This window comes from Argopecten irradians, chromosome 10 (assembly GCF_041381155.1).
Source record: "Argopecten irradians isolate NY chromosome 10, Ai_NY, whole genome shotgun sequence".
In the NCBI taxonomy this organism is placed as follows: domain Eukaryota; kingdom Metazoa; phylum Mollusca; class Bivalvia; order Pectinida; family Pectinidae; genus Argopecten; species Argopecten irradians.
Genome location: NC_091143.1, coordinates 14700001 through 14844179, shown reverse-complemented (window position 1 = coordinate 14844179; position 144179 = coordinate 14700001). Strand labels below are relative to the sequence as shown.

Here is a 144179-nt window from a genome sequence, read left to right as displayed (position 1 = left end):
TAGGTCCATAAATTCCAATTTCTAAAAAAAAAGAAACAAAATAAATTGATTGACGTTATATAGTTGTTGACAGCCTAAATCTTTTACAGGGGTTACTAGTAATATCTCCCTTACAATCAAACAGACTATTATTTGAATATTTCACAATATACTTTGATTTCCGCAAACAACAGCGGGAGAACACTGTCAAGTATGGGACAAATTTCAATCACCTCTGTAGAGCTAATTTAACAAAATATTGTGACGTCATTAATACATGCTGCTTCGATTTTCGACAACGTCATCCTTTTAACGAAATGTTATCAGTATTGTTAACACCCACACTCCATCAGTAAGCAAACATAATCCACCTACCTTTTGATCTATTCGATTTGAGATAGGTATACCATGTGACGTTTGGAGGTGGATCTCCAGTGACGTTACACCACAAGCTGACGTTAGAGGTTTCGTCAGCCTCCAGTATGGGGCCACTAAAATTTCCACTACCAACCCTGATCGCCGGAGGTTCTGGATCAAATTTAGGAAACATACTTATATCATGATGGGGATGTGGTAACTGGGGGTTCTCACGATATCAATTATTTCACCTTTACAATTTTACAGTTTATAAACACTGTGACCAAAGATCAACCCTCCTGTGTGTCGCGGTCTACTACTTACTTACAAATATCAGGACGTATCTATTCTTAAGATATTTACCAGCGAGTAATATTATTTAAGATAATTCTTCGTATCAATGCTTCATAGCGGTTATGAAATCATTTCGTTTGTAACAAGGAAAACATTATGACAATTCATGTTGATGATCATTTAACTCTTGCGGAACGAAATTGTTGAATCAATATATTGCGATTTCATATGACAGCACAGCACACCGGACACTGAAATTTTATGGCGTACTATCTTCTACATTGGTATGTTTAAAAACCAAACAAACAAACAAACAAAAGGACGCGTGATAACATTAGGAAAACATAGTTAGCAGATTTCTACGATAGCAATCATGTTTAAGTGATACTAACAGTTGATAATGGAATAGGTTAACTTGACACCAACCCATAACACTCAGTTTGTATTCTGTCAATATCCGTCCATCGCCGGTGTTTAAGCGACAAGTGTAGATGTTGCTGTCAGATGCCACTGTACCCGATAATGCCACCAACTGTTCACCATCATCTTGAAACGTGAATCGCTTGTCTTTAACAATTATATTTTTTCCTGATTTAAGTATCTCTGTTCCTCTGAACCAGCTTGTCTGAAAAAAAAATGCTAAAATGACACTTTTTTCTTTCTTCTCAAAGTACTCTCGACACACGCTAGAAATTCAAGACAAGCGTCTCTCTTAAATCATGTTTATAAGCACTCACGAATCAGGAAGAGGTTTCAATATTGTATTCACCACCAAAAACCACCAACAGTTTGAGAATTACAATACCTGTTATGCATACGTTTTTATTTTACAAGTACAAATAATAGCTGAAATGAGTACATACGATCAAACTATAAAGTCAGGTTGGGGTCTACAATTTCATTTCTCATGCATTTTTGCAGGTATATTTCCATCTAAACACAGACAAGGCATAAAAACAAGAATGTCATTGTGCATAAATTCTGTTCTGTAACTAATGTTTATAAGGCATCATAGTTACATGTTTGTCGGTCCATTCGAATGATTTTTTCAGCTTAATTTATCAAACCTGATGGGTTTCAATAAATCACTAAAGGAAAAATAATATGTTAAAATTTCCGTCCAGACACATTTAACTTTAAGTTGTGGTGCCTATCAATTTGGTAGTCTGACTATGTTAATTCAGTGTATGTTATGTTCTGCTAATGACATCAATATGCATGAATATTTCTTAAAACATAAATCTATAAAGTATTACATGTATACTATTTTAAGGTTTACACTTTCCTCGAAAATGTAGAGCATTACGTAATGATACACCGTATTTCAAATGAAAAGGGTTCTTTATTAAAATCAGAAACTATTAGATAGTAAACATATAATCAAAGTACTCAAAGTACTGCAAATTCAACGCAGCAGATACAAAAAAATTAGAATGAAATGAAATGAATTCGATTAATTCAGTACTGCCATATTTTAGTTTCAAGTCCTGTTGATTACATGACATTGGATACACCACTCTGGTTTTGTGAAAAAAAAAATTCTTAATGATGAATATTTGACCAATCCATATAAAATATGCGTGCACATACGAGAGCAAAAATCATTTTAAAGCATTACTATAATGTACACAGAAAAAAAACTCTGATTAGTTTACTTTTAACTCTGAGGTCTATAAGCCTTAAATAGTAATTCCAATTTGTATTGTCATAAACAGTGTTTATGTAAGTTAGACAGAGGAGTGTATACACATGTAGAGTATGTGTGTGAATATTCTACACAGAGGCTGTGTTAATTGCACCAATCAGAAAGCAGGCTTCCCATGACTGCATACACACAAATGCAGTAATGAGGATGGCACATTTTGATTGGTCCGAAGTAATATTTCTGACATTCTTCTAAATTAAAAACCCCTACATAAAATAAACAATTTCAAAAGAAGGAAAACATGTAAGTCTTATATATTCATTAAAAAAGGAATTTCGTCCTACACTCTTGACCTGTGTTGCCCACTTATGTAGGTAAAATCATGCACACATGAGGGCAGCCTTATCAATAATCATTTTAAAGCATTATCTTTAACAGTTTATGTAGGTTAGACAGAGGAGTCACACCAAATGTTGATTGTATGTTCATGTATACACATGTAGACACAGTCAGAAAGTATGTGTGTGCATATTCTACAGGGGCTGTGTGATTTCCAACAATCATAAGGCAAGATTCCCATGATTGCATACTGCAGTAAAGGGAAATGCAACATTTGATTGGTCAAAAGGAATATTATTCTATAAATAGGGATTTATGAATGGAAGTTTATGAATGAAATGGTTTAAGATGTCACCACTAGATGTCATTGTAGGACAAGTCCTACACAGTCCTACACACCATAGTAAACCGGATAGCAATAATACAAACGCTAGTCGCGTTCCATTAAAAATGTAAATTATTGATCAATGCAATAATTGATTGACAAGTAATATTCTGTATTTGCATAATACAGAGTTATCTGTCCTTGTGTGGAGATATCGATTGTGATGTCATACTTTTCGGAGAAAACGACGAGATTTGTGCTCACAAAATAATGACTTCACAATCAAACCTACCCGCAAGGGATCTTACTCTGTAATATGCAAACACTTAACTCAATAGCAGCATTACTTTTTAAATCGGTGTCACCACAAAAGAAGAACATGTAATGTAATAAACCTAGTATCTATTTTTAGATTATATTGCAAATTTCTAATTGGTATTTTATGTAGGGATTTGCAGTGAATTACTAATTAATAAAACACATGTATTACGGCAACACATACTGTATAAGAGCGTGGACCAAAACAATATATATCTAATTAAAAGTGGACCTATAACCATGTACATCGTACAGTAAAACCTGTCTTTGTATATTGTAATGGCGCGTCCCCACTCCCGGGACCAGCGTCGAGGGGACGTCAGTTCCCAAATGTTGTGATCGTATAGTTTTGATTTACAATCCCCACGACACCGGTCAGCAGACGAATCCCGAGAGTAGAGACACGCACACACGCTGATCTGATTACAGACAGCTCAATCCCAAGTTCATAAAGGATGTGGCGGAGCAATTTAATTACATGTCAACAAACACTTACATAAAGATAAATGGAGATTTATTCATATTAATTAACTAGATCAATTAAACAGTGATACATATAAACGGTAACAAAGTAAGTAAAAGTAATACACAAAGATAAACGGTTTCAGTATACGGACACCCCTATAGGATTATATAGGACCTATTGATAACGGTACATCTACCCCCCTCCTATACCTATAAACTTATACCCTACACCCTCACCTCCCGGTAAACACTAGCAACAGCCCCACTCCCTAACTAACGTGTACACACCCCCACGTGCCCTAACGTTTACGTACTAATGTACGTGTGCTGTTGTCAGCACTGTGTGGTAGCTGTTATCAGCTCCTGAGGTAGGAAAGATATCTCTCCTTGAGTGTTGGCCGGTTATCCGGCCATGCAAGTCAGCCATTTTCGCTGTGCAGCCCTTTTTATACCCCAGCCCCCTGGTCCTATTTGCGACGTCGCACACCCATTCCGATTGGTCTAATCTATGGCATATGCGCAGTGAACGCGGAACCTCATCCGGCAACTCACCGATATCCTGTAGTCTTGAGGGTAAACACCAAGTTAACCTAGATTGTTCAAGGATACAAATCATAGCCGCTATTATAATACTCAACCGGAAACGCACGCGGAATGTTTATATGCATAGCCCTACCCTACCGGTGTCATATCAAACAGATGAAAGGGACCACATCAACTATGGCACACACACACTAAAATAATCAACTTCATATGTAAGGCGAGTGACCTATATTCCCACATTCCTCCCCCCTTAAGATCAAAGTATCATTTTCACAAAAATATAACCTTTGTCACCAAGACTATCAACCTTAATTACCCTTGGAATGGGTATCAATTCCGCCTCTATGATTAACAAAACAAAAATCTGAAAGCTACACAAACTACACACATCATAACCCGGTATAATGTGACAGTATTTTCAGAACCACTATTTCTATGGAGCAGGCAGTACTGACCTCCATGTATCATAAACAAAACATTGTCATAGCTACTCAAATATGGTGTACAGTAAATATGTAGAACAATATACCAAAACATTTTCTTGTCCATAATCTATATTTAACATTATAACCATCAGCTTAATACCGATTAATACCTCAAAATATGGAACAGTAACCTTTTTAGTGACATACCCCATTAATATAGATTAACAGGTACTGCACTAAGTTCGAATCTAGAATCCCACCAGGAAATCTGAGTAACCGTAAAGAACATTAACCCATAGGAACTTTAATCCGTAACGAAAACATACAGTATAGCTGAAAAGCAAATAAATAGCAATGAAATGTCAATGTTTTCCCTGAAATGAAAAATGACATAATCCACAATATTTCACATTTCACATTTCACAAATGAAAATAATCCAAATGTTAAAGTCACAATTTCTTCTCTTTTTAAAATCCACACGAATGAAATTGAAATCGCATAACGCTTAACACAGTCAACGTTAACACAAAATCGTTGTACCACACTCTTCAAAAAATATGTCCGTTTCCTGTGTTCTTCCAGTTCCGGTGGTCCTCTTCTTATCCCCCCGGAGGTACGTAACGTCCCCGGTATTGTCTTCCTTCATCTTCACGGAGGTACGTTACGTCTCCGTATCCCTCATACAGCTCCATTGATCCCCATTTGATTGACAATTAACCCCCTAGAACTGGTACAGTTCCTCGAGGCCAATGCCAATGGAGATGTCTTGTATTTTCTGTGGCTGTTACTTGACCTGACCCTGTCATTATACTGAGTTCAGGGTCGAGGTCACATCAGGTCACACTCATACCATTCCTCACAGTAGGGGTGGTCCAGTAAATGTTTGAGTAATCCAATACCAGTGGTAACAGTGTACTATCCTGACCCTGGCTAGTCAGATACACACGTGCTTGTCCCGTTAGATGGTCTCACTCCCTAGCCTGTCATCACTGTCCCATTAGTGTATAAAATATATCCCCTCCCAACTGTTGACATAGGAGGTATCACTAGGAATTTCATTCTGTATACCTCGGCCGATCTCTCCACTCCCGAAACTATGTATCGCTACCATTTTATCCCATTTTGAAAACATAATGAATCCACCTTTGAGTTGGTGAACTTAACCCCATTTAACAATTGGAGAAACAGACACATTGAGCCTAATGTCTATCAGCATTCTAAATGTTACCCTATGTAAATGCACCTTGCATTAAGACAACCTATGTCTATAATACACCAGTAACCATTGTCGAACCCGACCTGACACTCTCCCTTGTTTATCTATATCTCCTAGAGTTTCCTTCCAATTTACCAACTCTGTCTTTGACGTTTAAATACTGGCTGGACCTCTCATTACTCATTAGTTTTCTAATTAATGTAACGCTCCTTTCTAGTTTCCTTAGAGTTACAATCTCCCCATACCAACACAATATGGTCTCATTGATATACTTTCAACGACAAAACCTAACAAAGTTTTATCAATATCCTTATTCCTAGTTTCTGATACCGTAGAGCAAAAACTTACTTCATTATAACAGTTTTGTGTTTTAAATGAGCGTCTATTGTTACAGGACTTGATATTTCTAACAATAAAGGTTACAAAATACACATTGCCTTGAAACTGAATTTCACATATAGTTCAAGTGACATATAATCAAATACTCACATTCCACATCCTCGGTCACAGGCACCATTCTGTAATAGCGCGTCCCGACTCCCGGGACCAGCGTCGAGGGGACGTCAGTTCCCAAAAGGTGTGATCATATAGTTTTGATTTACAATCCCCACGACACCGGTCAGTAGACGAATCCCGAGAGTAGAGACACGCACACACGCTGAGCTGATTACAGACAGCTCAATCCCAAGTTCATAAAGGATGTGGCGGAGCAATTTAATTACATGTCAACAAACACTTACATAAAGATATAGGGAGATTTATTCATGTTAATTAACTAGATCAATTAAACAGTGATACATATAAACGGTAACAAAGTAAGTAAAAGTAATACACAAAGATAAACGGTTTCAGTATACGGACACCCCTATAGGATTATATAGGACCTATTGATAACGGTACATCTACCCCCCTCCTATACCTATAAACTTATACCCTACACCCTCACCTCCCGGTAAACACTAGCAACAGCCCCAAACTTATACACTACACCCTCACCTCCCGGTAAACACTAGCAACAGCCCCACTCCCTAACTAACGTGTACACACCCCCACGTGCCCTAACGTTTACGTACTAATGTACGTGTGCTGTTGTCAGCACTGTGTGGTAGCTGTTATCAGCTCCTGAGGTAGGAAAGATATCTCTCCTTGAGTGTTGGCCGGTTATCCGGCCATGCAAGTCAGCCATTTTCGCTGTACAGCCCTTTTTATACCCCAGCCCCCTGGTCCTATTTGCGACGTCGCACACCCATTCCGATTGGTCTAATCTATGGCATATGCGCAGTGAACGCGGAACCTCATCCGGCAACTCACCGATATCCTGTAGTCTTGAGGGTAAACACCAAGTTAACCTAGATTGTTCAAGGATACAAATCATAGCCGCTATAATAATACTCAACCGGAAACGCACGCGGAATGTTTATATACATAGCCCTACCCTACCGGTGTCATATCAAACAGATGAAAGGGACCACATCAACTATGGCACACACACACTAAAAAAATCAACTTCATATGTAAGGCGAGTGACCTATATTCCCACAATATAGACCACCTGCTTAAAGGGACATTTTTCTAAGAACCAAAATGGCCAATTTTAACACGATATGACCTGTGTGTATTGACCACCAGGGTATTAAGACCATTTCCCTCTGTCCCTTGGATGATCTTTTAGACAGATGTGAGTGTAATTGCATATAACATGGTACATGAGGCCCTTCTGTATCAGAACAATGCTATTGTTTAACACCATCACAATGAGGATGTGTACTTAAGTTGAACTTACCGACTCCTCTTGTCCGTTACACCGGAAGATGACTGTTTCGTTAGACCTAATATCTAAAATAAGGACAAATATCAACATCAGATTAGGAAGGTTGCTGATTACGCAGCACAGCGTGAACTTCTGATAATAGTACAAATAAACTTTCCAAATATGTTACTCGGGCGATCATGTTATGTCATTTGTCACGTGACACATTAATATGTAATTACCATATATAGATGTCCTTGTAATAAAGAGAAACCTAACTCATTAAGTCAGTAGAATTTTTATTCATTTTATCAATTGATGTATAAATGTAAACTTTTTGCTTATACCAAAACACATGGTTTACAAACACCCATAGTCCTAATAAAATCGTCAAAATAATACATCAGCAGATTGTTGGTGATTTATACACGTGCTGATATTAAGATGTGATATGTATATGATTTAAGACAGTTTCCATGAAATATTACATACACCGTTCCTTATAAGACCAGCCACGGGACAGCATTGACATCACTGTGATCAAGACGGTTATCGCAAGTGTCATATTGTTGGTCAACTGAAACAGAAGCCATTTCTGGAAACGCTGGAATTCTAAAATCAATCATGATAATTGCTCTAAACTGCTAATCACAGTTAAAGAGATATTAAACTTGAGTACGATTAAATCCTAGCTAACATACTATATTGTTTGTATTGTAAATATGCATAGTTATTGATATAAATTTTGGCACAATTGAGTGTCATACGTTTGATAGCCAACAATTAATGATCGTAATTGCATCTCTCTGACGGGTCCCTTAAGAAGAAGATAGCTCTGTGATGAAGTTAGTAAATAGGGAATCTTATACATTTATATACACTTCTATGGGTGAAGTCACTATAGAATTACTCATACTTACTTTCGGTTTGCAAAATCCTTTAAAACTTGAGGAACCGTTATCCGAAATGACATGGATGGCTAGACAGACCACACATAACTACGTAATTTACCTCCTGGTTGACTACTATAGGTTTGTGTACTTATACACATCATGACCCTTGACACACGACACTAGGTTATAAACGTTGTTATAATACTGAGGATTCGGTTAGTCATTGTCAACTTATAAGACAAGTGGAGAAAGTACTTGATATTTATTTATAAATTAGCACAGTGTTTCAATGCACATGTAGATGTATATATAGCGTGTACCTCGTTCTCTCTTTCGTTCAATAAGTCTTCAACTTTAGGTTAAACCATTTATCATTGTGTATGTATAATACCCGGATTAATATATAAATTTAGTCAAAAGTAAGTATAAGATACATATAATCCAATAATATAATTTGGTGTAAAAGCAAAACAAAACCAGTCCGAAATTGGGAAAGTGTTGTTCAACCCTGAAAACGGGAAAATATAGTTCTGGCTTATGGGATTCACTAAAAGCAGACAATCAACTAGGTGCGTAATAAAAAGTAGTGGCTAATTGTGTAGTTTGCCATTTACTCATAAAAGGTACAGTACTCATTGTTAAAGCAGAAATACTTGTTTTGCCATAATAAACATATTTGATCAAAATGTGTAAATAGTCAAAACATGAAAAATCAGCTGAGATGTACCAAGATGGTCAGAATTGTGAGTTGGTAATATAATATGTTAATGATTACTCAATAAAAAACAGGTAGAGGTTTAGTTGAAATAAGCGGAATTCAATGAAGTGATAGATTTTATTTAAACACGTTATAATTTGATTGTAACTTTTATGTTAATGTGCGATGGGGTTGGGCACAGGTTTTCCATTTTACATGTTTTGGAAAACATATCCCTTTAGCGATAGATGTTTCACGTCAAGGAAAACTATAATCATGCGAAACTTTTGAATCTGGATAAGCAAAATCATTGTTCAAACCAAAATTCAACAAGACATTGTCAAATGCATAAAAAAACTAGATCAGGATTAGTGCGGAGACTTCCGAAAAGTACTAGGTTGATAGAATATGGAAAATCGACGACACACGAAGTACAAAGCTCAGTCAAAATTAACCGAGTCATCATCTCAATTAAACAGGATTGGAACTTATAATTAAATGCATACAAATATCGCGTGATGTTGTATTCGTGGTTCAGTAGTTCCAAAATTAAACTGCCAGTGACACATTTACACGCTTTTCGTCAACATTTTCAGTAGTTCCAAAATTAAACTGCCAGTGACACATTTACAAGCTTTTCGTCAACATTTTTACATCCGTCAGAAAAAAAACCCGTGTAATTTAGAACGAACTCTGGGACATGGAATCAAAATGATGATGAAAATACATAAAGCTTGAGATAGAAGGATAAACCTGTTACTATAAAGAAAAGAGAAAATAAACAGTATGAGATAAAGAATTAACAAGATAAGATCGTTGTAAGCAGCTGATACGAAAGAGATGTAGATTTCTTGATTCCAATTTCAAATGGATTTGCCATAGGTGATAATTATATTATTTTTCACCCTGACCAGGACTAAAATTCGCCAGAAAAATGTAAAAGAGCTTGTTTATTGTAAAATACAAGATAGCGGTGGACAGACATGTATCATGCTTAATTTTAGATATCCTTACATTAAACGGAACTCGGGACTGGTTCCTGGTTCCGTTTATTAAACGGAACTAGGAACTAGGAACTCGCAACCAACTTCAGCCCTCCACATTATATTATTTATCCTGCAACTGTCCCACATACTGACCGATAACTACTGCCGGATAAACTTGTGCTTTATCCGTCAATACGAAATGCTTTATCCGTCAATACGATCACGTGAATTTGTTCCATATCTGACGGAACTTTTTCTAACCTGACCCAGAACTTGAACCTTCCGGTGAATGAAACGTCATTCAGTCCCGCTAAAACGTGACGTAACATTCACCGGAATGACGTCATTTTTACGCTATCGAAAATCTCGTATGGCGGCGTCGTCTTTTTCTTAGCTCATGGCAAAGGTATGTATTGTAAAGTAATTCTTTAATGGGTATTTATTGTTTTTTTAGTATTTTCATTTTGTTTCAATGATATATCACACTGAATAATATTACGGATACTGTTTGTGAATGCGCTTATTTAATTTCCCACGGCAGTAAAAAGGAGTACACTCTCATTCGGTTTACTGAATGAATCTTTACCTCCGCATCAAGGAAGCGTCTCGCTTCGAGCGAAACCAAGTAAATAAATGTCAATTTGCTTTCGTTTTGAATGCCAAAATGGTTGCAGGATAAACAGAATACACGGTTAGTATCTTACAATACAAGTTTTATTTTGGTGCTGGACACGGAAAGCCGGGATGACTCGGCAAAGCCTCGTCATCTCGGCTTTTTTAAGTCTCGCACCAAAATAAACCTTGTATTGTAAGATACTAACCATGTATTCTCTATATATTTTGATAGTGTGTGCCACTCTACTTTAAGTGGTGGGAGTACTTTGTATCCGGTTACATATCATCCAAGTCGAACGATTGGCTGGATGAAGAGATTAATTTAAGCATACCATTAGTGGATTTGGGTGTTATTATACAAAACATTGTGAGGATGCTTAATGTTTGACCATTAGTAATATATTTTTGTACCAGGTACAACCAATCCCACTACTTTTTGTCAATTAATAGTTTATACGTAAAACTAATTCGTGTGGAAATCTCGCATTAATTCACTACTCTGTAATCTGCTTTGGGACCTATGATATTTACATTTTACTCTTATATCAATAATCGCCAGCATCATAACTCTTTCATGTTCTGTTGATGTTATTCGTGCACTAGTTCTGGAAAACCAAAATGTATTCCCATGGGGATAAAACATCAAATATTGGTTAATCGATTTATTGTAGACACAATTAAGCAAACGTTCGAATCGTGCTTCTTTGACAATAACTGTGTTTCCGTCTATTAAACACGAATCACGTGAAAGAGTAATGAACGCTACGATATATTTGAAAACCAGAACAACTTAATAAAACATTTGTAGATGGGGTTTACATCGCGATGAGGATGTCTCCTTTCTGCTTCAAAATCATATTTCTGATCTTTTTCATTTGGGAAGGTGAGTTTTATTGAGTATATATTTGCTATTGAGTATATATTTGAATGTTGTTGAATGAAACGGATAATGTACTAGGTTTCAATTGTGAGTTTTGGCTATCCACTTTCATTTTATAAAGTCAAGTTTCATAACGATGATCAGGACTAGTGGTAATTGTGTTACATTTCATGTTTCTCTTATTGATGTTTTATATATATATATTTGCCATATATGGCTAACTTTTGATGGTTTTAAGCGGAATATATATCAATTCAGCCCTTGTTATTATCTAAGTGTATTAATTAATTATGCTCCATGGGGTTTACACTTGATTATTCCACCCTTACCTAAATGATGAATATATTAAAGAGTTGACATTTTGTGGTCAGGCTATTGTAGCATACATGGTTTAGGATGCGGGCTTGTTTCAATTTTGGGAATCTTATCACAGGAACTCGTCTTTATAAATAAAAGGGTAATTTGTATGCTTAATACATTAAAACAAATACTAATTTTGCTATGTATCTGTAAACAAATTCCCATTAACACTTTGGAGATTGAAATCGTCTTTGTTTTCCGCAAAGCTGTTGTCCCAGTGCTATTGTAGAGCGATGTTTTAAAACACTTTCAATTATCAATAGTCACCAGAAAAAAATGGACACTAGATTTTTAAGTTCCATGAATTTTTGACTCATCTTATTCATTAACTATTTTATTTTAATAGTTGACTGGAATCATGCGGCAAAAGATAACACCGAAGATCCCATAGGCATATTGGATCCTGTAAATATCCATGGATCCAATAACAGCAACAAGGAAAACCCGCCAGAAGTTACAAGTAAGCCTGATATCCCTTCACATAGCACCAAGGACCCAGGAATCTCATCTCCTTATGACCGTGACCCGGTATTTCCACCTGATAGCACCAGTAACTCAGACATCACAACTAAGAGTGGATGTGACAAAGACCCCGGAAAAAATGAAAGAGCGTCAGAATGTCCACTTAACCAAGATCCTAAGCCCACCGATGGCGACCCGGGAATCGATGGTACAAAGGATCAGAGAAAAGCTAACATGTCTGCCTTCTTCTTTCTTGATTTAAACGTCGAATGTCACTTGGACAAAATAATCTGTTCTCATCGCCTCAAGGACAATAGAATGTGTTATTGCGATAATGAGTGTGTTGTATTGGGGGATTGTTGCGCCGATTGGTACACGACACATGTGTCCGATAGTTACCACGGGATTCTTAAAGTAATGGAAGATCCATTCTCTTGGTATATGGGAAATGCTGATGACTCCAGATACGCCTCGATACTGACTATGTTTCTACGGAACAGCAAATGCATGCATGTTAACAACGGATCTGATATTATACCATTAGGAATTATTACATCATGTCCCAAAGACTACACGGATAACAAAATCAAAGATGATTGTGAATCAGGGTCGATGCTTCCTTTCGAGAACATACCGGTATCTCTGCGTATCAAAGGACCCGTCCAGATTGTTTTTAAAAATGAAATATGCGCGCTGTGTAATGGCTTCCTTGAAACAGAATTAGAAGTCTGGGCAGCTTCAGCACTGTGTCCAAGATATATGCCACCACAAAATTCAGAGGAGTTCAAGGAAGCTTTGAGAAAAGATTGCAGCTTCTTTATCAGTCCACCTCCTGATGTAGGTGAACTTCGCCATTGTAACCGACAAGACAGCGACTCCTCTCAAGAATGTGACGGGTATGGTCAACTAACAGGGCCAAACATGTCGACTGCTTGCAAAGCCTATGTGGCCCCTGTGTATGACTCATCATCGAGGAGAAGAAACCCCCATTGTGCAATCTGTCGCAACGGCAACGAGTCCAATTTGTATTGTGGTCTGTATGGTACCGGTTCCTTGCTACCTCCTCCCTTCGATATCTCGGGTGAAAGGGCTGGAATTAATATATTATTTAACTTCAATCCTACGTCTGGCTCGTGGTACTCGTCGGATCATCGGGACTGCCAGGAAACAGAAGCTTGGTATCCGGACAAAAATGGATGTCATTTACTTCACTGTCCTAAGAATTTTATTCCAAGTTACGGAAATTGCATTGATGATCCTTTTGCGATTTACAATGCTACAAGTAACATTCCCTTTGATCAAAATGAAAGGAGAAATTACAATATTTACATAGACATCGTAGTTGATGACAAGGTAAGATCATTATCTCCCATTCACAAAGGTTTACAGTTACTTACTGAGAGTTTACTAAGGTCAGGAATTATAATAATCAAAGATTTTCAACTAAACAGTACATTCGACAAAAAAGGTGGATTGTTCGATGACGATAGTACGATATATCATATGACCGTCAACGCTAGTTCAATTAAGGAACTCGAGGTCATTGTCGTCGAAACACTGGACACAGTACATCAATTTGATCACGTGACAGCAGAATTAACAAATATCGAGGACAAGAAATCCTTACACTGCAACAACACGTCTCTCACACAGTTAACCCCGTCAGAGTTAACGTCCATGGAAAACAGTAATTTGTACGTCAAACTACGAGATTCGAACATTACCATTAACCTTTATAGCACGAAGTATCACCTTACCATGGATAAAGTAAACAAACAGCCAACGATACGGTACATTGGATTGTGTAAGGAAGAATTATCTATCAACTGTTCACTACTTTCCTACTCAAAAGGCGATTATGAAATCAAAGATAACGAGGCCTATATCAATAATATTCAAGAAATTATCACTTATTTTGACTTAAGAAATGAAGTTTTGTATGTGTGTGAAAATCTGACATACTCCGGAAGTCCTCAAACTGATGAAGCGATGCAAATTCTCACTGTAGTGATGTTGTCGCTCTCAATAGTATCTTTATTTATTCTGGTTTGCATGCACTGCGCGTTTCCTTCTCTTAGAACACAGCATGGGAAAAACTTGATGGCATTTTCGGCGTCCCTTCTCACGGCACAGAGCCTTTTCCTAATTGGCTCCTATGTATATAGCACTGGAATATTATGCGTCATTGTAGCCATATCCCAACACTACTTTTGGTTGTGTTCATTTATCTGGACCAGTGTCATGGCGTTTGACTTGGCACATAAATTAGGCGCAAAAACAATGATGAGTTATAAAACGTCTAATGCGAAAAAGACAGTTTGTGTGGCGCATGGCTTACCGTTATTAATTGTAGCCAGCTGCGCCTTAGTGGACATCATTAGCAGCTCAGACCAGACCGTTGGTTATGGAGCTGGAAACAGCGGCTACTGCTGGATAGGAAATCCACAAATGTCGTTATTTTTTTGGCATACCGGTGGCAATATGTCTGATGTTTAACATCATTTGTTTTGGGATATCTGTACATGGCCTTCGGGGAACAAAACAGAGTGCAAAAACCGTGAGGAACAATAAGCAAGAAAGAAATTACTGCTTAATATACACCAAGATAACTATACTATTAGGTGGTACGTGGATATTTGGCTTCATTGGTGCCGCTATCAACTTCACACCCATTCTGTACATTAACGTTTGTCTCAATGGACTGCAGGGCTTCTTTCTCTTTCTCGGTTTTATCTTGAATGCAAGAGTTATGCGCCTGCTTCGAAGAAAGAAACTGACCACTTCGTCAACGACGTCGCTGCATTCGAGTGAACTGACTGATATCAGTCGTCAGAGCCCGCAGATGACTAAGGGTAATCGGTATTAGGGAGTTAACGTTCTTTATGCAGTCACATTTTTTTGCATTACCTGTGTTACGATAGAGCCACAATTTGCAAGTATAGTATATCTTGGTTACACCGATCGATGCCGCGCCAACTAGAGTACCTGTCTAGTTTCGTGCGTTTATTTAGTTTATGTGGAATTGATTTTTATCTGTTTTTCGTCATCTTTTTTTCAAATTCTTAATATTCTTTAAATGTGCTGTATAAAAGTAGATCCCTTGTACTCATTGACTAAACTCGTATATATGAATTGTGTGTTTATTAACTATATTTGCTTTGAATATCTCAAAATAGATGTATTTAATAAAAGATGGAGTTCAAATGTGTCGTCTACATTTTCTTTTGAGAGCTTTTAAAAATTGTCCCATAATCGCCCATCATTATCCCACCTACCACTAGTTACCATTTCAGTGAATCCATTCGACCTGATGTCCAATCCCAAAACTTCGGTTTTAGAGTAAGCATTTCAAAGGAGAAAAAGAAATTCTCCACCTAGACTTAAACGTATATATGTTATATATGTCCAAATTCATTTTCAACGGTTCCTCATAGCTTCAGTAGCTCTATCCATCTCTATTTTGAAAAGCGCTAGGTCTAAAATTAACATGAGAACCGCGAAAAATCAAAATATGTAATTTAGATTAATAGATTCGGCCTCGGGGAATATCACCTTTCTTAGGTTTAACAATTCCTCGTATTAACCTACAAAAAGTCAATATTTGTATAATATCCATAATCCAGTACCGCCAATACATTGTAAGTCGATATTAACCTCGCCGGGTTTGGCTTTCTACTCACTTTCAATAGAACACTGATATAACCATGACCATATGTTAATTAATTGTAAATTCCAAGAGATTTCAGCCTACCTTGTTAATACAGATACTGACAGAGATTTGAACAAAATGGTTGAGACCAAATACACTTAGACATAGTGTTTTAATTATTCTTGTTGGAGTAAAAGAGGCCCAACTGTATATTTACAAATGTAAAGAACTGTCTTAATGGTCAACTTAAATAAATGGTCATCTGCCTAATGCGGCCAGTATTTTGTCCTCCTATTGAAATGTATATTTAATCAAGTGGTCATCTATCTTACTTGACCAGCGGTCACTTTAATCGTGTCCCAAAAACTATCGTTTTATCTGAAAATAGTAGTGTCCAGTCGTCAAGAATTGTTTTTATGTTTTTGTATAGTCAATCCAGTGAAACAATGGCTACTTGTACTTGGTACAGACACACTACTTAACAACGGCAAGGTTGCTTGGTGACAGAAACGTTAAAGGGACAATTCGCTCAGGCTAATTCTTTTACATAACCAAGAAGCAAAATGTGGCATAAATGTATTGTTCTACATTTCATATGAAACATTTAACTCAATATATTGACAAATTCCACGTCATTGTTAAGTATTTTAATTGATACCGTTGTAATTACAAATCGTTGATCAATACGATTAAGCAGTTACAGTATGTACTCTGTACCCATATCCGAGCCAAAGTCACGCTATTAAAAAAATGAACTACATAACCACTGAGGAGGTAATAAAATGATTTTTAGGCAAGACAATTCACCTAATAATGTAAACCACTACTGTCAGAGCGATTTGAGCAGTTCTAGACAAAAGTTGCATTACTCTACGAGCAAAGGACAGGGTTCGGCATACAAGAAGTTCGACCACAATGTGTAATGGCGGACAGCGAGCGAGTTTGAACATCTACACACATGTCACCACCATGGGCTTTTCAGGCATATCACAGTAAAACCGGCTGATCTAATTTCCATTAGAATTGGTTTTTCTCTGATACATGTACAAATCTTAATGTTTTCTAAGATTGAATTGTCCCTTTAACATCGATGCATACACACTTTTTATCAATTTAGTTATATTCAAGTATACCTAAGAAGTGATATACAGGCATATAAAATATCACTAGTTTAAAAGGTCTTATACCACAAGTGCATTGTACATAAAAAGAACAATACTTGCTGTCTTTTTGCTGACATAACAATTTATTTCAATGTAGTGATTTTATCTTCAATACCATATATTTATATCTATGATATATAACAGTAATGCATGGAAGCCAGACTATATCTCATAGGGACAGGTTTTGTATTTTTAACCAGTCTTTACTTCCTTGATTATACACTTGATTATACACTGATAGTCACAATTACTTTATTTACTATATTTAGCAAGTCTTATGGTAATGTTTGCTTGAAAGCAGAGATAACTTTTAAATTTAGCTAATAAAAAATTGTCATTAAGTTTGGATTTTTTGGTATTCATTATAACAGCGAACGATAAAATCATATGAACAACCATATTTATCTAAAATAAAGTGCATTGTTTCATTAAATACTACTACCACCAAGTAGAGGGATGCCTTGGATTGTTTAACACTCGCATAGGCCTAGCTGTTGTAGTAAAATTGACATCTTGTTAAATTCTCTTCATATTTACTACAAAACATCAGATAAAATTCATTTACACAGTATTAATCTTAGTATTAGTAAGAGTGACACAATACCAATTTTGACCTTGACCTTTGCCTTAAGAAGAATTCTGGTTCAGAGGTGAACCTTTGGGTCAAAGTCACATCAAATTCAGAGAAAATAGTAACATAGAATCAATTACAGCATTGCACATATTTTCTGTCGCCGATGCAGTTTACAGCACTAATTTTGTTCAGTTATTGAGGAGTCACAGTCCAGACAAGAAATTTACATCATCAGTAGCAGAAATACTATTAAGTCTGATGTTCTTCATGAACAATCATCATATATGATGTTTTATATAATGAAAAAGACAATATTTCTCTGAAAGATCATTTTACAATAATAAAATAACCAGAATAGCTATTGAAAGTATATGATATGAAAGCAAACAAAAATCATATGCTTGATATAATCAAATATTAATACCAAAGCTCTTTCACAAACATTGCAAGCATAACAAGTCGTAGCACTTAATATATTAAGTCAAAGTAAAATGGCAAAATTGGGAACAATCAGTTGCACATACTGGTACACAAAATGGCAAACATCATTAGCTCAAAATCTGTGGGACCATGTTAACACGTAAATCAAATTTATTGAAATAAGTATTTAAGATACAAAAAAATGTCCTTGCAATGTTTTGTTTGGGACCAACAATTCACATCAAATTAAACAGGGTCCTCCTGTTATTCCAGTTTGAGTTAACGAGATTCAACTGTAGTATTATATTCTTTATATCAGTTACAATCCACATAATAACCATGAATGTATTCTATATATATAACAATAATAACAGAACATTAGCCTGATAACTTGTTGAAACTGACTTAGTAACCAAATTAATAAGAAAATATCTAACATCATGAATATTCTTCTCAAAATACTAATAATAAATAATTTATACAAGTATAAAGTCTCTCATACATTGTCACATAATTCATCACATTCATTGTCTTCATCAACTAAATATAAAAAGTCTAAATTATCTACTATATCCATCTCTTTGTGTACTTAATTAACTATTAAAACATAGTTGTGATGTCATCTATTGTTGTTTCTGTTCCCGGATTATTGGACTATTACCTGTAACTGTCCTATATGTTACCTTTTACTGTCTTATAAGTGACTCTAATATAAGACAGTAAAAGGTAGCATTTGGGAGAGTTACACAATATGGGTGAATATGTCTCCGGGCATAACGGCAATTTAATCCTTTATTGATGCGGAAATAACCACATCTACAGAATTTCTGAATATATCCCAGATCGTGTTTTCTTTCCTATTATGAATTCATCATTTAACACTTATCAACAGCATTAACTCCAATTTCCGCTTGATGAAACCTTGTTGTTTTTGAACACCACTTTTTATTTTAAATTTCCAAATCATCTACACTGTAGTTTTACACTTATCTGATATTGTTTCAACAATATTTCAGAATTTTACCTAAATCCCATTGGCTTGTTGAATGAAATTGCACATGGTATAAATAAATCCAAGAATTTCACTAGAGAGGTCGAAATTTTAAATCCACTGAATTCAATGAAAGTTCTTGGGGCATCAACTGTTTTGAACTGGCCTGGAAATCACTGTTATAAACGCTCATTTTAGCAAGACGCTTTCAAACCAATGCCTAAATTGCAAGTCTAGTTTCATAGGTCATTTTTTTACCACATCAGACATTGGAAAGAAATGTCCTTTTAGTAATACACATCACTAAAACCACCTTATTTTATCGCTTAAATTGAGAAAGTAATATCCCTCCATCACTGTGGGTGGACATGGTGAAAATAAATTTACAGATAGCTGTCCACCCCAAAGCATACTTCATGCATTCCGTTCATGAATGCTATTCATCACATATAACACAGGCAAAGGTAATTCTATGTTGCCATTGTCTATATTGGATTTGTCATGGTTGAATGCACATTGGTAGAGTTACCTGAACTCATAGACAAAGACAAAAAACTGTCTTATATTAGAAATAAAAGTGTAATTTATTAACACAAAGACTTGCTATGTTTTAAGTTAGAGATAAGCCGAAAACTGTACAATATGTGGGAGATAGAACAGATCTCGGCCCTGACGGGTCTCGATACAGTTCTTTCTCCCACATATTGTACAGTTTTCGGCTTATCTCCATAACATAACATGCCTTAAACTATGGTTTAATTTCAGTCTTTGTGGATCCATGTATATCAATTTCATTCACACAAGTATCCATTTTTGGCACCAACTGATCATAAACTAGTGTGTAAAACATGTTTATAATGAACACACTTACAAATGTACAACAAATGTATGGTCATAACATAGTACTTTTCATTCCTTTTCAAGTTTACTATTAAGATGTTTGTAATACTGATGTGTATTATATAACGAACTATGCTTGTAAATAGGAGTCCAGTGGTCCATTAAAATCCTGATTATGTGACAGTAAAATATAGGTAGGACTTGTTTAAGGACTAGTTTAACAGCTGGATAAATTAATAACATTATCTATTTTATTAAATTTAGTTCCTTTAAACTGTTATTGGTTTCCATATAACTATAAAGATCACAACCCCTGCCTAAGATGGCAAAGTAATTACAGGTTATTAATGGGTATTGATACCCATTCCCAACCCTAGGCCCATGCACATTTCACATTTCTAATCATGGGCCTCTACAGCTGTATATATAGTAATTAAGTTATACCGAGTTATCTACTCTTGTTTAAAGGTATTGCTTTGCTGGAAACTTCCATAATGTCTCAAAATTTCAAGATGTTGCTCTCCAAGACCAAATGTTGTTTCAAAGAATATCACTCACAAGAGAAATTCTGCATGAAGAAAATACATCACATGTGTTCATATACAGGCCATGGGAAGGAGCACTGTAAAAGCCATCGTTATTGGAGTTCGGTTTGTATGAGCTTCATACTCCGATGACAATATCACCTTCGTGTGACCTTGACACAGCTTGTAGGGGGCCAGTAACATTTTCAAAATTAATAAAAACTATGATTTCATCATAAGTCTTTGATTCAACGGATTTTCTGGAGATTTCATCCAGTCTTTTCGTAACATTTGTTTCAGCTGTGAAAGTCTCAAGTTTGGGTTCTCCTTTTTCAGTTGTGGTAACCTTTCATCCTCGTACTTTTGATAGGCAGCTTTCACTCTCTTCTCTGGATGCATATCAACTTCTGGATCTTTTACACTGTAAAACATCAACAATAGTTCAAAGTTAATTAATCAGTAGACATTACTGATATACCATCGAATTTTAGGTTGTTGTTTTTTTTGGTTCAGGAGTTAATGCTGGGTTTTTTTCCCAAATATAACAGTGGTTGAAGATTCATGATTGAAAATCTTACAGAATGCTAAAAGAAAACTCAATGGGACTCATTCACGTACAATGAATCATGATATCTGATAACGTTTGTGCAGGACTATCATTTCTATTGGTGATGGAATTATATCATAAAATGATATCCTGCACTAATGTCATTTCAGTGGGAAATTTACAAAGAGTACTGTTCCATCACCACTACAGATACTAGTCCTGCACAAACGTTATTGGGTATCACAAGGTACATTTGTACGCGAATGAGTCCCATTGGCCTTGAAAGGAATACTGAAGCGCCCCAGAAAGGTCAGTGTAAGACCGCAGTAATAAATGTAATTTGCGTCCAGATCAGTCTTTGCTTACATACTTATTTTAAAACAAAAAAGTTATAACAAAAGAAATATTCAATAGTGAAATGTTATACCTCTCAATTGTTAATATACCCTGAAGGCATCTTGTGGTTCTAGTAATCCATTAATTTTAACTTAAGTTTTTTTAACAACAAGGGATGAACCAATTAGATAATGGAATCTCCCTTACAAATACACGTATCTGTGTATCAGATTGTTGACTCACCTAAGTACTGCCAGAGCATCTTCTACACTGCGAGCTTCTCCCTCTGTGGGAATCAGTCGGTTCACATTTTCCTCGATTGGAACCTCATCTGGCATAGCATTATCTTTTGTTGCTGCTTCTGATTAAAATAAAGTTCATTATATATAAAAACTAGTATCAAATGATGAAAAACAATGCTTCAGTTATAATTTTATGGTTTTAATATCTTAATAAATTCTCAAAGAAATTCTCGTGGATAATTCAGTGAAAGTTAAGCAAGGCGTTCACATTGAATCAATTTGAAAATCTTCATCTGATTAGAATTCCATAAAGCTAAAACATTAATGCTATGTCTTATATTATTAATTTCATTTTATCTTTAAAGGCCCACTACCTTTCCGAAACGGCTTTTAATTTTTAAAATGGGAATGTAAAACAAGATCAATAATTTTGTAGAGTCTTCTAAATTATTAACTTACCATTAATACTACATTTATCATCATTTTGTGAATGATTTGATTAAAATAAATAAAATGTTTATTTTCATAACGCGGGTCGTCTTATGTTTCCCACCGTCGTCCTAAATACCGTGCGGTAGTTGACTATCACTGCGCCAGACGGCAAAACAGCGAATTGACTCTCCACTGTTTTCATATATTACGCAGGAAATCTTGCATATGTTTGGTGTCGTAACCTTATTTTAGGTCATCGGTATGCATTTTCTGATACTATTAATGTTTTTTAAGAAACCTTTATATTTTGCTCTGGAAAGGTAATGGGCCTTTAACGTAAACCTGTTTTCTCTTTTACACATCAAAAATACTGACTAATACTAAAACATGATTGAACACTGACAATCTGATATCAGGTCTTAATTACATACCAATACTCGACATTCCAGTATAATCAAAGATCTGGTTTTAATCAAATTACTTTACTGATAACTAGACAATGAAGCTACAAAGAAAATTTTACTAGCTGAATAATTAACAACCTCTTCTCTATATATCAGCACAGTAATATTATCAAACCAACCTTCTGCCATTCTTTTTTCCGTGGCCAGCTGGGTCTCTATCTGTGATCGTGTGACCTTTGAACTCCCTCCTGAACTCGCCTTCGTTTTTATGCCACTCATCTCCTCATCGTGTAGTCTTTGTAACTCTTTCTTCCTCTCCAGCTGTTCTAGTCTTTTCTTTTCTTTGTCATCCTAGACATTTTATCAATGCGTTATTTACAACTTTAAATTTCTTGTGCCATGTTGGCTTTATTTGCTATGATTTTCTATTCTGTTCCTTTCTCATACAGAAATTAGTAATCCTTTTCACTGATGACAATAAAGGATGTTTATATAATAAATTAAACTTTTTGGGGAAAAGAAAAATAAAAAATATTGATATTGTATCTCAACCAATGATACTATTTTAACTTACCGTATTCAACCCAATAATACATGTATAAGTGTGCAGGGAGGTTAAAAAAATGAAGGGGGAATTAATAAAAACAAATTTGGACTAATATGTCACAAAATAATTGCAAGATTCAGTAAAGCATTTGTTCATTTAGAAAAACAAATCAAATAGAGAAATCAACATGGTTTTTAAAGATTCAGTCTGTATTTAAGTCAGTGTGGTAAGTGAATTTGATATCTCGAAAAGGAGAAGGGACCCTAATACAGACAACAATGCTTATGGAGTCAAAAATTGTAGCTTATTTTCACCAATTGATTTTCCATCCACATTGATCATAATAATTATTTTACAAGCAGACTTAATACATGGATCAGGATGTGAAAATTAACTGAGGTCAAATAGGTGGAATTATTCCTCACCTTTCGTTGCATTTTCTTTGCATTGTGTTTATCATCATCCCTCCAATATTCATCCTCCATGGCCTTTTCTTTTTTTTCTTTGGCCTTTTCTTTTTTTTCTTTCTCTGCATGCTGGGCTGCTGCTTTCCTTGCTTTGGCCTCAACAGCCTTGGAATTTTCTCCCTTGAATTTCTTCGGCATTTTAACAATCTTCAAAATCAAGTCTACAATGGATATATATATATATATCATATTTTTTTTCAAAGATCTGAAATTGAAGAATATTGTGAAAGACAATGAATGTCAATAATTTTCTGAATACTGGCTAAGCTGTTTAATATAAGTTTAATATTTCTTATGATATATTTCAGACATGTGGCAACAGCATCCAATACTCCAGTTTGAATCAAATCTTTCAGTACTAAATACTCATGCTAAAACTAAAGGCAATTCTGGAGAAAAAAATTACAAATCAAATGTCTGCAGTTATTTAGTGTATTTCCTTTAAAGATTACAGAGAGAGCAACATCCAACTTCAAAACAATACAGTTAACCACAGTGTATTCAATTATTTTGATGTACATCAAAGGAAATCTGTCCTGGCGGCTGACCTGTATTTTGACTTGAACTTCATGTCATTTTCTTCAGACCAAGTTTAATTGAATTTACTGCCAATGTCATTTCCTGGTAAATGTTTCATTTGCATCCTGGTATTTCTTGTTTCTGAGTATATAAAGAGATTGCAATCGCACTGCTGAAGAACGTTTCAAGTTTGGTAATTTATATTGATATTTGAAGTCTTTTTTAAGGTTTTTAGTCTTGAAAACAGTTGAAGAATCTTCATCAAAATGTGACCATTGAATTAACGTTTTTCTTAACATTTCAACTTTACTGACCATAAGGAATGAGTGTGACCACCCAAAAGTAGCAGAGGCGGCTTAACTACTTCTAAACCATGAACTTTGTGGATATAAAAGGACCGCATCCAGTTCATAGCAAGGAGCTTATGGCCCTAAACATTCCAAATGATCAGGTCACGAGGCTACTAGGTTGCAGCATCCGCACATGTTTATAACCTCCTTCAACACGTACAGTCGGGTAATGCTACCATCAGGAGACAACCTAGCGAAGTATTATTATCTGAAAATGGTCACATTTCAACAAGTATTCTTCACCATAACAAATCAATGTTTTATTTAATATGATGTTATTGTAATTACTAATACTGAGCGCAGCTCGAATGGGACAAAGATCCATTCGCTTCGGCCCATGTGCAAATCGAACTCATGTGATAGTGATGTCTCAGTGACGTTAATCTAAATGTAAATCATATGTAGAGTTGGAAAACATTTTCAAGAACAGGAAAACCACAAACAAGATCCATCATTGCACAAGACAATATGCAAAGTCCCTTGATTACAAACAATATACTTTGAAAAATTTCAAAATGAAAACATAAGTGAAAGATAAATCTTCCTATTTAATTTCAATCTGATTGAAATACAGATCCTTATAACCACTTAGTTCAATACAGGATCTGACATTATCCCATATGGGGTCATGTTCGGATGACTTTTTACCACGTGTTAACCAGATCAAATACATTTTCTACACATTTCTACGCCAATTGTTAACGCCATTTCGTCCCAGTTAGCATATAAATTAAGCATTATTGTGCACTTTGGGCGAGATGACTACGTACACGAAAATAATTCGGACAGCTTTTTCAAACTAGTTCGTCCCCAGTCAAGATTCTGGCAGTGCCAATTTGATTGGCCATTTCCAAAGGTCATCCTGACGTAACCCCTAAAGGGATGTTGTCAGATCCTCATATCAAACATAGTGATAATAAGGATCTGTATTTTAATCAGATTGTATTTAATTTTTAACTGAATCTATTATTTACATTTTGTCCTGAATTTTAACTTAAACGCTGTTTTACGAGACCATTTGCTTCGGAAATTACCGCATGGCAATAGAGAATGACATTCAGATATATTTTGTAGCGGCAGTCACGTATTTTTGCATAAAGTGAAAGTATATTCTATGCTAAATATTATCTATCTTGTTCTAAACTCAATGACAGTTATTCAGTAAGGCTATAATTCTAATAAAAAATGGTTTCTAGCAGTACAGTAAGTCAATGAACATAATATGAGGTAATAAGTCAATGCACATAATATGAGGTAAGTCAATGAACATAATATGAGGTAAGTCAATGAACAATGCAGGTAAGTCAATGAACATAATATGAGGTAAGTCAATGACATAATATGAGGTAATCAATACATATATGAGGTAAGTCAATGAACATAATATGAGGTAAGTCAATGAACATAATATGAGGTAAGTCAATGAACATAATATGAGTAATCAATGAACATAATAAAGTCAATGCACATAATATGAGGTAAGTCAATGAACATAATATGAGGTAAGTCAATGCACATAATATGAGGTAAGAACAAAGCACATAACATCAATATCAATCACCGGGTCAGGTGAGATAACTCTTTCGCTGTTCGAAATTCATTATTAATTTACCTGACATCTCAATTGCATTCATAACAATTATACATTTCTATTTGGTAACAGTTGAAAAAAGCCAACAAACAAAAGAATGGATTTAGTGCTACGTTCTCAGATTGGCTTTCAGGACTCTCGCTGTCAGTCGCCATTGGCGAATTTGAAATGCATTTGGCGATTTAAAAACTGCATTGGCGAAAGAAGAAATTTTTATGAACCCAAAATTATCCTTCCACAACAGACGTTTCCATATGGTGAAATTCACCAATCCTAGCCATACACAACACAGTGGGGGCACTGGCTTGATAATTAAGTAAACAAAAGAGGTGTAAACACTCCATGACTACCACCCAGGTCCTAATTAGCAGCCTGGGGCTGTTTCTACCTTGGCTAGGTAGTGTCTACACACGTGTGTATTACAGCTGAAGTTGATCTGTCGATTTGCCACAACTAGGAAACAATGCTAGCCATTCAATATTTTTTGTGATTACAGCTAGTGAGCATGATATCAAAAACAAACACAGCTTACAACTGTAAATGATTTACTCACGTTTTTAATGTTTAATAGGCCTAAATGTCCCCCAAGTCACAAAGTTTGCAATCGTAATGGCCGCCATTTTGGGTAATTGTAAAAGTCGATCCGGATTGGTTTAGAATTTCAGGAATTAATTAATAATCATGTTTTTAAAAAATGGAAGTGAACATAATATGAGGTAATAAGTCAATGCACATAATATGAGGTAAGTCAATGAACATAATATGAGGTAAGTCAATGAACATAATATGAGGTAAGTCAATGAACATAATATGAGGTAAATCAATGCACATAATATGAGGTAAGAACAAAGCACATAACATCAATATCAATCACCGGGTCAGGTGAGATAACTCTTTCGCTGTTCAAAATTCATTATTAATTTACCTGACATCTCAATTGCATTCATAACAATTATACATTTCTATTTGGTAACAGTTGGAAAAAGCCAACAAACAAAAGAATGGATTTAGTGCTACCTTCTCAGATAGGCTTTCAGGACTCGCGCTGTCAGTCGCCATTGGCGAATTTGAAATGCATTTGGAGATTTAAAAACTGCATTGGCGAAAGAAGAATTTTTTTATGAACCCAAAATTATCCTTCCACAACAGACGTTTCCATATGGTGAAATTCACCAATCCTAGCCATACACAACACAGTGGGGGCACTGGCTTGATAATTAAGTAAACAAAAGAGGTGTGAACACTCCCTGACCACCACCCAGGTCCTAATTAGCAGCCTGGGGCTGTTTCTACCTTGGCTAGGTAGTGTCACACGTGTGTATTACAGCTGAAGTAAATCGACCGATTGGCCACAACTAGGAAACAATGCTGGCCATTCAATATTTTTTGTGATTACAGCTAGTGAGCATTACATCAAAAACAAACACAGCTTACAACTGTAAATGATTTACTCACGTTTTTAATGTTTAATAGGCCTAAATGTCCCCCAAGTCACAAAGTTTGCAATCGTAATGGCCGCCATTTTGGGTGATTGTAATAGTCGATCCGGATTGGTTTAGAATTTCAGGAATTAATTAATAATCATGTTTTTAAAAAAATGGGAAGGGATTTTTTCCAGAATTTTTGTGCACAAATTTTTGGAAAAAAACACCGATATATATTAATAGTAAATAAATTAAATTTCCAAGAAGTTTTTACCTTTTTCTTTCTCTCAATTTTGTTCTATATTTAAGTATTTTGATTGACTCTGTAAACACTGTTTGGACACTGTTTTTTTTTTTTTAATTACCTAGTACATCTGTTGTGATGAAAATTAAGGTAAGATGAATTATTCATGAAAGGTAATAGTATTAAGTAAATAAATTATTCCATTCAACTAAAATATATTTTCCCTGTCATTTTTTTTAGTTTTAAAATTTCAATAGCTATATTTGGCATTGTTTCCCTTCTTCTAATCAATAAAGAGGAAATTTAAAAAATTTCCCTGCGAATCATAGATGGCCTTGCAACAAGCAAATTTCAATTGGCGAATCCAAATTTTGATCCAGAGCTAGCCCTGGGCTGTGCCTAAAATGAATATTATATAAACTTTTTATCTTTTTAAAAGCCATTTTTACGTAATATCTTATAAAAACCTTACCTATGATTTTGTCCTGAAAGTCACCTGTGGAAATCCCAACCTGAATTTCTGGTCAAGGTTTTTTCTAACCATTGTACCTCTACATTTGTACATGTCTACATTGTCTATTGTAGCAGTAATTAATTTCTGGCCACTGTACATACAGCAGTCCAGTTATATTGCTGACTGACCACTGTCCAGTTATATTGCTGACCACTGGACATTAAGCATGATACAACGTAGTTACTCACAGTATACTGTATTTGTAACATAAGACTTAGGTATCATTTTGGTTGAAACAATATGCTGTTATGGGTCATTTTCAAGAATGTGATCGTTCTTAAGGGAACATTAACAAAGAAATATAGAGAAATTTCCCCAAACACATGTGCCATTTCCAAAATCTAGGGGTCAATAGCCAAAAGGCAGAATGTAACATACTATTGACAGAACTCTCAGAATTCGACTCTTGTGGTGTAACGTTAAACTCACTGTGGTATGAGGACAATTATTTTTACCTTAGCTTGTTTCTACAGTTGTCTGATCAGTTGTGTAGCTTCGATTCCACAAATATTCGTCTCAAGTGCCGCAAGTGCTATATGTTAACATCACATTGATTTGGAAAAGACACACTTAAAACATCTGTTATTAAACGGACTGTAATTTCGCTTCTAATGTGTAACTTCCGGTTCATGATTTCCGGTTAGGAGATGACATTTACAGCGTCATATTAGAAAGTTGCATGACTGGACCGGATCACAACTGTTTAACGTTTCACATTAGTATTTCAACAAAATGGACGACTTGATGGCATAATCTGACGTGATAAAAAAATATAGGCTAAAGATTACAGAATACTGAAAAAAACGCGACGAGAGGAGTGTTTAACCCGGCAGCAGACAAGACACCTCGCCCCAAAACGTTCACAGCTTTAGACGTCTCGGTCAATATTTATGTACGTGTGCTTGTACATTGTACGCATTGTACACACCATTCGTCAATACCACGTGGAAAAAAATCAAAGATGTCAGTGACTAGATAAAAACTCACTATTTGCAGAAACATATATACATATGTATATATATTTCTGCTATTTGCAATTAAATCCTGCTACAAATACATTTATCTCGCGTTCATTTTCAGACAGATTTTGGCGAAAAAAACATAGATTCCTATTCTTACTTTATATTGCCGAAGAATTTTAGCAAAATTTATTATTGAAATAGTGATTAAAGGCCCATGACTTTTCCGGAGCAAAATATAAAGATTTCTTAAAAAACATGCATAACATCAGAAAATGCATACCGATGACCTAAAATAAGGTTACGACACCAAACTTATGCAAGATTTCCTGCGTAATATATGAAAACAGTGGAGAGTCATTTCGCTGTTTTGCCGTCTGGCGCAGTGATAGTCAACTACCGCGCGGTATTTAGGACGACGGCGGGAAACATAAGACGACCCGCGTTATGAAAATAAACATTTTATTTATTTTAATAAAATCGTTCACAAGATAATGATAAATGTGGTGTTAACGGTAAGTTAATAATTTATAAGAATCTACTAAATTATCGATCTTGTTTTACATTCCCATTTTAAAAATTAAAAGCCGTTTCGGAAAGGTAGTGGGCCTTTAAAGTTGTATGGTCTTATAACTTTCGCTCTTTTGGTCATAGTGAAAACTGTTGAAGTGTTAAACATATTTTTCTCCGTCTGTCTGAGGTTTAAATTTTCTAATTTTACCACTTTTTATAAAGTTGCCAGCACTGGGAGTTAAGTATCTTTAATTATAAAAGATAAAAAAAGTCTTTTTAAACGTGTACACGTGAAAAAAAATAGGCTCGAAAGATGCCGAATCATTCCGAACTCTTCCGAACATCGTCGCGACAATCTCGAAGTAAAAAGAGAGTTGTGAAAACCAAGAGAAAATATCAACAATTTTTCATAAACAAAACATGTGGTCGACCTCATCAGACTCTATCTACACAGAAAATAATGCTCGCACAATACAATATTTGATACACACAACATTTTACGGTAATGTGTAAATTGGGATGTTTCAAATACTCAATCTGTGGACACATATAGGCCAGAAGGAAAACGTAAACAAAACACATGTGTGCTTACGCTAGTTACCTGGCTCACCACGTGCAGGTCGTGTCGAACGTCAGTCACGTGATACGATTAGGAATCCGACAAAACCCAAAAACCGGAAGTCACTGAACATTGGCGGTGATTTTTCTCTAAATATGAAGGGAATATGTCACTGATTCCTGAGATTTCGGCTCTTCTTAATGGATAGGTCGACATGCCGTGTCTTTTCAGGAGCTAAATCATCAAGTTACATAGTCAATGTTAAATATCAAAATGTTTCACACAATAGGTCCACCACAAACGTTTGGGTAAATGTTAATGCATATCTCATTTGTTAATCTGTAAGTTGTTGTGTTATTTTTGAATAAGCAGCAATATTTCATCTTTTGCATTTCTACCGATTTTATGTTTTCTAATGATTGATAGCAGTTTAATACAATGCATTACATGCATCGATTTCTGCTGCGTCATCAATGTTTGAAATAAATGCAATACCGAGCTTATGTATATATTTTTATTTCTTTCGTACAATTTCACCTTAAAATTTGGTACCCTGTTATGTAGGTCGTTCTATTGTGGTCGGTCTACACTCAAATACAGTGTTATGCAAAAATTTCCTGATGACGTAACCCGGAACCATATATGTTAAAACAGTGGAATTTGAGTAATTTCGTTCGCTATAATAGTTTTGGCCGTCTGGCGCAGTGATTTTTTCATTTCCTGCAGTCAACTACCCTGATAGTATTTGTTTTTCTTTGTGTCGCGTCTACTTCGGTATTTTAATGGACTATTTTCAATTTTTTAGACGGCGGCATCTTGAAACATAAGACGTCCCTACTTTATGCGTTACTTTTGTAAAATAAATACATTTTATTTATTTTAATAAAGTAAAAAATCTTTTTAATTACACGTCGGGAGATTCATTCGACAAGACAATCTCGAATGATATCACAATTTTTTATAAACAAACATGTGGTGTTAAATCGGTAAGTTAAATAATGTTTATAAGTCTACATATCATTCCATTTTAACCGTTTCGGACATCTGATTTATTCAATTAACGGATCTAGAAGGACCAGCTCAGCATTTTCCGTCCCAATTCACAGGCTAGCAAAGATTCCTTTGACAACGTACAGAGGAGAGCGACTTTAACGTCTTTTGATTACATAAATGACGGTTCCTGTTGCCTTCTGTTTTACTATGAGATTAGTCCAGGGGTAGCTTACTTCCGAACCTAACTTTTTTTCCTGGAAACCCTTATGACCCATGTCACACAAATCCAAATGTTAACTTGCATAAGTTGGGATGAACTTCCGGTTATGACGTCATCAAGATGGCCGCCATCTCGTATTTCACACAAAAATTGAAAAATAGTCATAACATTAACTTTTTTTCAACCCGAAGTAGACAAATGAGGTATCAAAATGACCACCAATAGATCAACAAATACATTATCAGGACCAAAAAATCCATATTATGTAGTGATTTCTACGCAGGAAATGAAAAAAATCAGGATTTAAAGCTCAAAAATGGTGATTTTTCAGCAAATATTTTTCCATATTTTGTTTTGACGCAGCAAATATGTTTCCCAACAACAATCTATTATTTCTGTAAGTTTTTTGACCACGTGTCATAGTTTAAGCTACCAAAAAACAACCAAAACAATGTTTAACATCGTATAAGTTCGGTTATGACATCATCAAGTGGGCCATCCATCTCGAATTTCCTGAAAAATCATTTTTACAAATGAGAAGGACATATGAGGTCTCTTAATTGACACACAATAGAACAACAAATTACATGTCAGGACCAAATAATCCAATATATTGTAGTGATTTGATACGCAGGAAATGAAAAAAAATATATATTTTAAAGCTCAAAAATGGTATTTTTTCATGCTTTTTTTACAAACTTGCCCTACGCAGCAAAATTGTTTCCCAACTACACAATTTATTATTCACACATCAGTTAATACTTATCAATCTGTTAAAACAACAACAACCAACAAAATATAAATAGAAAAATGCAAAAGAGAATTGTTTATACCATCATTTGGTTTACAAAAAATCACCGGATGCGGTATATGATTGTTATTTTTTCAAAAATCCGCAAATCTCTACAGTTCCTGGTGTCTTGGTGAATTTCCTGAATTATAAACTTTGGCTATTGACGATTTATATCTTAACAAATTTGTATAAGTGGGCTGAATATCTAAGTGGGACTCCTAAATAAATCCATTTTCATGTTCGAAATTTTCGTTGACTTGTGGCCTCTCAAACTGAATTATTACCAGCAAAAACGCTAACAAATAGCTATAGGGTAACAATTAAAGTTCCGTCAAAATACCATGACACTTTTCGAAATATATTGTGTCTATTAGAATGAGCACTTCACATTGTTATTTCCTGGGTATAAAATCGCAAGGTATTTCTAAGATAGTTACTACAGTGACACATATTTCTTTCACTAGTTCTTAATGATAATCTCATTTTCGTGTGCGTGCTGTCATCCGCAGTGTGTAGTCTTCGACCTCGGTGACCTGGATGTGACATACCATTACCGTTTACCATCGTGGTTCTAACTTGTCAATGTTCCAGGTCAGAGTTAAGCCAGAACCATCGGCTTCCGGGTATGTGGGAGCTCTTCCTGCTTCCAACCTAGTTTCACCTAGATTCACATTATGTTTTATTGATGTTCCAACTTCTCCGGAATGATGGAAAAGGACTCCAGAGCAACATACTCCAGGGGTTCCGATCACTTACGCTAAAATACTTTGAAAATTGAATGCTTTCATTAAGTTTCTTGTCCCAATAACTTCACTGTTTTTAAATTGCTTCATTTCTTGAATAATACATACACATAACACATAAATCCACGTTTCCTGAATTGAATACTTTCGGTGATTAATTGTGCGATTCCTTATAAAAAAATCACACAAAGCCTAATGAACAAATTTGAACAATTAAGCTTAAGTTTCTTTTCATCACTTTGCCGTTTTCACTTATATATTCAAATGTTGTTTCCTTTAGAATTCCCTAAATCTTCATATTGTGGTTTTTAAAAGGACCAATCATATTCTTTAACTTGTTATTGCTTCATTTCATAACGTAGAGCGTTATATTCAAAATTAATACATTTCCATGGTAATCCTCCATATCCGAGAAGTTATATCCAAGTGAATTGTCAGCTTCTGACATAAACAGCATTTGAATTAACATATCAGAAAATAAACTCCACTAATGGAAATTTGATAATCATTTTAGATAGTTTGACTTCATAAAGATCTGACCTGCACCGTCTGCCATGTTGCCTCTTGTATACTGCTCCACTCAGAATGAAGAGAATTCAAACTCACAAAAAATTATATAATATCATTCAATGCATGCACATGACCGGAGTAGTCATTATACAATTCTTTTGAAATGTCTAGTGTCAAAGGTGGTTGAATGCCTAACATGTAGCTGTAGATTAGTTACACAATTTAGCGCCATAGTTAAATTAGTACTGTACATCAGAGTGCCATGTTTTGAATTGGAGTGAGAATATGAATCTGTTTATAATTTTTTCATCAGATTTTATTTTGGCAGCATTCCATCTTCGACCACAAGGAATATAATGTAAAGATATTGGAAGATAAAAAAAGCATTGGACATTGTGGCACCATACATTAGACATTTGGGACGAAACGTCTATGCGTCATAACTAAGATCGGGCTTGGTTTTGCCCAATCCTGTCAATAGTATTAGTCTTTTCGGTTGTGTTATATTTATGGCTAGTTAAATAACCCGGAACTAATTTTTTTTTTTTTTAATAAATATTTCTCTCATTAATTTCTTTAAGTGAACAATCGGTAATAGTAATACGAATACAAATTTTGTTTTCAGGTATATTAGCTGAGTGTTGATAATAAAATTATGATAAAATTGCGTTCCGTTTATTTTGTTAGTTTCTTATTAACCAGCATGGCCGACAATGAAAGGCCAAAGGAGGAAGAGGCGATAACCGATTTGAAAAACGATCTACAAAACGTTTCTGTTGAGGAGAACGGCACAGACGAAACAGAAGAGACACCAGAGCGAAAAATAACCCAGACGGATCACCTCAATAAGCGTCTCCTCTCCGCATTTTTGGACCGCATCAACGTCAACCCTCAGCTACAGCAGTCAGAAGTTTTTGACAACACAGAAAATAGTTCGGATACAGATCCCGAGGAAGACGATGCGAAAGACTTACCAGAAAATAAATGAAATCGCGTGATACAGGCCTATAGACATATGCAATATAACAAAAGTAAACTGGTCGAACTGAACTCTAAAAAATAAAAAATTACATATTTCATGACAAAAAGCAAAGCGTCTGTTGCCTACAATAAATAATAAGTCGGCACGATGTCGGGCGACCATGCAAGGAAATTGATTATAGGAATTTCGGGGTAAGAAATTGTTTTTAAATTGGTCATGATTAATAACTGCTATATCAGTCTCAACCTAAATGAGCAGTGAACACTAAATACAACTGTACATGTAGGTCACTGTGACCTAGCTATAGCTACATTTTAAACTTTGAACTTTATTTTAATTTACATACTGTAGAGTACCATATTATTATTTACTATAATTAGCGCCTTGGGTGCTTAAAATTGTAACAGGGGTGGGAGTGCAGGGCGCTTATATTAATAGCGAAGTACCGAAATGTAGGTTATGGACAAAGTAAACTGCCTTAATTTCACTCTGCATACATGTAATCTGTCACAGTAAACATGCACATGCATTCATATTTTTTTCGGACATATTATTCCATCATCATTCCCATGTGAAAGAATCACAAGTTTATACCATAACTTAAAGATGCTCCACCTCCGACAGAGCATAAATGATATTCATCATTTGAACAATAATTTGTGTTAAATCGTGTATATATATGTAATTAACACAAAAATAATATAAAGTAATTTATTTCGCCTTTGGTGCTTGCGCAATCATTACTTCCTTCCATATAGGATAAAGTGCCACGGAATTTTTATGGGATGCAATTAATTATTTTTTAAATTTTTATTTTGAAGTAGAATTAGAAGCTCAAACTTTTCAATAGTGGTAATGGTGTAAATTAAGTAACTTTTGTAACTGAAGAAAAATACTAAATCATCTGTTCCTGTTTTTGATAGTAAAAAAAAACCATTTGTCAGCGATGGAGCATCTTTAATCCATGGGATGGCATTTACCATATTCGACCCAATAAGCGCCCATGTCCCCTCCCCCTTTTTGAGGCCTCAATTTCAATTGCCCAGGCATAAATAAGGACCAAAACTACATAAAACGGTATAAATTTGCAATAATTTTGACTTATTAGCACCTTTTCATTTTTATCAATTTTTTAAGCGCCTTGGGCGCTTATTGGGTCGAATATGGTATATGCAATGTAACTTCAGCAGAAGAGGGGAAGGGTTTTAATTTGAGTAATTACAATGAATACACTACGCAGGTATGGTGTTAAAAGGTGACTCAATGCGTGAGCACCAACCAAATTTGAGATGACTTTCATTTTCTTCTTCCTAGTTCACCCTTGAACCCTTACTTTTGGTGTTTGTCCATGTGTCCATATATGAGGCTTCAGATCTGAAGGTTCATGGTTCAGTACCTGACTGAGACATGTTACACTGTATAGTCTATGGTGTATGATCATGACCTGCCTATCATTTAGCAGAAACATTCCGGGGAAGTTGGTAGTTAGATGGTTTGCAATCAGAGCTTTTTGATATTCCCAGATATTGGTGTGTTTGTGTCAATTTAATTTTTGATGTTTTATGAAAATCTAACAGTTAATCAATTTTTATGTAATTTTGAATTTTTAATATTTGTGTTGTTTTGCGTTTACTTACAGAGCTACTAATAGTGGTAAATCTACGTTGGTTGATCTACTTCTATCTGCTTTGCCTAACTGTTCAGCCATCCACCAAGATGATTATTACTTGGTTAGTACTATCACATTAATACCCGATTTTAATATTCTTCTTTTCCATGGCATCAATATATATTTAGCAGTCCATTTTAGATTCCATATCTTGAAAATATTCCCTCTGCTTTATGGTCACCAATTTTCATTTTTCTGTATGTAAATATTGTTCAAATTAATATTTGTTGTTATACTAAATCCCACTTTCTGGTTGGCTGATACTTTTTCCTCATATACTATGAAGAAAAAATCTGAGAACGGTGCAATCACCCAACAATAGAAACGTCGACATTGCGTATTGATTTGGAAAAAATAATCCATTGGAAAATCAATGGAATCGTACGTTTAAACATATTTCATATCATCAAGTAGTCTGCAAAATTAATTATAATCATCAATGTGACATCAATGCTAAAGGAAATCAAAAGGGAAAAAAAAAGAAAAAGAAAACATTAAACCATAGGAAAAAGCAATAGAAGCATTAAAGTGAGTGAGGGATATGCCATCCTCGATACTCCAGGATGTTCCGATCACTTATGATCTCTACACCCCTAGACTATCTCATAGTAAAACTGGAGGCAACAGAATAGAAAAGGTAATTTAGTCATTTAATAGTACACCGGTACACTGTGAACTGTGTGGCTTTGATGATAGACGTCACTCTCTCTAATCTTTGCTAGCATGTGATTGGTCAAATGTTTTCGGCTGAGCTGCCTTCAATTTCACTATGAAATAGTCCATGGGTGTAGAGATCGTGAGTGATCGGAACCCCTGGAGTATCAAGGATGGGGATATGCATGCCTCCCACTCTTTTGTACTATGTGGGTAAATAACTTTTAAGATATTATTTATTCATTTGACTATCACTTTTTGATTTATAATTTCTAATGTTCATTGAAAGTGAAAAAAAATTTTAAAGTAAAATATTTTTAAAGGGACAATTCAGTCTAAGAACACATTAAAATTTGCTCTTATTTCCAAAAACAATCTAGTTCTAATAGCAAATAGATTAGTTGGTTTTACTATGATATGCCAGAAAAGCCCATTGTAGTGAAATTTACGTGAAATATGTTCAAACTCAAATACTGTCCGCCATTAAACATAGTGGTCGGATGTCTTGTATGCCGAACCCTGGCCTTTGCCAGTGTTGTAAAGAAATTTTTTGTCTAGAACTACTCAAATCGCTCGACTTTCAGTAGTGTGTTTGCTTTATTAGATGCATGTTCTTGTCTAAAAATAATTTCTTCAACTCCTCAGTGGTTATGTATTGCTTTTGTTTTACGTGCGTAACTTTGGCTTGGGTAAGGGTACAGCTTACATGTTGTACTGCTTAATCGTATTGATCAACGATTTGAAATTTCAACGGTATCAATCAAATTACATAACAATGTCGTGCAATATGTCAATATTTCTTGTTATATGTTTCATAAGCAATGTAGAACAATACATTTATGTCAAATATTGCTTCGTGGTTATGTAACAAAATTAGCATTATTGAATTGCCCCTTTAAACTCATAATTATCTTTGCATGTAACAATTTAAAAAAAACAACAACTTTAATCTCCATTAATTATTTACATGAGTTTCATTGAATAAAATGCTCTATTAACCTCTAGAATACTGAATTAGACCCAATATATGTAGATCTCTATAAGCATCCTCCCCCTTTTTGTAGCCTCAATTTCACTGACTTTGATCTATTGATTATATATATATATATATGCCCCTTTATTTTTAGCTCACCTGGTCCGAAGGGCCAAGGTGAGCTTATGCTATACTGTGGCGTCCGGCATCCGTCATCCGTCGTCTGTCTGTCCGTCCGTCAACAATCAACTTCTTCTCCATAACCGCTGGTCGGAATTCAACAAAATTTGACTGATAGCATCCTTATGGGTTACATACTGAAAATTGTACAAATGATGGGGCTGACCCCCAAGGGGCCTGAGGGGTGGGGTCAAAAGGGGGCACTTTGGCTATTTCCAGAAAAACGACTTCTCCTCTGCAACTAAGCATGTGATAGCACCCATAATTCAATGGTAGCATCCTTAAAGGGTGGGGATTCAAAATAGTACAAATGATTGGGCTGACCCCCCGAGGGCCTGAGGGGTGGGGCCAAAAGGGGTCAATTGGGCTATTTCCATATAAACAACTTCTCTGAAACTAAGCATGGGATATCACCCATAATGCAATGGTAGCATCCATTTAGGGTGGGGATTCAAAATTGTACAAATGATGGGACTAACCCCTTGGGGGCCTGAGGGGCGGGGCAAAAAGAGGTCAATTTGGCTGTTTCCATATAAACAGTACTTCTGCTCTGCAACTAAGCATGGGATAGCTCCTATAATGCAATGGTAACATCCTTATGGGATACTAACTGAAAAATGTACAAATGATTGGGCTGACCCCCAAGGGGCCTGAGGGGTGGGGTCAAAAGGGGTCACTTTGGCTATTTTCAGAAAAACGACTTCTTCTCTGCAACTAAGCTTTGGATAACACCCATAATTCATTGGTAGCATCCTTATAAGGTGGGGATTCAAAATTGTACAAATGATTGGGCTGGCCCCCCGGGCCTATTAAGGTTTGGGGCCAAAAGGGGTCATTTTGGCTATTTCCATATAAACAACTTCTTCTCTGAAAGTAAGCATGGGATAGCACCCATGTTGAAATGATAACATCCTTTTAGAGTGTGGATTCAAAATTGTACAAATGATGGGACTAACCCCTTGGGGGCCTGAGGGGCTGGGCCAAAAGGGGTCAATTTGGCTGTTTCCATATAAACGACTTCTTCTCTGCAATTAAGCATGGGATATCACTCATAATGCAATGGTAACATCCTTTTAGGGTGGGGATTCAAAATTGTACAAATGACAGGGCTGACCCCCTGGGGCCTTTGGCGTGGGGCCAAAAAGGTTAATTAGGCTACTATTTTCATATAAATTACTTACTCTCTGATACTATGTATTGGATAGCATATTCATATGGTATCTATAGCATCATTAGATGGTTGGGATTCAAAATTAAACAAATCGTGGGGTCAATTTGTCTTTGTGATTTTTGAATCACTAATTATTAAATTACAGAATTACTCAAAAAAAAAACCCAGGTGAGCGATACAGGCCCTCTTGTTTCGATTGTTAAGTGCATTGGCCACTCATTGGGTCAAATACAGTATTTAGAGTGGTACTTTGGTGCATGTTAACAAAATATAGTCTGTATATGCATGAAATATTTAATTTCAGGAATCAGGTGATAAAAGACTTACCTGGATTCCAGAACTGAATCACGAGAATTGGGATGGTAGGTACTTTAAGCTAGTCAGCACCATTTCTTTCATACTGCGGTACATACAATCTGATACAAATACTGATCTGCACTATGCATTACCACTGTTAACCACTCTGTTTTCCGCAAGATAAAACCTTTGAGAGAACCCAATTCCAATTCAAATGTTCTACGAATATTTGTCTACAATTTATATGTATATGTAAATATTTTGAAAATAATAAAGACATGAAATATTGTATTTGTAAAAATAAAGTGCTTTACAATACATTTAGATAACGTATAGTGAAGACCTGTATTTTAATCACATTGTGATATGCACACATGCAACATGTATGTCAGACTCTACTAAGAAATGAATATTGTTAATAGTAATATTCATCTTTACAGAAATGAAAGCCATCGAGATGGACAAACTTGTAACAGATATCCAGGATTGGTCCAGTAATACTATAAAGCTGAGTCATCCTAGCACCTCCATTCTACTTGTAGACGGGTTTCTTTTATACAATTACAAGTAAGGGTATTTAATTGCATACAAAATATGGAAAAAATCTGCTTATATTGTAATGAATCTTTTTTTTTCTTCTGATTTCTCTTTGTTCCACTCACTCATTATATAATTTTTTCATTTACTCCTGAAATTCCAAAATGGACTATTTTCACCTTTAAACGAGGTGAATCTGACTGGGTGATCAGAAGGTGAATGGGTTAAAATCTTTTGCCTATTTCGGTTGTTTTATTCAGTGACCTCCTCCAACATTAGCATTTTAGTCCTTTAGCATTACTGGAAAGTTCTAGAAAGATGAAACCACTCTTTGATGAAATTTAGCTATTAAAGATGCTTAAAGTTTACCACATATCCATCCAATGTACAATTTCTAGATATATATACATATGTACAAGTTTGTAATGTTGTTAATACCATATATATAGCTGCTTATTTTCATGAGTCAAAATTTTGTCGATTTTAATTAAAGGCCCACTACCTTTCCGGAGCAAAATTTAAAGGTTTCTTAAAAACATTAATAACAAAAGAAAATATATATCGATGGCTTAAGATGAGGTTACAACACCAAACATATGCAAGATTTCCTGTCTAATATACGATAACAGTGGAGATTCATTTCGCTGTTTTGCCGTCTGGCGCAGTGATAGTCAACTACCGCGCGGCATTTAGGACGACGGCGGGAAACATAAAACGACCCGCGTTATGAAAATTAACATTTTATTTATTTTATTAAACAGTTCTGAAGTGATGATAAGTGTGCTAGTAAACGTATAGTTAATAACTTCTGCGACTCTACAAAATTATTGATCTCGTTTTACATTCCCATTTTAAAAATTAAAAGCCGTTTCGGAAAGGTAGTGACAATTTTAATTAAAAACAAGAAAATTAAAAATCTAAGCAATTTTAAATTTTTGCGATCCAGCCTTAAACATCTACCTGGGTATATGATTCAATAATTTTTCAATATTTCACAGATCAAATTTTCACAATCACAACAATATCCTACAAAGTCACAAAAAATATCATCCCAAAGAAAGTAAGTTACTTTATGATACTAAACATTATAATCATGCTAAAACCAGATAAACTAGTGACAACCAAGATCTTATGTGTTTAGTTTAGAGACATATGTCTCATTTTATGACACTACTTTATTTATTCTCTTTCAGACCACTTAATCAATTGTTCAACAAAAGATATTTTCTAGAGGTTAACAGAGACGTTTGTTGGAGTAGAAGAAGGTAAACTCTCTTCACATGTTACAGATACAAAATTATCCTAATATAATGCGAATGTTATTTATTCTAAATGTTTGGAATTTAATCTACTTGTTCTACATTTTTGTAAGAGTTGTTTCTAAATTCAAATACAGTACATTGATTTGTATATGGAAAGGTAAATTTAATTATTTTGAATTCCACCTATATGAACAATTAATAATATATTGTACTGTAAAAAGTCCAGCTTCAAATTGCTGTCACATATATTCGATACATTTGGAATCATTTTTTCTTTTTATTGCAGAGAAAGAGAATATATTCCTGCTGATGTTCCTGGTTATTTTGATAAGATAGTATGGCCGGCCTACTTGGATAACCTGAAGGAAATTAAGGAGCAGACTGATATTAGTGAGTAGGATAAAATGGTTATTAATGGTCATATCACCCGTCATTTTATATCTAATATTGTAGAGTATATAAAATGTGTGTGATATTCAGATTTACCACTGTTCTTGGTTGTTTTGTTAAGATTCACACATATTATTACAAATGGTCAACAACCACCTTCCTTTGATGTTGTAGTTTAATTCATATGGCTAATTATTTCTGTGATGTGTCTGGTTTGAGAGTTTCCCTTTGCTGTACATGTTGTCCCCAATGCCAGTTTAAACATCGTTGGAGGTCATGCTCCATGCTACACTATACTTACCATAATTGTAATAGTAATTTGCAGTCAACTGTGTCTCCGAAAATGCAGTTACCATGCTTTTGAATTTGATTGCTTAAATAATATTTTGAAGTGTATATAAAAACTTTGATGGTTGAAAACATGAAGTATGCAGATCTGTCTGCTACATACAGTAGTTATAAGTCCAATTTAAGCTGGAGTTTGATTGGAAAAACAAAATAGCTATAGACAATTAGATCGATGTTTTCATCAGATGGCAATTAGATCGATGTTTTCAGATGGGTTGTCTGCAAATAAGACCCCCCCCCCCCCCCACACACACACACACACACTTTTGACCTTCATTTCTTTTCTGGGTGGGGATTATTTGCGGTGAAATATGTTACCAGTTGCAAGCAGCCATCTCGAACTGGGATATATTTTTGCAATGTAGTTTATGGTATCTACTTTCAAATGTATGTCGCGCTTGTCTCTAAAGGGTGAACATTTTAGCGATTAGCTATTACTTTTCTCAATGTATTCTTGATCCAAGTTGATCATGTCTAAAATTCAGTCATTTAATTATGAACTCTAGGAAAGGCATGCTGATATAAATTTGGCATGCTAGATATACACCTGATCTGAACTTGACTAATTGAGTGCCACCTCGCTAACATCAAAATGTTCATAATATATCTTCTACAAATCATCATTGGTTAATGGGTAATTAAAATTTCTTTAATTTTTTACAGCATTCCTTGATGGAACAAGCAACAAAGAAGAACTTTTTCAAACTGTTTTAAAAGACATTTTATCAATAGCATCATTACCGCATTAACAGGTGTCTAGCTGTAGTAATGGTTATGTCATAAACATGATTTACATTTTGGATATTATGTACTGTCTAATTTGATAAATAATATATCAAAATGTGGTATTCTTGCTGCACTTGAAAAATAAAGTATTTTTTATATTATATATGCCTGATTTTTGTATTTCTGTTTTATCACTTTAAAATACTTAATTGGCGAAAAGAACCATTTAGTTACACTGTAAACCAACTGATTTTCGTGACGCCTTAGGTTCACGATCTAATGACCACATTTTCATAGCGAATTAAGTTTATGATTTTAAGTCATTTGGTTCTACCGTTTACAGTATTATACTTGACACTTTTTTGCGGCAATTAAGCTTCCAAATTAAATCGCAAGCCAAAATATTTTGGTTTACAGTCAGTATAATACAATATTATATAACATATAATGCAGTATAATATTTTCATTCGCCATTAAGTTGGTATGTTGCAGGGGTATTGGTTAAAACAACAACGCTGATTAACCATGCAAGTTCTTTTATTCCATATCGACTATTTCAAATATTATGACGCACCCTGTAACAATATTAAAACACTAGTTTAGAGAATGAAATACACATACATAATATGGCTAATGAAAAAAATAACCATCTGACACACATTACTGACAATACATATTACATTATATATGATAGGTACGTACATATTACATACGAACAGTTTATATAATTATCTTAACGAACAGGTTGATGTATCAAACTGTTTATGGATTTCGATATACAAAAGATATAATGTAAGAGTGTATACACTATCTATTAGAACATTACTTATGTAACATAAACGGTTAACTATTTGTACAATAAAACATATCTCACCTGTGTGTGACGCAGGGCGCTTTGCCTGGGGCACGAACTCGATACAACTTGTATGTGCCCGATACCATATAAAAATGTTGGTTCGAATAGATCTAACAAGGACAAAACAAGAACATTCTATTACATAAGGTAAAAGATATACTAGGGTTACGATATCGAATAAATAACGTGATAATGGCAGCCAGGTGAGTACACCTGATGGCCGATTACATATTTCTGAATATACTGAATAATTTATAAAATATAATAAATATATACGTAGATCGTTTTATATTAACGTGGAGTGAAATCAGTGGTCAGAGAAATAGTGCCAAAATGAATTAAGGGGATATGTATGGTTAATACAAATCTAGATTGGGTTAATACTTACATGCAGGCTTCTAAAAGATGCTACTGGCTAGTTCTAGTCTGTTTGTCTAATTTCAAAATGTCTGTTGTATCGCGCGCAGAATCGGTCAGCTGTCACGTGTCTAAGTGACCAGTGTGACGTCAAAGGAGCACAGATAAAGGGTGAAAGTAAATCGTATAACACATAACTAAAATACTATTATATATTCTTAACTAAAACTATGAATACAAGTATGTGACTATCCAGGACGTACACTCTGAAAATGAAATATATTATTGTACAATGTATTGTAACTTTACAAAGATAAAGTAAATGCAATATTAATAAATATAATATTGACGTCATAAAAATGACTGCTACATGTATGCCTCTGTTAGTTTTAGTTTGCTGTATATATGTGTGATATTGGAAAGATTCAACTAAAGGAATCACTTTTTATCGAACTCCAACTCTTTTATTAACTACTCGGTATTTTCTGATGCGTAACGGTGTAGGTCTAATGCAATCAACAAATTTCATTTGAAGCTGTATTAGTACTAGTATGACTACCCAAACAATAAAATATTCTTGACGTCACGGCATCATCAAAATGGATGTCGTTTCATTATATGAATATCATCTACAGACACCAGATTGCTATATCTATATAAACGGAAACAACACACCATCTCGTTGCCATCAACCCAGAACAATACCTAACACCTGTAGACACACGCACTAGACACACACGATACCTATGGTGCATACAGAACAATACCTAACTTTTCAAGTGATGGCACCTGTAAAGACACCCGCACTAGACACACACATCTCTATGCATACAGACACATCGCAGCCACAAAGGATACATTTAAGTATTCCTTCTTCCCATACACCATCACACACTGGAATCTCTTCCCGGTGGCAACAGTACAAAACATTACACTGGAGGGCTTCAAGGCAAACATAAACAACGTAGCCCTTGAAGCCCCCACCCACAAATAAACACCTCATTTTTATCATGTTTTTAACCTATAACCCCCTCCCCTACGCCACTGAGCCGTATCGCCTCACCTATAATCGTCACCATTGACGGATGGTGACAAACTAAAGAAGAAGACACCTAAAATTCTACAGCACCACTGATTGGTCAACTCCAAGATCTCTTGATTCCGATTGGTTCGCAACTTTTAACAGGTAGTTGTTTATTCAAACTGTTAAACAATAGAATATTGGCTCTCTATTTAGGCACTATATTTTATTGCGGAAAGAAACCCCTACATATTGTACAGTGGTAAGTTTCCCTGAAGGAAGACGAGAAAATAGAGTTAGAGTTTAAAGTTATGGGATAAATAAGTTTTCCAACGCGTGATTGTTGTTTATCATGTTTATCTAAACTCTCGTTAGTTCATTTTCAAATTTTGAAAATTAACTTACTCGAGTTTGATAAACATGATAAACAACAGTCACTTGTTGGGAAACCTCTATATATTACTGATTTCCAGTAGTGTCTGGTTAATAATTACCTTAAGTTGTGAAAGAAAATACTCTTTCATGTGTGCATATGAAGGATAGGGATAGTCTATCTTCAGGATAACAAAATGTGAACTTCTGATTTCTCAATAGTCAGGCATCAATGGAAAGCCAACTTGATTATGATTTACAGCTTTGTAGTGATATATTGTAATATTTACATCAATGGTAAAAAAGTACCATTATGTGAGTTAGTTAGTTAACAAATGTTAGATTCTTTATTAAAATGATACCCTACTAATGCGGAAAACGACTAAACATGCAGAATACGTACTTGTCTGTTCTTGTAGTTCATATTGACATTTTGTATGATTAGATTTTTGTATCGAAACAAAACTCTGAAAATTTGTCCACATACAAATGTATTTGCATGAGCTCGAAACAGAAAACCATATTGGCAGTATAAAAGATCGGAATGTAATATTGTATTATTTGTTAAAGAACGGATATATTTTGGTGACCTATTTTCCTAAACGGTGGTAACTTTTTTCAATTGCGGAGTTGAACTGAACAATTTTCCATGTGCATTCACATGTAAAAATTTACGCGAACCAATATACATCATGTACTGTAAGCTGTGTAGGGAAAATTGTCCTTACATGACCGTATTTGTCGAAAACGTAGAATCGACCCAATCACTGCACCAGTCTTTAGTGTACCATCTCTAGTGTCAGAATCCTTTGTTGTTTCTGTACCAAATCGATATCACTGACCAGACAAATGTTGGTATTATAAAATACTCATGATGACAGCTCTGAGGTTTCCTGGCTCTCCCAGTCGCCCTGCTGCTGTTGGTCCTACTTGGTTTTGACAAAGGAGATTACCACCGTGATTTAGTGGTACTTACCTGCCTAAGTGTTGGCCTAACCTCTGGGTGATCTACAGGACCAATGGTATCGATTCTGTTATCAAACGCATGATTATTATCCTCGAGTCAAACGAATATAAAAAATGGTAGCTGTAAGCCACACTTGAACTCGAGCATAAAAACTGAAAGAAAAATCCTGACTGACAATACCAAATTAATCTTTTACTGTAACAGTATAAAAGTAGTTTTTAGTATCGCCGGAAAGCATATGCAATTCGCTTCTCAAGGCAGCAATTACAACTATTTTGTCACTATCGGTACGAAATTTGTGTGATAATTGTATTCCCAGCCTTTGTATGAAACCGCGATGCACATTTTAGGGTTAATACTCGCCATTGGTTTTGCCATTTTACCTGGCGATGCTGGCCACTATGTTAGCGACAAGTACGACTTGACAAGATACCAGGGACTTTTCATGTCAAAAGATGAAGTAAAATCACTGAAAGAAGACATGGGGTCGATGATGTTGGCTACCATTAAGGATTCAGATCGGTCTTTCCGCTTCAGTCCAGGAATAGGAAAATTCAAGAATCCCAAGAATTCCAGAAGCAAGAGAGAGAGGGAAGACGACCAATGTCCCGAACGATCTAAAAGGCGCACCTGTCCCTCTTGTTGTCAAACGTAAGTATGTGACCATATGTTAAATGAAATAATTAGAAGTGAGTTAAAGTCATCGTACAGTTTGAGGCGTTTTAGACAAACAATTACGTGATTGAAATTATAAAGGCTGAACCACTTGTATTTCATCTATTTGCAGGTTGTTACGTAAACATTATTTTTTATTGGTTTGATTTATTAAGCTTTACATTACATTACCAGCTAGGTTCCTTATAGACGGCCTCCCCTGTGTGCAGTGTGTTGCATCCCTTTCATTTTAATAGTGCTATCTCAGTGAAGCATGGCGCCTAAGATACCAAACAACACACGCCATCTAGTAAGGAAAAAAAAGCTTCCAAATTTAGTCGCCTTAAACGTCTTAAACGTAAGTGCAATGGAAGCAAAATAATAGATGCTCCACCGCTGACAATTGGTAATGTTTCTCTATCAAAAACAAGAGCATACGATTTAGTAATTTTCTTCAGTTACAAAGTTACTCAGTTTACGCCATTACCACCATTGAAAAATTTGAGCTTCTAATTTTACTTCCAAGATAAAAATATTACAATGTAAAAATAATTAATTGCATCCCGAAAAAAAATCCGTGGTACTATGTCCTATATGGAATGCAGTACTGATTGCGCACGCACCAAAATCAAAATAAATCATTCAAAATTATCATTTGTATTAATTAGGCATATCACAAATTATTGTTCAAATGATGGGTATCATTTATGCTCTGTCGGCAGGGGATCATCTCTAAGAAAGGGAGCCGTGCTATAGGTTATATTTTCATTTTATAAAAAGTCATGTAAAAGACAAGGTATTTTGAATCGCATTCTCAATGTAACGTCCTTAAGATTGCGCGGGATACACGTAAGTCATAATTATTCGAGATGAAATATATAAAACATATTTTTTCATTTATACAACTTCTTTAAATAGCAATTTTATGTGAAAGAGGGTTCTTAAGAATATGATATGTCTATTATTCAAACTCCACGCCTTATTCTAAAGTTTTTTCACGTCTTCCACGACACTATTATCTATTTTTGCTTTTGAGATGATCGTTTGCCACTGTTTTATGAGCAGTTAAATGGTTGTTTCTCCTTCCGTTTAACATTCAGTACAAAGGGAGTAGAACCACTGGTTAGGCCGTAGTCAGCATAATATATAATTGGATGTGGTGTGCTGCTTGGTGTCTTTGGCAGTTACCTCAGATAAATACAGTAGCTTTCCTGCAGGATCATAAAGGCGACTAAATTTAGGATCCTATCTATATTTTTTTCCAAATGACTTTCATCCTCTTTTTCCACATGGGATCTGCCTCACTTTTGACCTTGTGTGGAAAGGTCTGACTGGGTCTGTTCCCTGGTCGGGGCACACATCACTATAAATGGCATTTTGCAGTAGTATGTACCTGCTTAACGTTCATTATATAGAGACTGGAGCAACTGTTTCTCGTCAGTGGCGAAATTTCCACTTAGATATTATTACTGTTCCTAGAATTATTTGAAAAGTGATATAAAGAAGCTAAAATGAAATTTACCTGTTACTACAAAATTTTGTTTTTACAAAACTGTTATTTTCGTAAACGTTTTAATTAGTACATTTTAACTATTTTCATTGTAAGTTTGAAAAAGGATTTATTTTGGAATACTTTTGGGAGGTGTTCGTTGGATACGGTTATGCCAAACTAATGTATATATTGACTGAATTGGCGATAATCTGTTCGACAGTATTACGTTAAAATGCATATCATAACTCTTGCACCAAATTTCAATAAGTTTAAATAATTGTGTGACCTAGTACAGTCATTAATGCTTGTATATCAGGGCAGCTCTGACAAAACCTACCAGGTTCATATTTACTGCACGAGCTGATCTACTTATCATAATTCTTACACTGACCTCATTACTATAATTGAGGTATGCAGATAATGGACATGCTTATGATAAATATTTTATTAAAGTGCAACCCAGCCTGTAAATTTGTATATTTATAAGTTTCTGTTTAAAGGAGACGACACTTTGCCGTTAATTGGCTATTACGATGACCGTCAAGAACTTAAAGAAATAAAAACAAATATGCAAACGCATTTTTTTCGTGGTATGGATTTTCCTATACCATAGTCTATAAAAGTGGTAGCTTCTGGGACGACTGGTTAGCCAGTTGACAATATAATGCGACCTAGCGGGATGTGTAGCTTGGTGTCTTCGGCGGCATGCTTCAGTGACATAGCACTATAAAAGGACAGAGGTCCACTATACAAGTAGACACAACACATATCGCAGCCTCTCAAAACAAGCCGCATTCATGAGAGGCCGTCTTATATGACCCTGGCTGTTATTTTAATCAAACAAACACACTTATGGTAAAAGAAGGTAATTTCACATCTTTTTGGCGAAAAAAAACTGTACCATATTCAAAAGTGCTATTTCACTTCGTTGTTTTAACCTTTACGTTATATTGGTATATAGTCGCATTATGCGGTTATTTAGATTAATTTAACATTTTAATGTTGAATCATTAACATATATTTTGATTCAATCGTAACTTTACAGACAATGGGTAGCTGATCGGATATGGAAGGTCAATTACAACGACAGTGTTTACTCCGTAGTACAGACCCGCAACAACTACCAAGTCATTTTCCAGGGCATATGTTCGTAAGTAAACAAAATCTATCGAAAAGATACATGCCAGCGTATGTGTAGTTTTGTTTCTTCAAATTGTTTTTATGCTGCCATTGCTTTGTTGATATTGTTTGTTTTTTGTTCCAGAGATTTATTTTATCAGCTAATGTAATACGTGTATTCATATAGGGATTACATTGACTTTGTTTGTTATTATTAAGGTGATATCAATTGAGTATTCTCACGACACGTCATGACCTGTCAATCATATGTTGCGCTTAACATGGTAACTTTAATGACACTTTTTATAAACATCTTTGAATTATTTGACAATGCCACTTTCATTGCATCTCCCGTAGTTTAGGACACCAATAGATACAGACAATATTACATATGTTGTTTCTTTTGTGACAGTTGCAGCAACTGTGGGCCAGTTATCACTTGTGGCGAGGAGAACTCATTTTTCACACCAATCTTAGTTGAGGATGGCGAGCGCCCCAGGAACGGTTCCCTCCCTGCCACTCGTTTCCTTCCACTCCGGATTTCCCGATTCTGTCAGTGTTCAAAGGGAGCCTGGATCGTGTAGACCACGGGATTGGTATCCATTGTGTGTCAATATTTTGGGTTCTGTGTTACAAGATATATCGACGTTTTTTATACCGAGTTAATTCATCCTTGCGGAAAATCACTGTCTTAATAACAAGAAGGAATATAAAATGTGGTTTGCATGTAAGAACTTACGTTCATTTTTGTCGTATTTGTCTTTAAATAACTCATATTCTTTTGTATTCAATACTTGTAATTTAGAAATAAATATATGAAAAACGCTATGGAAAAAGTTTACTTTTGTTTTAAGATCTAAAACAACACTGACGATCGCACAGCGCATAAAAAAAACAGTTTTTTGCAGGTTCTCTTAAAACATATTTTCTAGCGTCGGTAATTATATGAACAGATATTTGTAAAACGTGCGATACCTACATGTAAGGATATCAAACAATCGATTAAATCATTGACATTAAAAGTAGGTTTATTACATTTTAAAAACGTGAAATACACTGTAGTCATCAAATTACAAATCAAATCTATTGGAAATCTCGATATGTTTTGATTCAGACCAGCAATTTTTCGATCACCATTGGAAGCCTTTCAGCACATGTTAAGATAAAGTACGTAAAGATAATACAACAACAATGGTGTGAAGGATGTAAAGCCCTGTATATGATAATCCGGTTAACAAATACACGTGTATGGTTTGTTTCAAACTCTTATATATATATATCAACACGGAGGTTTCCGTTTTGAAAGTAAAACATGTTTAAAATTACAAATGCATGAAACATGACATGAAAATTCAAATGAAAGCAAGTAAAACACTTCAACAGCTCAATATGCATTTTCCTTATAGCTTGCCACGATATTATGAAGACATATATGATGACAATGTTTCACAATATATTGCTTCCCATATGTACATCGAATCAGAATTTCACTAAATAATCAAATTCCTCGACCACTTCCAAATTCTTCACATCATACAGAAGACAATGTATGGCAGTCTAGCGGTTACATAATCAAACAATGCGGAGGAGTTAAACTTCTGTGATTCGCTAGCAGAACATTACTCTCCAGATAGATTTTGTGGCAGTCGATGCGCATGTGTTAGAGGTGATCTAAGTGACGTCAGTTATAGCCCTTCCATGCATATGAACTCACAACGCCCATCGACGCATTCATAGATTTCATAATCCGTCTGTCGCTGTCCGGGATTAGAGTCTTTTCTGGCACAGTACTAAGTCTTGTAAACTACAAGTAGTCAAATGATTACAAATATGTAACCTATGTTGAGTTTCATTACATACCTGAAACATGATAATGGATGGTTGCCGGATCATTAAACTACCCTAACATACTAGTTTTCCGGTATTAAGGTATATCATTATTTTCAGCATGACATCTAAAATATTGTCAGCTTAGTACAGATGTTGAGCATAAAAACACACGTCTACACCAATTTGTTACTGCACAACCTCTTTATTTAAATAGGCTGTAAAACTCTAAAAGCTGAATAAGGAAGTAACACTTACGATTTCGTCTGCCTCCTCTGGGGGAAGCTTAGGTCCTGGTCTATCATATACTCTTTCTTTGACAGGCTGTACTTTGTATAGTCTCTCTACCGTCTGTTCAATCTCATACCCAGTCATTTTTTGATGCCCCATCTCAAACTCTGGCTTCAGTATTGTTCCCCATGGCATCTTAGGACGCGGGGTTCGTACCGAGGATCGTATAGCTGACATGTTTGTTTCTAAAACTGGAAGTAATTTGGATAAAGATAATAACCACGTACCTAAAGCAAGAATTCAATAATACAACAATATGGTATGCTCACCCTGGTTTTATTTTAGCTTGATAGATTATTTTAAGCCGGGGGTATTACTGGTGGTACAAATTTCATGGTAGCGTTTCTATCAGCTGTTTTTAATTAAATTCCAGTCTAAAGTAATAACATCGTTATTGGTCTAAAAACCGAACGCTTATATCTACACATATGAAAGTGACAAAAGGTACGCGTTGTCAGTCGTACATGAAGCTCGCTAACTAAAGAGAACGGTAGGCAGCCAAACGAAAATCCAATGCACTTTGCAATGTCGTCCTGCGCTTAATAGAATTTGGATATCAGGTACCTTAACAATGTGTTATATATTAATTATTTTTAACAAGAAACTTTGAATTTGACATATTCCATGACATTTTAGTATGATAATTATCAAAGAGAATAATAAATGTTATCTGATTAAAAAAAATAGAGATGTCACTAAACAAGTTACTGTATCACAGTCAAAGTAAAAAGATAAAATACGATTTCTGATATAGAAGTAAGTATATACTACCCAGGTGACTCTGACTATTGCTACCTATAAAGATTACTGAGCTACCTTGACAGACCCATTCGTACCAGAGCTAGTAGTGTATATTGGCAGCAAGGAATATGTCCTAATACACATTTCAGATTACGTTGTAGCGCGACAATAGCCGACGGTATTTAAATAGCGTGTCTACAGGTACTTAACTAATAAATATTACAATAGAACCCATATCATACATTCACATAGATATTGCCAGCTATTCGACGAGCTATACTGAACATGTGAGCTATTGATATGCAATGAATGAGAATATAACTTACTTAGAGTTACAAGATAGTGTTTTGGCTATTTAACCTCTGCTGTTCACACACAGTTACATTGTACGGTGGATCAGATTGACACACGACTTGGCATTTAAAGAAGAGATAACGGTCATCGGTATAAAACGTATAAACGTAAAGCACAATAATAAATCACATCTTAAACTTTCTATTGAATACGTCGGAGTATTTCGTCTCTGTACACAGTATAAAATACCTTTCACCTCAATATTTAAACTGACTGAATAAAAACACATAAGTTCAGTTGTTGGTTGTTTTTTTTTTTTTTTTGTTACCGCGAGTCTTTCGGTATATTACACATTAAAGAAGAAATCAAAAGTACAGGTCTATCTGTATATATTAAATAAAGAATGCCAGGTGGTGTATAGGTATAAACTGACTTTACCTGTAAATGTAACCTACCTGTAAATTGGTATTAAATGTTGTATAATTCCTAATGGAGAATCCTGGTGCCCTAAGTCGAGTATTCGTTTCTCTGTCTACATCATTTCACGTTAATCCTAGCACTGACGATGTCCTATACTAAAGATCTGTATCCTGTGCTCAGCTGTACCCAGGATACGCCCTCTAACCCGTAATGCGATTTTCGTGTTTTGTTTTGTTTAGCGACAAAGTTGGATAAGACTGGTGTGTGTGTGTACATATCGATAGATTAATCAACGTCAAAGATTTACGCTACTCGATATGGATTGTACAGCTCGAGCTCACTGCCACAGATTTAAAGTGGAACAACAGCTTTAAACCGAGTTCATTGTCATAACTTCAACATTAACTCTTTTTTACAATCTAAAGTATTCAAAAAGTGCCTTTGTTATGTTATGGAATATATGTTTTTGATAGATATCGTTAAACTAAATTGTTCAAATAGTACCTGAATGATTACGACTCTTACATAAAGTACGGCTCAATTGAGGAAATCTTTGACTAGTCTGCTATATTGCGGGATAATAACTGAGAGTGAATTAGGATCAAAAGGATTAGTTGGTTTATCTTAGACGGTTTATCCACTTACAGTGGAGATTAGGTTTTGAACAGAAGCCAGAAAGAGAAGACCTCTCCGAACAAGGGTCTATTACTCTGATTCCAATATACAAAGCCCGTAGTTTAGTTTAGAAGTGTATTAGTTATTTGGACATACCAATTTATCAGACGATCTCTTTTTTACACTGAAATGCATTGATTATTGATTATATGCCGTCTACATTGCATACTTTTTTTGACGGGGGTCGGGGTCAGTATAAATTGAGTCAGCGAAATCAATGCAGGCCTATGTTCAGAACTCTCTGTTTAAGCAAATAATCTCAGAAATACGTTAAAACATATATTTCAGTCAACGATGTGTTCTCATAAGTTACATAAAAGCTATTTTTACATAATTCAGTGCAATACAAAGAGGTGAGACAATGATAAAGTATGGAGGAAGACCGATGTTGAATTTGGAAAATAATCTCAACTACAGTATAGTGATGTCTCAGACAATACTGAAGTGGCGAAACATACCAAATTCTTATATTACGTACGTGTACATGAATCCAATGCACAGATGTGAAGAGTGGGCAATGGGAAGTAAAGAATACTTCTAAAGGACTTTTAAGTATAGATGTAGCAGATAACAGATTTACACAATAGTTGTAAGCGTTTGTTAGATAACACACTTAATTTATTAGGTATTTAGCGTCGCTATAATATTTATATTAATAGACTTGAATGATATCTCAACATATTTTTCATTCCGACCTTTTTTCTGATTAGTTGATTAGTTATTGGTAGCAAATGTGCATGGAATCTTTCCAAACATTAACTGATAAGATGGCATCATGTTAGACATACACATTAATAATGGCATATGACAAACATACACGTATAAGAAAAAATGATTTTACACTGTATGAAAGTTTACTTAACTTGAACAGCATGAGAGTTCAATTGAAATCCTGAGTCAAATTGAAATAATTGATGTCAAAATCTTAACTTTCAGAAGTCATTGAAACTTGAAGAGTCTTGCTCTAATCAGTATTTGTTAACAGCTGACACTAGCTCCTGACAGTATTCTATAGTCATATACAATGTAAGTTTTCTATAGGTAGTGATATATACAGGTTCATCAATTCAAAAGAAAACCAAAGATTATTTATGATGAAAAGGGGTTTCCAATTTCCATAATGTCGAAGTGTAAACGGTAATTGATGTATTGATATATGGGAAAGTTCATTAAATCAAATATTGGTTCCAATTTAAAACTATTCTGTCAGTTTTCACTGTATAAATGATCATCACCATAATATTTCTGACACAATATTCATCAAATATTGATTCCAATTTAAAGATATTCTGTCAGTTTTCACGGTATAAATGATTATCAACATAATATTGCTTTAACAATATTTCACTTTTAAATCAGTTAAACTTTTTAACTGTTTAATTTCTAATCTAATAGTTCATTTCTGAAAAAATAGTATTTGAATCTATTCATGGTTCATTTTTCCAATAAGACATAACTTAGTGCTTACAGACTCTTCCACCCACTGCTTTTTATGATATTTTCAATTCACAGTACATGTCACTGTGTTACACCATGACTTTCTCACACAAGTTATCCCTTATCCCTGGCATTCAAACTGGATAGGCCTGGATTAAAAGTTTTAAACGTTTAAATCTTCATAGTTTCTCTCGTTATTCTCAAGATTATCGTAGACCACTTGAAAATATCTAATGCCCATCCATTGACCTCCTCCTCATTCTTTCGTCCAATCTTTCAGAAGATTGGTCAACATAATGAAGGCTTGACATACACCGCACATAATGTATCATACTTGTATATACTTACATATACAATTGTAAATATGTACACCAAAGACATTTTTTAAAATGACAAAACTGATCAAATAAAAAAAACTCACTATAACTACGACTGACGTATTTCTTACTGGATGAAACATGTCTGATGAACACTACATGTTTAGGCATTACTAGCATCGGCAAAGAACAACGCACTAGCGACATTAGTGAAACACATCATAATTTTGTTTTTGGTTTAACTACAGTTTTTACACTCAAGACTTTCACATTTAGGCCACATTCTACGTACTATTTTTGTTATTTAGTGTCTTTAATCCAGATACACTGGATGCAGATCTGCATGTGACCATGGCCTCATCGTTCTTGTCCTTGGCGTCATCAATCAAAAATTTAAATAAAACTCTCGTCTATACGAGATCAGTTCATTTTCTGTCAACAAAATCATATACTGACAGTTTTATTTTTTAGTCATATATGCAATTGGGAAGTTTCCTGGTGCTTTGTTAATAAAAGGCTGTTCAAATCATTCCTCTCTTGTACAACCAGATATTTTCTAGGAATGTCATTAAAAAGCAGCCATAACTCCTAACATTTCTTGTTGCTTACCCTGAACCTTAGAAGATGAACAGGTTGTCTCATTCTCTCTATTTTTTAATCAGTTTTTTTTCTTCAAAAAACCAAATTACACTGTTCACCCGAGTTTTTTCCAGCATTGTTATCGGCCTGTGTTTTTCACGACAACATTCATTATTGTTGTTGTCTTAAAGACGCTAAAGCTTTGGTACATGGTCTACATTTGTATGTTAAGTAAAGTCACCCATACAATGAATACGGTTATAAACATATAAAACCTGTGTTCGGTCAAGGAAACCACTACTGTTCTACTACACATATGGTAAAGAATTCTACTAAGTTGTCTTTGGGAATTCTTTTTCTTATTTTGGAATTGTTTTGCCTTTATCGTTACTAGTGCATAGTTGCTAAGCAACTTAATAACAGTAATATGATAAATAGCGTTGAAAACATAAGGTTGTCATAGACTCAAATGTCAAAACAGACTAACTATCGTAATAGGATCGATAGTAAAACTCGATACCAGACCTACACGACTCCATTGATCGTCTCTAGTGCTCTATACACTAGCAGATCTCCTCTTGATAAAAGTCACCGGTACAAAAACCAAAATTATATAGACTACGGTCAATTAGTGTTTTTCTATACAGAATCCATACACGTAATTGGTACAGAATGAAAGGCGAACAAAACGTACATCGTGTGAATCAATGATAAATAGGGAAAATAGTCTAGTGTGTATAAACACACGTATGGTCATGCTGAAATCTTCAGGAACTTTTGGGGGATATTTTGTAAGTACAAGAATCCAAGACAGACATTGCTGAGCTAACTGTCTCGTTATTGTATTCATATTGAATCACAACAATAAGATCGATTTATTCGCGCGCTTCTACATATCAACCGATGCAAATTCTCGACAACTCAGGTACAAATAAAGACAAAGTCCAAGTCAATCCCGGAAATCATCTCAAGTCACACACATTCCATGAAATGGCCCGTTAATTGTACGGAGGGCAGGAAGGTATACTAAAAGTTTGCCACAATCACATCTCCTTTCTAACAATCACATCTCCTTTCTAAAAACAACTTAGGTGTGGTACTGACATATACAAAAACATAGACAGAGACAGGAAAAACATCAAATCGATCTAATCAAGTTCTTGTAAAAAAAAATTGACGAAAATTTTCCAAATTAACATTTTACCATATCGACATTTTATCGAAGTTCATAAACCAAAATATAAAAGTGTTCAATAGATATTTTACAAATGAATGAGAAATATTATACTACATGTAGGTCAAGTTACTATGGTGATAACCGATAAACGTTTTAACGCATTACTAAAATAAAAATAAAATTAAAATAGTTTCAATGAAATGTTCTTAGTGTATCATGAAATCATGCAGGAATATGGATTTCATATTTCAAGCATTTGCGGTGAAAATTGACAATTCTATTATTAGATATTTCGGCTTCTGATCACAAACTTTGACATAAATTTATATACTTCGGGTGGTTTATTCCCTTATCGTATGGGGGTGTTCTCTGAACGCCAACATATTTATCAACAATAGGTAGGTGGTGTTTAAGGAAACAATATAAGCTGTCTTTATTTTCACCTCTAAAGTCACCTGAGATTTGCGTGTATTTCAGTATCATAGGTAACATAGGTGGGTTTTGGAAAATAATTCTTGCAATATACATATAATGTAGAAAATTATTAATTAAAGTTAATCAGTGCTTTGATATACATAAAACTATATACATTGTAAATCCTAAGAATTAATAAGGAGCTACATATATGATTGCAGATTATCAAGAACAATGTATTTTGGGTTCCAGGTGATTTTTTTTTTCAAATCATATCTCAATTTTATCAGAAAAAAAACAGGTTTTATTCTAATGTAACAGTATCCTGTATTGACACAGGAGTTCTCCAGGGCTACAAAATAGTTACTATGGTGATAACCGATAAAAATGGTTAGAAAATAAGTAGAAAAAAAGGGAACATAAATGTTTAAATTAATTTTGTCAAAAATTTTGACCTGTTGATTTAAATTATCTATCGAAGCCGACAAAAACACACATGTATGACGGTTTTTAAACATGGTAATAATACGTTATCACAAGGATTTATAAGTGAGAAGGATTCGTGACTGGATTCTCATATACGTCCTTGGTTATCATTAGTCTTTTTAGAAGTCACTTATGTAAAAAATACTAAATGAAATGAGATTGAAGACGGTCACATCGAGTCTTACATGTAACCATATGCATCCTAATGTCGTATGGACAAAACAACATATATATATACATGTATGTTGATAACTGCTGATTACATTTGGGACACAAAACTCACTGTATAATCATAATATTTTTTTAAACCATATAATCATTATTATCGTACAATAATTGATTTATTGATTCAGAAAAAGGAGATTACCTGCATTTAGTTACACTTGAAAACGTATTTTTCATTGATTTCTAAAAAGAGTTTGAAATAATATTTGCATAAGTTTATTAAACTTGCCCGAGTAAATTTTGAATTATACATTATAGGAGATTTCAGAAAAGATGGCGATGACGTCACACAAAGGTAATTCCGGGCGCTCAAAGGTACAACTCTGTATATCTGTACACATTAACATGGTGGAACACGGCCGCTTCGATGTTTGTTTACATTTTATTGTAATAAATAGTACGACAATCCGATAGTTGTTGATGTTTGTTCACATTTCGTTATATTTAATAGTATTTGAACAGCTTTTTCATGTATAACAGAAACGTAACACAATAAAATCAATTATCTATTCATAACTTTTTCACAACATGGATTTCTTTCTGTGAAGAAAAAACGGTGACGGCCCGACACCGCTTGGCAAGCTGGCTTCAACGCTAAATCTACACAAATATATTTAGCAATAAACAATTGTAAATACAAAAATATTAACGTCTGTAACTTCGGAAACAATAAGAAACAATTTCAAAATCGGAATTTGCAAGTATGAATGTGTTTACTTTTGTCAAAGTATCGATTGTGTAGCTGGGATGTACGTATCTGTTTTGTTTTTATTAGTCGCCATACCGTGTTTGTACCTTTGAGGACCCGGAAATTTTGAATTAGACATTATTGTCACCCCTTTAGACATATATAGAGAAACACATATAGAGACTGTAGATGTTGCTGCTCCAAGCAACGTTCTTGAAAAAAACCATGTCCCAGTCTTTGGAGAAACATGATCTCTATTAATCAGATGAAGCAAATTCAAAAACATAAATTATAATCCATGATAAATTACAACGGCATGGGTGCTGTAAGAGAAGGTTAGCTAGTGCGTTTGCGTTCCGTTATGATAAGTGAACTGTATTCCGATATATGTAAGCTACCGAAACCAATATAAACTTCCGGCTCCACGATGGCAGGGATTCACAGCACTGTCAAACAACTAATCGCTGACAATGGGAAAGAAGACTTCCTCACAGCATCGGAAATTCTTCTGAAATTCGCTGACAACATAATCAATCATCCGAATGAGCCAAAATATAGAAAAATTCGACTTGCGAACCCCATAATAGAAAACAAGTTATTGCCGGTTTCTGGGGCCTTGGAATGTTTGTTTGAGATGGGTTTTATAGAGGTAATGTCACGGATCCGTTACAATTCAACTTAGAAATATAAGTTTGTATTGTTTCTACGTAATTGCAAGCATATTATCTTTAAATAATATATTTCTGTTAAGTGGTAGGACCACTCAAAATCATGAACGTGTGTTAAGGGAGATAACTCTTACTAATTTTGTATTAACATTTACTGAAAAAGTAGCAACCTGTGGGAAATTATTCGTATGATTTTACCTTGACCTTTACTCAAAGTCAACAGTGTCAGATATGCTGAAGAAACAGTAATGGTATTTTCACTTTTGCAATACTAGTACTGTATTCTTTATTGTGTGTATACGTAGCGGGATATTGGACTGGGACGATCATTGGTGACCAGGTAGCTCAATTGGTAGAGCACTCGGCTAGTGCTCGGAGGGTCCCGGGTTCGAATCCCAGTCTGATAGCTACATTTTCTCCTCTCCTGTTACAAAATTGGCGCCCAACTAAATAACCCACAGTGGTGGTATTTGGAATGGAAGGGTCTCATATACACTGTATAGACTAAGAGAAAGGAGGGAGGAGAGTAGGGGGATTGGACTGGGTCGATCATCGGTGACCAGGTAGCTCAGGTGGTAGAGCATGCGGCTAGTGTTCAGAGTGTCCCCGGTTCGAATCCTTGTCTGGTTGCTACATTTTCTATCCTCTCCTATTACATTGTGTGTTAAATTGCAACAGTGAGTGTATAGTGTTGTGTGCCGCCAGCCAGGCTAGATTCTGTGACCCCAGACATACTGCTTTACAGATTGTGCTTAAGGGAAATTCACCCTAATGCAAAACAAGAAGGCGACCATATCACTGTGTACAATTAAAACCCGCAACATTAAAAAAAAACTCTTTATACCTTCAATCAATTGATGTTAATTTTAAATTCTTAAATGTCTTATGTGATCTCCCTTCCTCATGAGCAAGAGGCTAATGGGACATATGTTGGGATATTGGGTTATACAGTACTGTATGCTCATTTGAATGTTCTTTTGTATTTGATCATGATCCTTTCATATAATATTTGGATTGGAAGCAGGTCATTTCATATAATTTATGTTAATGTGTAAACAGGATGGTGAATTTCTGACGTTCCCTACCAACATCCCACCGACCCTCACTTTGATCCAGGTGAGGAATGAGCTACACACTGCTATAAAACTGGTTAGGTCTTCCATTGGAGGACCATCAACAGGACAGGCAACACCAGCAGTCCAACAACCGTCAGCTCCTGCAGTGAGACAGGTGCCCCAAAGGTCACGTCAACAAATGCAGGTATATTGTTTTGTTTAAAATTGCTCTTGAATTATATCAATTCAATATTGTTTTATTGACAAAATGTTGATTGTTATAAATATATATGTCATCATGAGCTTTTCTTTGGATTTTGTTCTGTATTTTAGTCTTGCATTGATCGTAATATTGAGCTGGCTGTGTACTAATCAGAAAATTATTTACTTTAAATAGTTCATTATGCATTTGCCTAAATATAACAACTGGCGCTAGTCAGGTGCTACCTGATATGAAACTGAGTGACCAATATATGCTTTCAATTTTGAATAAGCCATAGGCCTATAGCTACATATGGAGGGCTAATGTTAATCTGTCACAAAATTCAAGCAGTCATGCTGCAGCCACCCATTGAACCTGGTCCCTTATATATATAATCATAGTTATGATTCTTAGTTTTGTAAATGAGAATGAATGTCATTTGAATATTTCTTTATTTCAGCAAGCAGAAAGACTCTTTTTTAAGAAGATTGAATCAAGTTTGGTACATGTACTGAGCTATGAAAGGAGGGATTTTCAATTGAAGGCAAAATCAATTATTCCGATGGAAGAATTAAACAAAGAGGCACAAAGCAGATATAGTGCTATACAGGCAGCTGATAAAGATTCATCCTCAATTGGTCTTCAGGACTGCTTTCTTTTGTCTCTCCTGGCCTGGTTCAAGAACTCCTTTTTTAAGTGGGTAGATGCTCCAGACTGTGATATGTGCCAGGGTAAAACCCGCGGTGTAGGGATGGCAGAACCAACTCAGGAGGACTTGCGGTGGGGAGCTTCACGTGTAGAAAACTACAGGTGTGATAAGTGCAATAGATATGTGCGCTTTCCTCGCTACAATGACCCTGGTAGACTTTTAGATACAAGAAGGGGTCGGTGTGGGGAATGGGCCAATTGCTTCACAATGTGCTGTAGGGCGGTGGGTTTTGAGGCGAGATATGTCCTCGACTGGACTGACCATGTTTGGACTGAAGTATACTCAACCAGTCAGAGACGATGGCTACACTGTGATCCTTGTGAAAACGCTTGTGATAAACCACTGCTGTATGAATGTGGATGGGGAAAGAAACTGACCTATGTGTTGGCTTTCTCTAAGGACGAGGTCCAGGACGTTAGCTGGAGATACAGCTCTAACTTCAAAGAAATGATGAGTCGTAGACAGGAAGTGCGTGAAAACTGGTTAGGGCAAGTCTGCTTCCGTCTGTGGAATGAAAAAAACAAAGTAGTGCCAGAAGAAAGGAGGAAAGAGATGGAGAGGAGATGTATAGTTGAGGTTGTGGAGTTCATTACCCAGAAGAAAAATGATAATGATCTGTCTGGACGAACCACTGGCTCACTGGCGTGGAGGTTAGCCCGTGGAGAAACAGGGAGTCCATCACAGGCGAGCAGTGAGCCGTTTGTCTTCACGCCTACAGATAGCGAGAAACAAAACAAGATATTACATGTCAGGTAAGTAAAGTCATAAATAGTTTAGTTCTATTTCCGATGGTGGGGGGGGGGGGGGGGGGGGGCAAGTTAGGACGACAGTTCAGCTTTATCACCTTACTATTCTTTATTACCTCCCGCTTTCTCCGAAACGGGAGATATTATTTGGGTTTGTCCATCTGTCTGTCCATCTATCCGTAACACTTCGTTTCAGTGCAATAACTAACAAATGTAAACCGATTTTCTTCAAACTTGGTGACAAGGTTACATACCTTATGGGCTCAGCCAAGTTCGACCACGACTGTTTATGGACCTTATTTAACTGATTTATGGTCCTTTGAATTATTAATATGTCATTTTCTCCCATTTCCGTGCAATAAGTGTAACAAATGAAAACCAATTTTCTTCAAACTTAGTAACAAGGTTAAATGCCTTAAGGACTCAGGCAAGTTCAATCACAACTTTCAATGACCTTATTTAGCTGAGTTATGGCCCTTTGCTTAAATAAAAAAGTCAGTGTCTGCCACTTCCGTACAATAACTGTAATAAATATTAACTGATTTTCTTCAAACTGGATAACAAGGTTGAACGCCTTAAGTGCCTGACCAGGTTGGTTCAACTCTTTCAGCGGATGTTATTTACCAGAGTTATGGTCCTTTAATTTACTACAAATGTCATTTTCTGCAGTTTCTGTGTAATAACTAACAAATGTTAAAACTTAAATGCCTTAAGGGCTTAGCCAAGTTTGATGGCCAATTTTGGCAGATCTTGATAAGCAGAGTTATGGCCCTTTGATTTAATAAAAAAAAAATCGTTTTCTACCACTTCCATACAATAACTGTAATAAATATTAACGATTTTCTTCAAACTTGGTAACAAAGTTAAATGTCTTACTTCCGAATAAGACTTCAGTTTATGTTTCAACTAAGGTTAAACCTAACCTCAATAATGTTTACCTACAATATGTCCTGAAAGTGGGGTATGGACAATAATTTTCCAAAAATTTGCTTATTAAACTATATACTAATTATATAACTTCAGTCATAGAGTCAAAGTCTCATAGACATAGTTCACTTCAGGTGACCTCAATAATCACAGTGTAATTTTTGATATCACGACAGATATAACTGTGCCAAAGATGAGTACACTCGAGTGTCCAATGGGAATGAAAAAATGTCCGGATTTGTGTCCTGTTTATCCAAGTGTACCAATGTGTTCCGTAAAGAGGAACATGACTGGAAAATGGTGTACCTTGCCCGGACTGAGGGCTCCCCCATAGCTGCCTTATCCTGGAAGTTTGACCTCAAAGGTATTGTAAGCTGTTGTGTTGTAGTAGCATTCAAAATATCTTTACTGTCCTGCTGCAGCCGTTAACTGTATCAACACTGACAAATTTAACAAATATTAACAGAACTTTATACTTTCCTTAATACCTTTATTTCCCTGATATGAAAAGAAAGGTTAAGAAGATCAATTATTTAAAATTACCAGAAATCTTTTTCAAGAAGAATTTCTGTTTGCAAGTTTCTAAAAATCTTAATAACATGAAATTCAACCATGATTCATCACCAAATTAATATCATCGTCACATTCCTGTAAAATGCTATTAAACTTTTCAGGGTTAAAGGTCAAAAACATTGAAATCTGTGTCAAGAGTGTGACTTATGAAAATGGTGTTGTATCCTGGAGGCTGTGTAGTGATGATAAGTGTGCTATCCTTAGAGGTAAGATTCTAAGTTAAGAAAACACTAACCTGTTACCTCATAACTATATATATACTTGCGTACCACATGTAAAATAATTCTACACTATAACTTCACTAGTTAGTCATTTTTCCTTCTATTTGTAAAATGAAAATGCAGGACACCCACTAGTAGTGAATTACATCCATTTTTATTAAATTAATAAAAAAATTAGTTTTAATTGTTTTTTCAATGTCATGTTAATTGCTTACTCCAACAATGTTAGAGGTATAGCATGATATGACGTTTTTGAAACATTGCGTTGTGTACAACATTGCCTGTCTGAATTTTGTCAAAGTCATATTTAATTTAATATTAATTTAATATTACTGGATTTATTAAGTTAACCTCTATAATATTGTAAATGTGGTCTATACATGTAAGTGTATATGAAATGTGAGGTTTTGTAATCTCTTTTATGTAATGAAGATTAAAAATTTTGATTCATTTGGTTCAAATGTGGAAAGATAGCCCTCATAATGTTGTTCAATAAATGGAACTTTTTTCATGGTAAACTCCTCATACAAAAATCTATCACATTTTTCCTGTTTCTTTATCACAGGTACGGATGACCTGAAGTCTGTCAGTGAACTGAATGGTGTTGACAGCATGACCTTGACAGCAAACCTCAGTGGGGGGAAGGGGGATGTTGCTTGGCAACATACACAGCTCTTCCGACAGAAAAATGATGACTTTGATGTCTACCCGTTTGAAATGAAGATACATTTGGAATGACCACATTTATTTGTCACCAAGTGTTTGTAGCTTTATTTATGTTTTTCTTTGTTTCAACTGATATCCAATTTTTAAACCTAATTTATCCTAAACTTGTTTTTGTTTTGAGTGATCCAAAAATATAACAATTTTCGATGGAACCAAAAACTTTGTTCAGTTAATGTGATTACCCACTGCTGCTTTTGAGGATTTCTTTACAGTTATTTTTGGATGAAAACACTACAGAGTATTGGTTGATTTAAGAAATGATACATGTATTACTGTTAAAGTGCTTAGTATATTGATATCGTGAAGACTATTAAGTTATTGATAATATCGTTCTGATCCGATCGATACTCTTATTTGTGAGAAACTTGATGTCATGTTTAAAAAATACAATAAGTGTTTTCTAAAGATAGATCAAACTAAGAATATGGGACAGACTTGAATGTAATATTCCATTTGCTACATTCACTGCTTTTTGTTATTTTCATCGGACTGTTTACTTCTTGTCTTGAATAAAACCTCCTTTTGTTTCAACTGATATCATTTGATACACATTATGATTCTACTTCTACCTTGAATTTTGCATGAGTTATTTCCCTTCATGTTGAATGTATATTTTCTGTATATAGCTCCAACTTGTAATTCGTCTTTAATGAATTGGTACTTCCATACATTTTATAACTAACACATCTTTATTTTCAAGATTTTTTAAAAATTTGTCTGAATTGAAATTTCCTTATATGTTTTACTGGCTATATTTACTTGGCAAAATGTTAATTATAAAATCCCTATTTTGTTCAGTCAGAAATGTCACACACCAATCAAGCATTAGAAAGCAATAATCCGTTTTATTTATACCCTTTCATTCATAACAATTGTTTTCCTAGTCTTTTGCACACATTGTATCATCATCAAATACTAAACAGTGGCATGGTTTTTGCGATATAAGTGGCAAGGCCTCTGTGATATATGTGTATATGAATGAACAGGGTTGTCAAACTACATGTGCAACTAAAGCTAAGCTTTAACAAGATGGACATTCCAAGTACTTTGTAGACGTAAAAACAAGATTTAAGTTTTTAGGAACAGTCTATCAATGACTAGTGATCATGATCAATTTGTGTGCAATCTAATTTTCTGTTTTTGCAATAAATCAACATTTTACAATGTAGATCATTGATATTTTAATGTTTATAGAAATCTTGGTAATTCCTATCAATTATCAATTATATTTACTGCATAGAATTTTGACCTTTGTGTTTTCACAATAACTAAGCTAGCTGTCTTTAGTATACAGTAAGTACCTGTGTTCAGATGCACTGAATATATAGACCTTCTGTAGTCAACTCAATAAGTGCCCCTCGGTCCCCAGTGCTCTGAGTTCTTATTGGGTCGAATATGGCAATTTATGATTTTAATATTACATCGTCCTGATGCTTTGGTAAAGCTCTAATAGTCTAAAGCCTGTCTGAGCTGCTTGGCCTCATTAAAGGCTACCACCTCAGTCAGGGCTTCCAGCCTATTCTTCTCCCTCAGGGGACTGGAGTCTATCAAAAATCTCTGGGTATACAGCCAGTAATGCCTTACATAGTAAAGTTACAAGTAATATTTACAAAAGTTGTGATATGAGTATATATACATGATATGATTGATTACATTTGCATATGACTTGATTGCCTGACATCAAATGTATATGACCCTGTCAGTGAATTTGCTGTATAATTATAAATGTTGGCGTCATTGAGGTTGTAGTCAATAGTTATTAAAATCTAAAATTACTACCCAGAGAGGTTCTCTTAGAAAAATATGTAATTGTATTGAATCATATAAAAGATATTGGGGGAAAAAACAAAGATATTTTACTTTACACCTTCTAGGATTCAGAATTCTATCATGTATAATAATTGACATACACATTCTTAAAATAATAATGAGTTGTCGATCCATGGAGTTATAAATGATATTTCATCTACATCATTGGTTAATCCATTTATTCTTGTCTATTTTTTTTTTCGTCTACTAGAGTTCAATTTTAACTTATCTTCTTTGCTATATCTTTGATCTTTTAAATTGATATACTGAGGGTAATGGTATATTATAGTAGTATACTATTTAAATCTCTGGTTTAGCAGACTCTATGTGACAAGGATGTCCTTGTTAAAGGAAAACCAGAAATTTTGTGTTATTTTTCTAAATATCTAAAAGGTACCCATGAGCATAATTTATTTATTTATTTAACAGTTGTTACCTACAATTCATCATTTAATAGGTGTAATTTGGCAAACTAGGAATAAAGTGCAAAGCACTAATTGATAGATATTAATGTATGACTCCTAGTATGTAAGCAGGTGATTGGCGGGTCCATCTGTGATTTTCACCTACCATATTTACATATACACTTGTTTATACATCAGCGGTATACAGTCTTAATGCCAGTATAATTCCTGTTTGGTCTGATTTTTATACATGTAATTGGTCAATAATATACAGTTTATTGTTTTGTCAAAACAAAATCATATGTCCATATTTTCTTTAAATAAATTAAGTTGAATTATTGAACTGTTTTCATTGGATTTGTTGTATATTTATATGATATTATTATTCTTTATCGTGTGTGCAAGGATTTATAAGTCTCACTTATAAATCCTTGGTGTATGTAAAAAACATGTTACATTCATGCAGTTATAATGATAAAATCATGTAACTTTAGAAATGCTATCACTGCAGGAATCAGTGATATCGGATATTTAGATACTATCTATATGTCTCTGGTGATCATTAGTACCCGAGTTATAATACACGTATACTGTGTGGGTTATATTTGTTCCACTTGTCAAACTTTCATCTTATTAGATACTGCATGTATATGTACCTTCCTGTCACATCCCATCATCAGATCATTCATTGCCTGATAAAAACATGTACACTTTACCTGTAGATGACCATATGTCATCAGCTGTGTAGGTCACAACACCTGGCCAGTCTCTTCCAATTAACACCATGGGGGTCCAGATACCTGTTAGAGCCTCTTCCCCTACAAAGATTAACACTGGGAGTGCTTAACTCTGGAATGTTAGATCTCATCTTCTTCATCAAAATACACTGTAAATTTATTTGCAAATTATTAATGAGATTGGATCTCTGTTCAACTCCTGTTAAAGATGCTCCACTGCTGACAAATGGTTTTTTTTTTTCATTATCAACAACAGGAGCAGACGATTAAGCATTTTTCTTCAGTTTCAAAAGTTACTTACTTTACACCATTACCGCCATTGAAAAGTTTGAGCTTCTAATTTTACCTAAGTTAAAAATATTAAAAATAATTAATTGCATCCCGACAAAATTCCATTGCACTATATCCTATATGTAATGAAGTACTGATTGCCCATGGACCAAAAGTAAAATAAATTATTTTATATTATTTGTTTGTGTTAATTAGACTTATGTAGTATACACGATTAAACACTAATTATTGTTCAAATGATGAATATCATTTATGCTCTGTCGACGTTGGAACATCTTTAATCAATTGTTAAATTAAGACCCCCAAATAATTTTGAAATGATATTTAACTGCAATATATTCATTGAAGAGTGAACATTCCAAATCAGTAAGAAACGAAAATTCAAAACAGGTTTTCTCTAACTACTATTTTTATTGTGTGGAAAAAAAATCAAAAAGCCATGTTTAAAAAGATATATACATACCAAGGATTTATATAAGCGAGAAATGTACGTCTTTGATATACATATTTGTCATAAGGGTTAAAACACACCCGTTTCCTAATGGTATTTATCTGCACATCTTTTGTTTTAACCTAAAAGTTTCAGAGCTCGTTTCAAGATAGAGTAAACAAAAGCCATGTGCTACATGAGCAGTGTTTGTATCTCACCTGTAATTAGCTGTAACGGGTAACCACCCTCCATTCCACGGACTGTATTTACCAGGCGAACCCTGCTGGCTATAAATACGTTCACCTGTAACTAACAAATTAATGAAGGGCTACAGGGGATGTTCTAGAAATATAGTTTGAATTGAAGAATGTTTCCAAAGTTTATAAGCATAAACAATATATATATACGTCGTTGATGTTTCCTTCATATGAACTTTTCATAAAAAAATACGTAATTTAGTACAGGTACTTCAAATAATAGACATGCCCAATATAAAATCAGCCAATATAGTTTGATATTTTATTGATGATCTGGGCGCAATTCCATGAACATTTTTAATAGTAAAAATGCTCTATATGAAGTTTTAAAAGGGAAAAAATAAGTTAAGAAGCTTTCCTTAAAATCCTTAATTCTTTCCTATATAGAATTTTAAGTTATAGGAATATTCATGAAGCTGGGCCCTGTCGAGATAAAAAGAAAATGATTAGATTGGGGAAACAACGATATCAAGTACAGATGTGAAATAAACGCATTGCACATGTGCAAGTTGGGTAAAATTTAACCTGTTATATATAATCAAGGAATGACAAATTTAACGGACAACGATTAAAGTAAAATTGCTGTGTAAAATGTTAGTCAAAAATTGACCGATTAACTAATTCATAAGAGATGCTATCACACTTGAGCGGCTAAAATTAGTCTTGATTTAGGTTTTTTTTTTATGTTTCAATAGATTCAGGGGTTCACCAGGGCGTGTCAACTGCCATTTTCTCTGCTTCTTTATTTTGTTTTTAAACGCGATATGCTTAATTTTTCGTCAAACTCGGATAGTGTTACACACTGTTATAAAAACATGCACAAAGTGTTCCGGCACAAGTAGGGTGAAAATGCCTCATATAATTCATGAAAAGTAACTATTTCTCATTATTATGTATAAATCATGATAAAATGTTACTACGTATGCGTTTGAATATTTGCAATGGTACTTTTCAAAGAGGTGAAACCGCATTAAATTAATGTTTATGTATGTTCACTCTCCATGAACAAGGAATTAAATGGAAAATTAATACTAATGTAAACGTTGTGGAATATGTCACTTGTCTTGAATTAGTTTCATAAATTAGCGTTGAATTTGGCACTTTAAAATGTTTCACATGACACGTGTTAACATGCTCAGAAGAAAAAAAAACATTTTGATCATAGCCTTATCACAATTTACACGGCTTTATTGGTATTTATAATGATTTGAAATACTCGGTCTCCAGCACAAGACCCAGAAAATGGGTCGTCTCTGGGAACTGAGTACATGATTTCACCTTGCGCGACGTCATTTCCTATGTGAAGGGTTACGCCCACTGCACGCGGTCAGAACACACCTAACCTCAGCTTTGAACGCAGTTCAATGAAACCGATGGAGCTTTCGGGTGTCAATCGAGGCAGACGACACTTTTGATGAGTGATTACTTAAGTCAGAGTATGATTACCATTCAATTTATAGTGTGTTTATTGGCTACTGACATCACACAGTAGCACTTTGTGTATTATTGGTGTTGGTTGTGAAACACAACAAAGGAAGTATAAACATACCGTGTGTCCTATTTTTAGTCAACAATAGTCTTATAACGGCGACAGGATAGCTTCATCAGAGAGACGAATCATGGCTTTACAAGAAGTGACTTTGAGGGATTCTGATACAGATCTGGCTGCACAGTGTTTGGTGGCGATGTCAAATCCATGTGTTGATTCGTCTGGACCAGCTGATTGTAAAATGGCTTCCTTTGAAGCTAACGACGTAACTACAACAGACTCTAACTCTTTGGTTATGTTGGCGCGAATATTGACGGACCTAAGTAAGTTTAAACAGGAGCCGATAGACCATGATTACATAAACAATGAGTTACAGACATATAATTACAGATCAGTTCCAAATGACGAGAATTTCTTGGACTCCAGCACGTTACGAAAACGAAAGCACCCAAAGCATGGTACCACGCCCACTGACTGTAACGCAGAAGATCACAGTTACAATAAAGGACGATCTGGTGGTTCCAAAAAAGTACATAAATGTTCATTTAAAGGATGTGGCAAGGTGTATGGTAAAAGTTCTCATCTCAAAGCACATCTTCGGACACACACAGGTAAATATGACCTAATTTAAATAAGAGTTTCTTTGTTTGGTTTTAGGCCTAAGGTGAGCACATGTTGTTTGGAAGGGCGTGGTGAAATCTTCATCTTTATTGCAGCATATTATTGAAGCTTTAATTCATTTTGTTTTGAAATGTCCTATGTAAACAAAAGTCCATAACTGTAAATTGTATATCTAAGTTAATATTTCTAAGATTAAGTTATTAAACTGTTGTATATATTATGTTGTTTTTTCTTTAAATTTATTTATAGGTCAGATGTAAATCTCCCATCACACACTTCTTTGTATGTATATTAACCAGCTGTATTCAAATGAGACATACATTCTGTAGGTGTGATGTGATGTCAGCTGGTTATAGGATAAATGGCTTGATTATTTTCACAACTGTTATATATTACATTGTCATAATATACTTTATTTTGATTTATTTTCGATTGACATACATGTAATGGTTATAATAGCCAGCTGAAGTTGTATAATTGGATGGAAACTTATCGTCTTACGTGCGATGGTTATTTAAGTCTTTTGCGACTAGAATTTTTGCCTTTTGCCTGTCCTAGGTGTTGCCTTTTATAATTAAATTAACCAATAAAAGTTTTTGTATACATGTAGTCATTTTATTGTATATTAATTTCTGTATCAAGGGACAATTCACTCAGGCTAATTCTTTTACATAACCAAGAAGCAAAATATGGCATAAATGTATTGTTCTACATTTCTTATGAAACATATAACATAAAATATTGACAAATTCCACGTCATTATTTAGTATTTTAATCTATACCGTTGTAATTATAAATAGTTGATCAATACGATTCAGCAGGTAAAATATGTTCGCTGTATCTATACCCGAGCCAACGTCACGCACGTTTAACAAATGAACTACATAACCACTGGGAGGTGATAAAATGATTTTTTTTAGACGAGCCAATTCACCTAATAAGGTAAACACACTATTGTCAGAGCGATTTGAGCAGTTCTAGACAAAAGTAGCATTACTATACGAGCAAGGGACAGGGTTCGGCATACAAGAAGTTCGACCACAATGTGTAATGGCGGACAGCGAGTGAGTTTGAACACTCAACACGCATTTCACCACCATGGGCTTTTCTTGCATATAACAGTAAAACCAACTGATCTAATTTCCATTAGAACTGGGTTTTTTTTCGATATATGTACAAATTTTAATGTTCTTTTAGCCTTTATTGTATATTAATTTCTGTATCAATCGTCAATGGAGCACTGTTATAAATACTCTGGTATCCACAACTAAACCCTTAATTTAATACTCGTGCCCCGAAACGTTATATATAGCGTCACGGTACGTAAAGCTCTTCACACACAGAAACTAAACCCTCTGCACTAACCATTACACCTACAGGACGTTGGAAACCTCTGATTTTAATTTACATGTAGTGTTACTTATATTGTCATGGTTGCGAATGAAATATAATTCCAATGTCTCCATGAATTGTTATTCAATTCAATTCTTTTATTTTCCTAAGTTTACAAGTTATTGAAATATATCAAAGGGACAATTCGGTCTAAGAGTACATTTAAACTTGCACATATTTCAGAAACAAACTAGTTCTAAGGGAAATTAGATTAGTTTGTTTAACTGTGATATGTCAGAAAAGTCCCATGTAGTCAAATGTACGTGAAAAGTTCAATCGCCATTACACATAGCCTTGTATGCCGAACCCTGACCCTTGCCTGTGTAGTAAAGAATTTTTTTGTCTAGAACTACTCAAATCGCTCTTACAGTTATGTTAACATTATTAGATGCATGTTCTTGTCTAAAAATAATTTCATCAACTCCTCAGTGTTTATGTATTGCATTTGTTTAACGTGCGTGAATTTGACTAGGGTAAGGGCACAGCGTACATGTTGTACCTGCTTAATCGTATTGATCAACGATTTGAAATTTCAATTGTATAAATCAAAATACTTAACAATGTTGTGGAATTGTCACTATTTCTCGTCATATGTTTCATAAGGAATGTAGAACAATACATTTATGCGATATTTTGCTTCTTTGTTATGTAGACAAATTGCAAATTGTAATATATGTATTTGATTAAGTGATTCTACTGTTGTTTGCCTCAATCATGTACTTGCCTAATAAATTAAGATCTTTATAAATTATGAATAACCACAAGTAAATTATTAACTCCTCAGTTCACTTAACTGCTAAATCAAAATTATTTTACCCCGGTAATCTGAAATAGTCTGGCTCATTGTCAACCCAAAAACCTGAGACTGAAGAAAATGTTTTGAATATTACAATATATTTATGGGACAAAGAAGTAATTGTGGAGAGATTCTGGACTACCTATCTACAGACCCGCTATCCCAGGGGCATTAACGAACGTTAGATATATATATTGCAAATTGACATTGATTGATAACTCGTTTTTCAATTGCTAATAACTACTTCCAGCATTTCCTGTTCTTTCCTACGCTTTTTTGTCCTTTGCATGTGCTGCCCGGCAAAAGGCGACTAAAATTAGGACTTTGCACCTTCATGCACACACACACACACACACACACACACCATGGAGATAGGCGACTTAATTTGCATCCTATACAAATGAGCATTACAAATTTAAATTTCGCCACACATTTGGCGTCACATGTGGCACGCTCTCCAGCCACCGCTCATATTGTAACTTTCTTCCGAACAGCATGACTACTTTTTGGTAGATCCGGCCTTCGGCTGCCACTTGTATTTCATTGCCAGTTTTACAGTTCGTGTCATATTGTAAGCTCTTTGTTTTGTGTGTCTTGATAAAGGGGCAGATCACCTTGAAAATTTGACAATTTTTTAGTCCACACGGTTCAATTTACTTCTTTATCCCATATTTACCATTTGAAGTAATTCGTATCCTAGAGATTTACGTTTGACGGGATCCTGTGTCATCTGGAAAATCCTGTTGATATTACTTCTTTGACCATCAATATATATTTACAATATATACTATATATACATGTTATTTTTACAGTTACATAGCCTCAAAAGGTGCTACCCTATACACTGGAGTTTAGCTGATTTGGAAATCATCGTCTTAAAATGACCTTGACATTTTATGTATTTGTGTAATCATGACCCTGAAATTTTATGTATTTGTGTAATCATGATCACAATGATTCTATATATATATATATATAATTACTTGAAGCTGTTGATTGCTGATGTTTTCATGTTTTCGTTGTTATACAGGTGAGCGTCCTTTCCCATGCAGCTGGACAGGCTGTGAAAAAAGATTTGCCAGGTCTGACGAACTTGCTCGCCATATAAGGACACACACAGGTGAGACACAGTTGACCAGTCAACCGATGGTATCAACAGCTATGCCCTATGCTGCACAAACACACACATTGTAGGAGCATGTTATACAATACAACATGCAAAGTCACCTGTGGTACTCGATGGTTTGAATGAAAGCTGATGAAGCATCAGTTTACCGCTATCATCTTGTACAGGAGGCTGATATTGTCCTCTGTCTCTATCTGTGAAGGTTACACTAGTTTGAGAAAATGCTATGAAATTTTTATAAGGGAATTGTAATATTTTGTCAGACAAGATTGAAATTTATCAAAATTAGACTTCGAAATTAAGTTCATGGTACAGTTACCCTTTAAAAGAAAAATATTAATCCATTTTAATTTTTACAAGTAATAATTAGCAGAGGGCAGAAAGAGGACATTTTTTAAGAGTGTACCGTACCGTCACATGGTTGTTATTATCATGATATTGCATTATTATTGCAGGGGAGAAGAAATTCCAGTGCCCTCTTTGTGAGAAAAGGTTTATGAGGAGTGACCATCTGAACAAACATGCCCGCCGCCATCCAGAGTTTGAAGAAGGAATGTTGAAGCGCATTCGCCAGACTGTAAAAAGTGAATCATCAAAAAGTAGTGGTAGGGACCAATCTCCTTCAAGTTCAGGTGTGATTTGAGGTGACTTCTTGTTCGTACGATTGAGTGTGATTTGAGTGGACACCTTGGCCTTCAGAAAGTTGAGTCAATGTGAGTGGAAAACTTGGCCTCTGAAAGAACAATTGGCCTTGAGTTGACTTTGAGAGAACCACTTAACCGTGACTCTGAGTGAACCACTTAAACGTGACTCTGAGTGAACCACTTAACCGTGACTCTGAGTGAACCACTTAACCGTGACTCTGAGTGAACCACTTAACCGTGACTCTGAGTGAACCAATTAACCTCAATTTGAGTGAACCACTTGGTCTTGACTTTGAGTTGACCACTTGGCCTCATCAATATTGAGTGTAATTTGAGAAGACAATTTAAACTCAAGTCTAAACATAATTTTAGTCAGCATGTCGATATAGACTTTTGAGATTGACTATCATATCCTGACCATGCAGCTTTCAAGTTTCAAGTTAAGGGGTTATTCAAGACGAAGTGTGACTTGAGTGTACCCTTTTGTCTAAGTTTGAGCATGGTTTGGATGGACTATTCAGTCTGAAGTTAGAGCATTATTTGAGGGTCTTTTCAGCCTCAAGATCAAGTGACTCGGGCAGTCATTACTTAAGTGATATTATATATAACATTTGTCTATGTTAGACATGTGTGTTCATGTATGAAACTATGAATAATTTTATATTATTCAACAAATAATTAGTTTATGCGTTGCAGTTTTTTTTAAATAACACTATTTAGAATAATTTTCAGAAAAAATATCAAGACTTATTCAGTAAAGTTATATATTTTACATACAAAGCTATTTTGTAATACTCTACATTGTCTCATGTGACCAGAAGATGAATGATTCTGTATTTGCATATTACAGAGTTATCTTCCCATGTGGATAGGTATTTATTGATCATATTATATATATTTGTAAACATAACATCACATTTATTAGAGAAAACCACTTAAGTTTTACTCTTGAATTAATGACATCCTAATTCGTACCTATGCTGGAGTTAACTTTTCAAAGTAATTATTGGTAATGTTTGATTATAGTTAAAATCTGTGAATTGAATCCTGAAGTGAATATCATCTTCATTGAAAAATGATATTTTAAGCATTCACAGTGTAAAAAAAAAGACAATTGCATTCATTATAGTATTATTGTATTTTTCTTGTCAAACTATTTCCTCACTCAGTTTTCAATCAATCATCTAACAATTGGGGAATGTTTTATTTATGGTGCATTTGATATAGATAATTGTGATTCCCTTTGATTGATACAAATTTTTTTCATGCTTCTTTGATTAAGTGGAGATATCCTTCCAAAGTTTTTATTGATATTCAGGAATTTTGTTGAAAGAGTTGTTTCCCTTTGGTTATTGTCTTAAAAGAGGCCTTAAATATTGATCTGATTTTCGTATGAATATTATGGCTTGGGAGGAACAATCTATTTACTTTTGGGAGAACAGACAGTTTCTAGAGGGGAAAAGTTAGCAATATTAACAAAAGACTTAAGGGGGGGGGTCTACATATTATATCAATATGATGTCATATCTTTAGTTATAACTCACTGTCTTTGATTCAGTACTTTGTAGAAATAAGTAAGTTATACTTTGTTAAAATATGTTGGTTTTTATTGTTTGAATGTTTCTTGTAGACATATTAATTGTCAGACAGTATATTTTTCCTAAAAAGTATAAATAAATTTATATTGAAACATATTTCTTAACAAAGATTCAAGTGATAAAGATAATACAGTTTTGCTTTTATGATATAAGCCAAAGATGATTTATTTGAAATATTATTTTAAACTCTCTAATTCAGTAATTGTCCAATCTATGGAGCAGCCCTTGAGAAAAGCATTGTTAATACAATTTCCAAGTTTCCATTAATTACTAAACGTCAAGTGCCTTTTCTGGTAACAAACTTGTTTTAGAATTGTACCTTTATTTGGGATTTTGCATTTTTCACAGACAAAGGTGTATAACCTATATTATAACCTATCATTGTATGTATAGAGTGCTCAGGTATTTTTTCTATCAGGTTTACTTACATGAAATTCCTAGCTTGAGGTAAAGGAAAGTGGTTAAGTATCTGAGAATCTCTGATCGACTCTAATAATAGGAGTCTCTTATAATTTCTTAAAGTTTGCGATTCATCATGCAGTGATACATTATATATCGTCATCATAATTTCTTATTTCTGTGTCAGACTGTGTTCAGAAAACATATACATGTAGACAGAAACATGACAATCAAGGACACATTTTACCCAACATTATAGACTATTTCCTGCACAATGTGAAACCAGTTTATAACAACTATATGGCACCTTCTGACAAGGGGAGGTAATTATAATAAGTTACATAATGGATTGTCTTGTACAAGTTATCTCCCCTATCAGATACAGACAAATTTATGAATGCTAGCAAGAATAACTTGTACTAGGACATGTGTACAGTATTATGGTACTGGTATAATGTGTATATGACATTATGATCGAACCATGACCATATATGGACATCCAGATTTAGGAATATTTTAGTACATTTATAATGTGATCTATTACATACTGTGATTTTCAAGAAAGTGCTATTTTTTTCAAAGATGTTCACATTTTTATCTACTCCCATGATCCAGAGGATGAACATAACACAGCATAATTGTATAAAAATGAACAAATACCTGTTCAGAGTAATAAATTACATTTACTGTGATATATTTAATCAGGTAAACTCCATTATCTAATACCAGGTTAGTGTTAGCATTTAAATCAATCAGAGTTACTTCCCTTTGTGTTTTGGCAGAATGAAACAAGGGGAAATAACTCTGATAGATTAGAACAGATCATTTTTGTTACTATTCTCTGGTGACTCCAATTCATTAATCAAAACTTATCCATATTGGTGTCTCAGAAAGTAACTCAATCTTTTTACACGTTTGTTACATCCATACCTGATGTTAAAAATGATCAAATAGAGAAGGGGGACACAAGGAAATGAGTTTTAAATAGGAAAGATATTGATCGGGGGATGTTGGATTGACTGGTGGACACCAGAGAGATTCCTCTGGGTTCTGTTGATATTGTTTATTGTTAATTTTGAAATATTTTATCTGATATGTTTGTAACTTAATCATATTGTTTTCTTTCATATCACCAAAGGCATGAATACAAGTTGATATTGTTTTCTTCTTAAAATGTCTCATTGAAATCAAAAGGGTTGATTCTTACTAAATCCATTTTACTTTACGTAACTTATGACTGTAATAATAAATACATGTTATACATGTTGAAATTTTTTGTGAAAGAGAAAGATGCATGTTTAAACAATCATAAACATTGCCCCCATCTTTTTTTAATGTGTGTGGGGGGAAAGGGTTATGCTTATTACACAAACAAATCTAATTAAAACATGTTATAAGATTGTACCAAATGCAGAAGTAGTGAGAACAGACTTGACATATTTATTATCAATGATTTCATTTGTGTCAAAATTCATGTACATGGTACGGAGTAAATTAATTATCGATTATTTATGTCAAAAAGACCGTGTGGTACAGAGCATATTATTCATCTGTGATTTATATCAAAGTTCTTGAGGTAATGAGTACACTAATTATCAATGATTTATGTCAAAGTTCTTGTGGTACTGCGCATATAAAATAAAGATGATGTATGTCAAAGTTCTTGTGGTACTGATGAGCAGTTACCAGTAATGCATGTAACTGAGCACGCAACCTCAGAACATGTATATTGATGTTTTATAGTCAATGGTTCACTCGTGTAAATATTTGCATATTTAAAATTGTTACATTGTTGTTAAAGCTTTTGTTCCATGTTAATATGCTCATGTAATTCACCCCATTGGCCATATCAAGAGTTAATTGCCAGATTACTAAACCACCATTGTTCCTACCAAGTTAGCCTAATTAATTTAGTAATTTTTAATAATTTCATCTTTGATAACAAAACAATATTCACTACAACATCAACCATTGCAAAATTGGCTGGAATGGTAACTTAATAGTTTTAAGAGAAAAAAGTCCATTAATAGGACTGGATTGTGAGAAAGAGATTGTGTTATGGATTGAAATGTAAGGGTTAACTTTGATATGATTATTTATAGGGAATTTTATCTCAAAAACGTATTGCTGTCTATTTATATTGCCTAGTTTTTACATTGAATTTTCCAAACAAAATAATCATTGAAGTTAATCCTTAGGAAATGACAATGTGACTATAACAGTATGTTGTAATGTTTGGATAGTCATATTGCCTAACAGTATGTTGTAATGTTTGGATAGTCATATTGCCTAACATTAGAAAAGTGATGGAGATTGATGTAAACTTCAGGGTTGGTAGTCAAAGAATTGTGATATGATTGTGATTTTAACCTTTTTGTGATAAGGTCACTGAAGAGAAGAATGATTCATCATCAATAGGAGAGTGCCAAGTTATATATCTTGTAAATATCAAATGTCATATCTTTTGTGAATAGTAATTTGTAGGTTTGAATTCCTTTACCATGAATGTATGTTCTTGCAACTCATTGAATCTCGATCTTGTACATTGTATATAGATAGGATAAAGTATGTGACTATTGACAATATTTTACAGAAAATCCCAGTTGCAAAAGTACCACAAGTTGATTTCCATGACGGTTTGATCTCAAACTGATATTAAGTACTTGTAATTATTTTTATAAGTTTCAAGGCCATATCATGTTCAACAGGACGAAAACATTATTTTTTTATATATATTCAGCATTATTTTCGTAAAAAAGTGTTCAGACTTAAACAATGAATAGTATATTTGAGCACCAGTGTAATCATTGAGCCACTAGTTCTGCCTTAAAAGCTATTATCATCATCATCCGCGTGTAATAAAATTGCAGTAAGACATATGGAATAATTTGTACCATATAAGTATCACTTCAATTTTAGCTGTAATATGGAATTTTTTTTTTCTTTTGAAGTAATCATTAATGCTAATTGACAATATTGTTTTATAATTATAAAACATGGGAGCTGACTAAAACTCTTAAACTGAAATAAAAAACGAAATACAAAGTATATCGACATTAATTGAGATGAAGCACTTCCAGGACCTTGTTGAGTCCATTGTTCGTCATGAATCTCATTTCCTAATGAAAGACTTCATTTTGCTTTTCCAGCACCAAACATAATATGATGAGCAAGACTTTTTAAATTAGGAATAAAATTACGATATTTTTGCCCAATGTACCCATATGCCCAGGGTGGTTAAACGTTATTGTACAAAGTAAGAAACAAATAAGTTTGTATAAGAAATAGAATGAAGAAACTACATGTATATATTTATGGAAAGCGAACTTGTGGCCCCTAATAGGGGACGGGACGCTTACTGGGTAAAACACGGTAGATTATTTTTGGTAAATCACCTCATTACTGTATAGTTAGCTGTACATTCCAAGTATGTAAATAAGTTTATAAATAGTTTTGATTTTAATACGTGTTAGTCTTTCTACTCTTTAGTTTTTGTCAATCTGTTTCAAGTTACATTATTAATGAAAACCAAAGTTTAATTTTTACGAAATGACATATTTGTTGACAAAGGTTTATATAAAAAAACAAAAACGAAAAAACTCTACACAGTATTTAAGTCAGAGATCTCTGTCTCAAAATAGAGTAACTGTTGTTAATGGTTTGAATCTCTATATAGTTGTGATGTTACATGCATTGAGCTCATTGTAAATCGTGTGGGTTTGGGCGGGTTTGGTGTGTTGTATTACTATGTGATTACAAGTTATAATGACACATTGTATGATATATTACAACGTGATATTTTGTCAGAAATTCAAGTTGAAGTTTTAATTGTAGTATATCTATGAATATATCGGACAGGATATTGATGGCATTAAATTGACTAGAAATTTGAAAATTAATCTCTTCAATGTTTAGGAGTTACTATCACTATCGTAATATCCACATTATGGCAGTGAGAGTAACCCATATAGTTTCAAGGACCCTTCTATTTTTCTCACAGTTACGATTTTTTGCTGGAAGCTGAAACATATTCTTTTAGAAACGATATGTTACTTTATGTTAAGATTTGTTCATGCATAATCATCATGTGTCTTTAAAGTCCTGAAATAAAAAATAAACTGAGTTTTAATTTCGTTTTAATTTGTTTATATTAGGATGTGTTACATGTCACATTGAGAAGTTGAAAGTTAAGAAAAGTGGTTTAGAACTTCTGTCGTCTTTATCGGAGGGGTAGATTTTAAAATAATAGTATATTAAAAATAGTAAATAGTAGTATATTAGGAGGTGAAACTATCACCTTGAGGAGCATACTGGTTATAAAATAGCTCTCTCCATGCCCCATCTTACTCTTTCTCGCTCTTCCCTCACTCTCTGTCTCAAATACAACTTTATATATTATGTATATCTTATCTTGTAAATGCCATCTTGTCTATGTAATTTGAATGTCACATTTAGCCTGTCAAGAGGATGGTCATGTATGGTACGTGCTGCCCCTATTGCATGATCGTAAAAGGCAACTAAATTTAGGATCGTATTGTTTTTCTTCTTCCTAACCGACTTTATTCTTCCTAACGCTTACCTTGACACCACCTCACTTTTGGCCTTCTGTTGAGCGCTCGCCCCTATGAGGAAGGCTATGGGTTCTGTCCCCTGTCCGAGACACACCAAAGTCTATAAAAGGTGTAGTTTCTGCTCCTGCTTAGCGCTCAGCATTAAGGTAGGACAACTTTGTCAGTGTATGTGAGTGGATGGGGCGTGTTGCTTGGTATCCTGGGTGTTGAAAGAATCTCCTCCTGTGTGAGGACACTTAATGTTATGTAATGTTATGATTTTTTAATAAAATCTTATTTGAACCTAAAAAAGGAGACGTCAGAGAAAAGGTCAGTGTTGGAGAAGAGAAAATATAAAATCACAGATTTAGTCGCCTTTTACGATCATGTTATTTGTTTTACTCTTGTCTGCGAGAACAGGTATACAATTCTTACACCCTACCCGCGCAAGGCCATACATTATTCGTGATTTTGTGTCTGTGTAACTCTAAATTATAATCCTTATATATTTTACAGTCTTAACATTATGTTTACTTTAACCATGCTTCTACGATTGTTTCTGTATGCATTATTTCTCGTTAGAATTTTAAATTAAAAATCAAACAACACATTTAAGTTTCGGAACCACATTTACTATTTCTTCAATCACATATTCACATTGTTTGGCACATTTTAAAACAACAATGTAGATGTTTATGGACGGAATGTTCTTCGTTCATAACTATGGACACTTGTCATTAAATACGGCACACTATCATCCGCCGTACGTGTTATCACAGAATTTGTATTAACATATTGTAATTATCATAAATGCGGCGTTTTTATTGTTTTTGAATTGTTTCATAAATTTATTGTATATTTGCACAATAATTTCAGAAACAAGACCAGCATACCTTAAAAAACACCAAATTCAACAGAACGCGATAGGCACGGAAAGTTAGTTAACGTGTAACTATATGAAACAATGAATCAATGAATATACCTATGGAACATGATTAACTTACAAAACAAATTCACACACATGATAAATATTACTAACTATACAAATCTTTAACGTTCCCAGACCCAGCTGCTACTCTCAAAGACGCCATACACTTTTTGGACAATTTAGAACTGATACAGTATAACTTGTCTAAACCGGATGTGAACGGGGGACCAGTCGATTTGTTCGGTTTATACAGGTGTTCGGTTTATGGAGGATATAACCTTATCACAATATGTTCACATGGAAATCATCAGAAGAACTGTTTTATTACAGCACAAACATTTATTCTCACATATGTACATGGTAGAACACAGAATTTCATCCTACGTTTTCTTGGTTTCTGAGGTATACATGTACGATCAATTTCTCTCGGTGTGCTACATTCAAATGAACTCTCAGGAGTTATGTGTATGTTTTATTGTTAGAATTGACCGTGAAAAGTATTCACAAATACAATGTACATGTAACGAAACCGTAGAATGAAAACTGAAAAGTTATCTAGACCTTAGTATACCGGTACAGGTAAGTCCCCTTAGGAGCCTCATGATCAGTCCCATGTTGTGAAAACATTGTTGCCGGTTTGCCCAAGTTAATTTTACAAAGAAAGGTATAGTAAAATTTCCTAGACAGTTCCGGTTTTCAGAGTAGACAGGTTCCGGATTATGCAGGTTTTGGGTACTATAGTTTATTAAGAAATTTTCCGGGACCAAACAAATTAATCGGTATTGACAAGTTTCCGGTTTATACAGGGTTCGGTTTAGACAAGTTATACTGTATACACATATAGTAAGTATTTGGTCGCTACGATATCCGAAGTACACAGATCATAGTAAATGTATATACGTATATATTCTAGAACAATTAAGTACATGTTTTTGTTTTTTAATAAAGTTAATCGTATATGTTTATTCATATTTCAATATACCGGGTAAATTACTTTTTATGATATGATATTTATTGATAATTATTAATACCGACAATCAAAATTCATAATCAAATTTCAGATTCAAGAGACAACAAAATATTTAATATAGTTCAGTCTTTTAGATATAAAAACAAATGATGCTGAAACAATCGGCGATGCAGTTGCTCCAAGCTTACATGTAATGACCACATATATGAGAAATAATTGCATCTTTCCAATATGATTTTTCCTTAGCTTGTTCGGTAACATACTAATGCATACTAGAAGAGCAGTACGTGAAGCCAGACTAGACAACAATGGTGGTCCACCATGTCCTCAACCTGTGGCCATCCCCTGTTACAACTTCAAGATAAATAAGAAATGTTTACCATGGTTCCCAGTAGGTCTTTAATGAGGATAAGATCTGTCAATGAACAGATTGAGTATCATTTCGTCAGAAAGTTTTGCACTTAAACATTTTGGTAATATTACATAAAACCAGTTTTTGCCTAGAAATAGATATTTCCATTAGGTTTTAGACCATCAATCAAATAGAAAAGGAGGGAAATAAATATATAATACATTTCACACAGAAAAATCATTGCTTTTTCTAGTTTGAATATATCGCCATATTTTTACGTTCATTTTTGTTTACATTGCGTCAGAGCCTGGCTTCTCCTCATGTCATTTGCCATAGAGCATCTCTTTGGGAAGAGGGCGTGGTTTCATTAGTTTGGTCAACCTTGACCTTTGTTCCTGGGTCAGTGAAGGGAGTCTCGCTGTAGCCGAGGAAATACGGGAACTCGCCGGCCTTTGCTTCTGCAAGTGTATAAGATTCATGTATAGAAATAAGAAATAAAAGCAATAAACTTCATTGGGTTTCAAATACCGTATAACGGGTTATTTTCGCCACTCGCAAATTATCGCCATTTGTACCCCAAAATGAATATTTTCTGATAATACTATTTTATTAGTACATCTGATAATCATTGGTACCCAATATGCCTGTATAATTTACCTGACAATTTCAATGATTACGGGAAATATATATCTAAGCAATATTTTCTCATTTGAATATAGATATCATTGTTATTCATATTTCATAATACTATTGTTATTTCAAGGGGATTATTGCTCAATTTCGCCAGTCTTCCTTCCGCATGAAAATACATAATTTTGTTATTGACGAAACGATAATGGGAATTTTTCGTTGAAAGAGGAAAGCATCCCATTGAAGACATTTTAGAAATCAATGCAAGTTCCTTGTATCCAAACGGTAACCTTGCTGTTGAGCTGTACATCGAAAAAAAAATTGAGAAGTTTTCATTTTTTCCCAAAACCAAAAGGATCCATAAACGACCGGTTTTCTTGATAGAAGTAGCTGTAGTCAGCATTATAACAACACTGAATCGAAAATAAGCAAAGTGATATATCGCAAACTTTTTTTTCACAATTAAAAACCTGTTTGATTTTTCATGAGATTAAGATATACAATTTAAATTCTAACAACCAGAATCGCTGATAAAATCTCGTCTTCTTATAAGAAGCAGAAAAAAATTACTGCATTTAAATAAATGAAATTCACGGACGATCGACGGTACAACATGCTAAAGGTTACCTTCAACTTAGGCAAAAAAATGTCTGTTTAGGGTTACCCGACCGACTCTATTATTTTTTTACCCCCGACCCTAATTTTGTGTCCACTTTTCTACAAAAAAAAAAAAAAAAAAAAAAAAAAAGTCGGGATTTCAATCTCAGACTCCGGTTCCGGCCATTACTTAAAAGAAGAAAAAATCCCGACCTACAGACCCTATTTTTTGCCAATGAACCCTAAACAGACATATTTTTCTATGTTGTTACATTTATATACAGTATCTATAATTTCATCATGCGATTATTAGCATTGTTATAACTTCACCATATTTTATATAACAATAAAAAATGTTAATCGACTCTAATATCAAATTCGCAAAACGTTGCGTTACATTATGGTAATCCATATATATATATATATAGGTTAACACAAACATTTGGTATTAATTTGGCGAGTAAGCGAGTTAAAGACAAGCTTGGCGGTATGGACATGACTCAGACTGGCTTGGTGGTTATGGCTGGTAGCAATTCCCACAATGATATGAACATGATTAACATACTCAAAAGCAGAAAATATATTTCTCACATGACCGAATAAAAGATTTTCGAACATGAAATTATTATACAACAAGCAAAATTAATTATTCAAATAAAAAATTGATTTAAACAAAATGCAAATTCGTCCTTCAACGATCCATCGGTAACACCAGTTGTTTGATTATATAAGAGATTACCTAAATCCGAATCTAAGTAGATCACCGAGATGCTAAAGACTATGGAACACATTTGTAACCAACTACACATTTTATAATTTTCTGAGTAAGGGGCATTGTAACTAGTATATCGAGTATCATTCATGATGTTATACATTGACTGTGTACGTTTTCTCATTGCTTGTTACAGGGTTTTTTTCAGGAACAAATGCTACACAACGACTTTGCTGTTGGGTTTTGCCTAGATCATATAATTGCACTGTGATTTATAAGAGAAAAGAAAATGAGAGGGGATCACTATCATTGATTTTTCTCTATATTTGAATATTACTTCCGTCGTCCTTTGTGATAGATATTATTCGTAATTAGGCTTTGAATAAAAAGCGAAATTAAGAGGTTTTCCCAATATATCATGACGCTGAATAACTCTTGACACAAAAAGGGTTGTACATCCATAAGATAAATAAATCCGGAGATCTCGTGTTTGATAACATTGAAAAGGCATTCATGTAATATGCTGTATGGTCATATGTAGCAAGAACGAAATTTGCTCTTAGGAAAAACAGCCATAGTTGTAAAAATTTCCTTGTGTGAGCTTGCGACACTGGAATATTTCACCTTTTTAATAATGACAGGTAGTTATACCTAAATTAGTTTTAAATCAAATACCTGAGCTAATTAAAGATATCATATCATTTTGAATTCTAAGATAAACTGTTGCTTTAATTTCTTATGAAGTATTTGCATTTTTTTAAATTTTCTTCTGGCGTTTTGTAAGCTCTTCGAGTTGTTATAATTATTACTTTCGTCAATGCCTGTCGGCCAAAGGATGACAAGCTGTATATATATTGTATATATTATAATTTATGAATTTTCACCAGTTTTCATTACACGACTGATGAAACTTTCATATTTAAGCAAAGGAAAATAAATGATTTGTTTATGATATAATATAACATGATTGGTTTAGTTAGGATGGGTCTATCTATAGTATGGTAGCATGCGATGATGAGGATTATAAGGATCAAACCACTGAAATCACCATAGCCAGATTGTTATTGATGCCACACCACGCGCCAATAGCCTTTAAGTCACTTACTTCGTCAATTGATTGTACAAATGCATACGAGAAAGACTTTTCCCTGACCGGAAGGCCAATCGTCTCCGTGTACGTAGCATTGTGTCCAGACAGGATCTGGTTTTGACTGACCCCTATCTTTCCTGCTCTGGGATCAACAACCATGGGTTGACTATTGCTGAACATTCGGTTAAAGTTGCCGTCACGATTTGACAGTTCCATTCGGTATCTTTGTACTTCCTTTCGGAGCTTCTCGACTTCATCGTTATAATCCTGTAAAATCATATAATAGAGGTCCCGAATCTTGACATATCAACACAAAATAATGAGTTTGACATTTTTATGCAAATTCGAGCCTAATGATATTTGAAAACGACAAACAATACATTTCACACAGGAACAATGAAAATATAACAAGAATTTCTGCAACACAGGCCTGGAGATTAACAATAGATTTGGACATGGAGATGATCATTGAGGTAGAAACGGCACGGTAATTGATATCACATTAGATATTTCATTTTGATAGAGTAATCTTTTATTATTCATGTTTTTGTAATAATAGTCATATACATGTACCACGATAAAACATGTGTAAAATTAAGAGTAATTTGTTGATATAGTATGTTGATTAATAAATTTCTGAAAGGTAAATTTTTATGTAAATTGAATTGCACAGTATGAATGGTAGTCATGAATTAAATGATAAAAATTGTGAATGAATGAGAAAGAAATTGATCCATAAATATTTAGCTGATATAGGAATAGAATCTAAACTGGCTTAGTAAGCTGGTTAAAACTCATACATATTGTAATTTACACTAGCAAAATGTAGGACATAGTGCATAGCAAATGCTTTGATGAAGTATCAATTGTTTTATCTCGAATGGCATTGTATCAAAATATCAAAACACTATTCATTAGAATATAGGAAGGGGAGGTAACTGTTAATTCACTCGGTATTGATAATGCAAAATAGAATGATAAAAACAAGTTTGAAAGCCGTGTAGAAGGCTTGGATTTTCTGATTAAGCAAAGCTAATTAATGCTCGTAAGAAATGAAATGAAATTAATAAAATTCTATAAAAATATCGTTTTTCCCTTTTTCGAATACTGAATATATCACAGCCGTTCTTGTTACTTAATCAACCAATATATTAGGGCGTAATTCGTCTGATAGATACTAAAGAATTCTACAGTATATACAGTGTATGCTAGATATGTAATGATATATAAATCAAGAGAAAATGCACAGACACCAAATTTCCCATAATGATAATGACGTCAAACGTGGTGATAACGTTCACACGTGAAGATAATGACGTCACACGTGAAAGTGATGACGTCACACGTGGCGCGGTAGTGGAGTATGGTCACTACTAATGTTACCTGGTGGTGTTTATCTTTGGGCGTGCTGGGCATCTGTATTTTCTGAAAGTTCAGGTCAGGTATAAATGTGTGTTATTCTCACCTTGTAATAAGTTACACTTACAGCCATATTTAAGGCCAAAGGATTTCTAGATTTATCCGTTGAGGCAAAAGATAAGAAGACCTTTTAAAAAAAATCACCTTTAAATTGCTGACGAAGATACTAAAATGCAAATAAAACCACCAAATTAACGGGGAGAAAAGAAAAATACCAATTAAACTGGATTTAAGACCGTAGAATAGTGCACTTGTAATAAAGATAAATACAAGTGGATGTATCTCGAATCAACCAAAAGAAGATGTCGGTTATGAATACTTGAATTAAAACTAAAAATAATCATTGGAGAATAGCAATAATGTCTGAAAGGACAAACAGTTCGATGTAATAATACACGACAGACAGAACAACATTTTCGAACTTGCGATCTACTTTTTTTATTTTCCTAGCTAAACATACCTGGGGCGTATACCACTGCATTTCATCCCTGTTCTATATACAAAAGTGCCATATTTCACGGACTTTTTATTGGCTTTTAAATTAACATTTGATGCTCTTAGTAATTATTTTCAACTATATGGAGGTCATTGGTTAACTGGTATACAGAATGTTCTAGTACATGTATGTTGGTATGAATAGGAGGGACAGCATGTTACGGAAAAGGTTTGGGATATAAAATGTTTAAACAGTAGGGAATGTGCTTCTTATGGGCAGATACAAACATCAAAAGGTTGGTTACAAAACAATACTGTAATATTTTACACAACCAGGAGGTGTACGACTCTCGATCAGGCAGTTGTAACATAAAAGGGTGGTTATAGAATAAAATAAGGCTGTATAATGGCTTATTCTGTATTGGCAAATTAGAGAGTTATCTTCTCTTGCAGGTATGTATTGATTATGACGTCATGCTTTTCGGTGTATAACGTCATAAGTTTTTCAGAGAAAACAACGAGAGTTTCGCTCACAAAATAATGACGTCACAATGGATACCGACCTGCAAGGGAGGTAACTCCACAATATGGGAATATTAATGATAAACGTACACCTAGACTGTGATGATTAAACGTTCACCTTTAGTATGTAATATAAAAACCATGCAAATAAGTAACATAAGGTAAACTAAAGGTATATAGACTAACTTGTTTTACATCATCCTTGATTGGTTCTATGTTCATTCGGGTTATCAGGAGATTTACCTGAGAGGTTTTTGAACAATTTCTCTCCTGCTGAAAACATATGTGTGATGATATATTTGATACGAATATCACATGTATACATTCAGATTTCACCTGATGTCAATCAGAGAGAACTTGATTTTCTAATACTTATTATTAGAGTATTTATTCGAATGTATGTGTACTATTCAGCTTGTGTATGCTGAATGAAATAATGGAATGCAATTTTTTCCAGGTGTGTCATATATGCGACATTCGAAAAATAAATACGGTCAATTTAGCTCTAGTGTGAATTTTACTATAATCACATCTTGATGTAAACGAAGAGTGTGCTCTTATCATAAATAGTAATGTTTTGGATGTTCTAAATTTTGTTTCTTCAGTTTTCACCAGTTATTCCTTAACAAACATCACTTATACTATAGTGTTTTGCACTTGCAAACGAGACACGATATTTCATTTTGAAGTGATAGTTACTAACATTTTATGCATTATTCACAAATACATAAAAATTTTATGCATAATTCACAAACACATAAAACATTTTTGCATGATTCATACATGGCTAAAAAGGGCCTACCAAACATCGATTTTCAATATACGTACAGTTAACCTATCGCACCGGTCTGTCAACAGTGCTCTGTGATGTTTACTCCGAATAGCTAATATTTGTCCACGGACATAAGAGTGCCATTAGTAGGTCTATTGACTCGAGCACTAAAGTAGTTAAAATCTATAAAATGTCCATATTAATAGCACATTACTGCTAGTGAATGGTGCTGAATTATTTATACAGTTCATCAATTGATATAAATCACAATAAAAAAAATTGACCGGATTCCAAAACTTAGTTGAACTTAATTTGTTTTTGTTTTCACCTGTCAAATTTAAACATTGATTGCGCAAAAGTCTTATAAAGCTATACTTCATTTTAAAAATGTAACAAAAACATATTTCAGCACAATGCATACTTCTTACCGGGAGGCATTTTCGTTACGGCTAAGTAAACGTACACATTCACATTCAGACACATTATTGTCTTCATGATTTTTTTTTACACAAGCAATGATTACAGGGAAACAATGCCAACATTTTCAATCATCATTTAGGGCCATCAATTTCAATCAAGTTAAGCAGGCAACCTATTGTGTTGACCATGATAGTGTACATTTAACATCAAGTTTACTACGAACGTACACAAGACCGTATGCACAAACTGTAATCTAAATATTCAAAATAATTGTAAGATATTGTGATATAATTTGTATACAATAATTTGACAAGTTAATTAAAAAATAACCACACATTAAAACAAAATGGAATTATACTTTGGAATGTAAATTGAAATGTCGATCTCATATGCATTCGACCATATAGTTAAACAAACCACCGTATTATTAAAAGATTGCCCTCGATTACTTACCGTGAAGTTGGTCGCGCTCCTTGGAGGGGGCACACTATTCTGTTGCTGGTTTTGCTGTCTCTGTTGTGTAGCTACTACTTCTGCCACTTTTCTACCAAAATCTTTCTTCAGATTTTTTAAATCTGTCTCTAATTTCACATTTTTAGCCTCCAATTGAATTTTATTCCTATGCGTTTCCTCCAAAAGAGCTTGAAGCTGAGCTAACTCTCGCTCCAGTTTCTCATTGGTCCTTTCTAATTCCTTTATGGCTTCTTGATATTGAACCTCCTTATCAGAGGAACTTTTCTCAAGTTCGGCTAACAACCGCCGTAATCTCTCAAGTTCTCGATTTTTGCTCTGAATCTCCTCATTTTTAATTTTCAGTTGTTCTGCAACACCCTCTCTTAATTTCTCAATGTCTTTCTGAGCATTAATCAACAAGTCCCGTAAATTTTGACTGTCCGATTTTTCCTCGGACAACTGTTTTTCTAGAGCTTGGATCTGCTGTTTCCACTGCTCTTCTCTTGCGTTGGCTTGCTCTTGGATAGCCTCTTTTACTCGTTCTTTCCCTGCTAACCGTTCCTTATCCAGTAGAGCCTCTAAGTCCTTCCGTTTCTGGTCCAGCGAAGCTATCCTTCCCTCTGCATCCTCTAACACCAATGATAGTTCGAATTCATACGCATCCTTAATGGCTTCTATCTCAACCTCTTTTTCATGGTTTCTTGTGAAAAGCATATGAACTACCTGCGTCAATTCCGCCACTTTTTTCGACATTCGAAAGTCGAATGTTTTCTTTTTGTCTATCGTCGCCATAATGACGATGTGTTATCGCTCTCAGTCAGTATGTATTATAAGAAATCAACTATAAGCCGCTGCTATCAGCATATCTGTCTAATCATGGGTGTGTGTTGATCTTCATCCTACAAAATAGAGAGAATATTGAAATAAAAATACAAAAAGGCATAGTGGTACTATAACTGTTCGTCTTTGCAATCCATATACCATCCGATATCAGACATATCGGTAAGCATCACTTACAACGAATATTGCCAATACAACCCTGATCACCTTTGCATCTCTGATCTACATAAACAGAATCAAGCTACAACTGCATATTGACTCAATGGAAATGAGTGTATAATTGATTTATAGACAAGCACTTGAACCACGGTGTACAAAGCGTAGTAATATGTATAAGGGCCATTGGTTGAAATATATTGAACGATTCATTATGGTGTAACGGTTATAAGAACCGTGGTAACAATATTGGGTGTCTGATATTACCTCTATCACCCTTTGCCTTTTCCCCTCTCAAATTTGCACGCAAACAATTATAATGGAAGCTGGCTTATTGGCTTAGATTTTTAAAAGTTTCTTTGGCCACGATTTCAACGACGACAACGAGGGTCATTTTTCATGATCTGACCATATGCTTTCTCTCTATCTTCAGTTTGACACGCGTATAAATGACACTAGACACAGCTACTTTTAGAAAGATCATAAGGACAACGAACAAACAACCATTCCCCCGTCCCCCCTCACAAAAAACACCAAAACAACAATTAAAACTACTTATAATACCATAATAGTCAGAGCCTATCAGAGACGTTCGCATTAGGACATGAAACACCTAATATCATTTCAATATAGGTTAACAATGGCGAAAGGCTTAAAGGTGCTCTGCCGTTATTATTGACATAAATTATTGATTTCTTATTAATATCTTGGTAACGTAATTCTGTGCGCTACCTACGTAGTTATGTAGGTCAATGGTTACAATGTAGTATCTTTCCTTGAAAATCCTATAGAATATTGGCTTAATAGGTGGCTGTTGTTGAAATTAGAAAAAAAATATACATCCAAACTGCTTTATTGAAATGATTATGCCTTATTATGCAATGTACTTATAATTATGATATGAAATTAATCAAACTAAATTTAATAATGTAGTCCTAATACTTCTACACAGTTATAAATGACAGATTCCAATGAGATAATACAGAAATGTGTTAAAGGTTCAATGCGTGTTCGTATATTTAATTAATTCTTTAGTTAATATGTCATATCTGTATGAACGTCTATGTAAACTTAATGTGAAAAGGTATGGAGGCACAGTCTTCACTAAGTGTGAGGCGCTGGTGTGGTTGTGAATATGTTGTTGGACTTATTATGTAGTATAATTATTATGCTTCGTTTTAGATCCTTTTTGTAGACTGTGAAACTATACTCTATCAAATAATGTGAGTTTATAATGAGATGTATATGGTACACGGTACTAACATTTGTAATTCAAATCAAAAGCAAAAATCAATTTTGTTTGTTTTCCTCTATAGAAGAATCAATATCCTTTCCTTTATCATTTCCATAATTCCATTGATATGCCGAGACGTATATCATTAAATCAATTTCTCTATATCTTAACAAATTGGTGTCAGCGACTCGCCAATTAATTATAAAGCTCAAAACATAAAATACAGTAACGAGAGTTAAAGTTACTTGAGCGATTTGAAGATCAAACTCATGTATGAGATTTAGAATTTCAATAAAATCAGATATGTATTTTTCCATAAAGTGTATTACAACGAAAATAACTTATTTGCATTCTATCAATAAATGTTGCCGTAAGCTAATTAGAAACAATGTTCACATGCACATGTACACTGTATTCTGAATTTAGTGATAGAAGTCTTTTTAACTTTAAGTAGGATAGATTCGAGGATAATTCCATAAAGCATACAATCTCTTTTGTTTACTAGTAACATTAGCCTAGGATGTTTCCGAGATTTTCTTTCTTTACAAATAAATATTGTCTCATTATCGTATTTTTTAAACAAACTACCCACATTGAATGTGTTTGATAGTGTTTATACATGTTTACAAACGGATACCATCTACAGCTACAATTGTCTTGTTCAAACTGCTTCTCATCAGGACAAAGGGGTGAACATTTGTAATGTATAAAATCCTGGGTAGAAGTTACTTGCTTCAAGTCTTTTTATAGTACTCAACGGGGTGGTGCCATAGGTTTTCATCTTGGAAATACTACTCTTTAACCTTTCTAAGACGTGCGATTGTAAAGGTTAAGGTGTATCTGCTCAATAACGAATTTACCAATGTCTGATTGTAAAAAGCATAAATGTTGTTTGCAATATGTTTTTCAATCCCGTTTTATACAGACCCTCGTACCATCGGCCCTATAACATAAAGGTGTTACATGTAAGTCTTTAGCGATATCAGTACAGAATGACCAATATTTTGTGCAATCACAGTATCCATTGTGCAAAATATATTATGGTAAAATCTGGAATTTTTAAAGTTATTTAATTTTGTGAAACAAAATTTTCAATGTGCCAGTATGTAATATATATTAAATTAATGTTTTTTTTAAAGAATTGATTACACTAATACGTGTAATCATCGGTCCAATGTATATTAAATTACTATAATGTCTTTCTTGTGTAAACTTGCTTTGAAACATATTAAGAATTTTTAATGCATTGCTTAAGAGAGTATGTTAACACCCGTAATGATATATATATATAAATAAAATCTGTTTGTATATAGTTTGTCTTTCTCTGGATCGACCATCATGGTTGTTGTAAATCGTTTGAAGGGCGCATAAATAAGCGGATTGTTCTTCTCATCATTGATTGTTTACTGGTATGAGCTTTGTATTTTGTTCCCATTGTGTCTATAGTGCATTCATGTTTATAAATTCGATCATAGATACCGTATCCAGTATAGGTATATATAGACGTATACCTAACGGGGCCATTCAGGCGTCACCTCACACAAAGACATTGTACTTAGCATAGCTAGTTAGTGTGTATGTAGGTATTTACGGGAATAAGGTAATCCCTGTACACTGTTCTGGGGTTTGTTAGGAAACAAAAAAATCAACAAAATCATTATTCTGAATAGGTTACACAAACAATATCATAAGTGTTATCGGTGACAAATATTTTCGGGAACAATCATATTTGAGTGTTGTTTTGCTTGTATCTTATTTGACAACGACTTTTATCACGTGACCATTTCAAACATTTTCTGTATACAATCAATGAGTATTTACTTTAGATAACATATAAGACAACTTAAAATTGATGTGTGTATTTCATGTAACGTGAAACTTGTAGCATTCGTTGAAATGTTTAGTTAACTTTATATATTCAAAAATTAGTATTTCAGCATCAAGGTACCTCTGATTGTAAAAGGTTTGAATAGGGAAATTAATAGACCTATCATCATATAGTGATCGACAATAAAAAATACGTTTACTCTTGTGGAGCTCGTACGTGATTTAATTCTCCTTAAACGTTAGCAGTGATACTTTAAACAATTTTTTCGCGGCTACTTAATTTCGCGTATCCATGCCTTACTACTAACTACTATCAGATTGGAACAGTTATTACCTCAAGATATTTGTAAAATCACAAAACTCGAATCTTTCAAAACAGCCCTCACAAAACTACCATAAAAATCCCCCCTTTTTTAAAAATCGACTCAATCCTTGGTTTTAGCACACCACCATGTGACATAAACTTCATCCTGTTGAAGGTGGTCATTATGATGAAGAAGTAGAAGTACTAATTTAATCTCCTGCGAAACTCAATCGCACGCGAATATTAGTTGGTTTCGATATGTTTAATATCCTTTTCAGTTAGGATAATGTGTTTATTATACCGTATTCGTTATTTACAGGCCTAATCTGAGAACTCTTAATGGAATATAATGTAATTTCACTTAAATATTTCAGCATCTTCCTAGGTGTTTATTTTCGGTTCCATTTTCATAAAATTGTAAACATTTATTTTGTGTTAAAGATCAAATTATTACATTCTTTTCGGGAATGATGTCCAATAGGTATGCTTGTATTTAATGTGTAATAATTGACAGTGAAACACCCATCTTAACATGCCATCAATTACCGTACAGAGATGTTTTTTGATATTCAAAAGAATTAAAATAATCCGATTATTCACAACTGAATGTAAAAGATTAACGTTAATATCCGAGCGCTTTGTTGGGGTTAAACAAGTAGTGCATGTTTAGGCTTATATACTGTAGTTCATTTACTTTTGTACAAATATGATAAACATGTTCATCATTGTGAAGTAGGGTTGTTTACAATGAAGAGAAATATAGGAAATAAAACGATCTAGTAGTACTCTAATGCACCGATGATTGCAGAACTTGGAAAATTGAACATCTCACTGTCCTGTTTGTTTTGTGAAACGTTAACCAAATTATGTTTGGGTCATTCACCGGTATTACGATGGACTCTTGATACTGACTATGGATTCTGATTTAGAAAATTTATTATTGTATTGTATTTAGAAAAGGCGCTACAAAGGACTCAAATATAAATTGATTTTTTACGTATATTGTTGTTTTTGTAGAAGCTATTTCACTCTGTACCTCAGGAAATTACTTTGGAGATACACAATCCATATATATCCGATGAGTAACTAGCCCATATGCTCATTCAATTCTCAAATACAGAATTAATTCAAATTGAATTAATTTGAAATAGAACACCTTGAGTTAGTTATGTTGGTTTTGTTACGATGTGTAATCAACCTCTTACGATAAAAGGTAAATAATTACATCTTGATAGTGTATGCAGAAGGGTGCGAATGACTATTCTAATTATTATCGAAGAAAAGCCAAATTGGTATTTTGAGAGAAACAACAAAATAAACTAAAGTTCACTATGCCAATAGATTGGTGGCCAGTCTGACCTATAAACAACTAAAGGAACATGACCTTATATCGATAGGAAATCTCTACTGATTGAGACTTAATTACTTTCAGAATAGTAAACTACACAAAACCTACATTTCAAGCTTATTGACAGATTTACTTTAACTTCAATTATATAATCGACATATGCGAACCATACCAGCAATATGGTATTCTAGTAGACGTCCAATACTGGTTGCAGATGTAAATGGCTCTATCGTGTATAATATCTGGGTGACATTAAAAGGAGGCTACACGTGAAAAGATTCATCAGGATCAAACAAAGCAAGATCATATGCCGGCAATACTCAATCACCTTTGCTTTTGGTGAAGATGTTTTTTGTATAAATTAACATGATCTCATTCAGTATTGATACACTACTATTTGCGATGTTGGGGGCCTCAAAATCTCTTTTATCGTCTGATGTAGTTATCATCTATAGATCATAATCAATTTCCCAAATGACTGTGGTCGTTTTCATTGTAAGACCTTCCGCTGAATGAAATTGGTTTGTTTTCTATGTACTGGTTACGTATATTTGTTATTCGGGTGTCTGTTATACTGATACTGTTATACCAAGGTCATTTCAATCTATTACTTGGGATTGACACAGTGACAGACCTTCTAGGATTGGCCCTTCAGAGTAGAAGTGATCTCTACTCTGTCCATTGCTCTAGCGGCAACATCTATGCCATCTTCTGAATATATCTCTCAGAATCAGGGAATAACGGCGAAATATGACATCCCATAATAACCTTTGCACTACACAGTTAACATTTCATCAATTAGCCAACATAGGAATGGCATCAATATCTGTAGTATATCAATTACATGTAGCAGGAGTAATATGTATTCATATATGAAATATCTGGATTATCATTATATTTCTTTCAAACATATTTAAATTAAATTACATTCAATTCTGTTTCTGTTTGATTGTATTAAACGTTCTTTTATAATTAAGGTTGTTTAAGGACCTTTGTTGTCAGTAGAGAATTTCATTTTGAAAGTCAAACAAGTTTGAGTGATTAAGTGCTGGAGATAAAAACCCTGTCAGAACAAGTAGCACTGTCTGAGAGGATTGTTCTCGTATATACCCCCATACATAAATCCAGTGGCACATATATGTCCGAGATAGGTTTAAACGTGAATGTTTATTTTGTAATATGTACATTTAACACTGAATCACCTTACTGAAATCTACCCCACCTCTTAAATAGCTAATTCAATTAACTATACCACTAGCCTGAAGTATTTCCCATCGGCGCTAGTTAAACATATATACTGCACATAATTATTCCTTTCACGGAAGCAAGGTTATGTATGTACTGTCATTCAATGAAACTAAAGGCAAATTGATCCGACGATAATGGCAAATACACAATTAATAACTTAAATTTACAACAACGGTACAAAATATAGTGAAAGTGAGATATTTGACCGAAAACGTGTACGCAAATAGGTCACTTTTTGAAAGACATTTTATATAAAGTACATAAGGTTGTCACTTGACAGCGGTCGACTTGGTGTTATCTTTATACGTATCGACAAACACATATACCACTCTACCTGTCCCGTTAAAGCCTTGCTATTTAAACTACCACAATCAAACAAAATAGGAAAATATATATTACAACTTACCTGTAAGTATAACTACATTCCTATATTCGGGTACGTAATGGAGGTGTTGTTGTAAAGTCGGAAAAGACACTATTCGATCTTCCATTTTGTAAAATAACTTCCAAGGATTCCCGTATAGGTTGGGGAGGGTCCCGACATTACAGACGTTTGTGTACCACTATCTATAGAGTGGGGCCTGATCAGACATGGCTCCCGACTACTGTTACCAGCGTCTATTGGGGACGGTAAGGGTATGTACACAGTACTACACAAAAGGCAGGTAGGATCGCTCCACTAGCCACAAATGGCACACGACACGAGCAGATCAACGCAATTGTTTCGTAGCTTTTGACCTCAACTTCTACATAATCCGCTTGGCAATCACGTCCATTAAAATCTGTACGGCTTTTCTAAGGTTTCAAAACGTTATTTAATTAGATTTTTTATTCAACCTTTAACAATAGAAATCAAATAGAGTCCCCGTATATGCCCCGAGAATGCATTGATCCCTGGAAATATAATCTTTTATTATAGAATAATACACCCCTCTCAATAAAACGCATTGTCTCTGTGATTTACATATATATTGGATATGAACAAATATATATGCAGCATGTACAAATCTTTACGTCAGTCCTTCTTTACGCGGAGCTGGACATTGACCGGTTAAACGTCACTGACGGTGCACAAAGTAAGAAAACATTTCATAGCCAGCTAAAGCATACACATATGTCTGCTTATAAAACAACTTCGGGTTCTGTTTGAGAGACAAAGATGGAATAAATGACTCGCGCACTATCACTACTACTGAAAGGTAGTATGTGTGCATATTACAGTTAATCGATTTTTTTTTCGCGTACGATTTATCTAGGTGTATTTCGCGACGACAATAGATCGTAAAACATTAATCGTCGCCATAAGTTAGTTGAACAACCAAATGTAAATAAGACCCATATGAGTTTAAATCATTGTTAAAAAGTTTTTCGGACTGAAATCGCAAAAATAAGTCGCCGGGAAGTTTTACTGTAATCCACGACATCTCAGATATACTGTGACACCTACCATTTGTCAGAATTGTACCTGCTGCCCCTATTGCATGATCGTAATGACGACTTAATTTAGTATCTTATTTTTTCTCTTCTTCCTTACCGATTTTATCTTTCCTAATGCCTCCCTTGGCACCGCCTCACTTTTGGCCTTGAGTTGAGTGTTCGCCCCTGTGAGGAAGGCTCTGAGTTCTGTCCCCTGGCCGAGACACACTAAAGTCTATAAAAGTGGCAGCTTCTGCTCCTGTTTAGCGCTCAGCATTCAAGGAGTTGGACGACTGGTTCGCCTATTGTTAGAACGAGTATACGTACCCGGCCTACTATACCTTAGAGACGACACCATTTTCTGTCTAAAAGTCTTTTGAGCTACATATTGCAGCTAGCCTGTTGTCAGTATAAAGTTAACCGGATGGGGTGTGTTGCTTGTTGTCTCCGGCGGCATGCTTCAGTGATTTGGCACTATAAAAAGGGCAACAGTTTTACTATACAAGAAGACACAACACGAACATACTGCAGTCTCCCAAAACACGCATCTCGCACAACATACACGCAACACGCCGCATACATGGGAGGCCGTCCTTGCATGATCATAGCTGTTAATAGGACGTAAATTAATCAAACAAACAAACAAACTGCGGTATATTCTTGTTGCATCTTCTTGTATAGTGGAACTCTTGACGTTTTTATAGTGCTATATCACTGAAGCATGCCACCAAAGACACAAAGCAACACAGTCAATCCGGTGGTGAACCAGTCGTCTCACTACCTTTATGCTAAGCAGACACAATGTAACGTTTTACTTGTAGAGCTTGCAGTTTTAAATGACCAAGTGATACATGCTTCTGTTGGGTAACAGTATAAAATGTACAAGGAGATCGTAACATACGAGACAATCATCGCAGTCTACAAAATACTTGATATAATCCTAATAAAACAACCAAACAACATAATAAATATATATATATAAAAGGCGACTAAATTTGGGACATTGTCTGTTGGGACGAAGAGAAAATATAAGACCCCAGGCTTAGTCGCCTTTAAAGATTTCATTGCAATGTGAACAGCAGGCACGAACTGCATGAGAGACGTGTTTGTGGAGTAGCAGTATCAAGTGGACAAGAGGTTCACTACCTTGTTAACGCAGTCTAAAAATACTTTAGTGACTTCACACACTTTTGTCGCATATAATTTACCATGATTTACTGCTGATGGAATGGTAGAATCCCAACAAAACAATCAAACGTCACAATCAACGAGCATGAATACATGCACCATCTGAATAGCGCTTGCTGTCCAATTGATCCGAAAATGCGACTAAATTTGGGATATTTCTCTTTAGAAAATCTAACATCTCACTTGACACCGTCAACATAAGAGGTAGATTTTTAGATTTTACTTGCTTAACGTTCAACGAAGAGGGAGTTGAATCACAGTTTGCCCTTGTCAGTACATTGTATTAAATGTTGGTGTGTCCTTCGGCTTCTTCTTAAAGATAGCAATATAAGAAGAGCAAAAGGTCCTCTTTTCAAGTGGACACAATAAAAATATACAGCAGAATCATTGCATACAGGGTAGGCACATCAGGTCCGATCAAGCAACATACATTCCACTACAAAAAGAAGTTACCGCATGAAAGGATAATTTTCACAGTGACAGGAACGGGAGAGTGAGTTGATTGTAGGGGTAACCTGGATCCCTCCGGATTACCCCATATACATAATATCGCATGAGAAAAATATTACTCCACAAAGCTCATTTTTACAGTTTGTTTGAAAAGACACTTGTTTTTGATCAATTTTCCAATCGGCCACATGCTTGGCCGTTCGTCCCGGTTCGCTTTTACTTCTCAAATATTTGCTCATGTTGATTGTTGGTATATATTCATCTCACCTGACAAAAAATATCATTGATTTTCAAACTTTAAACGGTAGAAAACCCCACTTAAAAATTTCATTTCATCATCATAGTTGACTTTGCGTCCATCTAGGTATGCATTGTACAGTGTACTGTAGCTAACACACTGGAATAATGAATGATAAGTACTATCATTGTAGTTAAATAGATGAAATATACCAAATTTATGTACTAGTTAAAGCGTTTACAATTCATATGTCATTTTACAAAAGAAATGTTCAATTTGAAATAAAAGACTTTTCATTATATTTCAACATCGCTTTATAATCAATAAGTACTAAACGAATGATGGGAGGTAACTCTTCTAGAAAATGGAATTTTAAATAAATCTATTGCAAGAAAGGAAAGCAACTCGGATCTCTTTAGTTCATCATATGGAATAAAAAAAATCTAAAATGATCATGGCATCAAAGTCCTCGTTTCGTTGCGTTAGGTTGTAGCGTTTGAAGGGTAATGACAGAAACATTATCAAAAACAAGCTAAAATGTACATCTTCTAGCTTTCGTTGATTATCTTTTTACTAGGTTAGAAGATATTGTTATAATTTCTCTCAGTCTGTCGATGCATGTTGCTGATATCAAGTAGCCATAATTCCATTTCATCCTTACATCACGAGTGCATGTACATGGAAAACATTTTTTTTTATTATTTTATGGGGAATTCCTTTTTATATCCTGTGAATATTACATGTATGGAGTTTAATGGTGTGCTAAAATTTTGAGGAAGGCTCTGAGTTCTGGTCCCTGGCCGAGACCCACCAAAGTATATAAAAGTCGTAGTTTCTGCTCCTATTTAGCGTTCAGCATATAGGGGAAGGGGCGATTGTTGTCAGTATAATGTGACCGGGTGGGGTGTGTTGCCTAGTATCTTCAGCGGCTTGCTGTAGTGATATAGCACTTTATAAAGGGCAAGAGTTCTACTATACACGGACAACACGAATATACAAGGCATGCATGGGAAGCCGTCCTTACAAATTAATCAAACAGAAGTTAACGGTAAATTGCAGTTGATTTACATAAGTATGGGTGCGTCTCCTTTTGAAAAAACAAAAACAAAAACAAAAACACGAATATTATCATCGATTGTTCTTTCGGGTTGCCTATTGAAGCCGAGGAGGACTTCACTAGTAAAGATCGATGTAAAGTAATGTAGTGCACTTCATATCACTATAAGAAGGACAAGAGTTCCACTATACAAGACGACACAATACGAATATACCTCCGTTTCCCAAAACACGCAACATATAAACGCTAAACACCGCAAACATGGAGGCCGTCCTTACATGACATTGGCTGTTAATTAATCAAACAAACAAACTAAGACTGTCATGAAGGAAGCTAAGCACAGTTGTAAAAGGCGATGATAATATTTTTCTTCTCAAACGTCTCTATTGACACCGTATGGTGTTTTACCTTGAGAAAGAGGGATACTCTGGAGTTATACCTGGCCGAGGAACCTTGTCTAAAATGATAAGGTTCTGAAGTTGCTGTTCCTGCTTTGCTCTCAGCATTCAATGAGTTGGGGTAAACGTTTAACCTGTTGTCAGTAGAGTCTTAGCCAGTATACTTCCGTGAGATAGCACTACAAAACAAATAGAAAATTAAATAAGCAGTTAAGGCGACCTCCTCGGTATGCAATATGTTGCATGAGTGAATGTCAGGAGGCTGTGGTATACTTTTGTTGTGGTTTCTGGTATAGTATAACTCTTGTCCTTTTTGTACTGCTATCTCAATGAAGCTTGCCGCCAAACACAGCAAACAGCACATGCACCCGCATCATACAACGTCGATCGCGTTCAATGGTTTGTCTTAGTTGTTTGAACATGGTGTAAACAAATCAACTTGACGTACGAAAAGTTAGAAACCAATTTGTAAAGTTTAAATTCGTTTCATTATGTCCTTAGTTCTATCTCTGGATTATATGATATTGCACTCTAGACCGTAATTGCCTAACTACTGCAAGCTGTTACGTTGATTTGTTTGTTATGCGTAATGTGACATGTATGATATGTTCCAAATATGCCAAGTGTAGTAGTGGTATCTCACCAAAGTATACACCTTCTGGTCACATTATACTGACAACAAGCCATCTATTCGTCTCCTTCCCTTTATGCTGAATGTTAACGTGATCAGAAGCTATTATATGATAGGCTGGTGTGTCTTTGCCTGGCGAAGTAACCTAGATCTTGCAGGGAGAAACGCTGATCGCGGAGATATTAGGACAAAGAATTATTTTTAAAAATATATTACTTGAATACATTTATCATTATTCCGAAAACAACAGATACACTTACTATTCTATTTCTGTCGATCAGATCCTTTGTGCCTTTGGACAAGTATTGTCATTTTGACAGAATTATAATTAATGTAGCAATTGCGGTTTATGGAAAAACTATGTAAGTAACATAATGAAAGGTTACCAAGTATACAGCAGTTGTTCACTCCTTTGCCTTTATCACGACAAAGCACGTATCTCTATATATTCTTATAATGCGCTGATAAACATATCTTAGGGACAGCTGGCAGAGACAGGTTTTAGGAAACGTAGATCATAAAAAGTATACTTATATTTGGACAGGAGAACCGTACATTTTACCAGCTGTTCTGGTTTTGCACTTGTTGACGTCGTCTGATGAAGGAGTGTGTATCCGTTGTCAAATGATTCATTGTATATGTAATGCCAGTGTAAATATACGTGATAAATAATAAGTGGTAGTATGAATGTAATCTTGGGTGACTCACATCAATAATTGTTTTGACTGTGTATACCAGTTAGCAAAAAGTTATTGGGTTTTTTTTTTAAATAAATGTTTCTGGGTACAGACAAGCGGTTGTTATCGCCACAGTCTGGCGGCAAGTATTAGCTTAAAGTTCAATAAATGTAATTGATTTTTATTGACTGGATGTTATAACAAACACCGTCAACAAACGCGTAGCAGAGCACGTAGATCCATTTTACACTTTCCCCATTCAGATATCACAATTTCACATTTTTCCCATGGAAACTACGACAATATTGAGTTGGTCATTCGTACGGATCCATTGTAACTTGTGATACTATCTCTGCATTAAGATTTGTGCGTTGTCTATAACTTTGTACTCAATAATATCTGTTGAAACGACAAGTGAATACATTATCGTTGATGTTTTGGTTGATTGATTTCGCTTAACGCCTTACTTACAATTAAGGCCACTAAGAACGACATCTCGTGTTTATGTTTTCGTCAGTTTGTTTGCGGAGACTGCCGTATACTTGTATTGCGTCTCATTGTAATAGTGAAGCTCATTTCATGTTGCCATTTCACTGGGTGAAACAATATATTAATCCCCCCCCCCCCGATAGAGTTGTGATGCTATTTTCATTGATTTATATCTATGTCCCCTTTATATATTCTTTCGATTTCCACAGAACATAGATGTTTATGTTTACTATAGGTGTTACGTATACTTCGCCGGCTGGTTAGCCGACGTTATCACCGACACATATCTCCTTCCTAAGATTTATTTAAAGGCTGACCGCAGACTCGACCGTTATAAAACAAACAACCAAGTGTCCAGTTGTGGTTTATCTCTGTATTACACATGGTTGTTCCTTCACATGAAAATACAAACAACACTTTCAAAACATGTTTAACGTTGTAAAGCTAACAATACTTCAGCTTTATTGCGTACTATAGCCAGGGTATGCATAATATCCTTCATCAATCCTACGTGTGCCGATCTATGTTCCAAATAATGACCGGGGCTCTTAACACCACAAACTCAAACCATACAATTTCGTGCATAAAACGTGAGAGTTCGTGATCGGAGTCGGGTGTGTTTACAACGCTCAGCTGTTCCAAGACAGATACGGGTAGGTATGCAATCTTAGTAATGGATGTTGTTCAACAATATACTGCCAAGTCTGTATGTGTATATGTATACAGTTTTTGTATGTACATGTATTAACACACACTCTTCTCTGTAAATGTTTAAAACCTTCATATGTTCAACAGCTAGCTTACAGGAACCCACATATCAACGATTTCATGATTCAGAACATTTGTAAATTTGTAGCATATGCCTACTACGAATTCAGCCAATAGTCGTCATAGGTAATATGTGTAAACCTTTTTTTGTAAGAATTTACATGTATTATTAAGGTTGTACACACATTCACATTCGACTCGGTTTATTTAAATCCTGTTTGTTTACGTGTGTAAGTGTGTAAGTGTGTACGAAGAGAGTTTGGAGTTGAATTACTCTCTACTTCTTTCCGATAAAATAGAGTAGCGGGAGGGTTGTTGCCTGGTTACAGAAAAATGTTGAAATAGGCACAACATTTATTAATCAGACATGGGATATTTAGCGAAGCAAGATCGACATGGGGATCTGATGATGTATCTCAGTAAACAGTGTACGGAATCGACAGGTCCAGGCATATTATAGAAAACTATTATTTATGCAAATTATATTATATTACATGGCGTAATTTGTGGGATGTTACTCTACACTTCATTAAAACAAGTGCATTATATTCTGCAATTATAGATAATCCATTGAATCATTTTGGGTTTTTTTCACATTTTTATTAAAAGCAAATATCAGCTTAATTGTGCGTTTTATGGAAGCCCATTGAGCCGTTAGAGACGAGAACCAGAGGGTGCGGAATAGTGATCGTTCACTACATTATTAGAGCTGAGCAAAGTTACTATTTTTATATCCGATACCTTTATTATATTGATAAAGCTGTAATGTGTATGAGTCGCAAGACACTTCAAATTTCATTATAACGATAACAGTCACCATACAAATTTAGGTCAAGACTGAGTCAAAAGTAAAATTCGTAATTGAATATTGGACAAAGGCAAATGATTAGTATGCCAAATAACGGAAATAGATCGATCTGTCCGTGCAATTCAGGTGAAATAAGTTTTCCCAATGGAATTGTGATGTAAAAAAAAACAAATCACTTGATTATTGAACTACTAATAGAACTGAAGGTAAGGAGACATAGGTTTGGGTATATCACACCATAACGATTTATTTTTGGCTATGTCATTTAAATTAGTATCTAAATTCTAAAAACTATAATTCATACATAACTGGGATTAACTGCATTATATTCATAAATATTCTGGACAATGACCATATGCCCAATCAACTTACTAACCGATATCTTATTCCAGATTACTAGTATCAATACACCATGGCTGATGACTGGGAGTTACTTTACCATCCTTTGGGCGGTAGAGGTGAATACGTTAGACTGTTGTTTGTCGAGAAAGGCATCGAATTTAAGGACACCACTGATCCCCAAGTCATCGCCAAGGTGAGGGAAGGAAAACTGGACGGATTCCCAGTCATGTTTCCTCCTGTACTATGTAACGGTAAGTCCTGTACATAGACTGTATACAAAGAGGCGTCCTTTAAAAGGACACGAATTCAAATATACCACAGTCTCCCAAAACATGTACTAAATACTTCATACACGTAACACACCGCAGACATGGGCGGCCGTCCTTACATGACCCTTGTGTTTAATACGGCATTAATTTAATCAATCAAACAAGTTTCAGTTATCATCGTCCGTGATATCTAATCCTTAGTTTTAAAATTGATGGTTTTTTTTCAATATAGGTGATTTCCACCTCGCCCAAACTCCTACTATATGTAAGTACCTCGGGAAGAAATTTGGGATGTACCCTGATAATGAGACGGACGAATGGCGTGCCGATCAACTGAACGCAACTATACACGACTTCATTGGCGAAGGTACGGATCATTGGGTGGTATCAGTTTTAACATTGTTTTGTTAATACTTATCTTATCGAAAGAAGAATATGACTTGTTGCAATGACTTTTCAGCGTTTATCTATCTGGGAACGGTAGTAATGTGATAAGTATGGTGAAAATTTTGTCTTTTTTACTTCAAAAAAATGTTATCTACTCAACTTTAATATGTACTTGTAGATTTTATTTTCTTACGTTTTATTATAATAAAGGACATCATCAAGTGTCATTGTTATAGGTAAAAAAATGGGGGGGGAAGAAACACGACTAACGTGACTATGTTTGAATATCGTATAGCCGCAACGTTTCGCGGGTCAAAATTTCCAGGATTTGCACTAATTTAGTGAGTTGGATGTAATGATAAACATTTTGTATAATCATAATCAATCCATTTCTTAACTTTTCGCGGATCCATTTTTTATGATCACAACAACATCCCTTCTTATAGCGAAAATCAGGGTATTTCCTTTTAACATATTTACCTCCATTCCTATTGACATGGATGAAGATGACATCATTTAAGCAGTTACTTGATATGATTTACGTTGTGTAATCACACAGGGAGATTATCATTCCATGGAATTCATCCTACCATGACCTATTATAAGCAGATTGAAGAAACCAAGCCTTACATAGAACGATTTGTCAACGAAAGATTACCAGTTTGGCTCAAACATTTCGAGGCTGTGCTGAAGGAGAACAATGGAGGTAAAGGGTAAGTGTATGTTTAAAATTCATCTGACTAGTTCTTGGACCATTTAATGCATCATATGATGAGGTGTCCGAGGGACAAAGATGAGCTCCATTTTATCAAACACCATGACTTGGGTAAATATATTTAAAATATGGTATGCATAACAATGTCTTATACATAACAATGTCTTATACTATGCGCTAACTTTCCACTCTCTTGTTATAGTGTGTCATCTTATGCATATTTTATCTGTTCTGTATGGAGAATTCAAATTTAATCCTTGGTCGGAGACATTCAAAATTCATTGTTATTTTTGCCTTTTTACATGTTAAATAATTTAACGGATAATGATTTTTATTGAGTTTGAGGAAAAAACCACAAAATCAACCACTGAAAGACTTGAAGGTATTTTGTTTTTTTTAACGATTGGGGGTTAATAATGAAACATTACTAACGCAAATGAAAAACAATCAGCTCACGGTAACATTTTATACATGTATATAATATACCAATGATCTGTTAAACAGGTTCCTCTTTGGAGAGACTGTGACTTACGTAGATCTAGGGCTGATGCAGGCCCTAAGGGCTACAGAATCCCAGTTCCCTGACGCCTGGAATAACGCTGACTATATCCCGGCCCTGAAAAGTTTTAAGGACAGAATGTGTTCTCGGCCGCGTCTGGCTGCTTATTTCAAATCCGACAAATGTCGACCGTTTGCGGGCGATAGTATGATGTAAAATATCTGCGAAAGACTATTAATACGCATATCAATGTTCATATCTTCGAATATGATTAAATATGGTAATACCAGAAACATAGATGTTTGTGCGTTCCGGACTTGGATGTAGAACTTGAACAGTATTTGTCTCAACTCCTCTAAGATGTCGTGTTTATATTATCAGAATAAAGAAGACACCTTACTTGTCTGCAGCGTATGATGCATCTCACATATGTTCTTACGTTGTTAATGAGGATTTCTTCATGTATTACATATAATATATATCAGCAGAATACCGAGTAAAATTAGAAATGAATGATGCAATAGAGATTGACTTAAATACCAGAGTGCCATGTTAATCAGGTGTTCTTTTTTTTATTCATATTTTTTGTCCAAAAAAAGTTATACAATCAAGGTGCTTGCCCAGTAATGATAAGACAAACTCGACATAATTTGCCTTTGATTAAATATTACAATGTACTTCATTATTTAAAAATATATCAAAGGTTCAAGCTAACATATTTATGCGAAAAGATCTTATGGTTAATAAGAATTAGTCACATAACATCATTACACGAAATCTTATGCGTTAGCTATAGGAGATTTCAGAAAAGATGGCGTGACGTCACAGAAAGTTTACATCCGGGTCTTCAAAAGTACAAACACAGTATGGCGACTAATAAAAACAAAAACAGATACGTACATCTCTGCTACACAATCGATACTTTGACAAAAATATACACTTTCATATTTACAAATTCCGATTATAAAATTGTTTATTATTGTTTCAGAGGTTTGAGACAGATATTTTTTTATATCTAAAATAGCTCATTGCTAAATATATTTGTGTAGATATAGTGTTGAAGCCATGTCAGCTTGCGAAGCGGTGTCGGGCCTTTTTTTCTTCACAGGTAGAAATCCATGTTGTGAAAAAGTTATTAATAGATTATTGATTTTATTGTGTAATGTTTCTGTTATACATGAAAAAGCTGTTCAAAACACTATTAATAAAACTAATGTGAACCACCTTGCCAGATCACGGCCGCTCGTACATGGCTTCGCTGGTAGATCACCTCAGGTCACAGCCCATAGTTGGGAATTTAATCATATAAAATACGTAATTACCAACACATATCTCAATAAGTGCTTATCTAAGATATTTATTTCTTTCTTTACCATGTATATCTTGTTTTAAAGTAATGTACATGTATACGCACACGTATAGCTGCCGATATCTCGCAAAATAAAATGGTGAAATCGTTCATTTTTAATGCTGTATAGTTTATTTTTTAATTTCAGTCGCTTTTATTCCATGGGCTGCTATGTGAAGTCTAAATTTGAAGTGATATTACTTTTAAATAATTCGAATACATGTTAGATAGACTACATTTAGATTTATGAATACAGATCGTAGTATACTGTAAATGCCAACCAGGACACATTGTGCACGGCTTTGAAAATCCTAAAATATTCAAAGTTTTGTTTAAAAATATGATAAAAAGTTACTGTAAACTCACTTATTTGTATGTCATACACTAAATTCAAACATTTCTGACGAAAAAGTTATCCAGAATACGTAATTTTGTGACTCCGAAAAAGGACGAAAATCGAAATCTTGGCAGTACGGTACGTAATGGCTGCCGTGCGCCTTGGGTTATCTTGCAAACTTTAATTTGGTCATAATCACACAGGTGTTTAACCAAGTAAGACTAAGAAAACAGTAATCGCTTATTAAAATTTCAGTACGATATTTTGCGGAACTTGGAATTTAATTTGTAATTTCAAGCTGATATTTGCAATTTTCTGTCAATGTTTATACATAATGGCGACCGCTTTTTTTCTCGTGGCGGTCGAAAATGGAGTATAAACATAGTAAAATATAGAAATACCATATGTTAATATCTATATATTGCTGTTACATAATTTTATTTACACCTTTTGAAATTAAGATAAAGTAACATTTCTCGGATTGCCGTACTATTTATTACAGTAAAATGTAAACAAACATCGCAAGCGGCAGTGTTCCCACCATGTTAATGTGTACAGATATACGGAATTTTACCTTTGAGCGCCCGGATGTACCTTTGTGTGACGTCATCGCCATTTTTGCTGAAATCTCCCATACGCAGCATCCTTAATAACCTTTAAATGGAAAGTCATTCGAATCAACTAACCGCCCAGTCATACAACAACGATACAGTTTGGTTTGGTTTTAAAAGTGTAATATTTGATTAAATAGTTTTATTCATTTTCTTAAAAAATGTTAAGGTCAAGTTCAACGACACCTGTCTTTTTTTCTTTTCTTTTTTTTCGAAAAGAATTTTCCTTCCATATCGACTTATACTGACTTTTTTATATATACAGATATATATATATATATAACCTTTCGTTGTCTCCCTTTCTAAAGCACATAACAAACATTGAGGATTATTAGAGAGATCAATTTTACAAAAATCAGTGTTAGTTGTTAGTATATAGTGGGAAACTCGGAACTGAAGTTTAAGATTATTGGTAGAGATGAAGGGTAAGGCAATTCCAATTTGATTTCTTGTTCTTCGGATTTTGGAATTTTAAAATAGGAGCGAGCGAGCGAAATTTTTTTAATTCTAAAATCATTTTGAAAGCAGAAAAAATTGGAGCGAGCGAATATTTTCAAAGAATTTCTTATTAGACTTTTATATTTATTTTGTAAAATAAGACTTAATAACCAAGTTTTTATGTTAAAATATGAGTTTTGCTGTTTTCTTCAGTGTTTTCAACATTAATAATTGTATCAAAGATGTAAAAAATTATATTAAGGTATTCCTGCTACTGTATTGAAAATATGCTATTACACAATATGCTTTCAATGCATGGTACATTTTCATTTTAAGAAAAATCATAGCAATGTTTAATACCTAAAAGAAAGTAAGGAAATAGTCAAGAAAGCTATATATCTTAATAAGCTTTACTAATTGTCAATAATTTCAATAATTAATTTGCTGTTGACAGCGTATTCAGCAAAAACCAACAAACTTATAGAAACAACCAGCAAAAATCATTTAAACCAATATAACCTCATCCGACATGTTCTTTCTTTCTTAGTTGTCACATAATATTGTATGAAACTGGATATTTTTGTTTAGCATGTTACTTAAGGTAACTGAGGTGTTAATTAGTTAGCGATTGCCATCAAATAATTGACACGCCTGATTACCGTTTTTCGTTGATAAGTCGGACAGTCAAATCACCTGTCATGGTCGCCATTTTTAATGTAGGATAGAATGCAAAATCATTTTAAAGAGTTGCGGACATCGGCAAAACAGACTAAAATCGGGACACGTCATATTAAAAAGAATCTCTATCTTTAAGTACCATTCTGTTTACACATGGTGACAGAAAAACATGAAATTCATGTTGTTGTAAAGGTTTGTAAGACGCTTTTGTATTGGAAGTGACAAATGCACGAGTAATTCAAACATCTAAGTGACCAGAAAACGGTGACTGGTAAAATGAACCCTATAAAAATTTGCCCAGGTTCGTAAGATTCCCGGGATGAAGGGCTACCATATTTATTTAAAAACCGTTGATCTTCATTCAGATCACAGGGGTCAAAATGGCTAAAATGTTGTATTGTGCCAATAGTCAGATGACCGTTAAGGCTCATGGGCCTCTTGTTAAAAGACGAATCTCGAATTCTTGTGTATTTTTCTGTAGTTTTTTTCCTCCAAAACCTGATAAAGGTATAACGCTATTTGTTATTGTTTATCCCTTTCCTCATTATACTTTCTATTGATTTCCACAGAACTTAAATGTTTATGCATATACATTGTACATGTAATATGATATATGTAAATGTAATAATAATGTATATTGATTTACAATTAGAAGTAGTATATTACTATATATTAACATATATGTTACATGTCACTCGATCGGCTTGTCAGCCGACGTTATCACCGACACATATCTCTTTCTTAAGATTTATTTAAAGGCTCGACATATACCGTTCATAAACCAAACAACCAAACGTCCAGTTGCGGTTTATATCTGCAATGTTCATGGTTTTCTCCTCACATGGAAACATAAACAACACTTCCAAAACATGTTTAATGCTGTTAAGCTAACAATTCTTAAGCTTTAAATAACATTGAATGACGGACGGATATTTAAATGCAGGGTATGCATATGTGTTGTCGACCTATGTTCCAAATAATGACCAGAGCTAAGACGTGATCTTAACACCGCATACTCAAGTCATACAGTTTCATGCATAAAATGTGAGAGTTCGTGATTGGAGTCGGGTGTGTTTACAAATCACTGCTGTTCCGAGACAGATACGGGTACGTATGCCATCTTAGTAATGGATGATGTCTTATCCTAATTTTTTAGATCCAATCAATATTTTTCGTCTATCTTTAATACTAATACATGACTAGTAGTTTGGCCCTAAATGACCTTAGTTGTAGATGGGCCGTAAAACTCAAACAAACAAGCAAACAAATTCACCAATTTACTGCAAAGTCCTTATGTGTATACTGTAAAGTTATTGTAGGTACAGTACTTGTGTTAAAACCCACCATTAAAACCATTGTGTTAATGTGCAAAACCTTCATGCTCTCAATAGCTAGCTTACAGGAAAGCACATGTCAACAATGTCAAGATTCAGAACATTTGTGAATTTGTAACTATGAGTAAACCTTTGTGTAATATTGTGTTATCAAGGCTGTGCACACAAAGAAATTCGACTTGGTGTATTTTCTAACACCTGACGGGTGACAGTGTGTTACCCTCTTCGTTTTCGCGATGAAATACAGTAACGCGGGGGTTGTTGACTGGTTCCAGGAAAATGTTGAAATACGCACTATATTTATTAACCAGACGTCAAATATATATTAGCGTAAACAGGGTCGACATTGGGATCTGATAAATCGACAGGCCAGACATACATGTATCATAGAAAACCATAATTCATGCAAATGATATGATATTGATACTCCGTTATGGTGTAATCTATGGGATAATACTATACTCTCTAATATAACAAGTGCATTGTATTCTCCAATTATAGCTAATGCAACTGATTCATTTTGGTTTCTGCACATTATTTATTAAAAAAAATATCAACATAATACTGCGTTTTAAGGAGGCCCATAATAGCGGGAACCAGAGGATGCGGAATGGTAATCGTTCACTACATTATCAGAGTTGGCATAAGTGACTGTTTTTATATCCGATACCTTTAAGATATTGATAAAGCTGTAATATGTAAGAGTCCCAAGACACTTCAAATTTCATTATAAAGATGACAGTCACCATACAAAATTAGGTCAAGGCTGGGTCAAGGTCAAACTTAAATTTGACAAAGGCAGGCGATTATTATGAAAAATCAAGGCAACATATCTGCTATAATAATGAAGAGGAAAACGATACTTTTCAAATATATCAAGATGATAAGGATTGTTAGCGTAAATACGTCACATGATTATTGAACCATGACAAAGAATTGGAGATAATAAAATATAGGTATGCGTCTATCATATCATAACGATTTAGTTTTTGCTAATTTCATTTAACTTCGTTTGTGAAAACAATAATTCACACATAATTGGTATTAACTGCATTATATTTATAAATATTCTGGACAATGACCATATGATGGTTAAATCATCAAACCAACCAATGTTTGATTTCAGATTACTAGTATCAATACACCATGGCTGATGACTGGGAGTTACTTTACCATCCTTTGAGCGGTAGAGGTGAATACGTTAGACTGTTGTTTGTCGAGAAAGGCATCGAATTTAAGGACACCACTGATCCCCAAGTCATCGCCAAGGTGAGGGAAGGAAAACTGGACGGATTCCCAGTCATGTTTCCTCCTGTACTATGTAACGGTAAGTCCTCCGACGTAACAACCTTTGACCGCTGTACATAGACTGTATACAAACAGACGTCCTTTAAAAGGACACGAATTCAAATAAACCTCAGTGTCCCAAAAAACTTACCACATACTTCATACACGCAACACACCGCAAACATGGGCGGCCGTCCTCACATGACCCTTGTGTTTAATAGGACGTTAATTTAATCAATCAAACAAGTTCAGTTATCATCGTCCGTGATATCTCATCCTTAGTTTTAAAATTTATAATGTTGTTTTTTTGTTGTTTTTTTCCCCAATATAGGCGATTTCCACCTCGCCCAAACTCCTACTATATGTAAGTACCTCGGGAAGAAGTTTGGGATGTACCCTGATAATGAGACGGACGAATGGCGTGCCGATCAACTGAACGCAACTATACACGACTTCATTGGCGAAGGTACAGATCATTAGGTGGTGTCAGTTTATATTTTGTAGCGTATGCTGTTATATTGTTGATAATGATCTTATCGAAAAGAGAATATGAATATTTGTGATGACTTTTGGGCGTTTATATATCTAGGAATGGTAGTATAGCGTTAAATATCGTGATATGTTTGTTTTTATGTAAAAAATATTATTAACTTGACTTAAATATGTACCAAATCGAAATATATATTGGGGGGTTATTATAAAAAAGAACATCACCAAATGCTATTGTGATAGGTAAAAAAGGGGGAAAAGAAACACGACTAACGGGACTATGTTGAACACCGTATAGCCGGATACATTCGGGGGGAAGGGGGGGGGGGTCAAATAATTTGAACGTGAGTTGGCTGTAGTGGTATATAATTATGATTTATCCATTTCCTTTTTTTCTTTTTGCGTATTCAATTTTGTCCTGTCTACTTGCAAACATTACCATCTAACTCCACGTCTTATACATGTAAACATTGATGAGGATGACATCATTTAAGCAGTTACTTGTACACAGGAAGATTATCTTTCCACGGACTCCATCCTACCATGACCTATTATAATCAGATTGAAGAAACCAAGCCTTACATAGAACGATTTGTCAACGAAAGATTACCAGTTTGGCTCAAACATTTCGAGGCTGTGCTGAAGGAGAACAATGGTGGGAAAGGGTAAGTATAGGAATAGCTTACATAGCTTACACCCGCAGGTAATCACTTGTTTAATTGTTATCTAATGCAGAGTGTATGTGACAAATTCAAATGTAATGCTGGGTCGGAAACGGTTTATATGTTATTATATTATTTTCGCATTCATAGTTGATAGGTATTTAAGGATGTATTCCTCTGTGGTTTCAGTCCCGCTGAAGTCTCGTTTCGACATAGATCAAAAATCTAATGAGATTTTCAAATACGATTTATCAATATCTGTAGCATGTGGTCTGTAGCAAATTTTGTCCAAAAATAACATTTCTATTTTAAGTAGATTCTTTTATACAGCGATTTTAAGAAATGGCCCATTTGGCGGTCATTTTGAAATTGTGTCTTTTTTGGCTTTGAGTAGAGCCACCGTTTTCCCATTTTTTACTTAAATTGTTTTTACTTAAATCATCACCGCGTCAGCATTTTCAGCTGTATCGAGTTAATTTTTGCTGTAAATCTTCACTGGGTCCATGTTAATTAAATTATTGAACATTAATGTGAGAAATGATACACTTTTGTCACTTAATTTCTACATTTAATGGTAATTTGAGCACTTTTATTTTTTAGTCAAAAATATTGAAAAATAACAAATATATAATTGGGGCAAAAAAGTAAGCACACGGACCCCCCATTTTTCTGCCTGATTTAGAAAGAACAACCCTTTCCCTATTGATGTGCAAACTATCGACAAAAGTTTAATAACAGAACTTTTTCAAAAAAGGGTTAAATTTGACAAAAATGGCTAAAAATGGTGCATTATGGAGCTCAAAATTAAGGGGTAGGGGTAGCATATGTTGTTATTTTGAGAAAAAATATGACTCTTATTAATCATAACTGGTATATTTTTAATGAAGACTACTTGAAAATAAATTCTACAAACATCCATACATATCAAATACCTCATTAGGGAATTATGGCTTTAGATTCTAGTGTATGTGGTCAAAACGGTTTAATTCCAATAAAATCCACTATTTTGTCATTTTGGCATCTTTGAGTGACAATAGCTCAAAAACGAGCACACGGACATATGTTTTTGTTATGTGTTGGGGTTAACATGGAAACATTATTATTAACGCCAGTAAAAGAAAAATATGTAAAATGTACAAGATTTAATTATCTGTTTTACAGGTTCCTCTTTGGAGAGACTGTGACTTACGTAGATCTAGGGCTGATGCAGGCCCTACGGGCTACAGAATCCCAGTTTCCGGACGCCTGGAATAACGCTGACTATATACCGACCCTAAAAAGTTATAAGGACAGAATGTGTTCTCGGCCGCGTCTGGCTGCTTATTTCAAATCCGACAAATGTCGACCGTTCGAGGGCAATAGCATGATGTAAAATATCTGCGAATGACTTCAATACGTATTTTGATTTCCATATGTTAGAATACGTTTTTATATGGCGATACCTGAAAACTGGTTGTTAGCGCGTTTCGGACTGGCAAAGTATTTGTCTCGACTCTTAAGATGACATTTTTATATCGTCTACATGTAAAAGATGCTTTACTTGTCTGCAACGTATGATTCATCTGACATTTGTGCTAACCTTAATATGAAGATTACTACATGTATTACATATCAATACATATTAGCAGAATGCAGAGTAAATTTGGAAATAATTAATGCAACAGACTGACATAAATACCACAGTGCCATGCTAACCAGGTGCTCTTTGCTTTGTGTTGTATTTATACCAGCACATTTCAACTACACATATTCAATTTGTAATTTATATGAAATGTGATCTACTTCTGGTATATATTTGTGGACTGGATAATGTTATAACCGACACGTTTATTAAAAGATAAAATATTAATCCATATTGAAAATGCTCGACTGTTTTTAAAAAAGTTCAAATTATTTTCATACGACCAAGGTGTTTACCCAGTAACATTGTGACATACTCTTTTTACATAATACAATGTTTTTCATTATTGGAAATTACAAGTCTCAAGATGATATATTTCCTTCTTCATGGTGTATACAGTCAAATTTCGTTAATTTGAAGCCAGTATCATCATATTTAAGCGCTTATTTATCCGAATATGTGTATATATCTGACTGAAATGGTCTGAAAATAAAACGAAACGGGCTTCTCGAACAAAATAACTTTTGCTTTAAATAAGGTCTTCGATGATTAATGGTATATGTTATACATAGAGAATAAACTTAAGAACACTAAGAAGAGGAATACAGACGAACTTGTAAAGAAACGCCAAGGATCGTCGTATTTTCTTTGCTTTGATGACAATCTATGGGGGAAATATTCTGAAAAACAATAGCATTTGTTTTATTCATTCCCAATACATTATTTATTATAAGCAATAAAGGAACGAATAGCAGGTGAATATGTTTATTATAGAAGTTGTCAACATCATCTACGAACATTGTAGAAAGAAAGATACAGTATTTATAAATTTATTTAAAGAATATTGTAATACAACATTAGTTTCTATATGAGTATCAAATATAGCAAAATTATTTCCATTGTGTAAATCAATATGGATATGCATTATGAAAATTGTAAAGTGAAGCTTAATTCATTTTAAATGTAATATCTATTACCAATGTTTCCATAACGTCTGTGCCATCAATAATGTAAGAAGATAATGAAGTATTAGTGAAAATTACCCACAATCCCTTAAAGATACTACATTAATTATTGTTCAAATGATGAGGATCGCTTATGTTCTATGGTGGTGGAGCAAACATATCTTTTCGACAGCGTATAAAAGAAGATAATTCGAAAATGACGTGCATACAATTTCGAATAAAGCTTTATCAAATGTTTAAGAAAACAAGTAACTCTGTATAGTAATAGCACTTGCCTTCATAAATTTTTAAGATTATGTTAGTCAGTCATGTTTGACATAATACATATTAGTTAACTATTACATTGCAGTTCCTTTTAATCCATTGTTTTATTAAACTCATATCAAACTTATATATGTGTTTTGGTGCATGCGCAATCAATATTTCATTCCATAAAAGACATAGTGCCATCGCATTTTTTCGGGATGCAATTAATCATTTTTAATATTTTCAACTTGAAGGAAAATCAGACGCTCAAACTTTTCAATGGTGTTAATGGTGTAAAGTAAGTAATTTTTATAATTGAAGAATAATTCGTATTTGTTTGCTCCTATTTTGATAGAGAAAAAAATAGATCTATTTGTCAGCGATGTTGCATCTTCATAGTTACAAACAATATATATCACAGGAAATATTTTGTAAATGGGTATAACAACCATCGGTAAATCCATATCCATTGTCATTAGGTTTCATATAATGTCACAATCATTAGAAAGTTTGTAAACATAAGGCCAGTTAGACATTTGCCCAAAGTACGGAATGATACATATGCATGAGTTTAAATACGTATGGTCTGATCATTTTGATCCTGGAAAAATCTAAAACTATATAACAAAGTCCGATAATGGTTTGTGACGCATAATGAGTAAATATTGTAAACATGTTTACCTCTTATTTGAAAAATGAGCGGTTCTGTCAATGTCTAGCTATGGTTACAATTATATTTTGCATAAAAGTAACATTTTAATCTATTTTGTAAGATGAGCGCTTCTGTCAATAATAGCATCTAGATGGTTTGCATAAAATTTGTCTATTAAAAGTCGCCTACTTTCCCTCTTAGTTAACTTCAAATTGTAAATGACAGGCGAGTACAGAATTACAAATTACAAAAATAGTGTCCATTATGTATGTCATAAAACCATTATTATCATCCTAAAATCTAACACGGTCACCCCACTGAAACTTGTTTTGAAGACTAATCAGTTCCAACTTGAGTATGATTCCATGAGTTGTGGTCACGATCACTGAGGTTTGATAAGGCTCGTGTCGACAGCAGACTGGCTGTCCTTATAGTAGGTGTACATAGGGGTGAAGTTCACGGGACCTGGGATGTCCTCGAATTCATCATTATCCACGAGGTCAACAGTTCCAAGAATACACTCGGCGAAAGTCATGATTGCTGCAAAAATAAGACAACACATGAGATATGTAATGATTATGCCACGTGTATCGTGTGTTTAAATATTATTATTATTATTTCATTTTTAAATCTATTACCATTGAAAATATTAAATGTAAACAAACCTCGATCGGGGTGGATATTTTATTATTCTATCTTACAATCTACTACCGTTGAAATTATAAAATGTTAACAAATCTCGATATAGGTAGTTATTTTATTGTTCTATTTTAAAAACTAATACCGTTGAAAATATTAACTATAAACAAACCACGATTTCGGTAGATATTGGTCTATTTTAAAATTTGTTACTGTCAAAATTATCAAATGTAAATGAACTTCAATTTGGCTGGATATTCCATTGTTCTATTTTAAAATCTACTACCGTTGACAATGTCAAATGTTAACATTCCTCGATTTCGCTGGATGGAAACAGGATTTCATCAATTGAAATTCAAAATATTTGTTCATCAATGTTGTTTGCCCCATCATGAACTGTTTCTAATAGCCTTGTTCAAAAGGTAAATAATCTTTAGTAATGTGATAATGTATAAGGTATGAATTATTCTCTATAAAATCATGGTCTATTTGGCTGGACACAAACAGGAATTCCATCAATTTAAATTTAAAAAAAAATAGACTTGTTTGCGGCGTGGAAATTCTTATCATCATAACCTAGTTCTAATACTATAGTTCTAACGGTAAGTACTCCATGCTAATATGATCATGTTTAATTCTATAAAATCATATGAAGCATACATACGCTCAATGTGTGGAACGTCGTCGCTTTTAAACTTTTCGCCATTTGTGTATATTTCTGAAGGGACTCTCCCATTCTTTTTCAAATAGTTGTCCTCCGCTATCCCTATTGGATCTGGTACAGTAGAATGACCATTCCTGGTTATAGAGGGCGCTCTCCATGTCCCTGTAAGGGGCTTAGACCCTATTATGACTTCTATCTTGACGGGAAGATTAAAGGACGGACCAGCAGGGTTAACTAGCAGCTGGTTAGGATTAAAAACAAAGAAACGTGAATAATACACATAATTCATACACATGATTCTCCTGCTGTTGACTGTATTTATTTTAGTTTAAATAATGTCTTATGGTATCATTTTATTGATGGAATGTATATATGCTATATTCGAAACATACATCATTCAATCAACAATGTGATATCAATGTGCTTTTGTGATGCCTTATCATGGATCATATATTATAAAAATGACTCGGGGCGGGGGGGGGGGAACAAAATGAAGAAAAAAACTTCATTGAAATATCATCAGCTCTTCGAGAATCGAACTCACTCTAAATTACTAATACAGATTTTAAAACACCTCATCAAATGATATGAGATATGCAGTCTTTCCATATTACAGAGAGAAGGTATAGATTGTCACGTGACCGAAACAGACGTCGTTTTCAAATAAGATGACTTTACACTAACAAACACATGACGCAACGATAGATAATACTTTTTTATGGAAAAGCGTGGTGCTACTATACCTTCATTAAATGAATCAAGATAAAGAATATCATACTTCGATTAAAACATTTTTGTTTGTGAAAATAGACATGGGATTAGAGACAATTGCAAGCTATAAACGTATCATCTTCCGTTTCTAACGTTCATTCATGTTGTCAAAAACATAATTACACTTAAAAAATATCAGGTTGTCTAGAATACTTAGCTATACTGAATTGGGTTATAATACATTTGGGTTTTTTACCGGTATGTTTTATATCTTCATTTCCTATTTTATTATCTTCAGTACCGCCGAATTTCTTTTATTTGTTGATTGCTGGCACTGCACCTACCTCTAACACGTAACTAATGTCAATAATGTGGCAGCCAGGTACGAAGGAGGGTGGTACAGAAGGTATTTTGAGACTGTCCCCATACCACGTCACCATTTTGCCTTTCGAGACAAACTCCTTCTGGCTGATGGAGGCGATGATATTTGTATGAGATCGCACTTTCTTTACAGCATAATACTTAACGATCTGAAAAGGACGATATAACATGGGAAATATTATACAATTCAACAATGTGCATTACATAGAGGTTACACAACGAGTGGTTATTGGATATGGAATTTATTTCACACGAGTGAGTTATTTTTTTAAAGTTAAAAAATACACGAGCTTTAGGGAGTGTCTTTTGTAACTTTTAAAAATAACTAACGAGTGTGGAAGAAATTCCATATCCAATAACCATGAATCGTGTGACCTGTTTCTACCACCATTATATCCATTTTAGCCGATAGAATTACGACGAGGATAAGGTCACGTGTGTTTGCCAAGATATGCAAATAAGATGTAGTGATATTTTCATCAGCAAAAACGCACTAAAGTCATATTTTGATAAAAAATTCATTGATATGTCTTCTAATTGGGAACAACTTTATGATGAAACATTTAACGTATTATTACAGTTATTTTTCAAGGTTACTTAAAATATAACACTCTTTGTCGGACTACATGTATAAAAAAACATGCGCACGGCAGAGCCGTGCCTTTTACTTCCCGCCAAATTATCAACAAGCTTATTGTAATCAAGTTTCAGACTATTTTACTGTACCAAGCTCACTAGTATTAGGATTCTTTTCCGTCAAAATGAGTTACACAGATTATTATACTTCAAATAAAACGTCACTTTTTGACACATACAACGACCTCGACGCATACTGTACGCTTTCCAACATCAGTTTTGACGTCAGGCAGCGATCACAACATATATTGTACCGTTACTCAATTATTGATGACGTTGACAAATGGCGACGTTGCACTGAGAAATAAGTAGTTCGGCCAGAATGTGTACAGAGTTTATACCACGTGTGGTATAAACAAATTGTTAATCAGCAGCTGCATAGTTTATCTGATACCCTGAGAGTTGAATAACAGCGCCTATTGTGGTAAAACATGTATGCCATATAAGGCGGTAGGATTTACACTGTTAAAAAGAATATATGTTGATTTATTAAAACATACATGTATTATTTGTGCAAGAAGACAGCTATCAGATTTCCTTAAAGAAACACTTTCTAAAGATGATGTCAATTTCATGTCTGTGTATTACGAAGACTGATACAGCATTTAGTACGTGATCTTTGCGAATCAAGTATTTTAAAATTCCTACACCATTAGTTCCAGAAACATCTTTTGAAATCAATTGTAAATCGAAGCCTGGATTAAGCCAGTTTCGAGTTCATTTCAAGGAATCTCATGAGTATAAACTTCAACTTCATGCTTACATTTTTCTATTTCAGGAGAGTTTGAAAATACAATAAAAATATGTTAATATTTTATTCATTCCTACATCATAAATAATATCTTGCGAAACCAATATCATAAGTCTAAACTTCATCTTCATGCTTATATTTTTCTTCGTCACGATAAATGATAATAGATATGTATATTGGTATTACAATGTTTACCATATTTAAGGACGCCGTCATATCGGCAATCTTCCTGTTACTGTGGTTTACTACTTCTGCCCGGATCGGGATTGTTTCCCCAGGAACAAACCCCACATTGTCCAGGATCAGGGAGGCACAGATTGGACCTGATTTACAGCACAGGCAACACAGAGACATCTCGTTCTCTGCCGTGATACTCTCCTGATGATAAGAAAAAAAGAGATATTAAACCATTAAATACTAACTGTTGTTCTACCAAAAACCCTATATCCTAGAAATTAGTGATATTTAAATTCACATCTTTATGTCGTACTAGTTTAACTCCATGATATCTCGTTTTCTGCAGTGTTGCTCTCCTTGTGAGAAATAGCGAGAAAAAAAATACTATAAGATATCAACTGTTCTCTGCCAAGAAATCTTACTACCGCTAAGTCTGAGATATTTAAAAAAAAATAACTTGAAATTCTTTATGTCGAACGAATTTCACTCGATGACATCTCGTTATCCGCCGTGATATTCTTCTGGCGAGAAAAGCAGAGATATTTAAATATAAACTTATACTTGTTTTACTGCCATGGAACCCTAGTATCGATAAATATTAAAATTCAATTTAACCTCTTTATGTCGAACTAGTTCAACTCTATCACTATCTAATTAAAATTGTTTTATTGAGCATCACCAAACTAACCAGTGTATTATAGGACGTTAACTTAATCAAATAAAGTTTTTATCTCTGATGTGATTGTCAACAGTGATAGTTGATAATATCATATTCATTGTTATATATTTAGATATAGAAATAATATACTCTCCTAAAAGGGACAACCGACATTTAGATATAGAAACAATATATTCTCATAATAGGGACAATATTCCTTTAGATTTTAAATAATTTTCTCTCGTTTTGTCTTTAAATAGGGACAATAGATGCAATTAAATATAACATTTACTGTTTCTAGGACAAAAAACATGATCCAATCAATTAGAATGATCAAATAAACTGTTCAACAGGCGTAAAAATACATGTTGCTAAAATCAATTAGGTTTTTGTCCCGATGTTTTCTAAACAGAAAAAATAAATAAAAATGGCACATTAACATATTTGCTACAATGCTCTCAGAATTATATAAGAATAAGATGACACGTTAATCTTGGTTTGGTGCACGATAGGACAGGGAAAGTTAATTATTCAGGTGTTACATATCGGTAGTTTGATTACATCTCATTTATCTGCTTTTCAATTTATTTTGAGTCGTCACAGCTGCCGATTTTGATACTTTAACCTGCATGCATAATCATCATGTCAGTATTACCGACTGTGGAGTAAATAGTTTCATTAAATAATGAAATGTGTCATCGACATGTCGGAATTTTTACTGAATACGAGACCATAGAACGCTGATATTGCATGACTGCTTTAGATGATTTTATTGATTATTGAAAAACATATAACAAAAATTAAAGGTGTCAACCTATCTGTCTTTGTTAATGTGCTAATGAAATCGATCCAAACAAAACTATCGCTGACAATTTGGTTTTCGATCGACGTGGGAATACCTGGTTATTTCACTGAAAAAAAAAGTATTATAAAAAATAAATATCTTCTGTTGCTAACAACCGTGATCGTCAATGTTTACAGTGTTCTGTGATACTATGAGGTCGGCGTCTATTTGAGTTTTAAGTTGCTGATTCTCAAGACTTCATCAAACCGTTTTATTACCTAGTTCTTTATCATACAACTGTCCGATTAAACAGTAAGCCATTCCGTAAAACACACGACTTATACTTTATTATACTAGTAGATGTATAATAAACATGCCAAGACTTGTAGCATACCAATTCAATGCTCTCCTGTTCACCATTGTTTTCTCTCTCTCCCTCTCTCTCTCTCTCACACACATTAGCTGCCCTGCAGGTAGGGCGTTGGAATTGTACCTGCTGCCTCTATTGCATGATTCTAAAAGGCGACTAAATTTAGGCTCTTATCTTTTCTCTTCTTCCTAACTGACTTTATCTTTACTAATGCCCTTGGCACCGCCTCACTTTTGGCCTTGAGTTGAGCGATCGCCCCTGTGAGGAAGGCTCTTGGTTCTGCCCCTGGCCGAAAAACACCAAAGTCTATAAAAATGGTAGTTTCTGCTCCTGCTTAGCCCTCAACATACAGGGAGTGGGACGACTGGCTGGCCCGTTGTCAGTATAATGTGACCGGGTGGGGTGGTTGCTCGTTGTCTTCGGCGACATGCTTCAGTGATATAGCACTATAAAAGGGCAATAGTTCCACTATACAAGAAGACACAACACGAACACACCGCAGTCTCCCAAAACACACACACCTCGCATTTCACAAACGCTACACACTGCATACATGGGAGGCCGTCCTTACATGACTGGCTGTTTATAGGACGCTTAAATAATCAAAAAAAAAAAAAAAAAAAAAAAAAAAAAAAAAAAAAATCTCACATTAGATGCAAGGATGGGTGTTACTGAAACTTTTAGGGGGGACATTATTTTGGCGCCAAACAGGTGTATTTACTTATAATGTCTGGCACATCATGGCCATGTCCATTATGTACTGAAAGAGTGCTTTATTCTCTTATTTCACTTACATCATATCTCTACGAATATACATGTATCCACACGCAAATACATCATAAAGTGTACATCCTAAACATGTGACTATGACCATACTATAAAATTATTAATGAGCACCGCGTATTTTTTTAATTTGATAATTGGCAATTCGTAACAGACTAAAATTGATTTTTGCAGCAAATCTTCCCTTTCAATTTTTTCTAGGTCCGTCCCCTTACCAGTCCCCCCATTCTGCCGAAACACATTGTTCTCTTCCTTCTCGTAGGTACTTTTAAGAAACGTTTCCACCATAAAGATCATGTCTTAGTCGTCTTACGATAAACAAATTTCATGGATTTACTAAAAAAATTCATATTCTGAAGACAATGCTTTGATACACAAAGTTTAGATTCCCTTAGTATCATCTGTCACCAAGAACATTTTAATAATAATTACAAGTCTCGGTTGTCAGGAAGTTAATTACCAATATGATTTTCAATTAGATATCTTTAACAACACTATGGCAATGTACACAATAAGATTGATTCGTGTGTACAGATAAAACCAATATACGGTAGTTAATTGATGAGAAAATGGCGTGGCGATTCAGAACCCCGGTCCAATTATATAAATTGTGGATAAGTGTTGGTAACGAGGAGCTAGTTTGAGGAATTCGAACAATATCAAGCTTCCATCAATTGATTTTTGACTTTATTACTTCATCTGTATACTTAAATATATAATCTGGCTAATGGTCGCCTAACGATGTATACCATTATCAGTTTCTCACGTAGAAACAGAGCTGGTAATTCTAGTGACATATACCGTATGGCAGAATATAATTGATCAATCGGAAGCAATAACTTTGATCACAATAAAAGAATCAATATTGATCATCTGAGTGGAACATTATTCGCGTTTGCGGGAGACTCTTGTCCTTGACATATTTTAATATAGTTTCTTAGAGTATACGACTTACACAGAGTTCCTCAGAAATTATCGAAGTTCATCTCCAAAATGTGGGTTTAATTACGCTTTCTCGTACATGATTCATTTTTACTATTTTATGTCTTTATTTTTGAAAAAAATCAAAATGCAAATGGTATTTTCCGAATACCGTTAGTATAAACCTTTCAAAATAAATATTGCGCTCATGTTTTAAAATCGAACTATCTACAGTATCATAGTTTGTTTTTAACTTCAATATTGCAAGCAATAACAGACAAAAGTTATACGACTACAAATTGGCGTCCATGGGTGAAACCATCGTTACTATGCGAGTGTTATAAGCTCATAGCATTTTAGATATCATTCAGTTAATTCTAAAGCCTATATAGTTGCTTTTATAAAATGACCCTTAAAAGATGTTATCACCATTGCAAATCTTGACAAGCAAAATATCCAAGAGTTTCAAACAATTTAAACTACCCTTTTCTCGTATAATTACAATTTAAGCAAAGACATCCATTTGTAACATTATTCTTGGACTATGACGTCACTTCATTGTTGTTTTTTTTTTCAAAATGAATTACAGTTGATTTCCTGTCCGACACATGCAATGGCAAACGTTTCAGTCATACCACATCAGTGTTTTATGCTAAAAGTGATCTAAGTTAATGGATTACGTGAGAAATACAGTCCAAACTACTTCCTAGTACACATTTGGTACAATCATCTCACACTAAGAGAAAATGACATTTCTACCTTGACAAGTTGTTAAGTAAACAATAAACTTACCCGTGCGCGAGAATCGTCATTTAAATCGAATGGGTTGATCACGGTGAAACCATTAACGGTGGAAATGCCAACACCAAATAGTTTTTCAATGGTAGCCACTGTTTCATATCTAATTCGACCCCACGTGCCTTCATGGGATGTTGGACACGTCGAAGGCACCTGGAACTCGAAGGGAAATGTGTGCTTCCCCATGGCGATTGTCTCACAATTGTCACCACTGGACGCTGAAAATATCAATTTTTTAGATTACAGGCTATGTTATCTGTACATTGATAACCATTGTACAGCTGAACTCTGAATAGAAGTACAAGCAAATTGTTCGAAAAATGCGTTTCATTACACCATACCCTTCCTCGATATTAAGTTAAGTTAAGTTGCCAGGTTGAAGCGATATTCTTATTTTATTTTATTTCTGCGGAGTATTTCAGCTTTCTCAACAACCGAAACCTGACAGTCTTTAAATTATCGAAAACATAAACTAGATTCCAGACTTGGTTTAAGCTATATTATCAGCCAGAGTCATTCAAGGGCGTGTCAGGTTTATAGGGAGGAGAACACCCAAAGTGCCAAAAGAGAAAATCGCAGATCTACTGCCCTCATTGCAATTGTTCAATGAGAGTGTCGAATACTTCTAGTTGAAAGGGTGGAGAAAACACAAAGTACCAAAAGAGAAAATCGCAGATCTACTGACATCATTGCAATTGTTCAATGTGAGTTTCGAATACTTCTGGTTGAAAGGGTGGAGAAAACACATAGTACCAAAAGAGAAAATCGCAGATCTACTGACATCATTGCAATTCTCCCATGTGGGTTTCGAATACTTCAGATCGAGCAGCGGGATAATGGTAATTTTTTGGAAAACACAATGCCTATTTTTACATTAAAATTGATGACCAAATACCAAAAGAGCAAATATCAGAGCCAATGTCATCATTGCAATTGTCCCATGTGGGTTTCGAATACTTCAGATCGAGCAGCGGTAATTTGTTGGAAAACACAATGCCAGTTTCAACATTGAAAGTGATACTTGATCCTATTGAAAAACAAATAATTAATTTCTACATATATTCCATAGAACTTATTCAAACGCAACAGAAGTTGGGTAACGGTTTCTCCCCATGTTCATTAATAATATGTGACAGGGTGTGTTCTGTATGGTAAACACACCCGATAACATTTTATTGATTCTATCGTGGAAGAAGGATCTAAATTCCATTGCAGACTCATTTCCATACCGACTCATTCACGTAATTAATATTTCAGATTTTTGTAACGATTATATTATCTGTGACACATATTTAAAACAAATAATATTTTTTTTAATATTTTAGCGCGCGAGGGATCTTAGTGTCAGAGGAAACCGGAGTGCCCGGAGAAAACACGTGATCGGGCAGGTGACCCCAAACCTTTTCGCGCACGTGCCGGGAATCGAACCCCGGCCTGCTAGGTGAAAGGCGAGTTGTTTAACCACTACACCACCCGACCACCCTAAATGAAATTTAAAACATATGGAGTATTCTAGAACACATTTTACCATGAAGTACGTATTATAAGCTGTATCAATGCTGATGTCATTTGGCCATAAATGACCCTGGGTGTCCATTGACCATGAAATGAAAACGAAGACACAAACGGTATAGGTTTATATCGCAGGAAAGAAAAATAGAACACGGCATTAAAAGTATCAGTATAGCAATCTATTAAAAAAGTAGAGCAATTTTTATAGGATAGTGGTGGAGACATATTTATAAAATATTGTATATTTTTTCTGAATACTTGCATTGCAATAATTTATTTATGTATTGAAGTGGAATAAAATAAGTTTATACCAAGATAGAATTGTGGGTAATTCCAGTTATTTGATAGCCAATTCGAATACTAGTTTATCTTTACGAATATGTCACAACCAATTATTCAAATCGAAAATCGATGAGTAGGTCAGTGACATAAACAAAAAATATCTCTTGAACTGAATATGGTTAACAAACAATCAAATATTTAACACATTAAAATAAGCAGAACTAGTTATACAATATTGGCTTTATTTCTATTTACTATGGTCTATATTCTTGGTTTTTTAGTTCACAAATTTAATATCACAATGTACATATGTGTATACTCAAGGGGTTTTACAAATAAATCGAAAAACAACTTATCAGAAAATCGTATACTCTTTTTTGAAGCCATGAAAGTTCAGCACAAAATCGACGTTTGAAAAATTCTTTTATTGATAAATCATCGTATTCGCATTTGTTTCTTCTGCATAAAACGACAGACAGCGGAAGTAGTTTGTGCAAGTTTATTCTAGCGATAATTTTAGTGTATGACAAGCGCTAAAACAAGATTTCTACTAAAAAAAGATTACCGCTAAAACAAGATTACCGCTACACCAAGATTTCTGTTTAAATACGACTACCTCAAAAACAAGAAAACCGCAAAAAAAGATATACCGCTAAAACAGATTACCTCTAAAACAATATTTCTGCTAAAACAAGATTTCCTCTAAAACAAGATTGCCGCTAAAATAAGATTACAGCTAAAACAATATTACCTCTAAAACAAGATTACCTCTAAGACAGATTGCCGCTAAAACGATTACCTCTAAAACAAGATTACCTCAAAAAACAAAACAAGATTTCTGCCAAAACAAGAATCCCTCTAAAACAAGATTGGCGCTAAAACAAGATTTCTGCTAAAACAAGATTACCTCTAAAACAAGATTACCTCTAAAACAAGATTACCGCTTAAAGAAAATTACCTCTAAAACAAGATAACGCTACAACAAGATTACCGCTAAAACAAGATTACTGCTAAAACAAAATTTCCTCTAAAACAAGATTTCTGCTAAAACAAGATTATCTTTAAAAAGATTACCACTAAAACAAGATTACCGATAAAACATGATTACCGATATAACAAGATTACCGATTAAACAATATTACCACCAAGAACAAGAATAAAAATCACTAAAACAAGGACATAGTCATTCAGATCCCCCGCCAATGGAGATATCAAAGCTGAAGTAAGTTTGATTGTGGAGACTTATGTGTATGAAAAAACCCAGGAAAAAGGAAGTTGAGCTAAAGAAAGATGGAATATAATTCAAGTAGAGCGGGGCTGCAATTGTTGAATCAGGTATACAGCCTTGACATTTATATTAGACTATATACACAAAGATGGGTGGAGTTTTGCAAAGTAACATTTACCATTTACCATGATATTTTCAGCAATGTTTCCATGGTAACGGAAAAAGTGCAAAAAATGAAAACCTAAAAATAGCAAACGGTACTACTAGACCATAAAAAGAATGTGTCTATGAAGTTTCGTGGAAATATCTCTGCTGGTTTTAGAGTTATGCTCCGGAAATGAACCTGCTACAAAAACATGATATTTTCAGCAATGTTTCTATGGTTACAGAAAAAAGCACAAAAAGTGAAAACCTAAAAATAGCAAAAGGCACTACTAGACCATAAGAACAATGTGTCTATGAAGTTTCATGGAAATATCTCTGCTGGTTTTAGAGTTGTGCTTCGGTAACGATTCTTACACAAAAATCTGCCATTTCCACCAATGTTTCCATGGTTACAGAAAAAAGTACAAAAGGTGATAACCTTAAAATAGCAAAAGGCACTACTAGACCATAAGACTAATGTGCCTATGGAGTTCCGTTCATATATCTCAACCATTTTTCCAGTTATGCTGCGGAAACGAACCTGGTACAAAAATATGATATTTTCAGCAATGTTTCCATGGTTACGGAAAAAGTGCAAAAAATGAAAACCTAAAAATAGCAAAAGGCACTACTAGACCATAAGAACAATGTGTCTATGAAGTTTCATGGAAATATCTCTGCTAGTTTTAGAGTTGTGCTCCGGAAACGATTCTTACACAAAAATCTGCCATTTTCAGCAATGTTTCCATGGTTACAGAAAAAAGTACAAAACATAAGTGAAAACCTTAAAATAGCAAAAGGCACTACTAGACCATAAGACCAATGTGTCTATGAAGTTTCGTGGAAATATCTCTTCTGGTTTTAGAGTTATGCTCCGGAAACGAACCTGGTACAAAAATATGATATTTTCAGCAATAATTCCATGGTTACGGAAAAAATGCAAAAAATGAAAACCTAAAAATAGCAAAAGGCACTACTAGACCATAAGACCAATGTGTGTATGAAGTTTCGTGGAAATATCTCCACTGGTTTTAGAGTTATGCTCCGGAAACCATTCGTACGGACGGACAAACGGACGGACGGAACCAATTTGTATATCCCCCGGCAACTTCGTTGGGCGGGGGATAATAACATCAGCATTTTAAAAAACATTCTCGTTTAATAAATAAATGCTACTTACCAAACAGTATCACTGTATGATCAAAGTAGAGCTCCTCGCCAGTGTAGTGTTTGGTCACGGTCCGTTTGCTCTTTCCTTGACCACTTGAATGGTTCTCCGTCCAGTGCACCAAGGCGTAACCTCGAAAACGCAACCGGAGTTCTGTATAAAAATGACACATACTCAAAAATACTTACAGTGACATCAATCACCCACGGTATAACTTAAACGATGATATACTTTGAACTATGTTACAACATACAACAAAGTATTAATGTATTTCATATAGTTACCTCATTTTTAAGGCGAATTAGAAAATTAATAATTCAGTAAATGGTAGTTTAAAATGTCAGAGTTTTTCAATACGTTTTAGCACTTTATCAATTCGTCGGTTGAGCTTCGATTTCTTTCCTTCGGCTAATGATTTTTTTTTGTTTTGTAGAAATATCCAGATGATCATGAACTGTCATTGATGTGTATGGTATAATTATTTTCAATAAGGTGAAAACTATGTCATCATTCACTTGCAAATTCTGAAGAAAAAATACTTCATGCTTATGTGTATAATCTGCAACAACAGAGGGATTTCTGGTTACTTAGTGTGTTGATTAGATTCACGTCCTAATAACAGCGAGAGTTATTAATTGAAAGCCTCCTATATATGTAGTGTGTTTGTTTCGGGAGGCTGCAGTATGTTCATGTTGGGACACTTTGTAATAGTCAAACTCGTGCCCTCGCCTGGTTACTGTTTACTGACAATGATCTAACCAGTAAAAACGTGAGCCCTATGTTACGATTGGTAAGAATATAAAGGGATATCGTCAGATGTCAGTGCAAATATTGATTTAGACTTCACTACAAGGTTGAATCATTACACCATAACTAAAACCACATTAACTCGTGAATAAATAATTCTAGTTTTCGGAAATCAATAACAACATCCGTAAGATCTCCATGTTACAAAAATTCAATCATAGTTTATTGGGCAGTATTTAATTATTTGCACAGATACACACACACACACACACACACACACACACACACACATATATATATATATATATATATTCCAAACTGATTAAAGTCAAATACACATCGACATTGTGTGTTTCAAACGAATATATATTTACAAAACACTACTAAAATCATATTGTCTTCTAAACGGTTACACTTCGAAGCTTCGACTTGAACATGTAGTATAGCAATGGGACCGCAGATGTAGTTTTAATCAGATTACTTATATTCCACCAAGAAAACCGAAGTATTCTTATGAAATATTCTCGTTGAAAATTCCAAGAACTATTGAATTCAAAACGTTTTTCTATTTCCTTGGTCAATACTGATAATATTTAGATGTTTTAATTAATGAAAATAATTATTGTGTTGAACAAGCTTCAAATGCTTTATTTTAATGCCTTAATATATAAACGCCTTAGTTTGTTCCATTAATCATTCAAATATAGCGTTTCTCATTCCATTATTTTGAAGCTTTATTGTGATTGAACAAGCGGGTCCATCTTAATGCAAATTAGTATGTGATGAAAGCTGCAATGTGTTTCGCTTGGATTGACATGCCTTTTGGATTAATATTGTTAAAAAGGTTTTCGAAAATAAACTGTCTATGTAACGCAAGACTGGTGGTAAATGTCAAGCAAAACTAATATTTGCTATGTGTATAAACAAATATGTCACCTATATAATTGATATGGTCAGCATTGTCAATCAATAACATTAGATAGATAGTAAACGAGGATTGTTGTCGATGAAATGACGGAATACAAGCAATAGCATACCCGGTGACCCTACAATTCTGTATACGACCATGACAGAAAAGTCATTAAAACGTTTTTTATAAGAGACACTACGCCACCATAACAAAATTTGGGTCTCTTAAATTAAGACCATGACAGCATTTCGCCTGTGATCACCCTTTCAAAGTAAAAATATTGACATAGTATTATCAAAATTATATAAAAAAGAAAAGGCAACGGCAAATAAAGCATAAAACTGTGTAGAGGTTCTTTAATGAAACATCAAAGGAAAACTGAGTACTCGGGAATATTAAACGTGTTTTTGCTTCTAGGAAAAAATTAGGCAATCGGATTATAAATAAACGGACAAGATCACTAATTTACAGTTGTCTTCATCGCACTCATAGCCAATCTGTTCGTTAATAGTTAACAATTATGGTACGTATAGTCCTGAATTACCGCATTTTTCGTAGATTGAAAATTAATGTTATTATCAATTAATAAAATCACTTATAGCATAATTAATTGTATAATGTTGTATAATTATAGAGACAGAAAAAAATCAGATGAATTAAATCTAAAAAGATAGTTAATTAAAACAAAAGTTTCAAAATGACTTTTTTTATTTCATTAGCGTTTTATCTTAGAACAACATTTAATTGAAAGCAGAAAAAGTAAACACAACTTTCTTTTTAAGGCGGCATCAGATTGAAAATTTCGTCAGCGAAGAAATCATACAATTTGACTAGGTCGTATGTGAAAATCACTTCAACTCAGTTTGAAATCGACTTGCAGTTATATGATAACAGTGTATAGCATTGTATTTTTCCATTGTATGTTTGTATATAATAATAATATATTATCAAGTGTTTGCACCTTCAAAGAAGAGATGACCATCTGCCACAATTGCGGACTATCGATGAACAATAAAGAATGCAAGGTATTGTTGTGATGTTTATTTGTGTTCTATAAACGTTGGTATTCTAAAAATCAAATCAAAATGCAAAATAAAAAGATAAATTAGTCAAGATTAAAATATTTGGACTTAAAACTGACGTGACATATTGTTATAAGATCGACACACTGACTCATTGAGATCGTTTATTATGACTAACCTTTCATTTTGTATTTCGTTGCCAAGTCTACTACGACGGCGCCCTCCAGTTCCTTCCCGGCAAAGCATACTCCGTTTGTATTCGTGAACGTTATACAAAAACTCTTTAATTTGCCCATTCTGTATTACATATCGTTTTCATCTTAACTTTTAGTACAAAAGTGGATATAGTTAAAAGTTTAATATCCTTAATATGCGTCCATCATTTACTATAAGGTCGTCACATCATGATGATTTTTCACTGAGAGACCATAACAATTGCACTACTGCCCATGTGCAGGGCGAAATTTCGCTTATATTTTGAAGTTGTTCCAAATCAATGTCCCTCGCGAAAAGTTTTATATTTTCTCTAATGCAGTTATATCACAAAGAGTTGCATTCGGCTATATGCGATTGATAATAGTTGCATTCTTCAGAAATTCAAAAAAACGATACAAAGTAACAGGTTCAATCTTCATCCATGTGTGTTATTTATACACTGTTACTTTACAGATGAACTGATTATGACTCGACAAACTGAATCGTTCTGCGTTCTGTCACACATCGTTCTGGTGACACGGCACTATATCTAACCAAACAGGAGACAGAAACCACAGCATTACACTAGTACAGATCGATACAGGGGAGTGTTTATATGCCTCTAGCTCATTAAGTCAGCATTCATTAGTATTGTTACTGAGGGAATTAATGGAAATATTTCATAAGGTAATTCATTAAATAGCTTGTGTGGTCTGCCATATCATACGCATCCTATGATACAATCATTCGATTGCAATGCTACATTCATGCCATTGGTTTTCATAATAAAAAAAAATATGCATACTAATTTTGCATTTGGACCATGTAAAGATCTTAAATATTTAAACACTTTTATCGATTTCATATGTTGTATCATCAATTACATTGTGTAGTCATTTGATTGACGTATAGTATTGACAAATCTACGTTGTTAGCGAAGTGTGCACTTTTATAACTGGTACACGTGTATTTCATTCAAATATGACAGATGGCTTTACCACATTCAATAACGATTTTGGGGTCAAATGAACAAATGTTATATAATGGTTATTGGGGTTTATACAATACTTTAGTTCTTTTCATTGTTACCTTGAACAGTGAGACTTTATAGCATAGACCATCTAACACACCACGTGTACACATCCCCGTGTAAGTTTTGAATGGAAAGGCAACAATAACAGGAAAGACAAAAGAATAAGGTCCATCAGATTCAAAATCGTGTGGAATAATCGTAGAAAACTACTAAAGACGTATTAGAATCATCAAGAATTTAACATATGGAGAGATTATTGAGGATTGACAATCTCCATAGAATTAATGCATAGTAACTCTGTTAGCATACCACCGGTACATTCGTTGGCAATTGTCCTCGTATGTAGGTCATTGAACCTGTGAGAAGGAACGCAACACAATTTAACTTGACATTTCGTGATGGAAATGACGTCCCCTGTAGCGGTCAGTGAGACTCTAAACACCAGGTGTCTTGGTATCCATCCAGTTACAATTTTCCAGACGTAATACCATTCATTTGGCATTGATTGAAGTCTTTGGTGTTAAATTTGGTGTGTTGGTCAACATACTTGGAATGTATTTGATCTCCAATTTCTTAATTTGAACCAGAAATCCAAACCACTAACCATACATCAGATTTACGATCAGGTGTTCAGGCCAACGTTCCTGAAAATGTCATTACAGTGTATATGTAATTCATAAAATCCACCGGTATAGTCATGAGTTGCGTCTTTGAGTTTCAACAATAACAATTAATTTAATGCACGCTTTTTTTCCAGCTTTTGCCATAAATGGCGTTCATTAAAGGCAACAAAAATTTAGATCTCATCTTTTATTTTCTCTTCCTTGACAATTTGTGCCTCAATTTTTATCTTGAGCGTCCCTGTAAGACAATACAAAATACTTTTTATCCCTAGCTACAGCTACCAACATTTCGAAGAAATCTAGCGGAAGCAGTCGTATCATCAGTTTGTCATCCTGCAATCGTAAAAGGCGACTAAATTTGAGATCTTATCTTTAACCTTCTTACAGTCTCATTAGCATCGACTCATCTTTGGCTAAGACATTATGATTTTGAGGAAGGCTCTGGCTACTGTCCTCTGACCCCTTGGGCACGCAAATTATTCATTAAATAATATAATATATAGATATATACATGTTATCCCAATACTGACCATAGTCTATAAAAGTGGTAGTTTCTGCTCCTGCTTAGCGTTCAGCATAAAGTGAGTGGGGCAACAGGTTTGTCCTTCGTAATTATAATGTACCGAGTGGGGCGTGCTGTCCGGTGTCTCTGACAGTATACTTCAGTGAGATAACACTATAAAATTGGGAGGCCTCCCTTAAATGACTCTGGCTGGTAAAAGGATGTGAGTAAAATAACTAACCAACCAACCGTCCTTAATTAAATGACTTTGGATGTTGATAAAACGTTAGGTCCATTGAACTAACTTCTCGTCACGTCATTATTTAAATCGTTGTATTAATAGTTTTCTGTCCAGCGGAGTCAATTCAGGTTATATTACACTGCAAATATATTACATGGGCGAAAGCATTTGATATCATTACATGCATGTATGCAATTTGATTGAAATACAAATCCTTATAACCACTCCGTTCAATAGAGGATCTGACAAGATCATGCTTGGATGACCTTTGTATGTTCTACACCTTGCTACATCAATTGACAACGCCATTTCGTCCCAATATACATATACAATTAGCTTTGTTGTGCTGTTGACTTAGTACATAATAATTATTATGACATCTTTTATACCATTTCGTCCCCTTAAAGTCACATTCAAGATTTTGGCAGCGGTAATTTGATTGGCCATTTTAAAAGGTCACCTGGACAAGACTCCTTATGGGATGTTGTCAGATCCTCTTATCCAACGCAGTGATAATAAGGAGATCTACATTTTAATCAGATTGGCATGTATGGTTCCATATGAATTTACCGATAGTCTTATAAAAGAAGCAACAACATTATAACAATAATGGCTTTAATGAATACCACTTCCAGAGTACATCTATTAATTGTACCAGACCTGTATCTATCAATTGCAAATTAAGAATACAACAAAAATGAGTGTTGCAAATATCATGAGATATATAGTTCTAACCGGGAAGGTGAACATAGAACCATTTTTTTTAAAAGTGTTTTAGGCAAGAAGCAGGCACAACACACCATGGTTATACTACCGGAGGGTGGGAGTGGGCAAAAAATAATCAGCCTTTAGCATTGATGTTGGAGCATATGTGAATTGAAAACGAGGCGCGGTAAAACAATGCGGAAGTACATCATAGACTGGTTCCCGCCTCAGTTACCTCCCTTGCGTACGCTTCACTGAGGACCGGTAGCGAGTAGCCATCTTGAGTGGGAATTCCAACTCCAGAGTAGTGCGCATCATTTCCGCGCATGATATGTCATCAGGGAGACGGCTACTTCCGTTAAGAGAAAATAACGTCATTAACGTCATTCCTATAAACACTCTAAACTCTGTTAGCACGAAATGATTTCAAAACTTAAGATCTTATTTACTTTTGTTTATATATCGTTCAAATAAATTATTTATTATTTACGTTAAGATCCGTCGCTTCGTGCGTAAAGGGGTTTCCCACGCCTAAAAAAAGTGATGCCAGCGAACCGGATATGTAGATTGACCAATCAAAAAAATCATCATGGTTACCCGCTACCGGTCCCTAGTGAGCGGAGCGCAGCCTGGCGGAGAGTAGAGAACTAAGGGAAGGGATTCAGTCTAAAGTACATCAATGTTTAGAAGCACTAAAATACAGAATGCGGGAAAATAGCGAAGCGACATTACTAAAATTCGATCTGATTAAAATACAGATCCTTATTATCACTACGTTATATAAGAGGATATGAGAAAATCCCATTAGTGGTCATGTCCAGGTGACCTTTATAAATGGCCAATCAAATTGCTGCTGGCAAAATTTTGACAGTAAATTCCAGGGGACGAAATAGTTTGAAAATCTGTCAGAATTTTTTTCGTGTACGTAGTCATCTCGCCCAAAGAACACAATTAAGTTAATCGTATTTGTATGTTGGGGCGAAATGGCGTTGTCTATTGACAGAGCAACGTGCAGAAAATGCATTTGATCTGAATTCCACGTGGTATAAAGGTCATCCGAACATGACTCTTAATAGGATTTTCTCAGATTCTCTGTTGAATTGAGTGGTTATAAGGATCTGTATTTCAATCAGATTGTACTAAAATTATATTTACATGTAAATAACACTTTACGAACTGGACTCGATAATGAGTAACTGGATTGTTTGTTTGTTTGATTAATTAACGTCCTATCAACAGCTATGGTCATGTAAGGACGGTCTCCCATGTATGCGGTGTGTTGCGTGTTATGTTGAGCGAGGTGCGTGTTTTGGAAGACTGTAGTATATTCATGTTGTGTCTTCTTGTATAGTGGAACTGTTGCCCTTTTTATAGTGCTATATCACTGACGCATGCCGCCGAAGACACCAAGCAACACACCCCACCCGGTCACATTATACTGACAACGGGCGAACCAGTCGTCCCACTCCCTGTATGCTGAGCGCTAAGCAGGAGCAGAAACTACCACTTTTACAGACTTTGGTGTGTCTCGGCCAGGGGACAGAACCCAGAGCCTTCCTCACAGGGGCGAACGCTCAACTCAAGGCCAAATGTGAGGCGGTGCCAAGGGAGGCATTAGGAAAGATAAAGTCAGTTAGGAAGAATAGAAAAAATAAGATCCTAAATTTAGACGCCTTTTACGATCATGCAATAGGGGCAGCAGGTACAATTCTTACGCCCTACCTGTAACTGGATCACAAGGACGTAAAGCCCAATCAACCAGTCAATCATCCATGCCCACATCCTTGATACTCCATGTTTTTCTTTTACTGACATAAATATAACGACCCCGGAGTATCGATGATGCCACGCCCATAACGAATGTCGATAGTTCCATTCAGGTGCGAATTAGTTGTGATAAATAATTACTGTGTAACATAATCCAATAATCACCGATTCAACTGCTTGAAACAAATCAGGGCTAAGACATACGTAACTTATTTAGTGTCGTGTATTTGCCTTGCAGGTTGGCCTTCCCAACATTGAATTGTACCTGTTGCCCCCATTGCATGATCGCAAAAGGCGACTAAACTTGGGATCTTATCTGTTCTCCTTTCTGACTGGCCTTGTCCTTTTGACATGGCTTCACATGGCCATGAGATGAGCTTTCGCAGGTAGACTTACGGACGTGATAATTTCTATTGAACTCAATGCCGTTATCCGTTATGGTAGTTCCCACTCACGAATTGAGGGTTGTTCCCAAACAAAATCTTTGACTTTGACTGACAGTTTTTTTGGGCGTTTCGTTGAAACTTGACACACCGTGCATATCACATAGCTTTTTAAAAGATACAGTGTTATAGTCCGCTAAACCTGCCTATATTATTAGGCTTTTTTTTTTTTTTTTTTTTTTTGCCTAATATATAGTCAGCTCGCGGTACCTCTTAAAAATGTGAAATCGTAGGCCAGATTTGGCCTACGCTACGTCAGCGGCATATTTCTAATATATCGTCCATGCAATGCCGGGAAAACGTACACATACCTTTATATTGGGATCTTATGTACTCCTTTGCCCCCATGTTACATCCCATTTATGAAATTAAACAACTGTGTACAATGAAATACTTCCGAGACCCTTCTATTTCACACATTTGTAATGGCCGCCGTATACACATTTAGTAGAGCAAACGGCAGCCAATCAACTTCGCTTCCGGTTTTATTTTTAAATATACACGTGTAGTTGAAAGATAAACAAAATTCTACCGTGTATATGCTACATGTATATGCAACGTGAATATCGCGAAAGTTATGCGGTACCAGCAATAGTCGTGTTCAATTTGAATATTTGACAACATGTCGTGTATGTCGACCATGATTTTACTTTAAAAAACTCTAACTGGCTAGCATTTTGTTTATCTTTCAACTACACGTGGTTTTTAAAAAATAAAACCGGAAGCGAAGTTGATTGGCTGCCGTTTGCTCTACTAAATGTGTATACGGCGGCCATTACAAATGTGTGAAATAGAAGGGTCTCGGAAGTATTTCATTGTACACAGTTGTTTAATTTCATAAATGGGATGTAACATGGGGCAAAGGAGTACATAAGATCCCAATATAAAGGTATGTGTACGTTTTTCCGGCATTGCATGGACGATATATTAGAAATATGCCGCTGACGTAGCGTAGGCCAAATCTGGCCTACGATTTCACATTTTTAAGAGGTACCGCGAGCTGACTATATATTAGGCAAAAAAAAAAAAATTAAAAAAAAAGCCTAATAATATAGGCAGGTTTAGCGGACTAACAGTGTTAGTGAAATGATCATCAACACTTTGCATGTATGCACTGTTCCGATGTCTGGTCTATTCCTATCTCGGTAGATTCGCGATCGCTTGTAACCAATTTGGTCTGCATCGCGACGATCCTTCGTTTTGTTTGCTCTATGTCCGATAGTAGTTTTAATCTTCGTTCCTTCCAATCTGATTGAAATACAGATCCTTAACCACTCCGTTCATTAGAGGATCTGAGAAAATCCGATTAAGGGTCATGTTCGGATGACCTTTATACCACGTGTAATTCAGATCAAATGCATTTTCTGCGCGTTGCTCTTAGTCTATCAATAGACAACGCCATTTCGCCTCAACATACAAATACTATTAGCGTTATTGTGCTCTTTGTGCGAGATTACTACGTACACGGAAATAATTCTGACAGATTTTCAAACTCTTTCGTCCTCTGAAATTCACGGTCAAAATTTTGCCAGCAGCAATTTGATTGGCCATTTATAAGGTCATCTGGACATGACCACTAATGGGATTTTCTCATATCCTCTTATATAACGTAGTGATAATAAGGATCTGTATTTTAATCAGATTGCGTTCCTTCGCTTGTTGATCTGCCAATTGCTTTTCAAGTATGTCCTTTTCCCGCGTAATCACGCTAGTCATTGCCGGTTGAGAATCGTACACCACGTGTTTTCCTCGTCCGAGGAATATTGAAACTGGTCGAGACAAAGTTAGTACTTTTGGTGTTACATCTTGTTCATAGCTCTTGTGGAGCGTTGCAAAAAGTCAAATCGAGATGTTCCTCTTCGGATTGTCAGAATCAAAAACTTTAGGCTTCCTATAACTCTGGACACACGTAATTTATCTCGTGGTCTCAATTCCATGTCCATATTTGATACATACCCCTATACAGATATTTAATGGTCCACCAAGCATACTCCCATAACAGCGCGCACATGACTGTAAAACTGTCCTACTAAGAGAGCATGGCATGGGTGTAACTCTTATCGCTATGTATGGAAAAGGTCCCAGAGGCTTGCCTATATTTACAATCTTACATAACGTAATGCTTTCAAAATTATCACATCTGTGATGAAGGCTCTCGGTTCTTCCCCTGACAGGACCCACCAGTCTATAAAAATGGTTGTTAGTTTATGCTCCTCCTTAGCGCTCAGTATAAACAGAGTGGGACGACTGGTTTTCTGGCTGTATGCTTTGCGATATAAATAATATAAAATAGGCAATCGTTTCCACTATTGCAAAGAGACACAGCACGAATATACCTGGTATACATGATTATGTAGTAAACCTGTTACCTCATTATGGATGAGTCCGGTGCCAAGGACAATATATTTCCGGTAAAGCATAACCATGTTGCGAGTGCATCCAGTGTAACGGAAACATTCTCTGTACACGTAACATAGACAGGATGCTGCAGATTACACATGAACTAGCTCTCTTCTAGTCTTAACCTTTACTCTTATTATCGGTTAAGTTCTTTACCTTTTTATAGTGTTATCTGACAAAGCAAACTAACAAATACATCACACCTGATTCATTATACTCCTGACCACGGGCAAATCAGTCATCCCACTCCCTTTTTGTTGATCGTTTAAGTTTAATTATTTAAACGTATCTAAACTAACACTTTTATAGACTACGTGTGTGTCTCGGCCAGGGGACTGAATCCAGGGCATTCGTTACATCAGTAACATGGGGTGAGCGCTCAAATGAAGTCCAAAAATGAGGCGGTGCTGTCAATGAAGACGTTAGGAAGAGAGAGAGAAAAGTCGGTTATGAAGAAGAGGAGAGATAATATCATAAATTAAGTCACCTTTTAATACTAGCAGCCTCCAAAAACATAAACTTGACATTCTCTGTAAAAAGATATTTCAAAGTACTAGCCCAAAGCTATTACATGTGACGCCATGATTTCACTAGCACGGTCTTAATGTCTACTATCCCAGCAAAATATATTGAATTAATTGGAAATGCACTACTACCTACATGTATAGACCCACAGGTATTATAAAGATAATTTTGATTGAATTAGGTTTTTTTATTATACGTATTTGTATCTAATTTTCTTTTTTACATTTAAATTCAAGCAAACAAAGAAGGACATAGTTTCTGTAATCTGTGATGGTCTTCGTCAAGGATTAGCGATGTGTCAGCTTTCATTGTCTCTCAAAAGTTGTCAGAGAAGAAAGCCTTACTTCAAACGTGGGCAGTAGTTAATTAAAAGCACAATTATATGTAACTTATAAATCGAAGCCTCTCATGACAAAAGATTCGTATAATGTATACCGGTCATACCGGAGGTCGAAAATTGAACTTCATACTATACATACATACATCTAGTGAATAGATGCACATATAAATAGTTCGTGAAGATAAACAAACTTTTAGTTGTGTTACGGCCCGAATCTTGGTCTTTCATTTATTTGCGCCCGCTATTTAATCTCCACAAACATACATGATGTTCCTATTTATTTTTTCCTCTGTTGTTTTAGTTACGAGTTTTGTGCGAATAGATTCTGCCAAATCAGTCGAGAATATTTTTTTTATGTCCGAGAACTAAAATTGAGCACATATTTAGCGTGATTTTCTTTTAGAATGGGAAATAATGCAGATCTGGTTCGTCAATGACCAGCATTTTGTTTGTATTGTTTTTATTTGTTCTTGAGTCAAGGTCATTTAAGGCCATAAGATACACACATGTCAATAGATAATAAGTGTTTACCTGAAAGATAGGCTAGGTCAACTGCCGACGTTTATAATAAATGCTTGCTTTGCCGTTTCAGGGGAGATAACTACAACGGATATGACTCGATCGCATGTGACATTTGATCGCGCATTGTGATTTTGACAGAAATTTGAAGACACATTTATTTTGCAATTTCTACTAACGTAATTTTGACGTACTTGGAATGGTTTATTTCGAAAAAATAGTTTTTTTTCAGAATAGTTCTTACATTTAATATTTCATTACAAGACATACGTAATTGAGAAAACATATGTATGCTCTGCATATCTTTATATATATATAAAAAATAGTAGAATCCACAGTGTAACGTTGATTATGCAAGTTATGTAATTATCCTAGTTAAAGGGCCACTACCTTTCCGAAACGGCTTTTAATTTTTAAAATAGGAATGTGAAACGGGATCAATAATTTTGCAGAGTCGCTGAAGTTATTAACTCGTTTACTAGCACACTTATCACCACCTTCAGAACTTTTTAATTAGAATAAATGAAATGTTAATTTTCATAACGCGGGTCGTTTTATGTTTCCCGCCGTCGTCCTAAATGCCGCGCGGTAGTTGACTATCACTGCGCCAGACGGCAAAACAGCGAAATGAATTTTCACTGTTAGGCCTATCGTACATTAGACAGGAAATCTTGCATATGTTTGGTGTTGTAACCTCATCTTAAAGGCCCATTACCTTTCCGGAGCAAAATATAAAGGTTTCTTAAAAAACCATTAA

General features: G+C 34.7%; 11 protein-coding genes and 1 long non-coding RNA gene across 17 annotated transcripts in view; 6 read left to right on the top strand and 6 right to left on the bottom strand.

Annotated features, from left to right (window-relative positions):
- The window catches only part of LOC138333208 (limbic system-associated membrane protein-like), a 10657-nt gene extending 1942 nt beyond the window's left edge, over positions 1–8715 (bottom strand). Inside the window, exons 1-6 of the mRNA XM_069281421.1 lie at positions 8578–8715; positions 8150–8234; positions 7691–7743; positions 1057–1255; positions 355–507; positions 1–21 (exon numbers count right to left, since the gene is read on the bottom strand). The exon at positions 1–21 is cut by the window's left edge and continues 114 nt beyond it. Coding sequence (XP_069137522.1) covers positions 1–21; positions 355–507; positions 1057–1255; positions 7691–7743; positions 8150–8222 — 499 coding nt within the window. The 5' untranslated portion in view covers positions 8223–8234; positions 8578–8715. The remainder of the gene's footprint in view (positions 22–354; positions 508–1056; positions 1256–7690; positions 7744–8149; positions 8235–8577) is intronic.
- A 9550-nt stretch (positions 8716–18265) lies between these two features.
- On the bottom strand, positions 18266–28969 carry LOC138333207 (coiled-coil domain-containing protein 124-like). 2 transcript variants are annotated; one of them, XM_069281419.1, is made up of 5 exons: positions 28784–28969; positions 23645–23847; positions 22852–23023; positions 21838–21955; positions 18266–21132 (listed from the first exon to the last, which is right to left on the bottom strand). In XM_069281419.1, exons 2-5 carry the CDS (start codon positions 23822–23824, stop codon positions 20934–20936), a joined length of 669 nt encoding a protein of 222 aa, XP_069137520.1. In that variant the 5' UTR covers positions 23825–23847; positions 28784–28969; the 3' UTR covers positions 18266–20933. The 2 variants fall into 2 exon arrangements, with proteins under 2 accessions (XP_069137520.1, XP_069137521.1); XM_069281420.1 differs by lacking the exon at positions 28784–28969 and adding an exon at positions 28287–28432.
- A 5326-nt stretch (positions 28970–34295) lies between these two features.
- LOC138332554 (nicotinamide riboside kinase 2-like) lies at positions 34296–42834 on the top strand. Its single transcript, XM_069280559.1, has 8 exons — positions 34296–34604; positions 34740–34791; positions 36240–36330; positions 39552–39609; positions 39985–40111; positions 41275–41346; positions 41630–41733; positions 42745–42834. Exons 1-8 carry the CDS (start codon positions 34322–34324, stop codon positions 42828–42830), a joined length of 873 nt encoding a protein of 290 aa, XP_069136660.1. The 5' UTR covers positions 34296–34321; the 3' UTR covers positions 42831–42834.
- A 2968-nt stretch (positions 42835–45802) lies between these two features.
- On the top strand, positions 45803–50569 carry LOC138333205 (uncharacterized). The gene is made up of 3 exons (XM_069281416.1): positions 45803–47031; positions 49572–49676; positions 50058–50569. Exons 1-3 carry the CDS (start codon positions 46718–46720, stop codon positions 50227–50229), a joined length of 591 nt encoding a protein of 196 aa, XP_069137517.1. The 5' UTR covers positions 45803–46717; the 3' UTR covers positions 50230–50569.
- An 83-nt stretch (positions 50570–50652) lies between these two features.
- On the bottom strand, positions 50653–53497 carry LOC138333206 (uncharacterized). Its single transcript, XM_069281418.1, has 3 exons — positions 53254–53497; positions 51731–51954; positions 50653–51449 (listed from the first exon to the last, which is right to left on the bottom strand). The coding sequence occupies exons 2-3, from the start codon at positions 51938–51940 to the stop codon at positions 51327–51329; spliced, it is 333 nt and encodes a 110-aa protein (XP_069137519.1). The 5' UTR covers positions 51941–51954; positions 53254–53497; the 3' UTR covers positions 50653–51326.
- A 6120-nt stretch (positions 53498–59617) lies between these two features.
- Positions 59618–65580, top strand: LOC138333200 (peptide-N(4)-(N-acetyl-beta-glucosaminyl)asparagine amidase-like). Its single transcript, XM_069281410.1, has 6 exons — positions 59618–59865; positions 60944–61144; positions 61602–62602; positions 63700–63887; positions 64198–64302; positions 64883–65580. Exons 1-6 carry the CDS (start codon positions 59644–59646, stop codon positions 65053–65055), a joined length of 1890 nt encoding a protein of 629 aa, XP_069137511.1. The 5' UTR covers positions 59618–59643; the 3' UTR covers positions 65056–65580.
- A 2392-nt stretch (positions 65581–67972) lies between these two features.
- Positions 67973–70650, bottom strand: LOC138333204 (uncharacterized). Its single transcript, XR_011209964.1, has 3 exons — positions 70521–70650; positions 68933–69023; positions 67973–68074 (listed from the first exon to the last, which is right to left on the bottom strand). It is a non-coding gene; the product is annotated as an uncharacterized lncRNA (long non-coding RNA).
- LOC138333203 (Krueppel-like factor 9) lies at positions 70591–81165 on the top strand. The gene is made up of 4 exons (XM_069281415.1): positions 70591–71071; positions 74300–74389; positions 74851–79298; positions 79336–81165. The coding sequence occupies exons 1-3, from the start codon at positions 70591–70593 to the stop codon at positions 75036–75038; spliced, it is 759 nt and encodes a 252-aa protein (XP_069137516.1). The 3' UTR covers positions 75039–79298; positions 79336–81165.
- A 1031-nt stretch (positions 81166–82196) lies between these two features.
- Positions 82197–98529, bottom strand: LOC138333201 (paramyosin-like). Of its 4 annotated transcripts, none has more exons than XM_069281414.1 (5): positions 98250–98529; positions 90887–91785; positions 88249–88290; positions 86909–87132; positions 82197–84294 (listed from the first exon to the last, which is right to left on the bottom strand). In XM_069281414.1, the coding sequence occupies exons 2-5, from the start codon at positions 91676–91678 to the stop codon at positions 84237–84239; spliced, it is 1116 nt and encodes a 371-aa protein (XP_069137515.1). In that variant the 5' UTR covers positions 91679–91785; positions 98250–98529; the 3' UTR covers positions 82197–84236. The 4 variants fall into 4 exon arrangements, with proteins under 4 accessions (XP_069137515.1, XP_069137514.1, XP_069137512.1 ...); XM_069281413.1 differs by having other exon boundaries at positions 86929–87132; XM_069281411.1 differs by having other exon boundaries at positions 86881–87132; positions 98250–98527.
- Positions 98530–104811: 6282 nt separating this feature from the next.
- On the top strand, positions 104812–109643 carry LOC138333198 (glutathione S-transferase-like). 2 transcript variants are annotated; one of them, XM_069281408.1, is made up of 5 exons: positions 104812–105044; positions 106356–106556; positions 106807–106941; positions 107521–107674; positions 108181–109643. In XM_069281408.1, the coding sequence occupies exons 2-5, from the start codon at positions 106376–106378 to the stop codon at positions 108389–108391; spliced, it is 681 nt and encodes a 226-aa protein (XP_069137509.1). In that variant the 5' UTR covers positions 104812–105044; positions 106356–106375; the 3' UTR covers positions 108392–109643. The 2 variants fall into 2 exon arrangements, with proteins under 2 accessions (XP_069137509.1, XP_069137508.1); XM_069281407.1 differs by having other exon boundaries at positions 104815–105040.
- Positions 109644–112525: 2882 nt separating this feature from the next.
- LOC138333199 (glutathione S-transferase P 2-like) lies at positions 112526–118252 on the top strand. Its single transcript, XM_069281409.1, has 5 exons — positions 112526–112694; positions 114048–114248; positions 114540–114674; positions 115209–115362; positions 116521–118252. Exons 2-5 carry the CDS (start codon positions 114068–114070, stop codon positions 116729–116731), a joined length of 681 nt encoding a protein of 226 aa, XP_069137510.1. The 5' UTR covers positions 112526–112694; positions 114048–114067; the 3' UTR covers positions 116732–118252.
- A 68-nt stretch (positions 118253–118320) lies between these two features.
- Positions 118321–134890, bottom strand: LOC138333197 (arrestin domain-containing protein 3-like). Its single transcript, XM_069281406.1, has 7 exons — positions 134308–134890; positions 131463–131603; positions 127111–127334; positions 122821–123003; positions 121202–121387; positions 120147–120387; positions 118321–119383 (listed from the first exon to the last, which is right to left on the bottom strand). Exons 1-7 carry the CDS (start codon positions 134423–134425, stop codon positions 119226–119228), a joined length of 1251 nt encoding a protein of 416 aa, XP_069137507.1. The 5' UTR covers positions 134426–134890; the 3' UTR covers positions 118321–119225.
- Positions 134891–144179: the final 9289 nt, after the last annotated feature.

Excerpts from the sequence above, each read along its gene's own strand:
- LOC138333200 (XM_069281410.1), top strand. The coding sequence starts at position 59,644 with ATGGCAGGGATTCACAGCACTGTCAAACAACTAATCGCTGACAATGGG. Across the intron at positions 62,603-63,699 it reads AACAAGATATTACATGTCAG|ATATAACTGTGCCAAAGATG; the intron begins GTAAGTAAAGTC and ends ATATCACGACAG. Across the intron at positions 64,303-64,882 it reads TAAGTGTGCTATCCTTAGAG|GTACGGATGACCTGAAGTCT; the intron begins GTAAGATTCTAA and ends TCTTTATCACAG.
- LOC138333206 (XM_069281418.1), bottom strand. The coding sequence starts at position 51,940 with ATGTCAGCTATACGATCCTCGGTACGAACCCCGCGTCCTAAGATGCCA. Across the intron at positions 51,450-51,730 it reads CAGAGGAGGCAGACGAAATC|TTTACAAGACTTAGTACTGT; the intron begins GTAAGTGTTACT and ends GACTACTTGTAG.
- LOC138333197 (XM_069281406.1), bottom strand. The coding sequence starts at position 134,425 with ATGGGCAAATTAAAGAGTTTTTGTATAACGTTCACGAATACAAACGGA. Across the intron at positions 123,004-127,110 it reads ATGACGATTCTCGCGCACGG|GAGAGTATCACGGCAGAGAA; the intron begins GTAAGTTTATTG and ends TCTTATCATCAG. Across the intron at positions 120,388-121,201 it reads ACATTAGTTACGTGTTAGAG|CTGCTAGTTAACCCTGCTGG; the intron begins GTAGGTGCAGTG and ends AATCCTAACCAG.
- LOC138333205 (XM_069281416.1), top strand. The coding sequence starts at position 46,718 with ATGCACATTTTAGGGTTAATACTCGCCATTGGTTTTGCCATTTTACCT. Across the intron at positions 47,032-49,571 it reads TGTCCCTCTTGTTGTCAAAC|ACAATGGGTAGCTGATCGGA; the intron begins GTAAGTATGTGA and ends GTAACTTTACAG. Across the intron at positions 49,677-50,057 it reads ATTTTCCAGGGCATATGTTC|TTGCAGCAACTGTGGGCCAG; the intron begins GTAAGTAAACAA and ends CTTTTGTGACAG.
- LOC138333203 (XM_069281415.1), top strand. The coding sequence starts at position 70,591 with ATGGCTTTACAAGAAGTGACTTTGAGGGATTCTGATACAGATCTGGCT. Across the intron at positions 71,072-74,299 it reads ACATCTTCGGACACACACAG|GTGAGCGTCCTTTCCCATGC; the intron begins GTAAATATGACC and ends GTTGTTATACAG. Across the intron at positions 74,390-74,850 it reads CCATATAAGGACACACACAG|GGGAGAAGAAATTCCAGTGC; the intron begins GTGAGACACAGT and ends TTATTATTGCAG.
- LOC138333201 (XM_069281411.1), bottom strand. The coding sequence starts at position 91,678 with ATGGCGACGATAGACAAAAAGAAAACATTCGACTTTCGAATGTCGAAA. Across the intron at positions 88,291-90,886 it reads GGAGCGCGACCAACTTCACG|AAAATACAGATGCCCAGCAC; the intron begins GTAAGTAATCGA and ends CTGAACTTTCAG. Across the intron at positions 87,133-88,248 it reads CCAAAGATAAACACCACCAG|GATTATAACGATGAAGTCGA; the intron begins GTAACATTAGTA and ends ATGATTTTACAG.
- LOC138333199 (XM_069281409.1), top strand. The coding sequence starts at position 114,068 with ATGGCTGATGACTGGGAGTTACTTTACCATCCTTTGAGCGGTAGAGGT. Across the intron at positions 114,675-115,208 it reads ACACGACTTCATTGGCGAAG|GAAGATTATCTTTCCACGGA; the intron begins GTACAGATCATT and ends ACTTGTACACAG. Across the intron at positions 115,363-116,520 it reads GAGAACAATGGTGGGAAAGG|GTTCCTCTTTGGAGAGACTG; the intron begins GTAAGTATAGGA and ends TCTGTTTTACAG.
- LOC138333207 (XM_069281419.1), bottom strand. The coding sequence starts at position 23,824 with ATGCCGAAGAAATTCAAGGGAGAAAATTCCAAGGCTGTTGAGGCCAAA. Across the intron at positions 23,024-23,644 it reads CAAAGAAAATGCAACGAAAG|GATGACAAAGAAAAGAAAAG; the intron begins GTGAGGAATAAT and ends TAAAATGTCTAG. Across the intron at positions 21,133-21,837 it reads GATGCTCTGGCAGTACTTAG|TGTAAAAGATCCAGAAGTTG; the intron begins GTGAGTCAACAA and ends GATGTTTTACAG.
- LOC138333198 (XM_069281408.1), top strand. The coding sequence starts at position 106,376 with ATGGCTGATGACTGGGAGTTACTTTACCATCCTTTGGGCGGTAGAGGT. Across the intron at positions 106,557-106,806 it reads TCCTCCTGTACTATGTAACG|GTGATTTCCACCTCGCCCAA; the intron begins GTAAGTCCTGTA and ends TTTTCAATATAG. Across the intron at positions 107,675-108,180 it reads GAGAACAATGGAGGTAAAGG|GTTCCTCTTTGGAGAGACTG; the intron begins GTAAGTGTATGT and ends TCTGTTAAACAG.
- LOC138332554 (XM_069280559.1), top strand. The coding sequence starts at position 34,322 with ATGGCCGACAATGAAAGGCCAAAGGAGGAAGAGGCGATAACCGATTTG. Across the intron at positions 34,605-34,739 it reads AGACTTACCAGAAAATAAAT|TCGGCACGATGTCGGGCGAC; the intron begins GAAATCGCGTGA and ends ATAAATAATAAG. Across the intron at positions 40,112-41,274 it reads TTTCTTTTATACAATTACAA|ACCACTTAATCAATTGTTCA; the intron begins GTAAGGGTATTT and ends ATTCTCTTTCAG.